At 39.9% G+C, this 139,220-nt stretch overlaps 16 protein-coding genes across 21 annotated transcripts in view; 10 read left to right on the top strand and 6 right to left on the bottom strand.

Moving 5' to 3' along the window:
- acsl1a (acyl-CoA synthetase long chain family member 1a) overlaps positions 1-15,057 on the bottom strand; it is a 19,534-nt gene extending 4,477 nt beyond the window's left edge. The window contains exons 1-15 of one of the 5 annotated variants that reach the window (XM_033992146.2): positions 14,951-15,057; positions 5,104-5,312; positions 4,463-4,577; positions 4,326-4,390; positions 3,666-3,767; positions 3,426-3,525; positions 3,185-3,360; positions 2,705-2,737; positions 2,578-2,629; positions 2,431-2,504; positions 1,478-1,555; positions 553-687; positions 341-475; positions 164-259; positions 2-74 (exon numbers count right to left, since the gene is read on the bottom strand). In XM_033992146.2, the coding sequence (XP_033848037.1) occupies positions 2-74; positions 164-259; positions 341-475; positions 553-687; positions 1,478-1,555; positions 2,431-2,504; positions 2,578-2,629; positions 2,705-2,737; positions 3,185-3,360; positions 3,426-3,525; positions 3,666-3,767; positions 4,326-4,390; positions 4,463-4,577; positions 5,104-5,298 (1,429 nt within the window). In that variant the 5' untranslated portion in view covers positions 5,299-5,312; positions 14,951-15,057. Of the gene's footprint in view, position 1; positions 75-163; positions 260-340; positions 476-552; positions 688-1,477; positions 1,556-1,609; positions 1,688-2,430; positions 2,505-2,577; positions 2,630-2,704; positions 2,738-3,184; positions 3,361-3,425; positions 3,526-3,665; positions 3,768-4,325; positions 4,391-4,462; positions 4,578-5,103; positions 5,313-7,016; positions 7,164-14,662 lie in introns of those variants that run through there. The other 4 variants (XM_033964719.2, XM_055223522.1, XM_033992075.2 and 1 more) reach the window with 4 other exon arrangements.
- A 2,833-nt stretch (positions 15,058-17,890) lies between these two features.
- On the top strand, positions 17,891-19,427 carry helt (helt bHLH transcription factor). Its single transcript, XM_033966395.2, has 4 exons — positions 17,891-17,989; positions 18,471-18,575; positions 18,689-18,785; positions 18,949-19,427. The coding sequence occupies exons 1-4, from the start codon at positions 17,948-17,950 to the stop codon at positions 19,425-19,427; spliced, it is 723 nt and encodes a 240-aa protein (XP_033822286.1). The 5' UTR covers positions 17,891-17,947.
- An 18,596-nt stretch (positions 19,428-38,023) lies between these two features.
- Positions 38,024-40,023, top strand: slc25a4 (solute carrier family 25 member 4). The gene is made up of 4 exons (XM_033965600.2): positions 38,024-38,225; positions 38,754-39,240; positions 39,327-39,467; positions 39,540-40,023. Exons 1-4 carry the CDS (start codon positions 38,115-38,117, stop codon positions 39,698-39,700), a joined length of 900 nt encoding a protein of 299 aa, XP_033821491.1. The 5' UTR covers positions 38,024-38,114; the 3' UTR covers positions 39,701-40,023.
- Positions 40,024-40,072: 49 nt separating this feature from the next.
- On the bottom strand, positions 40,073-43,596 carry cfap97 (cilia and flagella associated protein 97). Its single transcript, XM_033965792.2, has 5 exons — positions 43,424-43,596; positions 42,414-43,170; positions 42,058-42,338; positions 40,620-40,755; positions 40,073-40,509 (listed from the first exon to the last, which is right to left on the bottom strand). Exons 2-5 carry the CDS (start codon positions 43,138-43,140, stop codon positions 40,382-40,384), a joined length of 1,272 nt encoding a protein of 423 aa, XP_033821683.1. The 5' UTR covers positions 43,141-43,170; positions 43,424-43,596; the 3' UTR covers positions 40,073-40,381.
- A 775-nt stretch (positions 43,597-44,371) lies between these two features.
- ufsp2 (ufm1-specific peptidase 2) lies at positions 44,372-47,617 on the bottom strand. Its single transcript, XM_033966286.2, has 12 exons — positions 47,517-47,617; positions 47,256-47,343; positions 46,689-46,872; positions 46,509-46,575; positions 46,237-46,400; positions 45,968-46,160; positions 45,743-45,889; positions 45,474-45,638; positions 45,205-45,329; positions 45,048-45,124; positions 44,775-44,899; positions 44,372-44,696 (listed from the first exon to the last, which is right to left on the bottom strand). Exons 1-12 carry the CDS (start codon positions 47,517-47,519, stop codon positions 44,610-44,612), a joined length of 1,425 nt encoding a protein of 474 aa, XP_033822177.1. The 5' UTR covers positions 47,520-47,617; the 3' UTR covers positions 44,372-44,609.
- Positions 47,618-50,112: 2,495 nt separating this feature from the next.
- gucy1a1 (guanylate cyclase 1 soluble subunit alpha 1) lies at positions 50,113-57,368 on the top strand. The gene is made up of 8 exons (XM_033964921.2): positions 50,113-50,511; positions 50,755-50,825; positions 51,083-51,162; positions 51,238-51,941; positions 53,736-54,221; positions 55,539-55,682; positions 55,925-56,079; positions 56,577-57,368. The coding sequence occupies exons 1-8, from the start codon at positions 50,272-50,274 to the stop codon at positions 56,713-56,715; spliced, it is 2,019 nt and encodes a 672-aa protein (XP_033820812.1). The 5' UTR covers positions 50,113-50,271; the 3' UTR covers positions 56,716-57,368.
- Positions 57,369-57,834: 466 nt separating this feature from the next.
- Positions 57,835-69,268, top strand: gucy1b1 (guanylate cyclase 1 soluble subunit beta 1). Its single transcript, XM_033965154.2, has 13 exons — positions 57,835-57,955; positions 58,227-58,300; positions 59,851-59,951; positions 60,030-60,148; positions 60,221-60,418; positions 61,338-61,568; positions 61,730-61,846; positions 62,281-62,414; positions 63,273-63,470; positions 64,786-65,023; positions 66,619-66,759; positions 67,829-67,983; positions 68,240-69,268. The coding sequence occupies exons 1-13, from the start codon at positions 57,953-57,955 to the stop codon at positions 68,385-68,387; spliced, it is 1,857 nt and encodes a 618-aa protein (XP_033821045.1). The 5' UTR covers positions 57,835-57,952; the 3' UTR covers positions 68,388-69,268.
- A 371-nt stretch (positions 69,269-69,639) lies between these two features.
- On the top strand, positions 69,640-71,621 carry LOC117369882 (gastrula zinc finger protein XlCGF57.1-like). The gene is made up of 3 exons (XM_033965260.2): positions 69,640-69,829; positions 70,081-70,148; positions 70,239-71,621. The coding sequence occupies exons 1-3, from the start codon at positions 69,747-69,749 to the stop codon at positions 71,498-71,500; spliced, it is 1,413 nt and encodes a 470-aa protein (XP_033821151.1). The 5' UTR covers positions 69,640-69,746; the 3' UTR covers positions 71,501-71,621.
- A 2,895-nt stretch (positions 71,622-74,516) lies between these two features.
- Positions 74,517-75,648, top strand: fabp2 (fatty acid binding protein 2, intestinal). The gene is made up of 4 exons (XM_033966045.2): positions 74,517-74,758; positions 74,879-75,051; positions 75,272-75,379; positions 75,461-75,648. Exons 1-4 carry the CDS (start codon positions 74,692-74,694, stop codon positions 75,509-75,511), a joined length of 399 nt encoding a protein of 132 aa, XP_033821936.1. The 5' UTR covers positions 74,517-74,691; the 3' UTR covers positions 75,512-75,648.
- On the bottom strand, positions 75,636-87,788 carry usp53b (ubiquitin specific peptidase 53b). 2 transcript variants are annotated; one of them, XM_055223512.1, is made up of 17 exons: positions 87,395-87,788; positions 86,655-86,845; positions 86,384-86,538; positions 86,118-86,210; positions 85,903-86,037; positions 85,623-85,736; positions 85,471-85,553; positions 84,961-85,066; positions 84,176-84,322; positions 83,570-83,719; positions 82,954-83,122; positions 81,473-81,586; positions 80,620-81,367; positions 80,204-80,262; positions 79,288-79,354; positions 78,417-79,213; positions 75,636-77,877 (listed from the first exon to the last, which is right to left on the bottom strand). In XM_055223512.1, exons 2-17 carry the CDS (start codon positions 86,728-86,730, stop codon positions 77,801-77,803), a joined length of 3,090 nt encoding a protein of 1,029 aa, XP_055079487.1. In that variant the 5' UTR covers positions 86,731-86,845; positions 87,395-87,788; the 3' UTR covers positions 75,636-77,800. The 2 variants fall into 2 exon arrangements, with proteins under 2 accessions (XP_055079487.1, XP_055079482.1); XM_055223507.1 differs by having other exon boundaries at positions 75,673-77,877; positions 80,620-81,400.
- A 2,754-nt stretch (positions 87,789-90,542) lies between these two features.
- myoz2b (myozenin 2b) lies at positions 90,543-94,334 on the bottom strand. Its single transcript, XM_033970139.2, has 6 exons — positions 94,254-94,334; positions 93,592-93,690; positions 92,552-92,718; positions 92,103-92,196; positions 91,313-91,475; positions 90,543-90,974 (listed from the first exon to the last, which is right to left on the bottom strand). Exons 2-6 carry the CDS (start codon positions 93,671-93,673, stop codon positions 90,749-90,751), a joined length of 732 nt encoding a protein of 243 aa, XP_033826030.1. The 5' UTR covers positions 93,674-93,690; positions 94,254-94,334; the 3' UTR covers positions 90,543-90,748.
- A 1,456-nt stretch (positions 94,335-95,790) lies between these two features.
- LOC117379251 (solute carrier family 22 member 7-like) lies at positions 95,791-109,651 on the top strand. Its single transcript, XM_033975939.2, has 11 exons — positions 95,791-95,862; positions 105,139-105,450; positions 105,520-105,623; positions 107,828-107,982; positions 108,085-108,253; positions 108,327-108,450; positions 108,514-108,623; positions 108,845-109,059; positions 109,118-109,226; positions 109,304-109,510; positions 109,605-109,651. Exons 1-11 carry the CDS (start codon positions 95,791-95,793, stop codon positions 109,636-109,638), a joined length of 1,611 nt encoding a protein of 536 aa, XP_033831830.2. The 3' UTR covers positions 109,639-109,651.
- Positions 109,652-110,342: 691 nt separating this feature from the next.
- Positions 110,343-123,666, top strand: LOC117370360 (solute carrier family 22 member 7-like). The gene is made up of 19 exons (XM_033965766.2): positions 110,343-110,723; positions 110,794-110,897; positions 110,972-111,126; positions 111,211-111,379; positions 112,231-112,354; positions 112,422-112,531; positions 112,605-112,819; positions 113,353-113,461; positions 117,760-117,966; positions 118,286-118,325; positions 119,157-119,315; positions 120,155-120,258; positions 120,334-120,488; positions 120,562-120,730; positions 121,385-121,508; positions 121,585-121,694; positions 121,757-121,971; positions 122,953-123,061; positions 123,453-123,666. Exons 1-19 carry the CDS (start codon positions 110,343-110,345, stop codon positions 123,661-123,663), a joined length of 2,970 nt encoding a protein of 989 aa, XP_033821657.2. The 3' UTR covers positions 123,664-123,666.
- On the top strand, positions 119,092-120,630 carry LOC117370351 (solute carrier family 22 member 7-like). Its single transcript, XM_055224368.1, has 3 exons — positions 119,092-119,492; positions 120,155-120,258; positions 120,562-120,630. Exons 1-3 carry the CDS (start codon positions 119,103-119,105, stop codon positions 120,575-120,577), a joined length of 510 nt encoding a protein of 169 aa, XP_055080343.1. The 5' UTR covers positions 119,092-119,102; the 3' UTR covers positions 120,578-120,630.
- Positions 123,667-124,176: 510 nt separating the features above from the next.
- Positions 124,177-129,654, bottom strand: dhx15 (DEAH (Asp-Glu-Ala-His) box helicase 15). Its single transcript, XM_033975916.2, has 14 exons — positions 129,479-129,654; positions 127,811-128,147; positions 127,534-127,727; positions 127,281-127,440; positions 126,987-127,205; positions 126,742-126,909; positions 126,582-126,668; positions 126,323-126,472; positions 126,139-126,247; positions 125,865-126,056; positions 125,334-125,456; positions 125,061-125,251; positions 124,806-124,975; positions 124,177-124,721 (listed from the first exon to the last, which is right to left on the bottom strand). Exons 1-14 carry the CDS (start codon positions 129,541-129,543, stop codon positions 124,604-124,606), a joined length of 2,283 nt encoding a protein of 760 aa, XP_033831807.1. The 5' UTR covers positions 129,544-129,654; the 3' UTR covers positions 124,177-124,603.
- Positions 129,655-132,375: 2,721 nt separating this feature from the next.
- si:dkey-117m1.4 (uncharacterized) overlaps positions 132,376-139,220 on the top strand; it is an 11,391-nt gene continuing 4,546 nt past the window's right edge. Inside the window, exons 1-6 of the mRNA XM_055225385.1 lie at positions 132,376-132,520; positions 137,669-137,745; positions 137,911-137,971; positions 138,147-138,417; positions 138,896-138,967; positions 139,097-139,220. The exon at positions 139,097-139,220 is cut by the window's right edge and continues 832 nt beyond it. Coding sequence (XP_055081360.1) covers positions 132,438-132,520; positions 137,669-137,745; positions 137,911-137,971; positions 138,147-138,417; positions 138,896-138,967; positions 139,097-139,220 — 688 coding nt within the window. The 5' untranslated portion in view covers positions 132,376-132,437. The remainder of the gene's footprint in view (positions 132,521-137,668; positions 137,746-137,910; positions 137,972-138,146; positions 138,418-138,895; positions 138,968-139,096) is intronic.

Below are 139,220 nucleotides of genomic sequence, written 5' to 3'. Positions count from 1 at the left end.
CCTGCGCTCCAGTCTCCAGGCATCGACATTGAACAACCGGCTGTGCATTCAGTCTGTCCATAGCCTTCATAAAACTATAATAGAGCAGGATTAGCATTATTGAAATGAACTTTTTTGCTTTTCTTCCCAATGTTTTTAAGTTAACAATTTTTAACGGACTGACCTGACACCCCAAAGCAGCTCGTAGAAATGTCAGGATGACTGGTGACACTGGTGCTGCTCCGGTGATCATCATCCTCACTCGGCCTCCCAGACTTGCCTGAACAAAAAACAAAATTTAGAATTCTAATCTGTATAAATATGCTAACATAAACCTTTTTTTTGGACAAAATGTACCCACCTGAACTTTTTTAAAGATCAGTTTGTCCCATAGACTATCTTGTCTGACCACACCATTGCGCAGTTCTGCTTCCTTCCTTCTGAAAGCAAAGTCTAGAAGCCACCGTTTCATTGGTGTGTTTGCCTGACTGAATATCTGTGGAAATTAGGAACATTGAATTGAAAGTTTATGGCAAATTTTATTACACAAAGAAAATATGACATTTGTTTTACCTTATCGAACATGCGGTTTAAAAGGCGGGGCACAACAGGAAAGACAGTCGGCTGAAGGGTTTTCAAATCGTCCATTAAAAGCCTAATATCTCCCTGAAAGTATCCGATACGACCTCCGTGGATGAGGACAACAGACTAGAAAAAAGTCATATAATTTATCAACCAATCAGCTATTATTATCATTATCTGTTTTTGCAAATAAACTCTTCAAATAATGATAAGTCTCATTGGAGGCTTGCAGTTTACTTAGTATAGTAACAGCAATACAGGCTGTCCATAAAGTCTCTCTAAAGGCAGCTGATAACATATATTAATTAGATTTGTTCGATTGTACTCAGTGGCTATAGAAGTTTTGATGAGACTCTGCTACAGTGAACATGGCAAGAAACCGAGTAGCGTCTTGCTGTGCTTTGTGCGACTAATGGTGCACATATAAAGGTGTATTAAATGAAGCTGGAAACCACCGAGTACAAAAGAACAAAGTCTGATTCTGATATCTTATCAACTGCCTTTGTAATGCTTTTTTTTTTTTTTTTTCCTATTGTAAAGAGACTTAATGGACACCCTGTATTTTCAAGAGCCAAGTGTATTTTACTGCTATCAAAATATTACTCCTTTCCTTCTTGATAAAACACTACACATTATTGTCATTCATTATATATATATATATATATATATATATATATATATGGTAACAAAACAAAATAAAAAAATTTTGGCAATTTTTCAAAATATAGATATGTTTTTGCGATTCATTTTTTTTATAGGTTTTCACATATTCTTAAATATATGTACTGTAAATGTACAAAATATCACACAGACATTAGCAATATCCAATCCCAGTTGAAAAGTATGTTTAAATTAAATATTACAAAAATCACCAGTTAATTTAAAAAAACAGAAAACACAAACAACATGCACATACCTGTACCACCCTCTCAAACATGTGAGCTAGAGGCAGATAGGACACATGAACATCATTGACACTCAGCGTGCAATGTACCTGCAAAAACACACAAAACACATGCAGAATGGCAGACCTGCACGCACACTGTACCTCCACGACTCTCTCAAACATATGCGCCAGAGGGAGATACGAGATCAGCACTTCTTTATTGCTGGCCTTGAGTGTGCCCTGACCATTGTGCATAAAGCAGTGAGAGAAGTCAAGATTAACCACTGAACCACTGTCGCCTCAAGTGTTAGAGCAGTGGTCCCCCAACCCGAAGGTCAGAGGATTGATTCCCGCTTGGACTGTTGTTGTGTCCTTAGGCAAGACATTTCAGCTGCAATATGTAGCATAAAAGTGGTGTGCGCACGGCGGTGCATTGGTGGTGGTTGGAGATTAGCAGCCTCAACTACAGTGTAGAGCTTTGAGAGGCTTTAGTAAACCTGTAAAGAATATTATTAGTGTAATGTAATAATTATTATTCTTACTTGTTAAAGAAGCTGAGTGGTTTGCAATAAACATTACAACTATTATTTAGAGTTGTGTTTCACAAAGTTAACAAGCCTCTCAAAGTGCTACACTGTGGTCATTCATTCATTGCATTCTGTGGTGGTAAGATATTAAATGTTGCCTGGGGAGCCACAGTTGCCTGGGGTAGACTGGCAGAAGTGAGGCTGCCGATCTGCACCATCTGCCCCTGCTACCACCACACTGCATTCACAATCAGCAAAATGGGTGTCTTGCTCAAAGACACAATGTCAGTAAGAACTGGTCAGAGCAGGGTTCACTGACTCCTGGGTTGGTGAACTTGCTCTCTAATGACACTAAAGACAAAAACTAGAAGAATGTAGAATGTAGATTGGGCAGATGAGAACATTAATAAATATTACATTTGTATCACATTATCACAGATGCAAGCATTTGTTTACCTGTGTAATTTTGATAAACGCTGCCGTGTTGGAGATAACATTTCCATGAGTTAACATAGCACCTTTTGGGTTCCCTAAAAATAATAGCAAAATCTTTTAATAAAATAAAGCACTTTATTATTTGATAGAAACCGTCTATAACTTCACCTGTGGTTCCAGATGTAAAGCAGATCAGTGCCAGGTCATCTGATTTGGGGGGCTGCAAACATCAACACATCAGCACCAATACTATAATAAAACAGTGCAATAAAGAGATTTAGTTGTAGATTCTCACCTGTGGAGTTTGGTGATTGGCATGTCCTAAGGCCTGAAACAACATGATCCAGTGGTGAGTGAGTATGCACATAACATGTGTCGTTATTTGTGGCTTTACTGGTACAAAGTTTTCAGGTAAAGATAAACAAATAAATAAATAACAGTATATTTAAATGGGACAGAAGTACCAGGGGAAGATATACTATATTGATACCTTTAGAAAATAAAACATTGTTCAATCCCTGTCAGGAGCAGTGGGCCACATGAGCTGACTTGTTAAGGAGGATTTAGCCTAATGTGCATGTCTAAAATACTGGGAATTGAACCCAGGACCTTCTCGCTGTGAGGTGACAGCTCTAGAGGCCACTCCAGTATGCCAATGAGTTTGTGTAAAGTACATACAGCAGAGGAAACTAAGTTGGCAAATGTTTACAGAGCTCATTAGGATATATAAAACATAGAACTACAATACTTGTTAAAATCAATCAATAGATATTACCTCAAAATCTTTGAAGCTTTTAATGTCGATGCCAGCCTCTGTTCCCTGTTTGACCAAATCATCATCAAATGCCTCAATCAGCACAACAGTCTTCACTGTCCCCCCTTTCATACTGCCATTCTCCAGGAGCATTTTGACTTTATCAGCTACATCACAGATCACTGTAGAAATAGATGCTGAAAAAAAACACAGTGTTAGCATCACTAAGAGCCAACAGCAAACACTTCATCAGGACAAATACCTTGCTGCAAAACATAGTCAATGGCTTCTCTACCAAGAGTGTCATACAGGGGCACAGCCACAAGGGAGTACGTGTAACAGGCCAATTCTGCAATGGTCCACTGAAAACCAAAACACACACAAACACATCTGTTATCACACCAACATATACCTCACTAAACAGTACATTTAATTAGGACACCCTGGGTATAAAATAAAAATGTGTGCCTTAAGTTAAGATTATATGTATTATTATTATTACCTCTGGTCTGTTCTGAGAAAAGATCCCAATGAACTTGTCTCCAGTTTGTGAGTGTCCTTTGTGAAGAAGTGCAGAGCCAATGCCCTCTGCTTTGGTAGATATCTGAAGAGTCACAATGGAAAGGAAAGAGGTAAGAATTATTTTATTTTTCATACAGTGCATTTATGGAATGCTCTTGGCTGGTCTGAATCCAGGATCAGTTGGACTTTATTTAGAAACTGATTAACACCCTGGACATCTGAAGACCAAATACCAATAACAAAACAACAATGGATTTAAAAGCGGACGCCAATCACCATGTTTGAGTTTCACATTTAGACACGCTAGTATCAGCGCTGGTATCAGGGTCGCCCAGCAGATTTTTTAAAGTGTTTTCTTTAAGGGGCACTCTGCACTTTTAATGGAGGGTCTGTTACCCGTCTCCATGGAGATGTTATTGCTTTGCCTGGAATGTTCTAAAGTATGGCATTGAACTTATCTACCCCCATGGAGAAAAGCAGGCGGTGACATCAAATGACATCAGATCTGTGGAGAGGCGAGCCCACTCACAGCCCACTCACAGCCCACTCACAGTAAGGATTCATGTTTTTTTTTTTTACTTTGGTTCTCTAGTAGGCCTATTTTGGAAGAGATATTAAGTTTTTTTTAGTTCATGTGTACCTCAGAATAGGACTGCCACTCATAGGGCTGATTAGGTTTTCTTGATCCAAGACACGGTCCATCATCTTTAAAAATAGATATATAGTTAAACTCAGACAAAAAGAAAATAATTGCAGAACATTGTATAAGTTACTCACTTGAGACTCGCATTCCCCTGTGAAAGACCTCATACATTGTACAGGCATCACTGTAATAGTGCGTCAGGTACTCATTGTCAGTGGTTAGAGTTGACCTTCTGGCACGTTCTTCACCCTACAGCCAAAAATAACAGGGGTTCATTCTACATACACATGTCACTATGCAGCGATGGCATGGTGGGGTCAGAAAGTTCACTAGAATTTCTTTAAACCTATTGGCCTTAAACTTTGAGTATGACTTTGAAAACCGACTCCAGACTTTGGCCCTTTCCTTATATACCTTATAAACATTTGTTGAGTCTGGCAACATTCCAATCTACAATTTACCCACATTTTAATCAAGTCCAAGAAAGTTCTCTACATCCAGTAGGTTCAATGTTAACTGTCTCTGTTGTAAACTTCAACACCCGCATTTTGTTGCCAAAATATTTGTAATTCTGTTTCTGGAAAGTATTTTTTTAACCTTCCTGCACAGTGTTTGATCTCAGTTAAACAACTGAGGTAGGTCCTGCAATACTGATCCAAAAATGTTAATTTTGTCTTCTTTTAACATTAGTAAGAGTGATCTATATGCCTTGTCACCAACCACTAAGACAATACAGACATGTCGATATTTCAGGAGAGGACAAAGGTATACATACAGGCAGCTCTACTGACTGGAGTGAGAGGTCACAGGGTGGCATCAGGGCTCTTGGTCGTGTGGCAAACCAGTACGTAGTGATGGCAGCGAAAGCACCTACGCCCATCAAAGCATTAGTAGGAAGAGCTCGCATGTACTGCCGGACGTCATCAAACTCAGGAATTCGCAGCTGTCTCAGGACTTCCTGAGCCTGCATGTTCCCAAATTACCCTGTGTGGAAAAAGACAAGTCTGTTACAAAAATCAGAATTGTAGAAGGTATGTAGAACAGCACAGTAGCAGAGGAGGGAGACAAACCACAGCCCCAACCATAGAGAAGCACACTGTTATCTACCATGTAGTATCCAGATCTATGTTGATGTTCCTGGAGGTGTTGAGTTCATAAAAATGTGAACAGTTTGTCCAGTTGATCAGTCACTTATTTGGCACCTTTTAGTTATCTTTCTTATCGTTTTATTTGCTGCTCCAGGCACATTTTCCTTTTGCAGTCGTTTCTCTGTGGGCCACTATTTATAGTGTTTCAGGTGTACGCTGCGTAAATAAAAGGAAGATAGTGGTGCTGAACAGCTGTGTTGATGGAAACAAGGTCACAGTAAAGAGTCTACAGTAGGAGACGGGGTGAGACATACGGACTCAATCACTGACCACGTGCTCGTCTGAGACACTGGAACGGAAGGAAATGAGGTTTCCTGGTCAGAACATGCCATATAAATGAGTTCACTGGGCTGTGCGCACAGCCCACAGCTGTAGCACAGATCTACACTACAGTACACACAACGCACAAGTGCTGGACTCTGAAAAACATAATTACTCATTGAAATCAATGACATTTTAATGTAGCGTGCTGTTGATCACAGCATATGTATTCATACATTTAGATAGTATTAATGTACAACATACAGATATGAGGATAATCACTCCACCCCCCTGAACTGTATGTCACTGGAACAGTACAGCAAATCTACACAGCAGTGATTAACAGTGTCATTCAGCCTACTAGACATAATAATCGTGTAGATAAAAAATAAACACAGATAAACACACTTTACACACTGTATATATCTTATGCTGTATCAGAGATTGAATAATTGTGACATATGATGCATTTAAATAACTAAACTAATAATGGCAGCAGCCATACCATATGGTTTAATATTAAGGATGAATTGGGGGTGGGAGTAAATACAAGTAAACTAAGAAACTTAGTTTACTTATACTTACTCCAACTTCATCAGAGCAATTTACTATGGTGGTCAGTTTGTTTACTTTGTACTTCTGTAACTATTGCATTAGTCTCCTTCAGCAAGAACATGAGATAAACATGCTTACCTGCTTTGACCTCTATACTGGTCATGTTTAGTTTATGAACAGCCATGACAATTGACATCTCACCTACTTCTATTATTAACGTTGAGCACATGACTGACTGGCCTGCTGCCCACTGGGAGAAAGTATACACATGCTGCCCCACAGGGCACCTTCAGTATAGCACTGGGAAAATCCATATGGCAAGAAACTATTTGTTTTGTTCTTGGTGTAGTCTCAGATGGGTTTTAATTTATAATAACACTGGTGAGTAAATTAAGGCTGAAAACTGAAACGTTTGGCCAATATGTACACTAAAATACTGTGATACTTAAAGATATTGTATTTTTTCTCATAAGATTTAGTGCAGCCCTATATGACACTAACTTCTGTACATTATCAAGCTTAAACACAAGTGGTATTACCTAGACAACTAGATAACTGTAACAAACACTGCATATAAAAAAGTTAAAGCAGAAATTAACCTTTCCCCTACTTAATAATGTAAGTTTCCTTATTAGACAGTCTCCCAACATTTCCCAACCACCTCTCTCACCTTCACAGTGACGCATATAGGGATTTTTTAAAGCATACTGTCACATTTACTCACAGTGTTTTAGTGATCCAGAAAGAAAAAGTACCGGTCCTTAAGAGCAGACTGTATACTGATCTGTATGGGCCCTTTGCCACTGCAGTTGCTATTAGGAGAGACACACACACTTCGTCCTCTAATAGACCTCAGAGTTTCTCACCACTATGAATAGCAAAACCACACCCCTTTTTCAAACAGAAACAGTGGCGCGTGAGAGCCAGGTAACACAAGCCAAAAAGCAATGCAAATATTGAAATACATGTGTGTATTTTGCAGTGCATTTGCAGAGACCTTATCAAAGTTAATCTGACTCACAAGATGTTACATTCTTGTTTTGTTTCATTTAAAATATAACCAGACAACCAGTCCCAACATCATGAGGGAAATAATGTTTAACGGAGTTTAAGAGAACACTGAAAACCCACCTCTTCCCCCTGGAATTTAATACTAGCTAGACAGGATATCTTGGCGTTTTATTGTACTTTGCCTATGTATTTGTGTATTGTCTTATCTGTATTTTGTCTTTTTTGTTGAGATTCCTCTGTAGTGATATATCATGCTTCAAAATGTGTTATGATGATAGGCCTGGCAATGTGCACTACATAAACAACTCCAAGGATGCTATAATTTTAGAGCACACTGATATATGAACTGATACATGATAATACAGATTTTAATACAGAAGAATAACATAAATTTAAGAAGAAGAGAGAGATTGTCTTTAAAAAGAAGTATTTCATGAGAGAGTTTGACCTGTGAGCTTTAAGTGTTTTGTGTTTGTGTTTTGTTTCATTCAGACATGTTTGAGTAACCCTTTATTATTAGTCTATGTACATCTCCAAAGCTCAAAATGTTCTGTTCCACCTTGTGATGTCATGTAGTGGTAGTGGTAGTTAACAGCTCCTTTTACCGTTTGTTCAGCAGATTGGTAATCTCACAGCTGAAATCATCCAAATTCTAGTGAAGGTGTGTGGAGTTTAAAAACACAGTGGAGCACTTCCTGTATTACCACATGATGACATCATAAGGTGGAACAGAGTGTTTTCTGTTGAGGAGAAGAACTCCTAAATGCCTAAATATGCAGGGTTTGTGTGTTAAACATGTGTGAATGAAACAAAACACAACTCCAGGGATGTTTGAGATGAGGAAACATTATAACATAGATCAGAAAAAAGCATAATATGAGTGCTCTAATGTGATTGTCTATGTTTTATATGAACCTAGAAAGTAATAAAAATAAATAAAAACATTTAGAAAAACCTATACTTAAATATGAGTGTTATTTGTGGTCTTGTTCCAGAGTCACCACTCGTGTGACCCCACTACCGCCATCACTCTCCATACTTGGCCTGTGAGCGTGTCAGGCCAATGACAAGGCCGCCCTCCGTCACCCCACCACCCAAATAAAAAAAATAAAAAAAACACAGAAGAGGAAAGAGGGCAGCTGGTTCATTTGACACAGAACAGAGCACAACCACGCATTAGAGCACTACCACACGTTTGAACACTACTACACATTTGAACACACTACTGCACATTTGAACACACTACTGCACGTTTTGGCCCTTGCAGATAAGACCCACCACAGGAAGTTGTACATGTGGTTTTGTCGGCCTGGTAATCTAACTTCTTCTATTTCAATTGTAGTGTCACGATACTACAATTTCAAACTTCATTTTAATACTAAAGATACCGATACCATAATGAAGATAAAAATGCTCCTTTTTTAGTAATACAATGACACTTCCATAAAAAAAATAATAGTACTTTCTTTATCTTACCATGGCATCTTGCATGTGTTTATTTGTGTTGTCTTTAGTGAAATTTATCATTTCGTATATATTGATTTTATAGTTAGGCCTGTCACAATAACAAATTTGAAGAGCGATATATTCAAGTAAATATAGAAGATAAACAATAATACTGAAACTAAACCATAAACCAGAATTATCCCCCCCCCCCCATGTATCTGCAATGAGTCATCGAAGCTATTTATTCAAGCTCAAATCTCATTATATTGCAAAAAAATATACCAAAAAATACCAAAAATATCCCACTAGTACAAAGAAAAAGTAAACACGATAAATACTGACCCCCCAAAATATATATATATCAGTCAGTATATATACATATACTGACTGATAAGCAGATTTAATACTTATCGTATAGCAAAATTACGCAATTACTTTTCCCAAAGTTGATCTCAGTTTCTATGGAAAGATATAAATAAATATATATACATTTAATAGAGTATATCACGTGTAACAAATTTAAAAAAACATAACTTTATAGTGGTTTTCTGCTGATTATTTTTCCAGTGTTATTTTCTTATTTGTATATGCAACTGCCAGATAGTAACTGAAGTCTTGTTTACTAAAAAATATTTGGGAAAACAGGTTTGAGCCACTGATAGTACTGGGACTCAAAATATTACCACCAACAAGTCATGATATGTTTGTGTGACATCACTGAAATCTAAGAATCACATACCTCAGGATCTGTCCCAAGCCTGTGGAAAAAGGAAAAACTGGGCCAGGCCATTACAGCAACAGCTCACATAAATCAATGAATAAACTAGGGCTACAACAACAAATTTGAACAGAAAAACCTAATCTAAACCTTAAAGTTGTGTAAAGCAGCGTGTGTAACCTAATGCAAAACATGATTTGTGTTTATGTAAATCCATTAGCTGTCTTTACTATCCTTTAACCCTACAACCACAAGTTTTGCATACAGCTTTGAGATATAGATGAACACACGCAATCCCAAAATACATGGTCTTGCATTCATATGAAGGGGAATTTGGGCAAGTCACAACCCGCTATGTTATGCCACAGTGATCCAGAGTCGGCCTTGCTTGTGTTCAACTGTAACTGTAGAGCTCTATTGACTGCCTCTGTAAATGTGTTCAAACCCATTAGTATTTCCTACACTATTGATACACTATTGAACCCCTCGTCAGCGCTGAATAGTAACCAAACAATGATATAAACTGATATTGTGGATTGATGTGTAATGCATTTTAATTGCGAACCCATTTGAACACATCTGGAAACATTTAAGAGCACAAAAATCCAAAACATTCCACAACGAGGTTTGCCAGTTTAGACTGAGACCCCAGTGAGTGATCTTTTATATTTGCAAATAACGTGCATGTCCATCCAAGCCTTACGCAAATAAACCAGGCAGCAGTTCTTTCCATTCGTGAGACTGGGCATGTCATGATATAAAATTATGACGACAAACACCACAATTATTCACAATTACTGACACCTAGGCCTGTCACAATAACACGTTTTGAAATGCAATCTATTGTTGAAGTACCGTAAATTTCGGACTACAGAGCGCACCTTGATATAAGCCGCACCAGCTAAATTTGAAGAGAAAATCAATTTTGTACATATATAAGCCGCACCTGAATAAAAGCCGCAGGTTTTCATATTGTAACATGAGATATTTACACAGAAAGACGGTGCACCGACACGCTTTTTTTTAAACTGTGCCTGAAAATTGGCACCAACACGACAACAACACGGGATGAACACATCTGCAGGTTTAGAAAATAAAGCTGCACCAACACGGAAAATCTGCTTTTATTTCCTCTGAAAACTTTTGTCGTCTTTTTACATTGACCAAGTTGGATTCATTGATGTCGAGCTTACGTGCAGTGGCTCTATTTCAGGGGTCGGCAACTCGCGGCTCCGGAGCCGCATGCGCCTCTTTCCGCCTCATACTGCGGCTCTGCGTGGCTTGGGAACTGACACAGACACAGCTCAGTCCTGCGTAAAGAGCCCTGATTTTCAGACATTGTGCGCACAGGGGTCAGGAGCAACTTTGGCCCGTCCCTAATGACACACTAATAAGCTCGTCCGTAGATGTATCATGAAAATCCTGCTGGAAATCGCCACAGAAATCTATTTGATGTAGTAGCAAGTATATTATCTGCTCTTGTCTCCGCGGTGACGTATCACGTATAACACATCAGACACGACGCATTAAAGTAGAGCCACAAGCGAGTGAAAATGAGCCAAAACAAAAGTCTTTGGAGATCTTTTTAACAAAGGGGAAAAGGACAACTGAGGAGCCAGAAGAAGAGACTACGACCTCCAAGAAAAAGAAAGATAAATTTAACAGACAATGCCTACTTAAAATCTGGGTTTGTCGCTACAGGTGACTCACGCACAGAGTCCGCTCTGCGTAACATACGGGAAAAGCAAATAAGGCAATGAAACCTTCAAAACTGCTTTGGCACATGGAGAATAAGCACCTGGGATTAAACGATACGCTACGAGTTTTTTTGTTGTTGTTTTTTTAAAGAAACTGCGGAGTAGAGTAGACATAATCACATAATCAGCGCGATGCATGATGCAGCGGTTTGGTGAGTTGTATTTTTTTAATGCACTTAAGTTGTTTTTGCCATATTTATCTGCCACGTGTAGAAGGCTTGTCCGTGAAAGTAAAACCTACATTATTCCGTTACATTATTGTTATTATACAGTGTTATCTTCATTTTAGATGTCAAAAAGTATTTGCGGCTCCCAGTGTTTTATTTTATGTGGAAAGTGGGTCCAAATGGCTCTTTGCGTGCGTGTTAAAGGCCGACCCCTGCTCTGTTTCCTTTCTGTTTCTTTATCTTAAAAACTGCATCATATCCATTTCATGATGCGCAAAATGATCGTTCAAAATCAAAACTAGTGAATTCTTCAGAGCAGAATCTTTCCCCACGTCTGTCTCACTTTTACGTTTACAGCTAGAGAGCGCCCCCCAGGGGCCGTTATCCAGTAAAATTCCATATATAAGCCGCACTGCTGTAAAAGCCGCAGGGTTCAAAGCGTGGAAAAAAAGTAGCGGCTTATAATCCGAAATTTACGGGGTAAATATAGACAATAAATGAAAGTATTGAAACCAAAACATAAAGCAGAATTATCCTTCAAAAGGTATTCTTAAAGTACAATATGCAAACTGCAGTAAATAGAAACAGAATGCAACACTTAAGTACCATATTATCCAGACTTTTTTTTCTTTTCATAGTTTGGCCAGGGGTGCGACTTATACTCAGATCTGACTTATATGTGGAGTATCTGAGCATATAATTTCAAAACTTCGTTACAGTCACACTGACAACCACCTTTTTTTCTTCATTATTATGCATTTTTTGACTTATACTGCAGAGCGATTTACAGTCTGGAAAATACGGTAGTTAGTTTTTTTTCTATAATGAGTCCTAGACTTTCATAAATCACTGAATCACAACAGAAACTGGGGGTGAAGTTGGTTAAATGTCTTGCCCAAGGACACAATGACAGCATTCATCAGTGGGAGCTGGAATCTGACCTCTCAATCAATGATGTTTATGTCAAGAGTGGGATTCGAACCGCCAGCCTTCAGATCAGTGGAGAAACACTCTATGCTACTGTCAATCCAAATGTATAGTATAGTATAGTTTGACTCCAAATGACTTAATTTCACTTCTAAAATTCTCACTTTTCATATTTTTTTTAGCCCTTATTGATAATCTAATCACGATTTTAGAATAACCCAATCATCTTGACATCCCTATTGGTGACACACTGTTGAAATAGGACACGGCTGGTCACACGGTCACTACAGACATATACAGGGGAAGAGGGAGGATGGGATTTGTGATAAATGGAACATAGGTCACACCCGCATTGATGACTATGGCCACAACCGCATGCATCACAAGACCTTCACTCCTGTAAATAACACACAGTTCTCTACCCAAAAAATGAACTTTGTGAAGAAAAGTGTTGCACTGAGACGGTGAGCTCAAATGTCAGCACTGCAATTATTTACCATGGAAACAAATCTTAAAGAGTAAACAGTTCAGTTGATCAAACAGTGGTTCAGGTATCACTCTTTTTAAAAAAAAATACACTAGTTCTTTTACCTCACGACTGTACAGAATATAGTGTTGAGAAATGAAACTATGGACAAACGGTTACCAACTCCACCAACAAAAAGGACAGAAGTTACGTTTATACTGATTGTGACTGGCTTTTGTCTATGAACCGTAACAGTGTCTATTCTGACTGTTGATCTGTGCACTAAAACTACAGATAGACCAATATATATCCCTATATATCGGGCTGATATTTTGGCTTTTCTGCACATCGGCACATCGGCTATCGGCCTTACATCTCCTCCATAGTCCAATATTTTGATTTAGCCAGTCTGCTGCCTAAAAAGTACACACAAAACTTTATATTAACACTTTAGTACGAAGAGATAGCGGCACAAAACATGACTACACAGCTCACTTAAAGGCTTGTGGTAAAAAAAAAGGGCTTGGGGGGACTTTGTAGTGAATTTAATTGGGGGAAAATAATCTAAGTTTGCCCACAAACATTCACAGAGCTTATCAGCTATTGGTTGCTCTGTATTCTAAGCAATCTGTATCACCATCAGCCATAAAAAGCCCATATTGATTGATTTTGCATGTACCACAGTTTGAGAAACACTGGCCTAAATGCTTCTTCTGTTGATGTCCCATGCAAAGGCCAAATTTGTTAAGCCACATCCCTTCATTACTGCTCTCTCACATGACAGCCTCAAATTCAGTCAGTGAAATTATAACAGAACAAAAAAAAACCCAGCCCTGTTTTCCGGTTTCTGCCCCAAAGGCAACGTGTCAGACAGGCAAATATAATGAAACTAGTGGTCTCAAATAACTACTACTACCACAAAGCGGTGACAGGGAGGTGCTCCAGTTCCAAATAATGGCACACAAAGAGCCCTTTTGTTTAGTGTAAAAAAAAGCTGCTCGTCCTGCGCTGAAGGTCAAAACACAATATTTAATAGTGTTGTCACGATACCATAGTGCCAAACTCCATTTCATTAGTAAGGAAAAGGTTTGACGCTCCATACCAATTTTGATACAACAATGATTTAAAAAAAACTCAAAACACTTATCCAATAGAATATAATTTGCTGTTAAATTCAAGATTTCTCAAAAACTATTCAAGAAAGGTCATATTTGGTCATATTTATGGGATTTTTATAGTATTCATACTTGTTAAATTGAGTATATACTGCCCACATAGTTTAATAGTGCACATATACAGGGTTATCAGCCAGAGTCTCTGCTGTTCAAATAGTGCGGCTTAAGAGATTCAAACAAACTACAATTACCATGGAAACAGTACTGCTCCACATTCCACAGGTGTCTGGCACGCATCCTGCAGCCTCACTCCCACTGAAGATAAATCACCTCCAACTTATCTCAAACACCAGTCATTCAGGTTTCTTCTGCAGCTTAGCCTACACCGCCTCCAGCTGCTGTGACCACCACCTGTAGGCTTGGACTAAAGATATCCACTGGAATATTCTCGTCTTTATAAATCATCCAAGCACAGGTCTATTTTCTTTAAGCAACCAACCCGAAGTCTTCCAGACCAACAGCCGTTTTGTGCAGAGGGGTTACTACAGTGGAAGTAGAGCGCATAGAGGAACTAGAGCGCGTTACAGAAGAGCGTGAGGAGCAAAGTTATGGCGGAGATGCCACGTCTGATAACAAGCATCGTTTGAGTATCCACGTACCCACGAAACCCAAGATGAATGCAGTCTGTGAGTCAGCCAGTGGAGAGTCTGCTCACCTCAAAGACTGAACACCCCAAAGTTTGCAAACAAAGTAGGCTACTTACTCCATACTGCATAATACGTGTCTATATATGAAGCTCTTATTCTCAGCGCAGCTTCCTGTACCGTACAGCGATGTTCAATCCGATGCCTCAAGTAAGCCAGAAATCTTGAGTCTTTATGTAAAAAGACACGTAACGGCAGCGTAAGCAGGCAAACGTAAACCGCTGCAAATTGTGGTTTGGCACAATCTATTTAGACAGAAAACAGAAGCGAAAGGGGGTGTGAGCAGGCGCTGCGCAGCGCTCTACCACAGGAACTGCACTGAACATTTCAAGACACATGTTACTAACCTGTGTGCAGGGGCGTGGAGAAAAAGATCAAACCTAACCTTCCCTCGAAGAAACGACAGCGGGCTTTGTTTTTAAGAACGAATGCTCTCAACCTATCGCAACTGGCCTCGCGTAACTGTCATGCCTGAATGTTGAGAGCCGTCTTTTGATTGGTTAACACATGACACTGATGGTTGAGTCATGATTGAGCCTCAACTAGGGGCTATATTTACACTTTTACACAGGACTGCACAGACACGTCTTGATGTGATTCATTCACGAAGACAAAGGCCTCCACACATAGAAACATTCATAATCACTTCCATTAGGCTAATTGATTTAGGCGACTGGAAACAGGCCCACTATTGAGCAGAATGTCCCCACTTCATTCTCCTCTAGTCTCACACGGTCGAAGTAGAGGGACGCAGTGTTTTCAGTAACCACCAGAGGGAGTTCTTGTCCATTTAAATTGAAGTTTCAGATACAAGTTCAAATTAATTTTAATTAATGTTTACGTAGTTCAAGATGTTTTTTGCGTAACAGCAAGTTACGTTGGGCAAATTGCTCAAACTCAAATACAAGTGATAAGAGCTAGAGCAGCCAAGACCATCCGGCCATCAGACACATTTTTGTTGGCCCGAGGCTTCCTGAATTAGGCAAATTGTCCATAAGACGTCTTCTATCATCATATCCTCAATAATATTTGTATGAGGGGCAGATCTTAAGGTTGGGTACTTCGTACTTCGGCCAAACAATCATTTGAATGGTTCCACCGGTTTACGATCTCGTCCTTAGCATAGTCTGTGCAACCCTGGAAGGAAAAAGTCTGTCCAGGGCACTCACAGCCTGAGCCCTGTTAGTGCTGCGGTCCGTACAGAAGATGGCGCACTCAGCCAGTGAATCTTCGAGGGAAGTCGTCACAGCGCAGAGCGCAGCGGACAACACATACCCTGCTTCACAAATCTAGTAAAAGTGAATTGTCTCGTTGAATTTCTGCAAATCTGTAGCATAAATTAATAAAACAAAGGAACCTGCACCGGCCAACAACATCACAGCCTTCTTCTTCACGCTGACATGTAATATTGGTCTAGATTAAATGTAAATATTCAAATGTTTTGCTAAAATATGGTGTGCGTAATAACGCACGTTTCTTCACAGATAATGCCGTAAATTCTGTTATTGTAAACATGTTCCCAAGATGTGAATCTAACACTGGACAGTAGGCTTCCGTGCTTATAATAATCAGGAAAAATGTTATGAAGTGTAAAAAGAATTCATATTTCAGTAATAATTTTACACAAAGTCTTGATTCTTGTGTTTATTTGAAAATAAAACGTGCTACTGCCATAAACTTTTAAATTAAAAGAGATTCCAAAATATGTAATTAAAAAGTAAGTTTCAAAAAGTCTCCATTTATTTCGAAAAGAAACCGTAGAGATGCTAAAACTTTGCGATTCAGTAATAGGATTTTCTGCCCTGGCCCCGGCCGCTCGCGCTTTGCTCTCCATGGTGCAGGGAAAACGCTCCAAACGCTTCAGATGTCGTGTGAGTCTTTCCTTCTAAACTTTTTTTCTTTTTTTGTATTTTTTGACATTGCTCACAGGATCAAATCTTTCAAAACACGGGAAAAGTTTCCAAATTAAAACATTTTGGGTGAAAAAGAATGGCTGCACAGTGTCTTTGCGCATGAGAGCCGCGTGAATGGGTGAGAAGACGCACACAATAAACCTGTTGTTAACCTTGCTGTGAAAATATGTTTGAAGAAAATAGCCAATTGTTGTATGAAATGTATTCAAGTATAAAATAATGCCCTTTGTTTGGGCTAAAAACTTGAGCAATGTGAGGGTACAAAAGTCCCCTGTGGCATTTACTCGCGGCCTTTGTGCAGTGTGCGCTTTGGCGTCTCCACTTGGCGCATTACCCAGGCCCCTTTAAACGCGATTGTTTCTTTCTTTCTAATGACATTTACCGGATCAAAACATGCTGTTAATTCGATCAGAAAGCTTCACCCTTCATAACAATAGCAGTATAATTTCTCCCAAAGTTTGTTAAGTTGACCGAAATTAGGCAAATGAATAGGGGTCTCCAGGCTCTCCATCTTGCAGGTGACGGGAATAATGCGCGCTCACACCAGCTGCATTCTTCTTTATTTCTCCCTTTCTTTCACTGCATTATTAAAATTTAGGCCAATGAAACTATTCATTGGTGTGAATAGACATTTTCTTATAGGATAATAGGATACAAATTGAGCCTCTCAGACTCTCCAGTGGTGGCTCACCCTCGTGTGCCAGAGGCGGCAGGAGACGCTGGCCCTGACGCAGCCGACGCTCGTGTGCCAGGCCTCATCACACACCTGCCGAGGAGGCCAGCGAAGGGAAGAATGTAAACAAAAAGCTTGCCATCTCTTGTAAAAATGGACGTGTCAGCAAGTCGTGTGAGAAACGCCGAGAACAAACGGGGGAGCTGCGTCTCCAGCAGATCTCCCCTGAACTTGGCGGAACAGCCTATTAAAGGCTTACTTAATTACTCTAATGACACTGGACAGGCCTTAACACTGCAGGCCGAGATGCGAGTTAAGATCGCTCGCTGGGATTTGTAAACAGTCGATCGTGTGAGAAACGCAAGATGTAAGAAAGAGGGTTTCATTCTGCGGAGGCTTTGTTTTCAGTGCGCGCAGTGCGCCCCGCCGCATCAGGCGATCCCAGCTCACTTCTTATTTCCCGCCTGGCTCTTACTATGCAAATAATATTCGCAAACTAATCACGTGTCCTTTGAACAGCCACGTGGATTAACAAAGCAGGTTGCCCCCCTGCAAGCCCATGGCTTGAGATTTTTACAATTTCTTTAACTGATCCTAAATGCACACATTTAGCCAATGCGCGTCTCTAATCCAGTGGAATAATTTAAGGCTGAATGCCACAGAGGCGCCTTTAAAACCAGCAGCAGCTTCACCAAACTTCAGTCTTCTCCTGCCACAGCAACACATCCGTCTCTATCACCTGCAACTTTAGGAAATCTATGAAGAATCCAACGATGGCATCGAAGTTGAAGGAAAGAAAGGTATGCGCAACGCGCACCATGACGCAGGAGGAATCGCGGGAAATATTACGTTTTGTTCCTTTTTTGTAGAGTTTTTAGATGTTATTCTTGCCTGCAAAAACGTTTGGAAGATTATAGATCTGTAGTTATTTCAAGTCTTTCTCTTTTACTATTGAAGGACTGTCCAATCCGGGTGCGTAATAGGCGCGCGAGCGAGTCTCTACAATATATTTAATTGCGATGTCTATCCTCACAGACAGGACATTGCGATTGGAATATTTACTGTGCAACTGGTATAGAAAGGAGAAGTAGCGTAGGTCACTTAGAACTAAAGACTATCTGTGACAGATGATTTGTAGCTCCAGGAAGCCGTGCGTAAAATGTGGATGTACTTTGGGTGCTGTCCATTACTCTCGCTTAACCGGCCATGGGTGGAACGAAAGTTACATGATTTTGTTTATCTATTACATTATACTCACATTTTATGTTTTTCAATTTACAGAGAACTCCAGTCTCCCACAAAGTCATCGAGAAACGCAGACGCGACCGTATCAATCGCTGTCTCAATGAATTAGGAAAAACTGTTCCTATGGCACTAGCCAAACAGGTACTGGGACCCACACCTCTGTATAACAATTTATGCAATATGTGACAGAAACTGAAATTGGTCAGCATGTTTGCCATTTTAATCGTCAAGTGCTTGTTTTTTCCATTTTGTAGAACTCTGGGAAATTAGAAAAGGCTGAAATCCTGGAGATGACAGTCCAGTATCTTCGCGCTCTGCACTCTGCCGACTTTCCTCGCGGAAGAGAAAAGGGTAAGTTGTAACTTATTTTACGCACAAAAATGATGCGCATTAACAAGTTGCAAATTTGTACGTCTCCTGCTTGTAGTGTAGCGTTATTTGTGTTTTCCTTTTTAAATTATAACCTCCGGATATAAACAAAAAAATCCTGTGCTTCTTTTCGTGCTTCTTACAGGTGAGCTTTTGGCTGAATTCGCCAATTATTTCCACTACGGGTACCACGAGTGCATGAAGAACCTGGTGCATTACTTGACCACAGAGGACAGAGCTGAGACCAAAGACATAAAGTATGCTCGCATCTTAGCCTTCTTGCAGTCCAAGTCGCGCGCTGTTACGGATCCGGTTTTTGGCTCTCACGTGAGTTCAGTTCCCCCGGAGACATGCGACTTTCTGGGACAGCTACACGCGACCGCGGATCAGAGCCACAGTCCAACCGAGGCCATGTACCACCAGCAAAATCCCACAGGACACTTTTCCTCATGGCACGGCCCTGCACGCGGCTCCGGCTTATCGTACCCAGCCGTGCACGCGCAACATACGCAACACGGAGGATACATCTCCCCAGTGCAGGGACTGGACCATCATTACTTCAACTTTATTGGCCATACGCACGCAAACACCTTTAGTTTGCACAGTGCGCAACACGCTATGTAACTATTGCCTTATTAGACCATATAGCCTATTTATATGTGTACCATCGTGTGGATAAATGCAGTGGATATGTAAATAATGTAAATAAAACAAATATAATTAAAATATTCCGGGTGTTGTTTCATTACTTCGTCTTGAAAAGGCTTTGAGGTTATGGGATATAAAGATACGATTGGATTTTCACTCTCTTTTATCTACATCATGGGCCTTAATTAAACTTTTACTTGGACTGTGTGTCTAAAAGTCCATCATTTTACTGAGACAGAATGCTTGACAAACTTATATCTAGATCTAGATACAGTCAGTGTCTCTAATGTGGGTAAAGCGGCCTCTTAGTTTGTAACATCATTTAACACACTGCTGTTTAAATTCACCTGGTTTAAATTAGGATACTATTTTAATACTCCATAGGCTTAAACATGAACTCCAAAATATCCCCAAACCAGTGTTATATACTCATTTTACATTTATTTATATATGTATCTATTTTTCAATTTGAATTAACCAATAAGCCACCTGCTAAACTTATGGCTCCCAATTATCCACAGTGCCAGTGCAAAGACTACATCTGTGTATTCTATAATAAGATGTGTCTGATTGAGGAAGAAAAAAGTAAATAAAAAGAGAACGTAAAGCTTTTTTTTTTTTTTTTTTGGCCCAAGACATCTTTTGTGGTCAAATAGAAAGGGAACAATCTCCGTCTCCTTGGGCTTCATCCTTGAGTGACTGCGAAAGGAAAATAACCAAGACCATGAAATCAAAGGTTTTTTATGGAGAAGCCAAAAAAAACAAACTCAAAACACTGTAGTTTTTTAACATGTCCATGCAAACAAAATTGCAATGGACTGTATTTCAAAATAACATCTCACCTGTAGCTGTATATGGTTCAATAAATGAAGTGATTTTACATATGATTTGTAGACTGTTTCAGATGTATGGATGGATAGCATAGGCCTAATGTGGACGTATGCATAAATCCACATTAGTCGCTTGGGTAGAGGGATAAAGAAATGTTAACCAGCTCTACCAAGCAACAAGAAAACCACTGAAACACAGTGGCCATGACGATGGCAAAGTGACAATACAAGAAAGGGGACGGCTCTAAGGGAATACCCGCGGATCATAGTGCCACCATGTTGGTTTAAATCCTGACTCTATGCACCAAGAAAGACTCAAGATCAGTCAGATGAGAAGTTTAAACCCAAGCCAATCACATGAATAATAATAAACTGAGCAGAGATAAAAAGGAGGGAATTCAGAGCATTTATTGTTATGTAAACATAGCTCTGTGCCAGAGATATACTTTAAGAATGTTTATCTTTGGCATTAATATCACAGACTGGATATCAACAATAAACTTTTTCATCAAATGCAGTCATCACTGAAAACACAGTCATCTTTAAACCCATGTCATTGTTACTTTACTTCATGGTAGCAAAAGAAAATTTCAATTCCATCAACTTGACAAAGGGTTTAAAGTGCAAATATTTCATGAATTGCTGTGGATCATACTTAGATGACTGATGATTACACAAACATCTTTATTTCATGGTACAAGTTCATGGCACAAGTATCTAACAACTTGGTTTGGATACTTTTAGAACTACTATGAAACAAGATTTATAAGTTTAAATACAGGGTTGAGGTAATCAGATATTGGTTGATCAAATCTAATGCTACCTCTAGGTCTAGATGACCTAGAAGGCAGCCATTTGTAGAGCACAAATCAAAATGTATTTTACTGAACAAGTAGAACTTTAAAATCCCAAACAAATAATGCAACATAACATGCATAATAACTATAAAATACATAAATTAAAACAAGTGCAGAAAGAATTACTTCAGTTGTAATATTCACATGTACAGGACTGTTTGAGACGAGAATTTTAATATTGTCAGAGTCTGTCTCACACCTTCATGAAGACTATTCCAGGTTTTAGCTGCATAAAACTGAAACACTGATCCTCTATGTTTAGTCCTGACTCTGGCACCAGCAGGAGGTTGGTCCCTGAAGTCCTCAGAGTGTGAGATGGTTCATATGACACTAACATGTCAGAGAAGTACTTTGGTGCTGGTCCATGGAGAGACTTGTTCACAAACAGAGCTGCTTTACAGTCTGTTCTTGTACAGCTCCTTCAGATAATATTTAGTTACATTTTTGAATATCCTTTAAAAATAACAGATTGTGTTTTTTATGTGTTGTGCTTTGAACAACATTGTCTAGACACATCATCTGATTTAAAATTTAAGGCACTTTCTCTTGCAATTACTGGTGGTACTTTTCCTCTACATAGTTTTTTACTCTTATTTCAGTAATCCCTTGGATAACTATGGCGCGCTTCTACTTAAGTAATATTATTGTGAAGAAACAGTACTCTTAGTTTTGATTACTCACCTCTGTGCTCAAGTTGCCCAGTGCCTGGGGGACAATAGACAGGTGCCATGTTTGAACAAACCTGTTTTTAGAGATACTGAATTGGCGACATGTGCTTGTCTCATTTTGACCTTATACTCCTACACTTAAACTTGAAATGCCAAAAATGTCCAAGAAACGCTGTGCGAGAGAGAATGCTGGAGAGATTACATTGCAAGGATGAAGCTGTGTTGGGGTTCTGCTGCAAGGCTTCTAACCTGCACCCACAGGAGAGCCCATATTACTCCTATTGGCTCCTGTTTCTATAAAATCCTGGTGCTGACGTTTAGAGCTCTACACGTGTGGCACCAGGACACATCAATCAGAATCAGAATCAGAATCAGAAGACTTTTATTGCCATAGTCTGTGAACACAGTTCACAAACTAGGAACTTGATACGGTGAAAAAGTGCAACATAAACACACTGAATAAATACAAATACAAATAAGGGCATGCACAAAGTTAAAAAGATATGCTTAAAAAAATCAAATGAAATACTTAAAGGGAGAAAATATGTACAACAGCAGCATCAGAACAACAGTGCAAAGTGGCTTATTAAAGTGACCGGTGTTATAAAGTGTCCAGTATAGTGCAGATATTATAAAGTGTTCATGAGACAAACAGCAGAGGAGAAGAAACTGTTCTTATGGCAAGAGGTTCTGGTCCCAATGGACCGTAGCCTCCTGCCAGAGGGAAGTGGCTCAAATAGTCCATGTCCAGGGTGAGAGGTGTCAGCTGCTATACGGCCTGCTCGCCCCCGAGTCCTGGAGACGTACAGGTCCTGTATAGATGGAAGGCTGCAGCCAATCACCTTCTCAGCAGAGCGCACCAAGGACCTGATCCAAGTTATGTCTCCATCCAAAGCCTTGTTCAGAGCATTCTCTGGACTCTTTAAAAAGCAACTTAAGACTCATCTCTTTAAACAAGCATTCTAGCCCAATCTTTGTTGAATTTACTGTGTCAATTGTTGTTATATTGTGACTTTGTTCTGTGAAATGTGATACATAAATATATTTTATTTACTTACCTACTTGTCTACAACAGTTTTTATTTTATAATGCTATTTTTATGCTATGCTTTTTCTTTTATTGTATTTCTTACATTGTATTTAAAAAAAACACAATTATCTATACAGTTATACATTTTGTGATTAAATGAATGAAACTGGCGTGAGCTTGGCATCCTCTGAACAATAAGAGAGCTTTGTGAAAGTTACAGTTGGTGTTGGGATGAGAGCCAACTCCACTTGCAGTTGTGTGAGAAAGGCTGCCACACTGAGGCTGGCTGATAATCCCAGAGAGCTCCAGTAGCATCAGATCTACGCTAGCTGACCTCAGGACGGTCGTGTGATGTGCGGCTTGAAAGAGCAGAGACAGAGCAGCGGATGAGTGGAGGCAACAAAGAGAAGAAAGTGACAGAAACAAGAAAACTTTTTTTTTTTTTTTAAGTGGGTTAGAGGGAGCTGGAGATCATTCCCACAACAGATAGCACTATCTCACAGGGTTTAAAGGGCCCCCTCTCTGTAACCCCCCATCCCCCGCACACACACCCCTTCCTCTTGCCAATAATGCCAAAACTTGGCAGCCAACCCAGTGCATGAGCAACAGTTTCCCATCAGTGAGAGGGGCAGCAGTCCTACTGCCTTGGCACCACCACTGTCTGGAGAAGGACAGAGACAGACAGTGAGCCACATGGTCTGTAGTAAAGGCAGACACTAGGCATCAAGACCATGTTTAATATATTATAATGTTTTGTTCCATGCTGATCACTGTATTAGCTCTGACAAAGTCGGCTACATTCCAGTCTACCATCTCTGCCCCCTGCCACGAGGTGAAGGCTTCACCTTTCTGTGGTTGGCACAACCCTTCATGTGCTCACCAGAATCCAGCCGATGCCACAAGATTATGCAAATCCGTGAAGATGTCCCATTCAACTCTGGAACTCTCACCGAAATAAACAGAGGAACAGTGTTTGACGCTGAGACCTCAGGGCAGGTTCAGAGACCACATAAATGAACATGTAATGTATACTGGACGAAATGTCCCACCATGTAGCTGCTTTATTGTGATGTTGTGTCAACAGTTCAATAACTATTACACAACAGACAGATACAGCAAAGAGTAGCAGCCCCACGGGAACACAACAAGTGTGCAGGAGGTTCCAGAAGAACTCCTGCGAGAAAGAAACAACAACAAACACAAACTCAACCAGTCTCTTTGTTATTCATGGGAAAAGGAGCGAGCTTGTTAACTGCACAATTAAGGCATCATTTGCCAAGAGAAGTGCACTTGTGTGTTTGCTTTTGTTTTGTGGGACAAAAGGTTGGCAGAGAGTTTGGGTGGCTACTGCTTCAGAGGGTGGGTTTGCTTACGCTGTGTTGTGCCACAACAAGGGCTCCTATGTCACCAGCGCAGACAGTGTGACATGGTAAGTGCTCAAGCTCAATCAGGTAATTTTTCATGGTGCCAGCACAAAGGGCACCATACACTGCATGCCCTTAAGAAAGGCCTATGTGTAAGAGGGACAAAGATGGGACGCAGTGCACTAGATCTGTATACGGACATTAAATGTGACCAGCCAATGAATTATTTAGATTTGACAAGTCTCAATAAAGACATATTCTGTCAGCTAGATAACAACAACAACATTTATAACAACATTTATTCATTAAAAAAAAAAAACATAACTCTGTTTGCTTAAAGACCTCAGACATTCAATTAGTCAAATTACTAATTATATGTCTATGTTAAAGACATTCTGTGTAAAACAATGTAACATTTTCAGGGCATGCATCATTGTAAAAAAGTGTGGCTCCATCCATCATCACATCATCAAGAGAGTAACCAGATACTTACAGATGCAGAAGGGCATAAATGTTATAAAGATAGATCAAACATAAGTGAAATTTGAAGATGACTTTGGTCTTCTACTCGCGTGCGTTGTAGTGACTCTTTCTCACATTCAGCTTGAAAACATGTGAGATTCAAAGAGGAGAGCTGTCCTTTCAGCTCTAATCACCCTGTCACTTGTGAAACTGCATTCACGTGTGAAGTTTCTTTAAGATCGCCTTTAAGTTGTTTTGCTGGTGCCCGACATTTTTCCCAAACATAACGCTTGACTGGTGAGAGGAGAATACGAAAACTGACAGTGTGAATGCAACACGTTCTTACCATAAAGCAAAGAGCTCAAAGTCCAAAGTGTGTGATGTGGTCAGACGGTCAAAGCTGGGCACCTGATGCAGTCAAGTCTTTGTAGCCCCAGAATAATAAAGGGTAAATAAAACTCACAGATCCTAATGTGCTCCTGGTGCGCATGGCTGGACTCATGAGAGGCCAGTGTGCAGTGATTGGCCCATTGTCTGGATGCTCCGTTGAATATAGCTGTGTCCGAGGCCAGGGCAAGGCCAGAGAGGGGCCGACCCGGGCTGCACGGGTCACTCTCCCAGGTCAAGTCACACTAACCACAGAGACACATAGAAATAAGCCCATATCAGAGTGGTAGTGTGGGTGAACAAGCTGCAAGGGACTTCACTGACAGCAGAGTGAATCCACGTGAATTAATATTCTGGAGGAAGTTTTATGACGGGACTGATAAAAAAAATAAATAATTAAAAACATACAGGTACATTGTTCATAGAAGTTTACAAACTTATAGACTCTTTTCCTATTTAATGAGGGAAAAGGGCAAAGCAAGTCTATTTGTATAGCACAATTCAAACACAAAGTAATTCAAAGTGTTTTACAGAATAAGAAATACATTAAAATCACAATACAACAAATCAAAACAAAATTATATCACAAATAATCATCATAAAATGAACAACAAGAGAAGAATAAAAACATTTCAGTCAAGTATCAACTGTGTTTCTGTTCTAAATAAAACAGAACATTTTCTAGCTTCAACAACAACTTCAATAACAATAAAACCCTTGTATTTTTAAGTGTACAAAGTGCGGCATGCTAGCGGTCATCGTGGCGGTGGCCGGAGCAGTCATACAGCCTTTATGACCTCTGTTTGACCTTCACAGCAGGACCCCGTGTCTGACATCAGGAACAAGTTGCAACACAACTTTCTCCATGGACCAACAAGCACAGCTGTCTGTCTCAGTTACTACACACATGAAATAAATGAACTGACATGATGGCAGACTCCCATAGTGAGCATTTGATTTGGTATCTGAGGAAGAGATGTAGACTGAAATTTCCACAGTTACAATTATTTGAAATTTATCCTTATTTTTAAAGGTTCTATATCACACAAAATTGAGTCTTGTGAGCTTTAAGCCATGTTATAATGCTGTTACCTCATCAAAAACATACCTGGACTTATATTGTGATTTGGTGTTCACACATGTTTGAGTAACACTTCATCATTAGTCTGTCTACACTTCCATAACTCCAAATGCTCTGTTCCACCTTGCGATGTCATGAAGCGGTAGTTTTTAAGTTAACAGTTACCTTTTAGCTTTTGTTCAGTAGAGATTGGCAATTACAGACCTGAAATTATCCAAATGATCCTAGTGATGTATGTAGTAGTGTATTGGATTCAAAAACACAGTGGAGCACTTCCTATATTAGCACATGACATCACAAGTGTTTTCTGTTTGAGAGAAGAACTCAACCTAATAAAACATGTGTGAATGAAACAAAAGACAATTCCAGGTCTGTTTGTGATGAGGGAACAACATTATAGTATAGATCAGAAAATAGTGTAATATGGGCCCTTTAACTCTCTTTGTTAAGCTGTAATATGTATCATGTAATAAACTATCTTGTCAAAAGTATGTAAAAGGTTCAGGGACATAGAACCTCCAAACAATCAATAGGCATGTTTTATGAAGAGAATTTCTTTCTGCCAATTAAGGAAAACCAAATGATGAGACTGCTGGTCATTTTGCAGGCCTCAGCATTTTGAGACTGATTCCCAGCTCTGACAATTTGCTAAATATCTTTCCTCATTCTTCACGGTTACATTTGTCCTGCCTAACCACCTACAGGGAAAAAAGCTAAATCTAAAACAACTACTGGTTTAAGCTTTTAAAAAATATTAATTATACTATGGACCTGTAAAAAACTAAAGTCACTATTGTAATCTGATTGTTTGTTAGTACAGACAGAAATGCACAAGGCGCTTGTGAATAAGAGTGGCAAAACTTACAAAACTTTGTAGGAGCTATGCATTCTCATCCCAGGTTCAGAGGTCACAGCGGAATAGGAGGATTAAAACTTTGGAACGCTTGTGTCCAGGAGACATCAACAGATAACTGTGTGAATGGCCCACTACGCTTCTTCATTCACTGGCTGTCATACGAGATCGGAAAGAGAAGAAAAAGCCACTAACAAGATGCACATTTTACATTGAAAACTGTTTTTGTTGGGCTCCTAATCTGGCCCACCATCTGAGAGGAGCACTGAGCTAAAGAGCAGGGGCTCAATAGGAAGAGCGGAGAGGAGAGGGAGGTGGAGGCAGGGCGGATCAGTTGGGAAGTGTATGGGTGTTTCTTTTTCTCTATGGGGAACTTTGTATTTGACTGTTGTTTGTATCTGTCTTTCAGTGGCCTGATCCCCGTGGGCCTGGACAGGGAGATGCTTCTATATGTGTTTGTGAGGAGAAAGTGACGCTGGGATCTACAGCTGCAGCTGAGCGGATTAGCCGTCATCCACAAGGCAACATTACACAAGTAGCCTTTGAACAAAAGTCATGGATACTATTAATGATATGGTAATCCCTAATGGAGCTACCTCCCAGTAGTGATTATACTGACATGGGAAGAATGTCCAAGAGTCCTGGACGACACTAGCCAAACAACACTGTGGCTATTGTTGCCAGGCCTGGTCTGAGGCCTGGGCTAACTTCCACTGGCATGAGACGACCAACAATCCCACAAAACTGGCCCATGCTCTGTTGACACCCTTCGCTCCACCCAGTCACCCTGTGAATAAAAATGAAAAACCAAAAATGGATGGGGCGGCAGCACAGGCTGTGGGTGAGGGAGTGGAGGACAGGAGGATTTGTGTGGATGTGGTTCCCACACACTGAGGTGAGTTGCATCTCTCAGTGTGTCCTGGTCCATCCTCAGTCTGCAGCAGGACCACACAGACTGGTTCAGATTTAATCTTACAGAGCTGTAGGAGGATGCCACTCAGGGACCTATAGTCCACTAAACGTTCTCTGCTGGAGACGCTGTAGGACTCTTTAATCCTCAGGGTTTGAATAAAAGTACTGTAGAAATTTTTAAATGCAGCAAACCTCAAAACAACAACATGGTTCTAATGGCATCTTGTCATGTAACTTTTTATAATAACTTGAGGAAAACATTTGACCTTATTTTATAGAACAGAATCATCGACTCTTTGCCAATGTCTAAAAATATAGACAATATAATTTTTGCTTGTCTGCGATCTAGCTTACGTAAATAAAAAAACAAAACAAACAACATCTGCATTGTTGAGCTATAAGAATTAAAAACATGTTGGTCCTTCCCGTGCTGTATAGTGGAGAACGAGTGTGTGAGGTTGCTCTATGGGCATTACTCATGCTAATATCATGCCTCCCTAACACCACACACACACACCACAATCTCTTACATGCCTATAGGATGGCATTTGAAGTCACATGTTTTACTGTTTATAATTTTTAAAGATATCCTGCATGCAATTAATAACATTGATTTTGGAATCTCAAATAAAATGTAGTTATAGTATAAGGACACCATTTGAAAGTGACTGTTTCAAGTTAAATCAATGAAATTTACCAATAACATTTAAAATGCCACTCCATCACCATTAGACCGGCCCTAGATCCATGTGCTTTGTAACAGGCCTGTCCTTGCTTGACTGATATGTCAAAGTTGAGGACACAGCGAAAGAGGAGAATGAGAATACCACACAGGGACTGACATCGGGATCAATCCGATTGGCATGATTTAGCATTTGGACGTTTTGAATAAAAATGAGTGCGCTAGACGGTGGAGCAGTTTGATTAGTGAGCTCCTTAAGTCCCTCGGAGCCCATTCTCCTTTCCTTCACTGCCCGAAGAAAGGTCCCTTTTCTCTCCTTTCACTAGTCCCTTGGTAGGCCAGCTTTTTCCTCACTGTTGGTATTACAAAATCCCTATTGAAAACAACCCTTGTCACCTGTCAACTAAGCCAGGCTGGTTTGCTAGGTCTTTATCCTCAACACATACGTACACAGAGGCTGACTCCCTGCCCCCAGCGTTACATTCATACAGCCATATCCCACCCACTAAAACCACATGTCAGAGAGCTGCTACTATAGCACTTTAAATTCATTACCCTGCTCACTTTAACAAACTGGGATGGGCTGGTTTTCAGCTGGTTTCTGCAGCCGTTGATGAGCATTGAGTGGTGAGATGGCGTAGCACTGTGGGAGGGCTCCACTGAGTAAAAATTCTATTCAAAATCTATTAACAGTTGTCAAAAAGAATGGTAGAGCATTTATGATGTATTTGTGTTTGATTTTATCAGTTCTGTATGTGATCTAATGGGATGGTTAACATTTGTGATTCATGGGCAGTTCTCCAATGACACTTTTAAGTCTTAAGTGACTTTAACTGTAACTACATTTCTCAGTAAACATTTTAGAAACTAACTTTTTTCATGAGCACTAGATTGACATTGCTAATTATTTGAACATTAATTTGGCACAGACTTTATTGAAATTCTTTCTGAATCTTGATACATTCCCATTTAAACAGGCACGTGAGTAGATATAAAACGGGAAGCCAAGGTGGATGTGGAGTAGGGTTGAAAGCTGTGCAGCAGCTGTACAAACCTGAGGTTGTGTGTAGGAAAGATCAGCGGAGGAAGGATGAGGGTCACACAGAGGTTGATGGTCCCGGTCACTCAAGCCTTGCCCCGAACAGGCGTCGCTCATTAACCCTCTGACAGGAGCAGCTCAGCCGCACAGGTCAAAGGTCAATCTGGCCCCTCTTCGGCCATCAAATCAAGATGGACACAGCAGCCGAGACTTATCCTCCAATCAAAGGGTCAGTGGTGCTGAGTCAGGAAGACTAATAGACACACATCAGAACAAATTGATTTATCAAACATGTACGGCTTTAAGGCTAACCTACGACATATCACAACAGGAGCCAAAAGAGTCATGAAGATGTGAGCCTAAACTCATGTGACATTTAGAGCTGAGCATGGAAAAGACTACAGAACATTATATCCTCCTGATAATGGGGAGAGTGGAAATTGTGAGTTAAACTAAATTAATGTTTCTGCAACCTTCAAACAAACCATCTCTTAAATTGTATTATTTTTGTCTTTTACAATCATGTTTGAGTTGCCTCGCAAATCCAGAATGATATCTCTTTGTATGTTTATACAGTCTGGTCCCTATGCCATCTGTTACCTCTAAACCCTGGTCAAACATGATTGTGCAATCAGATTTTTTTTTTTTTTGTGACACATGTGAAACGAAGGAGCTCATTGGTCTCCCATGATTTACGCAGAAGACCATGCATGTTCCTGATTGGCTAATCCACTTGTCAATCACGGTCATTTGAAAACAGAGAGATTCACTGGTGACAATCTTCGTATAACACTGTGTGCATTCTGAATCCCAGGCAAATGTATGGGTGTTAGTTCAGTAAACCAGGAACTGTATTACAGACATGGAGACAGTAATAAGTAGTAAAGCATTATTTAACATACACATCTTTTATGGAGGCTGTGTGTATTCTGTTTAGAGGTGGGCCATATGTCAAAAAAAAAAAAAATGAAATCACAATTTTCTTGGGCTTAGATCACGGTGTTGATTTAATCAGGACTCATCCAGTTGATAACTATATCTCAAGCATGTGCTGCTTATGGGAGTTCATGCTCAACTCAATTTGTTAAATCCACCTCACTCATTTGAGCCTGAAATCAACAGGAGCAAGTGGGTTTAAGTGTCTGTGTTTGAGCATAGAGCCATATTAAACAGAAAACTGAATTATGAAATGATGATATCACTAAAATAATAGTCACAGGGATAACAGCTCACAGTTTTTATCAGGATTTTGATTTTTGATTTTTTTTGTCTTATTGTCACACTCTAATTCTACAGTTACCTTTGTATATTATTTCCAAGAATAATGTGATTTCTAAAGTCTGTGCTCCACAGTTTGCTGTCACCACTCACTTGCATAGTTAACATGTCACTTCAATCTGGAATATTCCCAAGAGCTTTAAGACTCTCCTATAGAAGAGCAAAATTGGTTCAAATCCTATATAGAAGACGGAGTACTTTGTTGAAATCACTGTGTCTCAGATCACATGGCCCTGACATGTTGAGTGTCCCGAGGGTCAGTCCTGGGACCCCTTTGGTTTAATCACAGCAATTTTTGACATTTATACTGGTGTATAAATGTCTGTCTGAATAGGTGAGTGGTTCCTTGATGTAAAATGCTTTGAGTGCCTTAAAGGTGGAAAAGTGCTATATAAAAATGTGACCATTTATGGTTTACCTTATATGTCTCACTGGCAGTAATGGAGCAATGGTGTCACTCTGCCACTGCATCCAACAGATCAGGATCAACTTTATCCAGCTAAACTCAGACAAGACTCAAGTTATAGTCTTTGGTCAACAAAAACAAAGAAAAAGTGTCAGCAGTCACCTCCAGTCTCTCTCTCTAAAACCTCGACATCAGGCTAGAAGTCTAGGGGTTATAATGGACTCACACTTGAACTTTAACAGTCACATCAAATCAGTAACATCTGCAGCTTTTTACCATCTAAAAACATTGCAAAAATCACAGGTATACTGTGGAAACCAGACTTGGAGAGACTTATCCATGCATTTGTCTCCAGTAGGTTAGACTACTGTAACGTCCTGCTCACTGGCCTCTCCAAACGAGCCTTAAGACAGAACAGTACATCCAGAACACTGCTGCTCGGGTCCTGACTAGAACCAGAAAGTACTTCACACATGCGTCCTGTGCTCAGGTCTCTGGCTCCTGTGGCTCAGAGAATAGACTTTAAAGCAGCTCTGTTTGTGAACAAGTCTCTCCATGGACCAGCACCAAAGAACATCTCCCACATGTGTCATATCAATCAATCAATCAATCAATCAACATTTATTTATAGAGCACTTTACAACACTCAAGGTGACCAAAGTGCTTCCCAGTAAAATCAAATTAAAACAAGTTAAAATCATACTAAAACAGTAAAATAGGAGAATAAAATAGAATAAAATACATTAATACAACAAAATATAAATAATGATAATGTGTCACAACATTACTAGGTGTTGAAAGCCAGTCTGAATAAATATGTTTTGAGCCTGGATTTAAAAAGACCGAAGTCAGTAATGGTGTGCACATCAGGAGGCAGTTTGTTCCAGAGTTTGGGCCCAGCAACAGAGAAAGCCCGATCACCCCAGTGTTTGTATTTAGTTTTTGGAACTTCCAAAAGGAGTTGATTCGATGACCTCAAGGCCTGGTTTGAATTTCAGACCATCAACAGTTCAGCCAAGTAGGGCGGGGCGAGGCCATTAAGAACTTTAAAAACAAAAAGTAAAATTTTAAAATCAACTCTAAAAGTAACAGGAAGCCAATGGAGTGAATAAAGGACTGGGGTGATGTGTTGGCGTCTGGATGTGTTGGTTAAAAATCGTGCTGCAGCATTTTGCACAAGTTGGAGGCGACTCAGGGACGACTGAGAGACACCAACATAAAGTGAATTACAATAATCTATTCTAGAGCTGATAAAAGCATGAATCGTTTTCTCAAGGTCATTGCGGTTTAAAAATGGCTTAACTTTTGTTAAAAGACGTAGCTGAAAAAAGCTTGCTCTGACCACGCTGTCAATTTGTTTGTCAAATTTAAAAGCGTTGTCAAGAATGACCCCGAGATTTTTAACAGCTGGTCTGAGCCTTGAGGTCAGTGAGCCAAGATTTAAGGGGGCAGAATCACCAAACAAAATATATTCTGTTTTTTCTTCATTTAAATGCAGAAAATTTTGTCCTAACCACAGCTTGATATCTGCAATACAATTGGACAACGATTCAAGCGCGTCATGTTTCCTTGACATTATAGGTAAATATATTTGAATATCATCTGCATAGCAGTGGAACGCAAGCTTGTACTTGGCTATAATTGACCCCAGGGGCAGCATATAGAGTGAAAACAGGACAGGCCCAAGAATGGAACCCTAGGGTACTCCACAAAACAGGGAAGCAGTGGAGGATGATAGTTCACCTATCTGTACTGAGAAGGTCCTATTGGTCAGGTATGAGGTGAACCACTCAAGTGCTGCACCGCGAACGCCAACATGGTGGTTTAGCCGGGACAGAAGGACTGAATGGTCCACTGTATCAAAAGCAGCTGTTAGATCTAGCAGCACTAATACAACAGGACATTTGGCATCAACAGAAAGGGCAATGTCATTGTGAACTTTCAGCAATGCAGGCTCCGTGCTGTGGCGTGACCTGAACCCGGACTGGAATTTCTCTAGAATAGAGTTTTCGTCTAAAAATGACTGCAATTGTATAAAAACAATTTTTTCAAGAATTTTTGAAATAAAAGACAAGTTAGAAACAGGTCTAAAATTAGATAAAACTGAAGAATCCAAATTAGGTTTTTTAAGAAGAGGCCTAACTATGGCATATGAACCATCTCACACTCTGAGGACTTCAGGGAACAGCCTCCTGGGGTCTTCCTGAAGATGTGAGACAGGCCTCTACTTTGACAATGTTTAAATCCAGGCTCATTCTCTGATTTAAACATTAGCTGTGCATATGACTGTCAGGTTTTAATTCTGCACTCTTCTCTTTTAATGTTGTCTTTTAATGTTCTTATTCTGTGAAGCACTTTGAATTACTTTGTGTATGAATTGCGCTATACAAATACACTTGCCTTGCCTGGAGATTTAAGTTTTTCAATAGTCACCATGCTCTTGCGATATCAATCTAATAATATATTTAAACAGCAGTATTCTTTGCAGACCATTCTTTTTCTTTTCATAGCTTCATATCATACAAAGTGATAAGAATAATTGTGTTACCTTTAAATCCCTCATCCAACTTGTGAGTAGGTGATGTAATTTCTTTTCCTTCCTTGTTTCTGTGTGAAAAGAAAAACACAAGTGCAGGGGTAAGTAAGGTGAACCACACAAAACCAGCATGACAAAAACACACACATTTACATACATACCAATGCATGTGCACAATAGAACCACTACACACCCAACCTTTTAACACAGTCTTCCTCATTTCACTCGAGATGACATTATTCAACACTTAAGATGACCACTAATTTGGGACTAAGGCCAGATAATGAAGTTTTGTGGTGAACCAAAAGGATCTTGAGGTTTGGAGAGTGGGTTCCTCTTCTTTGACTAAATGAATGCAGACCACACACTTAAGGGGGCACCATCTTCTTGAAGGTGAGTGTATTACTCTAGTGAAATGAGGACTTTTTCACAATGAATACTTCACACTCCAGTAATGAAGTAAAGAAAACTAAGGATGAGGCAGGAAAGAGGGCTAAAATATTACAGCTAAGTTGGTGTCAGGCACATTCACTGACATATTAACATATTAACATATTTTTAGTTTTAATGCTAAACTCAAGTGGAAGTGTTTTAGGGTTGAAACTTTTTTTTTTTTTTTATTCAACAACTTTTTTTTAATCATTTTCCAAGAAAACTGCAACCAGGTAAAGTTGCAGTATGTGGACCCACTCAGAGAAATAAAACATAATATTCATGTATTTTTCAGAAATTAAAACTCCTATAATGGAATAAATGCAAGATAGATACATCAAAACCATAGTCAAAACCATACTGTGGAACATTCTTAGCAAGGAATATAATCTCCATGGAGACAAGCAAATGACGTAGCCTACTCCAGAATCAAACATTTGGATGTAATTACTGCTCTGAGATTATTAAATTAGTTGCATTTTTTCAATAATTGATCAGTTGCAAATAGTAGATTTGCCTGTTTCAGCCTTATTGACTGGTTGTTTTCTGTTTCAGCCTTATTGACCGGTTGTTTTCTGTTTCAGCCTTATTGACTGGTTGTTTTCTGCTGTCCAAAGTTTCAAGACAGATAAAGCAAACATACAAGTCTATACAATGGCCTGTAGCACTTGCAAACATCCTTCAAGAACTGCAGTGTTTACTCATTTCATCCAGTTTCACTCATCCAATTAAGATCATTTTGCCTTGCAGTCCGCCACTTGGTGTTGATAGTGAAGATCTGGATAATTGGCTCAGCGTTTTGTGTGAAGAAACGAATGAAGCCATTGTAGACTTGTGGACTGCCAAAGGTTGTAGGATTCAGAGTAATGTTAGTTTTAGTTTACTAGAAATAAAGTCTACATAAAAGGCAAAAAAGACATATTTTTCTGATTTCTTTCTTATTTGATTTTAATCCAGCTATGGGTTGGCACAGAATATGTGTCAAATACACAGTTAACTATGATATAGTTTTCTGTGGGTTTAGAAGAGAAACGTTACATTATAGATTATTATTATAGAGTTTATCATCTATGTCCAACCTTCAGTGCAAATATGATTCAACAAAACCTTTATCAACAAACAAATACAAGCTATTTTAAATACATTTTCCTCCTTATGATGTAAATAGACAGTCTCCATCACCCTCCCACACTGCCCGCCCCTCAGGTACCCCCGGGCTGTGTGTCTCCTGTCTCGGGATTGGTCATGGGGGATTGGTCATCCCCGGACAGTCTCTTGGGCACTATCCTGGCTGAGGGTGTCAGACGTCAGCTGCACATGACTCTTTTACTAGATTTGGACTTGTATTGTCTTCAGTCAGAATCTTTGACATTTGTGAGGACGAACTGAGAGCCAATAAAGAGAGAGGTAATCTGCTTCCCCTGCAGCCTGTGGAGCCTGTGGAGCCAGTGTGAGCCCAGCGTGTGATGCATCGGCTGGATCTGTATTAGCACTTGACTTTAGGAGACTGGTGGGATAAAGCTTTGTCAGTTAAGAGACAGCCAATAGAGATTTTGAACAATAAGAATGATTGTTTTATTCTTCATTGTAGTTGTAAAATCTCAAGTAAATTCACGATTTATTCTCCAGTTTAACTTCTTTGAAAGGATAATAGCTTATCCATAAAAATATGGTGTGCAGATATGGATGTGATTTAACAACAGAAAATGATTTGAATTGTTAACATGTGACCACTAAGAAAAAAACATGATTAAACATGATTGATCAGATTAAAAGCGACCGGTGGGTGCATGCTGGTGAGTTTTTAATCCTCATATCTGTGGTTTTAACCCAGTCTGACATTTATAATCTCCATTATGTGGCCGATCTCTGCTGATCTCAGATATCCAGGGGGAGAGACAGTGGGGAGCAAGCATGTAAAAAGATATTTGTCACAGTGGTACGAGATAAAATCAGTCACTGTAGCGTCTCATGCACGGTCGTGATTGGGGGGGTGGGGGGTGAGGGGGTCCAAACTGTCTGACACCTGCAGCTCCTCAGACTCAAAATGCAAATCCTGACCCAGGCCCCCTCCCTCAGCCTCAGATCTGAGTTACTCAAAGCTCACAGATCTTTATCAGGTTTCAATTTTAGTATATGACAGTGGCAGCTCTGTCCAATTTTTGAGACACCAGAGCCTATTCCAGCTAAAGAAAGATAAACAAACAACAGAAAAAGCACAACAGTAATAATTTATTAGCACAACAGCCCAGACTAAAGATCTAGCTCCAGTTCAGACGTAAGAAAATTCAAGGTAATAGTCATATAAAAGTAAGTAAATGAATTAGGTCTACTCAGTACTCACTGACTTAAAGCAGACAGGTGCACGTGGGGTCCTAAGCAGCAGTTGGGTGTGAACCATGACCTCTCGTGAGGGCAGCTCATGGATGACGGCGTCTCCCCCATGATCCCCTCATGGAACAACCGGTTTAGAGAGAAAAAAGTAAAACACTCAAACTGGTGTATTATTTATATAGGCTAGCATGTGTTGTCCTATCATCTACGCACCACTGCCACCTTCTGACTAATTTAATAACTGCACTATTAGTGTTTCATAAAGATTTACAAAGAGCAGCAGCGTAGACCCACGCACAGCCCAGTCACACAGGCCACAGAAACACCTACAGACAAGTGTGTCAGACTAAAGAACATTTGCTGTGCCTTTTCTACAACACTGTATTGGAAATTAATCATTATTTTATGGCTTTATGTAATTGGTCAAAGAAACGTGGGTTAGTAATGAAGGGCAGGCAAGTCAATTGGCGCCCCTTAGCGGGTATTAGTGGTTCTTTTCATTTTAATTTAGTTTAGGTGTGTTTATAAGACATGGACCAGCGATGGCACAGTGTTAAATGAGAAAAATAGCAGTTGCCAGGTCATTTTTGATTATTGTTGGATTGCATTGCATAGAGGCATAAAGGAGATGAGCATCTCAGGAGGTTATCATATATATATATATATATATATATATATATATATATATATATATATATATATATATATATATATATATATATATATATATATATATATATATATATATATATATATATATATATATATATATATATATGATCTTCACAAACCTGACACTTATTTGGCAAATGCTTGTTTCGATGTTTCCATGGAAATGTTGGCAATTATCTTCTACAGTGTGGCATATTTTAACAGAAAATGTTCCTTAGTATGATAGTATGATTTGATTTTAAGAGTCTCTTTTCATGGAATCATGCAGTGACACATACTGTACCTGTTGATAATATTATGCATGATACAGGCCTACTCCAAGATGCTTAAAACAAATAGGCAATACAGACATTTAGCAATTTGGCTCTTGTGTCCTGTTTGCCCAAAAATGCTCACTCCACCCCCCAAATGTTTGAAGATTAATGATTTATGACTATCAAGATACCTTATTTCCCAATTAGCCTAAGGACACTAAAGGCTAAATCTAACCTATACCAAACTACCAAAAAAGCCAATGCAATTTTGACGGATGTGTTCTGTGGGCCAATTTACATGTCCAAATATTTCATTGAAGTCGTCTCCTTCAAATGTCCCCGGTATGACTGACTTGGCCTCTGTAACATGGCGTTGACCGTGATTTGAACTTTAACCTAGGATATTTTTTCTGTTCCGTGAAACGGTTTGTCAAAACGCAAATCCATCACTTTTTATTTCTCGCGAGATATGGAGGTGATATATTTGAGCAGATGGAGGGGCTGCGTCCACTTGGAGGGGCGTTGGGTTTCCTTGAGGAGCTTGGAGATAGTTGAAAAGTCAGGGCTCTCTTATCGACACCTCCACCATGTCGGACGCAGTGGTCAGTTTTATGAAAGACTTTTTGGCCGGTGGCATCGCCGCAGCCATCTCCAAAACAGCTGTTGCTCCAATTGAGAGGGTCAAGCTCTTGCTGCAGGTAAAGGAACTCATCCTGCTGCTCTAAGCTTGAATATATAAACGCTCAGTGTGTATGCTGGTTTCTTAAATAATTCATCTTGAGAGATAAAGTGAATTTGAAAACTATTTCAGAATTAGGTTTAATTTGGTCCCGTGCGTAATAGCATTACGCACGAGGTCTCCTGCGCTGGCCATGGTTTTACGCGCAGACTTACTCAGGTTGCATGATTAAAGCTCTCAAAGAAAAGTCATTTACACATTTTTTCTTAAACAATTACTACGCCTTATAACATAATTACGCAATTATAATAATGAATAATCAGTGAAAGTAGCTTTCTAAATTTAACTTGAACTATGTAATTTGATACAGACTTGACTCAAGTGACACACATGTGCTGGGCCACAGCTAAACTTTGCAACATAATAACGAACGAAGTAGAAGTAATAAACATACATACAATATGTCTTGATAATAGGATAAGACATTTAAATTTGATTTCAATTTAATTTCTAGGCACTTACAATGACTCCAACTCTTGGTTTGCAGGTTCAACATGCCAGCAAGCAGATCACTGCTGACATGCAGTACAAAGGAATCATGGATTGCGTGGTTAGAATCCCTAAAGAGCAGGGTTTCCTGTCTTTCTGGAGAGGCAACCTGGCCAACGTGATCCGTTACTTCCCCACTCAGGCCCTTAACTTTGCTTTCAAAGACAAGTACAAAAAGATTTTCTTGGGCGGAGTGGACCAGAAAACACAGTTCTGGCGTTACTTTGCAGGTAACTTGGCATCTGGTGGGGCTGCCGGTGCAACCTCCCTGTGTTTCGTCTATCCCCTTGACTTTGCCAGAACCAGGTTGGCTGCAGATATTGGTAAAGGCATGGCAGAGAGAGAATTCACTGGCCTGGGCAACTGCATTGCTAAAATCTTCAAAACCGACGGCATAAAGGGTCTCTACCTGGGTTTCAATGTGTCCGTCCAGGGTATCATCATCTACAGAGCAGCCTACTTTGGCTGCTTTGACACAGCTAAAGGTGTGTATATAGCATTCTTGTAAATATATAGTACATTATTGTATATGAACTTATGTCTTATAAACATATCTCCCTCTTGGATGCAGGTATGCTGCCGGACCCCAAGAACACACATATTGTGGTCAGTTGGATGATTGCTCAGACTGTCACAGCTGTAGCTGGCCTGGTCTCATACCCCTTTGACACAGTCAGACGTCGTATGATGATGCAGTCTGGTCGTAAAGGAGGTGAGTGTGGTTAATAGTGGTGCTGGAAATCACATGTGAACACTGCTGATTAATAAACATCTGTCTCCACAGCTGACATCATGTATTCGGGCACTATTGACTGCTGGAAGAAGATCCTGAAGGATGAGGGAGGAAAGGCCTTCTTCAAGGGAGCCTGGTCCAACGTGATCAGAGGCATGGGCGGCGCCTTTGTGTTGGTGCTGTACGATGAGATCAAGAAGTACACAAAATAAACTTTCTTATCTCCCAGTTCCCAAGGAAACCCTTCAATCTAGGTCTTAATTGTAAAGAGTGATAACAATGTGGTGATTGTGGGAATGTATTCCAGCCAAAGAAATGGCCCCTCCAATAATTGTAAATATCCTACTTGTGAAACGGCACAGGTTGATGCGGGGTAACCTACTCAAGCTGGTGGTTCGTTGCCGCTGTGCCAAAAATACTGGACAATGCCACTTTCTGTTCCATATTTTACAATGTTTAGTTGTAATGTGGTCCTACTAATCCATGTATCCCAGCTTCTTACATTGTTTTATTAATAAAGAGGTCTTATACTAAATGTTTTTAATTATATTTGTCAAAACATAAGACATCTATACAAATATTTTAAAACCATTTATTATAAAGGAAAGTTGCTTTATATACAATATAAGGCTGCAACAATATTAACTCATGTCCATGTTGATCCATGCAACAGCATGAAATAATGGCAGAGTTTACTAAAACACAACATAAAGTGCACCATAAGTAATATGGATGAGTAGAATCAACCATTAAAGGTATAGACAAAAACAAACAGATCATGTCACATGTGCAGTACCTATTTCTAAAGGACAAGTTTTGTCACGCAGCACACATGAAATATTAACATAAAAAGACAGCAGAGGAGGATAGTTTCTATCCTCTTTATTGTCTGGTCAACTCCAGGCTGGTGGTGCTGCTTTGGGTTTCCGTGTCCTGGATGCAGGAGTGCTGCTGAGCTCTGTGGCAGTGGAAGTTGATCTGGCACCATGATGGGGTGGTTTGTTTTGAATATGGCCTATACCTGATAAAAGCACACACCTCATATAAATGTATAGCATCTAAATAAATAAATGCTTGATATTTTACGTCATAGCACAGTCATTTAAGTTAAATAACACTAAGATACTTTACTGGAGGATTTCTTTGTGGTGGTCTGGTAAATAGAACGTATTCCCAGGTAACCGGCTTGGCGCTGGTAATCAGCCAGTTGCTCTGAACGCTTCATACCCGGAGTTGGTTTTACAGATTCAAGTCTTTTTAAAAATGCCTATAAAAAAAATAGAACATACCAGCACAACCATATTTAAATCTTAAAATCATTTGCTTTTCTTAATATGCTATTATTATGTTTTAAAGTTGTGTCATATCAATTGGCAATATCTCAAAAAACTACAAACAGACTATTAGTTGTGACAAGCCTCTAAGGAAAAAGACAATTTAAGAAGAAGCTACTTCATTATAGCAGCCACTGCAAAGAAACACCTGCTCAGATTTGGACAAAAATAGGATCAAAAATTCCAAATTCAAAAACTGTTGATGGAAAAAAGTAAAGACAATTTTGAACCTAAATGAAATATCTAAAAGTGGTTAAATGCATGCAGCTACTACTGTACTACTGTATAGTAAGCAATATTCTCCAGCAAGTCCATAATGTGAAAAACATACAAAAATAAATTAAATGAAATTAGTAACAAAATAATTAAAGCTTAATCATTTGAGCAAAACTCAAACCAAGTGCCCAGGGCGAAGTGAAATGAGCTGGTTCCACAGTTGCCTTACACATGTTAAGGGCACAGTGGAAAACCTCATCAGACAGCATATTCAATTACTTCACTCTAAGAATAGAGAAGGCCAAAAGCACTTGTGACGAACAGGGTGTACTACACAAGAGCGAAACATCCTAAACATCACACTTTTAATCTCAAATAACTTAATGATAAATATAGTTTGTAAAAAATGATTACTTTAAAATATTAGTATTATAGATGAATACTAATTTCTCTGAATCAAGTCTCTGGGCATTACTGGCTCACTGGTCAGTTGGAGGGGAAATATGGGGTGAGAGGACAGCGCTGCAGAAGTTGGGGTGCTGCATGCAGCTAGAGTGCCACCTGCTGCCATCTGTCCACTTCCATCCGTGTCTGCTTTCAAGGGTGTCTCTTAAAGACTGAAACAAACTTTACTACAACTAGTATCTGCAGTGCTGTGCAAACACAACATGGAATCACAACACAACAAAACTAATGAATGAACACATGCGCATGGACCTACTGAATGCTCTGAGGGATTAATTACATGTTAGTTTTAAAATAATGACAAGTTCTATAGGTTGCTTTCTATATGTGCAGTGTCTTTACCCTATTCAGCATTTTTCATACAATAATTAAATACCTGCCACACTTAAACATTACATATTATTGGTCTATAGCCTCAACATTAATATTATTACAAAGCCTATAGTAATGTTTTATTGGCCCAGAAAAAATCTAAATAAAATAAAAAGGTAATTTAAACATAATAAAATGGAATTATACTAGTAATACTATATAAAGCACAGCATTATACTCACCAGATTGTCCCGTTCAATACGCTGTTGTTCTCGCAATCTGTTGAGTGAGCTGTGTGAAACACGATTTGGTGGTTTACTAGATGTCACACAATGCCTCTGTCCTGCTGCACTTCCTGGTCTTAAACCTGAGGAGCAACGGGAAAGCTGCTGAAGAAGACGCTGGTTCTCACGATCTATGCGCTTGACCTCATCGTTGGAAAACGTGTAGTTCTTGCGATGCCTTGAACCAGGAAACTGCACAACTACATTACTATCCAGTCGACTCACAGAACTTAAGGAGTCTAAATAGAATAATTCTGGTTAAAATGTGCAGATACAACACAGTTATGGTTAGTGTAGTTGATGTGTCTACTCACAATCATCTTCGTCTTGACTGAAGTTCTCATGGCGTTGTGCACTATACAAGCCACTGGAGGGCACACTCTGCTGTTGCTCCACACTGTCATCTTCAGTTTCAGAGTGGTTTAGATTTAGGGACTGTAAACGGCTGCTGGCAGGAGAAGATAGGGGACTCACATCTGTCACTATGTCATTGGGCTCTTCTGAACTGACACTGTGAGCATCTCTAGATGCTGCCGAGCCTGCTCTGCTCTCACTGTGTCCAGAAGTTGAAGCAGACTCTGTATCTTTGGCCTCAGAGGATGCAGAAGATGGACGCCAGCCATAAGTGACCTGTTTTTTATTTACCTGTGCATTCTTATTTTTTGAGCCTGAATTTCTGACGCCTTTCCCATCTTCATCAACGTATTTAGCATCAGCCAACATGGCCATGAAGTGTTTGTTGGAGTTTGTACTGGGAACCTCTTTACAGTCATCTTTCCTTTCAAGGCCTTTGCTGTTGTTATTCACTGACCTTGGTTCTTTATTTGCACCATCATCTAATATACATATTATACTATCAGCTGGCTTTGGCTGTATCTTCTTACTTGTTGCTGAAATGTCTGTTTCTGTTGTTGTTGTTGTTGTTGTTGTTGTTGTTGACGTGGTGTTCACTTTTTTACCATCCTCTGCTTTTCCATCTTCACAGTCACTATCAAAAAAAGTGTGATCCACTTCACCTTCAAGTTCACTAGGACTGAACATGGTTTTTGGATGCAAATTTAACCACCGAATCTGTATCGGAAGAGAAGACAAGGAGAAGAAAATATATAAAATGCAAAAACTGAAACCTGAATTTGTCAGTTTACATTTCAGATTCACATATCATTGGGTAATACATTAACTCTCACTTTACGTTGAAAAGCTATGGCACTGTGTATGCACGTGTATTGCTTTAGCATCTATGGATCCATGTTGTTTTGGAAAGCTAAAGCTAGGCTAAGGTAAGCGAAAACTAGCTAAATCTAAATAACAAGTGCTGTTTTACCTGCAAAAGCCTTCATAAAGGATATTTATGGCCCCAGTTCTCATCGTATCCAACAGAGTATAGACAGATGAAGGAAGATGTTTGCAAAAATTTAAGTAATGCTTTTGAAGAAGAGAAGTTGCTGTGAGAGTGACAACCGGCATGTAACTAAGCAACGTCACTTCCTGGCAACCATCTGACGTCAGTAAATCACGCCTTTATGTATTTTTATATTTAGTTGTTTCTCCCACCGCCTTCTTTTTTACAACCAAAACAAGATATATAGACAGAAAAACATAAAAAAATCTAATGTATCTAATCTAATAATGTATAGAATATAATAGGTGTATAGTAACAGATAATAAAATAATAATATTCTTCATAAGGTAGATCTACTTCAAATTGTATTTATCAAAGGTTACTGAATAGAGTCTTTCTCTTGGTGATGATGTACAGTATTTGTTGTAGTAAATAATTCCCACAAGTGCACGTCCTCAAGTGAAAAGATTATCTGAAAGCGCGTCCCATGAAATTACAATTTGTCACGGGGTTTTTTTAAAACACAAAAGTGACACACAGTAATGACAGGTTGATGTCCTGGGATAATAGCACAAGAGCAAATAATGGTATAACCTATGTCTGGTCACTGTTGTGGAATTTACATCTCAATGCATGATGAGCAGAGGAGGACTGAACATGTGCCTGGAGGCTTTACACTTGAATAATTAAAAAGATAGAAAAAAACAAGAAAAAGTAAACACCCTTGTGCAAATCAAATGGAAATGCACTTTGATGAGAGGACAATTGTAGTTGACCTCATTTGTGGTTGAGAGAGGTCGTTCACTGAAGGGATTGTATTCCAATAATGGTCAGTGTCGGACAGATCAGCTCTAATAAGTGCAGTCAGACAAAGCTGTCTGCCTTAGGCAGATTGTTCATGTGTGTCTGCTAATAACAAACTAGTCATTTGCCTTTGTACATCAACTTTTTATTTAAATGCATACTGGTTTAATAAAGTCGGCTGTAATCACAGGGGCATGATTCATATTAAAATATTACACAAATGCTTTCATAAACTGCATTTTAGATATATTTTGCCTGTTCATTAGAGAAAAATACCAACTTTAATTTAAAATTAGTTGGATTAAATTGGTTTAAAGCTTTCCGTGTGTCACAATAACAACTGCGTGCTGGGAACTGTGGGAACTTAGATGACCTTTGGCCTCTGAGGCAGACACAGATTATAATAAGCTGTTTGATCCCAAAACTCTGGTCCTTTCCAGCCACACCAGCCCTGAAAACAGACAGCATAAAATTGTCACTTGGTGGAAATATACTTTTGACTTTTTTCCTGGGAAATTTTAATTTTTACCTTTTCTGTGATCAGTTGCAAATCTTCAGCTCCAGTGTAATGAGGATCTAGAATAAGGTATCTGATTTCTCCAGTAGTTTCACTCCAAGCCACGCCGAGAATAGTGTGAGCCAAAACTCCCCCTCCTGCAAAACCCATAGTCTTATTAGTGCTGATATTTTTTATTTTTTTTACTGCAGCATAACCACTTGTTTAAAAAGGTTGTATATGAAATAAATATCAGGATTGAATATAAGAAAGACTCAGACATAAAGGTGTTGGAAAAAAAATTACCAATCATAACTGGAGTTCCTTCTGTTATGAAGTGGCTGGCCAGTTCTCTCCCTTTGCTTGCCAACTCAGAACCTTGACTGAATATCAGAAGAAAATTGAAACATTGAATAATTCAAATAAATGTTTTTTCTTTGTAAAGTTAGTCTTTTAAACTAACCTGACAAACAAGATCTTGGACGTTACTCCTAGCAGTTCGTTCAGTACAGCCTGAACCTCTATTGATCCAATCCACTGGCGTGATCCCACAAAAGAGGCTTGTTTGTCCCCAACATCTACCAAAGCCTACAATAACAGACCAATTACAGAGCTTTTATTGCTCCCAATCTTGATGTCCCCTATGTACATATTTTGCATGTTGTGTTTCAAAACTAGTGCTTATATTGTTTCTCTTGTACATGAATAGCAAGTTTTACAAACCCACCATACCTGCTGAATTTCTTTATGAGAGGGCACAGATCGGTCTACATATCCTTGTTGCTGAAACCAGGAGCAGATGGTTTGCAAGGAGCGATAAGCACAGCCCCAGCCATTGTCATCTATTCGATCCTGCATGTAGTGATGGTAGCTGTAAAGCCCCTGGACTAAATAAACCTGCAAGACACACACAAAAAAAAACAAAAACACCTCATTATATTTACATGCTAACAATAAAAACACATTATAACCTCCACATAATTGATTATTGGAGTCTTTACCTTGCCGTTTTCAAGGGTAGGATGAGTAAGCCACAGATGAGGGTTTCGGAGATATCCATCTCTATAGGGCTCATTTGGAAAGTGGTAAGCATTTGCTCTTCTAAAATAAGGTGTGTCATTTGGCAAGTCATACTTTTGATGCAAAGCCTAAGAAAAGTAGATGAGACAGATGCAGTGTAGACTTTTTTTCTTTTTCTGATGAACCTGTCTAGATGGGAGCCTGACCTGTCGAGCTGTCTGTAGTTGACTGTCCAGTACTCCTGCAGGATAAACAACAGTGACCAGTCCATGTGGATGTGGGAGGAGGAAGTGGAGTGGTTCAGGGACCAGGATAGAAGTCCCCTTTAAGTGCTGCAGAGTCACTCTCTTCATCTCATTGATCTGGTTGGATAGCTCTTCCACCAGATGGAGACAAGCACTGTCAAGCCATTAAAAACTAAATGTAACCTTTATTTGATTATCAAGTCAGTTATAATAAATGAGGTAATGCTCACTTTTGTATTGTTTCACCAAGGCTTACACAGACAGCACAGTCTATTGGTAGAGTCATGGACCCAAAGTGTGATGTCTGAACTGTCTGGGTAAACACAGGCACCTGAGCAGAGTGAGGGGCTCCAGGTCTGGTTGTCTCCATCATCAGTTGAAGGTTTACCACTGTCTGTGGCACAGAGAGTAAAAATATAAGACTTCCTATAATGAATGTACACTATGTATTAAACTAATACCCACAAATTTGTCTCTCTGAAATGTATTACTATTTACTTACATTCCCAGAGCATTTTTTTGTCTTCTTTTTTGTTGATTTTTTGTGGAGACTTTCCTGTTCACTGATCCTGTGTGAAATACACAAGGGCAATAAAACATGTGATTTGAAACATATAAGTAAATATATAAATATTTATAGGTAGCCTACATAAACCAATCAAGTTCACCGGGTAAAGCTTACTTTGTCCACTGAGACAACTCCTGACATGGAGTATTTGGAGTGATGTCTTCTGGTGATATGTGGACATCCTTGTTGGGCCAAATGACAACAGGCCCATCACACAGGGTGAATACACAGGATTCTGATTTGATTGAACAGCAAAGGGCTTCAAAAGTTTTAGAGATCACTTTCTGGATGTTAAGTGCTGCATGAAACAAAGACATTGTTATAAAAAAATAAATACAAAAAATGTCAATATGCCTAATAAATTAAAATTGTTGTTAAATAAAGGTAGATAATTAGGCATACATGATCAAACTTCATTATAGGGATTTATATTATATGCCTCCTATATTATATAAAAAGAAAACACACGTCCATGGCCACCACTGAATTATTATTGTTATTATTAGTAGTAGTAGTAGAATTATTATAGTATTGTATTATTTGTGGCAATAGAGATAATGATGAGGAGAATTCCAGAGGTGGGCAAGAGCCAGTTTTCCCTCTTGATCAAGAAAGTTAAATGTGTAGATGTCATCTGAACCCCAGCAGCAGTGGGACTAGCTGTCACCCCCATGTAATCACCGTCTGTTTTATCAAAGAGGCATTTAAACTCCAGCGGCCCTTTGACTCGCAGGATGATGCTTGAGTCGAAAGGATGTGTATCCACCACCTGAAATCATAACATAGGAAAGTTAGTAATCCCCCGAGCCTGTCAAAACTCCTGCTAAAACCATAACGCACAGGCTCTCAGGAGACTCAGCTAATAGTATTAAAATGTAGGGTACCGATAGCAATCAGCTAAACAACAACATTTTTATACACACAATTCAAAAGGACACGCACCATTGTGAAATCCTCAGGAACACACGAAGAGACAAAAAGATTTAATTTAATGTTATGGGCAGACAGAGCTGTGAGGCTGTGCACTGGAGGCTGACATGTCTGTGTCCAACGTGTCTCACTGCGCGACATCTGATTGGTCCACAGTGACCCCGCCCATACATGGTGCGTTCAGGTAACCCCGTAATTTAATATTTTAGACGTTTTACTGTTACTAATGACAATCGTTTTAAAATCGACGTAATTAATAATTCGCTCTAAACCTACATTTAAAATAATAATAGTAATACACTGTTCTCTTTTGCATTTTTTTCAGGTTATAGTAGCCTGACAAATGTTTGCGGGCCACTAAGAATGAGGGACTATTATTCCTAACAGCTTTCTATCGTAAATGAAAGAGGGGTATTTATGGGGTATTAAATGCTAACACATAACATACACCTATCACCATGTTGCCTTTTATTGTTGTGTGTTTTTAATGTTCAGTTTGCCGAAATGTTACCATGTTTTTTGTATGATCTTTATGTATATTTGTGAGTGCCTGTGGGAGCATAGAGGACATAGGTCTGTGCATGGAGCATTACATGGACAGCATGGACACATCTTTTCACTAATTACATGGAGGGTTCGAATAAGGCCCGGGAGAGATCGCTAAATGACTCAAACATGCCATATAAAACCATGCCAGGCCTGTTTTTGATGAGGGAACAGCATTGTAACATGGTAGAACTCTCCAAAAAGTCATAAGACTGCCTTTAACCAGCCTGTGGGCCACTAAGACTAGGTGATGGAATGAAGCATGTTATATCTAATAATTTCAGCCTCCATGCACCATCATTATGCAACTAGCCTCCATGCTATAGTCTACATCAGGGATCTATAATAAGAAGAAGATCCTATTATACTTCATGGTCTATTGCACATGCATTAGACATGTGTCGACACTGTTAGGGACAGTAAAGTAAGATAACGTGTTTGTTTGCTGTATATTTTGTGGGATAGGCTACTAGTCTGCTTTTTAATGAATGAAAAGATGTTTTGATTGAGGTTTATGAAACGTAATGCAAAAGGAACACAGTGAGTAATATCACTTTAAATACCAAACTGCACAATAGCTTAATTATTCATATTTGCTCCAGGACAGAGGTCATGATGGTGGCAGAAACCTTTTGCTGTGTCATCATGTATAATCCTCTTTAAGCACTCATGATCTGTTTCTGGAATGATGCTGAAATTGATAGACAGCTCCCATTTATGGATAATTGTTCCAAATTTAAAATCAAGTCTTCGCCTGATTATTTTCAAATTGGGAAGAAGTGATCAGAATACATCTGCTCCTGCCTCCCTTGGGTGGGTGTGATGGCACCAGCTGCCCCCTCTGTGCAGGCAGATGAGTGCTAAGACCTGAGGATTTAACCAAAAACGTCATTGCCCTGTGCAGTTAAATTGGCTTCTTATATCAAAATCAAAGGGCAGGAAGCTATTTGCTCTGCGGGTGTAATATCATAGACTATGTACGGTTAAAGTCAGAGGGGGCTACAGTACTACTAACTACTACTAACTAATACTTAGTTACATTTATTTTTTTTATTAAATTTTTTAAAGAAATAAATAAGATAGTTTTTTGGGTACTTTTCTATCAGCATACTTTTACTCCTACTTGAATAATATTTTTTACTGAAGTAACAGTAAAAGTGTTGGCCTGTCTTCCCACTGTGAGTAAGTGATGACAGCTTTATGTAACTGACAGTATTCAATGACTTCTTCAGATATGATTTACTTTTTCGCATATTTGTCTCTATTCTTAGAAAACACCAGTTTCTGAATATTATTTAATGTCCTTCCATTTACATTAACTTATAACTCAGATGTTATGTCTTGACAGTTACTCTATAAGTTACTCTTACTTTAGGAGTACTTTTCCCAAACATATAATCCTTTATATATTATTTAAATCAAGATTTTATTGGCCATTTCTTGTCACAAAAGGCAGTCACATGACCTGCTGCAACTTTTAACAGCAAATGGGATTTTGGTCAAATGTCTCAGTATTTGTGAGGATATGTGAAAATGAGGTCTAATTTGTTATTATTATTATTATTATTATTATTATTATTATTATTATTATTATTATTATTATTATTATTATTAGTAGTAGTAGTAGTAGTAGTAGTAGTAGTAGTAGTAGTAGTGGTCTCTGAGTACTAGGCGTGAGCCTGGTCCTATTAGTAGCTTTTATTATTAGTACCTATATAGTCGCCTTTTACATTTGTTTATTTAGGTCTATATATTTGAGACACATAGGCTTGTAAAATGAGGCCTATTAGTGTAAAAGTCTGAAGTAAGTAAAAAGTTGTAAAACCACCCAGACCATAATGTCCTGCGTTAGAACCAGTTTCTGCTGGTCCTCCAGGGGATCTAAATAAAAGTACATGCATGTGCCTGGAAATCATGTCTTGCTGCTGATAGGCTGCTGGGCTGGACTGCGCTTCGATTGGCCTGCTGCTCTTTTCCCTCCAGTTTCTCATTGGCCTTTTGCAATGATAGTCCTCTGCCATCATTTGTCGTGCCGTTTTCAATGAATATTGTATGTGCTCTCGGGCTGAGGAGCTGCTCATTTGAATGAGCGGCTCTGGTGGAGCGAGCTCCTGAACCAGCTGCAGATGATGGAATGTCTGCTGCGCGCCGCAGCTGCAGGTACAGCTCTGTCTCTCTACGAAATTAGTTAAAACAAGCGACAAGGGCCCGATACAACAAGATGTTTTGTACGAAGCTCAAAGAGCTGCAAATATCTGGAGATTGTCCGTTCTCCAGCGGCGCCAAAAATAACGAGCTGAGAGACTTGGAGGAGCGCTCCACGGACGCCGCGGACGTGCAGCCCATCTCTACAGATGTGCACGGGCTGAAAGGTGAAGATGTGAAGCATCAGCGGAGCACCAGAGCCAAAGTTAACCTTCATACACTTGGGGATAGTATCCGCAAATTAGCGTGCCCTGAGGTGAGTCTAAAATAAGAGTCATGTGTTATTCACTTATGCAACTCCTGTATTTCACCTGGAAATATGTGCATGGCATAAATCCCGTTTGCACGGTTTCTGGTGACGTCTCGTCTGCAAAAACACACATTATGTCATCATAATTGTAGATCTACAAACGAGAGCGTATATCAAACTGATGTTATTTAACGCGTCTAAGTCTCACCAGACGACGACCTCTAACTTGGTGATGACTTTATCTCACAGTTTCAAAGGCTTCACGCTGCCCTCCTCAGACTGATGCGGCCGTCAGACCAGAGCACGGATGCTGCTGAGAGGTAACATGTTTTTAAATCCGCCACCATGACAAAAACAGCACCAGACGGTGTAAATCTACCTCCTTCTTTTACACTGACTGTTGTGATTCACCTCCTTTCCCCTGCACTGCTGAAATTCTGATACTATTAATGAAATCAACAAAAAGGTGTTACACACAGCAGCCTGCTGTATCTGCTAATGACTGACACATCCCAGAGAGACACAGATTCTGATTCATTTCTGACAAAATCAACATTTGTATAAACTGTCTCTCCAGTTCAATCTGTTGCTCTGAACCGTGCATCGAGGAGGTGGAACATTTGGCTGAGATGATGGACAATTATTCAATCAAAACAGGTAATGAAAAAATCTCTTTTAATAGTAAACATTGGCATTCATGGTAGAACTAACAATTGTTGGTATTTTTATCAGCAATAGCCCCAGAAGCCGTACAAGTAGCGCTCGGCCAGCAGCTCTTTGACATGTGTTATGAGGAAGATGGCCACATTCTGCGCGTGGTGGGGGGAGCTCTTCATGACTTCCTCAACAGCTTCAACGTCTTGCTGAAGCAGAGCAGTTCGGACCGGGGAGAAGACTGTGCCAACGAGCCGTCCGTGCTGTGCTTGGACAAGGACCCGGGCTTGCTTACGGTCTACTTCTTCAACCCCCGCCCCACTACAAAGCTCTTCTTTCCTGGTGTCATCAAAGCAGCAGCTGGCGTGCTCTACCAAACCACTGTAGATGTGCTCCTAGATGCCCCAAGCGCCAAAGACAGCATCCTACAAGCTAGCCCTCAACCTAGTCTTCTCTATACCGTAGTAGTCAAAGATGCTAAAAGTCTGAGCCCTAGTCCACTACGCGCTACCTCGGCCGGGACACTCCCTACCTCTCTGTTTTCAACCATCTTCCCCTTCCACCTCATCCTCGACCAGAACTTGGTGCTGATGCAGATCGGGCACGCTCTTCGAAAAAGACTGACCCGGAAGGATGGACTTCTAAAACGATCCGCCACCTTTCAAGAACACTTCCTCATTGTATCCCCTCAGATTAAATGCACCTTCCAAGGCATCCTCACCATGCTGAATACACAGTTTATCATTCGGATCAAGCATTCTAGTGCAGACAGTACAGGGAAGGTATGTGACCTATAGACATTATAATACACGATTATAACACCAACAGAAGTGTATATGTGGTCTATGGTGATACCAAACTAGAATCACATCCGCAGAAAAACAGAACCAAATCCTAGCCAGTCACTGCTAAAACAGGACAAAAGTAGGATTATCCCATGAATAAACCATTATGACTCATGACTTTACCAGGAATTAGCCAAAAACACAATATAACTTGGACTAGAATCAGCCCTATTACCTACCATTTATTGACCTTATTCGGCCTCACCCCTTTTTGCCTCTAAATGCTACTAAACCACACTTTCTTTGTGGCGGCACTTCCGGTTAAGCGGGAATCCCATTCTTTTCAATGGAGAATTTGAGAAAAGTTTTGCTGCTTTAATATGATGTAAAGTAGATTAATTTGTGCAAAAAGGTCTATGTTCCTATGCAACAAGTCAACACTGTGCAATTCTTTGGAGGTTTTAAAATGGCTCTGTAGTCCGTGTAGAAGTTATTTGCTGTCAAGATCAGCAGCTCCATGCAAAATAAAACAACCAGAATGACGATGGCGGCACCCATTTTGCCCCGGAATAAGGTGAAAAAACTACAACTAGACCAGAATCTTTCCAGAACTAAACCAGGTCTGAACAAACTCTAAGGCATAATTAGCACTAACAAAATCAGGATGCAAATCATAATCCAGATTTAGTAGACACGCTACATTAATCCAGGAATAAACCTATTGTACCACCCTAAATTAGACTAACCAGAACTGGAGATGTAAACATGAGAGATTCATTGTAATCATGTTTGCTGTATTAAAGCCATCGATTTCATATGAGTTATTAGAAGCACTCTTATGAGCTCTTGCCCTGAGGTAGATATCAACACTCGACCCCCAGTGGAGATCACGAGCAAATGTCACACCATTTTATCCATCAAAGGCACACGGCCATGCCCATGCTGTTTATAGAAGAGTGTGCAGCAATCGGCCGCACTCACGAGGAGCGTAAACATGACAGCACTGTGATGACTAATACCATTTAGGATAACAGCATCTTTTGGTTTTACCTTTAAAGGCTATTGATGTAGTGAGCCACTGGTCCTTTGTTCAGTCTTCTTTGTGTTTAGGGACAGATATAAATATGGGCAGCTTTATAGGCATTTAATGACTTAGCTGGCAAGTGGTAAAAGCAAAAACATGAGTGCAATGTCAACAGATATAGAAGCCTTGCATTTGATTGGCTTGAGCCTCTGGCTATATTTAACAATATTTATTATAACTTTATTACAATAACAGGATAACACTTCTGAGTATTTCTGAACTCCAGCTGCAATTATTTGGATAAATCTTTACACACTGTATTGGCCTGTTGTGATTAAATGAATTAAACGGGGGCATGGATAGGTCCTGTTTGTTTGCAGGTTTTGTAGTTTGTTTGTGTGAATAGGGCAGAATAATGGGCTTTTAATTAGATAGAATAAACTTGTATCTTAAAATATAATAATAATATTAATAATACATCTAATTTATAGTGCTTTTTTTGGACACTCACAGATGCTTTTGCAAACTGAAAAACAGTGATGGACATATTATAATTTTATACAGATATATACGAATCTTATGACAATACATGATAAACAGGAAAACTTTCTCCTACTGCCATGTGACTTAATGCATTTTAGACCAATCACTATCGATGAATAAACATTTATGTGCCTGATGCAAACAGTAAACTAATAACTGAATACAACGCTAAAAGCCAATATCATATTTTCAGTAATTAATGTTTGTGATCATTGTGTTTTCAGCTAATGGACCTCAAGGGTCAGATGATCTATGTATCCGAGTCCAATGTCATTCTGTTCCTGGGCTCTCCATGTGTGGACAAGCTGGACGACCTGACGGGACGCGGGCTGTACCTCTCCGACATCCCCATCCACAATGCCCTCCGTGATGTGGTGTTAGTGGGGGAGCAGGCCAAAGCTCAGGATGGCCTGAAGAAGAGACTGGGGAAGGCCAAGGCGGCTCTGGAGTACGCTCACCAGGCTTTAGAGGAGGAGAAGAAGAAGACGGTGGACCTCTTGTTCTCCATCTTTCCCCGCACCGTGGCGCAGCAGCTGTGGCAGGGGCAGACCGTCCAGGCCAAAAAGTTTGATCGAGTTACAATGCTCTTTTCTGATATTGTGGGCTTTACAGCTGTCTGCTCCATCTGCACTCCAATGCAAGTTATCACCATGTTAAATGAGCTGTACACCAGGTTTGACCATCATTGTGGAGAGCTTGATGTTTACAAGGTATGTCAACAGATGGACGTAACTATATTAGCGATAAGGCGATAGTGTAGGATCCATATTGAAGATAATGTTGAGTGGTCAAGCCTGCACTATATAAACCACTATACTTTACATTTCACAGCAGCCAACATAAAGAATCTACTGTAATACAACTCTTTTTGTTGATTTAAAATGGCATTAATGATTAACTACAATGTCATTCCACAACACATTTTATCTTCCTTCTTAACTTCCTGCAGATATGTTCACTACAGTTCTATAGTCACATAAGTAAACAATATGTTTTTGTATTTTAAAGTAGGCTACATGCTGGCAGAGTGATTAGCATGAACATTATGTTTTTAGGTTGACCTATTTAGTACAAATAATCGAGTTCAACACCATAGTGTCCATCCAGTGTTCTCTTAAAATGGGCATGTGTGAATTGATGAATCTTAAACTGCTCTGTGAGGGTGTTAGTGTTTGAGGCAGTGAGTGTCTGTCAGTGCATGCGTCCGTGTTCGACGTGTGACTGACTGGCTATTGTCCAGGGTGTACCCGCTCGAGGCCCTTATTGGCTTGGATGTGCACTCACATGCGAATCCGCTCTGGGAATAAACAGAAGAGGATCAGTAAATCCAAATTTTATAAATAATTTTACTTATTTAGCTTCTTTGTTGATTTCATAAATTATCTAACAAACCTGTTTAAGCAGCACATTTGACACCCTGTCACCAGTACAACAGTAGCAAGACACATTTGATCTATTTTCCAAATACCTTCACTAAAATGATACATGCATTGTATTTCAAGTACCACCCTCGGAAGAAGAATAACTGGAGCTACTAACTGTCATGGTGTGTCAGCTGAAGATTGCCGTTCCACAGGGAAGTCGGATAATGTAATCAAAGTGTCACTGAACCATAACAAAGACTGCAGCCCGTTTGACAAATATCTCATAAAACGCTAGGAAGTCAGGGGTTCCTTCAGGACCCTGTTTCTCCTCCACATGTATGGCTCTAAAAATAGGAATCACTTAGTCCATATCTAGTGGTGAAGTGTACTTGGCCTGGGTTTACTGAAAAAAAACACACAAAAGAAACACATCTCTTAGATTTTTGCTGATATAAAGCACGCTCGGAACATCGCCCATCTCTCTGTCTCGAGTGATAATATAATGTAAGATTCAAGCAACAGATGTTTGATTTTTCAATTATCTTCACATTAAAATTTATACCCCCAAGAGTGATCGTAACAGCGAACATTTAATAAGAGAACAGACGCTTTTATTTTTATTTTTTTAGGCTATCATACCCAAAGCTTTTATTCTGTACTCAGGTGGAGACCATTGGGGATGCCTACTGTGTAGCTGGTGGCTTACATAAGGAGAGTGAAACACATGCTGTGCAGATCGCTCTCATGGCTTTAAAGATGATGGAGCTGTCGGATGAGGTCATGACCCCAACTGGGGAAGCAATACAGGTATCAGCTAATTGGATTATTAATCGCAGGTATAACTATCTTTTTGTATTCAGTTTGAGGCTGCTTCTTGTTTCATTTGGTAGTATTCCAGATGCCCTTCCTAAATAATTCACATATCTTTGTTAGAACATGTACTAATGAATGCACATTGTATTTTTACCTAGTACAGCAAGTCTCTGAAAGTTACATTTTGTTACATTGTCTAAGTTGGAAAATAAATAAAACAATTTGTATTTTTCTAGATGCGAATAGGCCTTCATAGTGGCTCAGTCTTGGCTGGAGTTGTTGGAGTTATGATGCCACGTTACTGCCTTTTTGGAAACAATGTCACACTGGCCAACAAGTTTGAATCTTGTAGTCAACCGAGGAAAATCAACATAAGTCCTACAACTTACAAGTAAGTTTACAACACATGAAACAGAGGTTAAGTACCACTCTGAAGAATCTGGTAATATGATACACTGCAGTTAAATGCGTTTAAAAACGTTTAATGAAAAACTTATGAGGTGCATTTTTAAGATGAATATATGGACTTATAGTTGTGATGTCCACCCCTGTCACAGCAAAATATTATTTAAAAATTATTATTTAAATAATAATTTAGTATATGTTGATTTTGATTAGCTATGCACTATGAGACTATACTCTTTATTTATCCTGGCTTGGGACCAGTTTTTCTAACCTATTCGAAAGTGGTACGAACTATAGCAAATATATTATTTAACTTTGGCCTCTACATTTGCAATTAGCTTTTAGATTAATGCTGTTGACACCCTCCAGTTTCCGGGACAGGAAGCTTCAGCCTTTCACAGAGGCCCTGTACTTCCTCTGGTGTCACATCATTTGCCACTTTGTTTTCAGATTCATGTTTTATTTGTGTGCTCTTTGTCCCAGTTTGCTGAAGGATCGTCCAGAGTTTGTCTTCATTCCCAGGACCAGACAGGAGCTTCCGGCTAACTTCCCACAAGACATCCCTGGTGTTTGTTACTTTTTGGAAGCGTCTTCTAAAACATCCAGTCTGCCCCTCACATAGAGTTCAAGTCAATGCCATTTCCCAGGACTAAAACAAGCCAAACATTGTGTTTTGTGCAAGCAGTGCAAACTTTACAGTTAGGTTTGTCTAGATCTTGGTGATATTGTGTTTTAGACCAGTTTGTGCAAATGCATAAAATAGAGTCATTTTCCTGTCAGGTATTGTGTTCCAAACTACATCTGTACAATGGTAGTAGAGAGATGTACTTCTGCTGTTTTTCCATTGGGTTATCTTTACATGATGTTTGAGACTTTTTGCCGTATTAACTTTGACATTTACAAGTGGGAAAGGTTGCAGTTTGAAGCAAATGTTTTACTATTGTGTGTGTTTTTAGGATGACTTGTTGATAAAAATCTCCATGAAGTTGATGTGATGAAGAGCTGTTATTCAATATTTTGATGTTTCTATATATTTTTATGAATATTATTTTCTGTAAATATCTAATCCTGCACCTTGACCTGTTGATATATAGCACATTGACAAAGCACATATTCAGCTCACCTTTGAAGTGAAGATTTGTGTCTCCCATTAAATGATGGGATACATTTTAGGTGCCTTATAGAAAGTTCAAAAGCATACATTCGTTTTGAAACATTAGCCTATATAATATATTTATCTTCTCTGAAAATTATTTGTAGCCTACACCTGCTTATTCACACTGTTGTTTTTAGATGGTATGTGATTCCTTATTTATGAAGGGGCAGTTGGTAATTTATTTCACTTTTTATGTTTCATTTAAATATTAAAATCTGATAAGACACAGTTTCCTCATTATTATACTCTGAACATTTTAACCCTGTAAAACAGATTTTATGTAATACTCCCAATTGATGAAAATACAGTTTTCATCAATAACCATATGTTATGAAAAAGGAAATAAAGTTTAATATTATTACCATATGTGGCTGTCTTTCATATTTTTGTCTAAACATAAAGGTGTTTTTGGCTGTAAATTTGCACATGTAATATAATATAAGTGTCTAGTAGGCAGTGTGGTCTGTTCAGTGCACGAGCTGAGTCCACACAGCATCAGCTGCAGGGCGTCTCTCTGATTGGACAGTGGCAGTTTACGTCAGCAGTGTTCTGAGTTCTGATTGGAGAGACGCTCTGTCAGTTGACGTCGTCGGGCGCTGCACGCACAGGCTCAAGCATCAGTGCAAACGGTGCAAACGATGAAGGTTATGTTGCATACATCGGATTTAGCTTAAAATAAGGTAAAGAAGATCCAGCGGCCGCCATGGTAAGTGCAGTCTCTTATGTTTTACCATTCTACGTAAGATTAGTGCATGTGCTTTTTGATTTGGGTGTATTAATGAGCAATAATGCCCTCGATATGTATGCTACTGGAGCTACGCACTAACAGGTGAATCATTACTAGGGTTTATTGATATTTGCATTTACAGAAACATCCGGCCAGACCGGCCAAACAATATCCCATGTGCACAGCCTGTTCCTTTAGCCTGTATCTCACCAACAAACCCACTGAACATGTCTGTGCTCCTTATCCACAGTATGGTTTCGTGAATCACGCCTTGGAGCTCCTTGTTTTGAGGAATTATGGCCCTGAAGTTTGGGAAGACATCAAGTGAGTTTATGTAGCTTTTCTTTATGTTATCAGCTGTGGTTCCCAACCTGGATAAACAAGACAGTACATTACATGAGCTCACACATGGCCCTGAGAGAGAAGGAGACAGTAATCATTAACCACAAACCAACACTGTGCATTCATATACCTCTGCCTCTGAATGTGAGCTTTACATAATTTGTGATTTAAAGTGACATGCACAAAATTACCTGAGTAGATAATATTATTTTTTGTATTCTGAAAAAAGGTTTGGTTTAAATGGTTCTTCTCAATATTATTAATGTGTGTGTGTGTGGGTGTGTGTGTGTTTGTAGTGTGCAGTATTTTTGTCTGTGGTTTGCCCTGGACTTGACCCCACTACTAAAAGACAAGGAAGAGAAGCAGCTGCATTTTGTTAGTGTTTAGGCGGTCCAAAAGCCCAGCTCCACTGTGCCCCACATCTGTTCCTGTTTCTGCAAATGAAATTCATTATTGTGCAATACACAATTTATCAACTTTCACCAATTTGCAGTTCTGATTAATTACTTTGATCAGTATGTCCAGTTTGTTTCTGTTTGTTACTAAAATGGTCAAAGCCTGGTGTTATTGCTGGGAAATCGAGCTAAACAAATAAAAATGACTATTAATACAATTTTTCAGTAAAACCAAAACAGGCAATTTAAATCTAAAAATATAAAAAAATCTTCCTCCAAAGTCTGAACTTTGCTCCAAAATAGTGATGGAACTTTCAGCTCTTTTATGGGATCTGAATCTTTTGGATCAGTTCATGTCAAAGAGCCATTTAAAAGCTCTTTTACTATTTATTTATGTGACAGAAGCCAATGTGAGAGCTTATTTTATCTACAATAAATCACAGAGAGAAATGTCCAAGGTTAAGATGTGTTTAAAATTGTTCAAACTGAGAGGGAGAGTGTGTTTATCCTTTACAATTATTCAAAATCTAAATAAAATGTTTTATTGCAATAATAATAATTTTTAAAATAGCTGTTATTATGATGCCAAATATGTTTTTTGTGGACAAATTTCTCACTCGTGTCACTTGTGTTGGTTCAGTGTTTATCAGTATTAAAATACATACAAATTGGAGATAAAAAAGATTGAGCTCTTTTCAGAACTGCGATACGCTTCCAGCCGTTCACTTTAAGGAACAATTCAAAAGAGCCGACTCGCTCACGAATGTCACATCACTACTCCAAAGCACAGATTTTTACTGGCAGAGCATTGGCTGTGGCCTCCTGATTAAAAAGACCCAAGCTGATCATTAACGATCTCAATTAAAATTCAATTAACTCCATGCCCTTAGTGAAAAATCCTTTTCTGGTTCTCTTCTTCTTTAACAAAAGTAATCAATGTTTAATTAAAACATATGGGTTTTTTATCTAACTTGGGTTGACTATTTCTGGTTGCACTACATTTAGATAATGAATTCCTGTGTACGGGCAGCAGAGACACTTCACCACTGAAATCCCTGCAGCATTGTTATAGCAATATGATAAAAACCTTCTGTATTTCTGCTGTTGTCAGTAACATTTAGTTGTGTTTGCTTTCAGACGTGAGGCCCAGCTTGATATTGAGGGCCAGTTCCTCGTTAGAATAATTTATGATGATGCCAAAACCTATGACCTTGTGGCGGCTGCAAGTAAAGTTTTAAGTAAGTCACTACTTTCTCTTCTACTTCCATATTTAACAGCAAATGCTGTGCAGTACTGGACAATTCATATTTTTTCAGAGGTTGATGCAGGAGACATTTTGCAACTGTTTGGCAAAATGTTTTTTGAGTTTTGCCAAGAATCAGGCTACGACACTATCCTGCGAGTGTTAGGCTCCAATGTCCGTGAATTCCTGCAGGTATTCATTTTATGTTTAATGTTGAACAAAAATAAATGAAATGGTTATGTGAGGTAATCTATTTGTGTTTAGAACCTGGATGCTCTACATGACCACCTCGGTACCATTTATCCTGGAATGAGGGCTCCTTCATTCCGTTGCACTGATGCGGAGAAAGGGAACAACCTGATTCTTCACTATTACTCAGAGAGAGAAGGCCTGCAGGACATAGTGATTGGCATCATCAAAACTGTGGCTCAACAGATCCATGGCACAGAGATAGAGATGAAGGTCGGTTGTACTGTTTTCACTCAAATTACACATTATTCTCACACTCTGCCTTCTTTCACAGTGAGGGCTTCATTGCTGTCATATTTGTATAGGCTTTGTGCAGGTTTAGAAATTACTAAAAAGGGTTACAATGTAAGGATTTCCTAAATGGGACCAGGGTTGCATATTGAGATAGGAATTTTTGTTTTTGACAAAAGTATGTGAGACAGACAATATTTTTAGATCTAAGTTTGAGTCTCAAGCCTGGAAGAATCTCTCAAGATGTATTCTCATGCAAGTTTTATTTTTGCTTGTCAAACATGAGCTGACTTTAAATTGACTGCTGACTATATTCCCCTGGGAAGTGATAAATTGCACTTGCACCTTGTAAATCCAATTTTATCTAAACTGATATAAATATTGCTTACAGCTGGGCTTAACAAACCATCTATCAGTCGTACTTCTATCAAAGCCTGTGAATTACAGCCTGTAGCTTGTACTCATTACTGTGACATGTAATTCAGCTCACATATTTACTCCACTCTGGTTGAAGTAGTACGCATTTCATTTCATAAGTGACATTTTCTCTCAAACCTAATCACACTGCGTAGACAGGATAATATTTTTCATCTATTGTGTGTGTAATAAAAGAGCAGACACTGGTAGACACTCCAAATGTGACACCCAATTTCTGGGAATATTAGCTACTGTTGCTGTGGCAACTGGGTGTAGAAAGAGCAGTTTGACGTCAGCATGCCTTATGCTCATAAGCCTACTGAATAATGTTATTATCCACTGTCTTAATTCGGTAATACACTTGGGATCAATTCCATTAACGAGATGATTTAAAATAATTGCATTAACTGCTTAACTATGGAGGGTCCTCTAAGTTATCAGTTGGAGGAGACGTGACTTTGACTGTCTGTTTTATGTGGTTCAGATGATCCAGCCTAAAAATGAAGAGTGTGACCACATTAAGTTTCTGATAGAGGAGAAGGACTCAGAGGAGGAGGCGTTCTATGAGGATCTGGATGGCTTTGAGGAGAATGGTACACAGGAGACTCGCATCAGCCCCTACACCTTCTGCAAGGCCTTCCCTTTCCACCTCATGTTCGACAAGGACCTGATGCTCACTCAGTGTGGGAACGCAATATACCGTGTTCTGCCTCAGGTTAGGATTATTACCCAGACGGATACAAGTTTGTCTGACCTCATACACATCACACAACTGGGTTTCTGCCATAGCACAAATTAATTAAATGTGCTTATTATTTCGTTATCTCACAAAATACTGGTCCAAACAAAGCTAAATAATCATTTTCAATTCCACAGCTTCAGCCTGGGAGCTGTATCCTTCCCTCTGTGTTTTCTTTGGTCCGGCCACACATTGACTTCAGTTATCATGGCATCCTTTCCCACATCAACACTGTCTTCGTCCTTAGAAGCAAGGTAAAACATTATCTCTCATATGTCTTTACAATCTAAGTACCTTGTTATATTAAAAGAAAAATATTAATGTCAACTAGACAAAAAGTTCTAGGAGTGAAGATGTTTGGCTGCTCATCCAAGCCGCTTTGTCAGTTCTGGTCAGATTACTTGTGGACACTGCCTTATATCTATCTGAAGGGAAGAGCTAAATACACTGAAACTTAGGTCTGTTGAGCTACTCTTAGTGTAAACTGTGCTTGAGAATAATCATTCAGTCCCTAATCGATGCTCTTCTATGGCTCATACCTGGACGACTAAGGGGTACCTTACACAGACACCTTGTAATAACACTTTTAAGTAAAAAAAAAAACCTTATCTGAGCTCCTGGACGATTTTTGGCCCAATTTGGAGCGCCTCAAAGTAAATTATTCATTAGTGTGATGTAATGTCGACAGGAGGGCCTTCTGAATGTGGAGACGATGGAGAATGAGGACGAGCTGACTGGCGTTGAGATCAGCTGTCTGCGATTGAAAGGACAAATGATTTACTTGCCTGAGGCTGAGAACATCCTTTTTCTTTGCTCTCCCAGGTAAACTAACTGTCCCTTATGTCTGAAGCTTTGACACACTCACAAATCAGAAACACTAAATACCATTCCAGCTAATCCACACATTTTGATTTAGAAAACTGGGTCATGCATTCAAAAACATTTCTGTCTGTAGCTTGTAATTAAATCAATGTCTAATCTTAGCTGGGGTCTTTCATGTGGGTTTGTTGAATAGCAAATAGACACAGAGCTTCAGCTTCTATTCAGTAAAAGTAAAGATTAAATTGTAGTTTTTTCTGTATTACATTACTTAACTTAATGTTAGCTATAGCAACAAATGATTACAGCTGTTTTGAGTCTCTCACACTGAACATAATTGTAACAGATAACAGTTGTGTTATGGGTGTATGATAAACAAGCAATAACTTATGTATATGTTTTAGAAGGTGAAAGTAGTACAAACACCTCACTGTGTTTTCTTCTTTTTTACACCTTTCAACAGCACGAGCAAGAACAATGTCCTCCCACTTAGACATTATTTAGCATTTAGTTCTTCGTGCATGAGCTGTGAAACTTTTCTGGTAGAGCTTCTGCCATCTGCTTGTCTCCATGGAAATGTTATTGCTTTGCCTGAGATATTTCACACTATGGCATTAAACTCATCTATCTAGAATTTGTTTCATTACAGGTTTCTCCTTGGCTTTTTGTGTGTGGGCTTGCCTCTGGATAGAGTTTAACCTGGTGATGTCACTTGCTTGTTTTCATGGAGAAAGATATTTTCATGTTCACATTTCAGGCAAAGCAATAACATATCCATGGAGACAAGCAGGTGATTGACCTCTAAAAAGTTACACAGCACACCTTTAATGTTTGATGTTTTTGTTACTTGTTCATATTTAGTGTTATGAACCTGGATGATCTGACGCGGAGGGGGCTTTACCTGAGTGACATCCCCCTCCATGATGCCACGCGTGACCTGGTACTGTTAGGGGAACAGTTTCGTGAGGAATACAAACTGACCCAAGAGCTGGAGATCCTGACTGACCGACTGCAGCACACTCTGAGAGCTCTGGAGGATGAGAAGAAGAAAACTGACAGGTCTCTGTAATGTTTTCATATACATCATTATATAAAAGCTGTAGATCATATAGTATTTTTAGCATAACTAATTACTGGTTTCGCAACAATCATTGTCAACTAAGTGTGTTACTGTGGCTGTTAACATCCTTAGGGACTGCTGGGTTAGGGAGTGTGAAGTGCAGCCTGCGAGGGCCATTCGAAGCTACTTGTGGCTTTAATTTTCTTTCCTTTTTAATCAAACTTGAGACATCACTTAAAATACACTCTTATATAGACTATTAGCTAGGGCTGGGCAGTCCAAAAAATATATATGTTTGATTGCTGGTCTGCTGTTTGCCCCATATTATTTAATATCTTTCATAAGATGTTTTATACTATTTTAGTAACCCCATTAAAATTTAAATAATTTGGCGTTTTTATGCATAATTATGACTTTTCCCTAGTCCAGCAACTTTTGATAAATTGTGAGTCACTGACAAATTTACAGTGTTAAACGATAATTTCAGCTTTTTCTGTATTTAGTCACGAATTCAAACTAGACTAATTCATTTTACGATAAGAAATTAAGAACATCCATTATTGTGCTATCTGGGTCATTTGTTTTCATTTAGTTGATGTTTTTGGACCCAATAAAAAATTTGTTTAGAGACGATTTTGGTATTTGGCACAGCAGGTAGGGACAGCTGTACAGGGGCATTCATGTGGAGTGTCTTTATTTGGAAATCTGTAGTTTCTCTCTTTTGTTCCAAAGACATTTACCATGCAGCTCAGTATCTACAGTATATTAGTATTATCACTATAATTGAACCCAGGGAATGTTTATATATGTTTATGTGGGTGTGTGTATATAAAATTGTGTGGGTGTGTGTGTGTGTGTGTGTGTGGTGTGTGGGGGTGTGTGTGTGTGTGTGTGTGTATATATATATATATATATATATTATACATACATACATATGTATATATATTTATTATTATTATTTATTTATTTATTTACACACTATGAATATCAAAAGATATTGTGATCATACTAAACGATGCAAAAGTAGTTTTGGATGTATAGACTGCTGCTCTTTGTGTGATGAGTCCTCAAATTATCTTGCATCATGGAAGGTATTTTGCTTTTAACAAGCAGCCATGATCTAACCAGTTACCATAGAAACACCACCCTCCCGTTTTAGAGCTGCTTGGAGAGCTCAATGACCAAAAGGTGGTGGGTGAGCAAATAAACCACTCATCCAAAGTCTTGATTTTGGCTGCCCCAGTCCTGTTATTTTCCAACCCTACTACTATACCAACACAGCACATATTTGTTTTTTTCTGCTTCTTATTGAAGGTTGCTCTACTCTGTGTTGCCACCATCTGTTGCCAATGAGCTGCGTCACAAAAGACCCGTCCCAGCCAAGCGTTACGACAACGTTACCATCCTCTTCAGCGGCATTGTGGGCTTTAATACCTTCTGCAGCAAGCATGCCTCTGCTGAAGGAGCCATCAAGATTGTCAACCTGCTGAATGACGTTTACACACGTTTTGACATCTTGACTGACTCCAGGAAGAACCCCTATGTGTACAAGGTGTGCAGCTGAAAATGCAATAGTTTATGTATGATGGTCAAGTAGAATAATTATTATACTTAATCCAAATTAAAATGAGCTTTTTACCTTCCAGGCCATAGACTTGGTTTTGGTTCCGGTAAAAATCAGACTGTATTTATAAATGGACACAGCTGACCTCCTATTTCCATGTTCCAAGTATGAAGTGAGCATGGTTCGTGTCCGGCTTCACTGACAATTCACTTTCTATTGAAAAACTGTGGCCCCTCTCTCTGTAACTGCTGTTGTCAGGCTCTTCATTTTGGTCTTAAAATGTTCATATTAACCCGCTCTACATTATCCTGGTGTTTTTATAGCTCTATTTTGTCCGTAAATCAAGATATGAACATTAATAACAGACAAATCAGGTGCCTTCTTTCTCTGAGGTCACTCCCGCTAGTGTTAGCAACAGGTTTGATTGACAGCAGTGCTAAGCATCTACTCCGTGCCAAACCAGTGGTGTGAGCAGGATAGGGTGTTACCTTCAAGAGCCTCACTCCGGATTGGCTGTTTGGCTGCTATGATGCTCGTGGTTGGAATTCCAAATATGGAACTGGCGCTCCAAATTCGTCCCTTTAACTTCTAACATGGATGAGCTTAGATGAGCCAAATGGGTAACGTCACTCTCACTTAGTCCATTTCTTTATACAGTTTGTGTAAAAAATACACACTGGCCCTCTGTAGTTGGATTGTTTCAGATATTTTACTAATGCGCTACAATGAGCTACAACGCGGCTCAAGTTTTTGGACCATGCGACCGACACAACAAAAGATCAAATTTAGCTTTGGTGTAATCCAGATTTCAGATGATTTTCCCAATGCACTCTCTAAAATCCCTCATATTAAAATTAAATGATACTAATGTCTATTTTATGCTACATTCAAAACGCCCATGGACAGGTGAATGTTGCTTTAGAGTGCTTTCCCTGCTCTCCCTCTTTTCCCCATTTCTGTCCTGTTAATAACAGCCTAAAACAAATCTCAAAATGCACAAATAATTTCACAAATAAATTAAAAAGTAAAGTATGAACTGAGAAAGTAGGAACCTTCTTTTTATTCAAAGTATGAAACATTTCAAAATATGCACAAAGGAGCTGTCCTATCACATCCGTCTCAATTGACTTTCCTCAAAGCAGGGCAGTACTAGCTCCAAACTGTGGGTAGTTTTACAATGGGATAGGGGGATTTTATAGGCAAGTGCAGCAGATTTACACTCTAGGCTTTCAGACAAGAATGCTCTTTGAGAAGTCAAACAGATCTGTGCACATCCCGGAGATCAGCGTTAGGCACTGGGTCGCCAAAAGGAGTAATATTTACTTTAGGCGCTGAATGACTTGGTGGTCCTTGGGTTTAGTGAGCCTCAAAGAGGCCCTGAATGTCTTTATGGTGACGTAAGTGTTTAAGTGTTTATTTCAGGGTGTTTAAGTTTATTTCTGTCTACAATGTATATGTAAAAAAGCCTTTGTTGAATTGTAAGGTCAGATTTTAGTGCAGTTGCTACCAACGCATGGGGAAATTGATGATGATGTCACCTGAGTGTTGGTGAAGTGCCATAACAGATAGTATTTATTGCACAGGTGGAGACAGTGGGTGATAAATACATGACAGTGAGTGGCCTGCCAGAGCCGTGCACACACCACGCCAAGTCTATCTGCCACCTCGCACTGGATATGATGGAGATCGCCGAACAGGTCAAAGTGGATGATGAGCCAGTTCAGGTGTGGTACTAATTTTACTACATGCAGCAGTAATGCAATAGTGCTCATTACTGTATTATCATAAAAGCCTAGAAAAGACAATTTAACATGCATTTTAGGTGTCAGATTAATGAATGGCCAGTCTTCTTCAAATCTCCAAGTTCCCATTAGTATTAGTAACATCACAAAATATCACAAAATATTACATTGTAAAAGCCATTGCATCTCTAGAAAAAAAAAAAAAAAACAACAGATAACAGATAATTTCCTAGAACTTATCAAGTGACACTAAATATTTCAATTTAAAATATTTTTCTAAATCATTTCAAGGCCACAGTGCTGAGTAGATTCTAAGGACTGGGAATTATAATTTTGTGTATTCATTCACATTCATTCAAATTGTGGTCAGACAAGCTCTCCACCTCCCTCACTCCACTAGCAGTCATGTATCAGTGATTGATTTCTGAATAATTATATTTGCACATCTGGACATACCTTTACGCTGAAGTAATAAACAGTGAAAAGTTGGAAAGAAAGCAGCAGACATTGTTTAATGGATGGTTTCGGATTGTTATTGTATCAATGACTGTTGAGACGTACCGAAGGAAAATCATGTCTGGCAAACAAAAGGTTGTTTATTTTGGGCCATGGCCCTGGATGAAGAGGAGTCCGTGTTAGTAGCAGAAACAAGACTCAAATCATCTCACGATCCTGCAGCTAAAAATAGATCCTCATTTGTTTTAGAGTCTCAGCGTGTTCATGCTCCCAAGACAACAAGCATGAAGAAAAGCTTAAACCTTTTAACACAAATATTGCTTTAGTGAAAAAGATAGTTTCTCTGTACTGCAAACATTGGAACCTAAAAATAATTTTATGGGTCTTAAGGGTCGCTGAAGATGTTATCTTTCTACGAAGAATTGGAACATTTACCAACCCCACTAGACGATTATCCGCTCTAAGCCACTCCGAGACATTCAAAGGCAGGAGCACATTTTGTTCCTGTGCTATCTCTCTTCTACATACTGTACGTACAAGTAAGTTTTGACGAAAGAGCGCAAATGGACGGTTGTGTGTTTTGTCTTCTTCCCAGATTACTATCGGTATTCACACAGGAGAAGTTGTAACTGGAGTGATTGGCCAAAGGATGCCTCGTTACTGCCTTTTCGGAAACACTGTCAATCTCACAAGTCGCACAGAAACGACCGGGGAAAAGGGAAAAATAAATGTCTCGGAGTATACTTACCGGTGAGTAGAGTGTTGTATTTTTTATATTCCTATGTAACTTTTGGGGAAGAAACAAAATGAACCCACTTTACTGAACAAAGGTTATGTTGCAATTCTCCACAACAATTTAAAAGTAGAAGAAGAGAGAAGAAAAGGACAGTCTTATCTTGTGTTAAATATTTGTTCATGTCATAGTCTTAGTAAGATTTAATGAAACATAAATCCTGTAGACTGCGTTTTATGTGTGATTTGTGAATATGTTGACACTTAATTTCAGGTGTTTGCAGTCTGCGGAAAATGCCGACCCCCAATTTCTCCTAGAGTATCGAGGTCCCGTCACCATGAAAGGAAAGAGTGAACCCATGAAGGTGTGGTTTCTGTCTAGGAAGTCCACAGACACAGAGTCCACCACTCCTAAAGCTTAATTCACTGTCCGGGATGTCCAAAGCATCTTAAAATATAACTCATGTTTTTAACAATTTTGGATTTGTGAGATTAGTCTTGTAAAAGTGTTTTATTCTATTTGATATACTTATTTAAACAAATCCATTACTGCTTTTTGGTTCTGTTAGATGAGACACCTACATCTAAATTGTGCTTTGAAAAAATAGAGGTTTAATTATAATGTTGACTGAAAAAAGAAACATTAGTTATATTACTGTTTTGTTCACTAATTTGATTCCTAGTAAAAACAACACAAAAATGCAATATGCTTACAGACTGTACAGTGATGTGTTAGGTATACTTAATATTTTAGAGAGATGTTATTAAAGAACAAAATAATGCTTTAATTACAGTAATATAATGTCTAAATATATGATTTGTTTGTATGCCATGTCTTGCAGCAAATTATAATGTTTGTAAGAGATAAATATTTTGCATAGCATTATGTAGCTGTTGTATCAGATATCCTTTTTGTTTGTTATTTAGACACGAAACACTTTAACCATTAACAATCACACTTTCTAATGTTATTTGAGTCCAGCCGTAGGCTATATTTAATTGTATTTAATACCACTTACTCAGTACCACTTACACACATTCATGCACACTACCTTGTCTCCTGTGGCAATATTTAAAATCCTACTGTCTAATCTTACAATGTTTTGAATATATTTATTGTAGACATACTACATGGTATTTATTTTGCACAAATTATACTAAAATTATACTGTACTACTTTTGTTTGTTCACAGAATATTGTTGTGTAACATTTGTTTCACTTAACATATGACCATATTTTTGTTTACTCTCCTGTGTTAATGTTTTGCTTTAAATTATAATAAATCTTAGTTATTTGTGAATGATTGTTGGTATGTGGATATATGTAGTAAAATTAAGCCGTGGCTGTGTAATCACGAGGCTTAGGACAAATAAAAGGTTTTAGATGCATTTCATAGCCATAGTTAGTAATAGTAAACTTTTAAGGTTTTTAAGCTAAGGTGAAATTGTATAGTATTTGAATTAAACGTGATCTTAGAAGTAAATTTTTACATATTTAAGAATGTTTTGGAGGGTTATAGACTTTAAAAAAGACAGGATGACTATAAAAATGACCGTGTACTTATATGGTAAAAATAAATAAATAATAATAAAAACAAAATTGAAATCGCCAGGCCTGTTTGTAAACTGTAGGGGGCAGCAGTGCACCAGAGATACATTTATTCTTCGTAACAAGAAGCGGAAGAAGAATAATGTGGGGGATCAGACATGACTGAGCTCCGCTGACGCTCCCACAAATATCTGAACAGATGTGTCAAATGTGAGCATGAACCAGCCCTGAAATGATCTGTGTCCAGTCATTTATGGACGGAGTGACAGTGAAGGACGAGGCGGACACATGGGGCCCCTCAGAGCTCGGCTTCAGGTGAGAAAAGAGACGTGGAGAAGTGGAGAAATACAGCGGCACACAAAGTTCAAGACAACTGTGATTTTATTAATCCAGTGCAAACAGAACAGAAGAGGCGCAGATCGTGGGTGAATGTGGCGCTCTTTTTGCACTTATTATGTATAAAGACGGTGTTGGTGTTTGCTGTGGTTTGCGCGCTGGGACTGGGTGTACTAGAGCTGTATTCTCATGGGATTTATGCCATTTGTGTCTTATTTTCTTCGTTTTAGTCACAAACATGGCTCAGATCAGCAGCAGAAACTACAAAATCAAGTGATCAAGGATGAAGTGCTTACAGGTAAAACATATACTTTAATTTTTTTTGTCTTTCTTGTGACATCATAAACTAAATGCTGTTTGTGTGTATTGTTTATTTTGCTCACTACAGGCAGCCAAAACCATCACCTGTCAGACCAGCCACACACTGAAGACCAACACCGCTCCAAACATGTGGAAGAGCCTTCAGGTTTCCCTTTGACTATAATATCTGTCAAAACAGAAGACGGGGACAATGCCTGCTGTGTATCCGGTCTCGAGGAGGAGTTTAACGACCAAATGGAAGACGCTGGGGAATTGGAGAGTTATGGGAACTCTTCTGACACAGAGAATTCAGTGAGCTGGGATGGAGAACTAGCAGCTAAAATCTCAACCGGACGAGAATCAGACTCCAACTTGCAAACGGATGATGAAGAACAAGCGGAAAGGTCGAAAGACTGGATTCAGAAATGGAAAGTCAGTGATGACGTTTGCTATCCCGTCCACATTAACAGCAACAAACTTGATACAGACTCAGTTGATGATCAGGGTTTAACAGAGGAGCACAGATGTCCCGAGTGTGGAAAGGCATTTACCGATAAGTTATACCTAAAGAGACACATGATAAGGCACACAGGACGAAGACCATTCACATGTTCAGTTTGTAAGAAAAGTTTCACCCAAAATGCCCATCTGAGGAAACACATGAGATGCCACACAGGAGAAAGGCCTTTCACCTGCCCCATGTGCGATGCATCGTTTAGTCTGAAGCAAAACCTGCACCGACACATGACCAGTCACAGCGGAGCAAAGTCGTTTAGCTGCTCTGTTTGTAAGAAAGGTTTCACTCAGAAATGCCATCTTAGACGACACATGAGCCTTCACCTGAGAGAAAAACTATGTACCTGTCCACAAGACCCATGTGAACACGTGAAGTCTGTGAATGGAAAGATTATAGCACTGACTCCAGAAAAGCCTTATATTTGTCCTTTCTGTAGCAAAGGTTTCACTCGCAAAGACCATCTCTCCTCACATCTGAGCGCTCACACAGGAGACAAGCAGTTTGATTGTCCCGAATGTGATGCTAAGTTTAATCTTAAGCAGAGTTTAGAGCGGCACATGACGGTACATAGTGGAGAGAAGCCGTTTAAATGTCCAGATTGCAAGAAGGGATTCACCAGGAACAGCACTCTGAAACTGCACATGAGAACCCACACAGGAGAAAAACCCTTCAGCTGTTCAGAATGTGACGCAAAGTTTAACCGAAAAGAAAACTTCCTTCGCCACTTAACCGTTCACACTGGTGAAAGGCCATACAGCTGTCCAGTTTGTAAAAAGGACTTTGTACGTAAACCGAGCCTTGATAAACATATGAAATCTCACACTCAGAAATGAGATTTAAACATTAAATATATCTTTTACAGATTGTTGGGCCATAGTAGTATGTATAATAGCACCTCATTTATTTTATATCTGTTTTCTCTGCTAAAATGTCTTAATAAACTCTTTAAAGATTACATGTTTTGTTTTCTTTTGAAGGAGTGTACAAGTATCTATTTTCTTAGTCATGTGCTGCCTAAGGGCGCTCTCTACTGGCCAAGCTGTTGTTCACACAGTGATGTGTACACATGGACACAGGCTTTAGGAAGACACTCATCCCTGTACTGAAGTATTAAAGCTAGCACTTTTGGAACATAGTTATGCAAACTTTTCTTATACATAAGTTTGATGTGCTTATGTCCTAAAATACCCATACACATACAGTTTACTACAAATTGGCTTTTATGATTTTATTAGTATAGTATTTTAGATGTGAAGTATGTGTAAAAAATGCTTATCTCTCTTACCACATTCAAACATTTTGTGAATTGCTGTAATAAATAAATTAGCTGTTCTGTGTGTAGTGGTAAGATGCAGAGGTGGGTAGTACTCACAGTTCGTCAGTTACATTTACTCAGTTACAGTTATTTGAGTATCTTTAAATAAATTATACATTTCAGAGTACTTTTCTAGCCTTGGTTACTCTTCCCACTCTGAGTAAGTCTACAGATGACAAAAGCTTTGTTTTGACAATATGAAATGATCTGAACATTTGCATTTCTCACACTGCTTTTTCAGATATAAATATAGTCTATCATTTGAAAATACTTGATTTGTGTGTCATGTAATGTTTAGTCCCTAAATTCCAATTATAAATCAATGACAGTTACTCTTCCTTGAGTAGTAGTTTCTTGGACCACTAATACTTCAGTAACATTTTGAAATAACATCATTCTTACTTGTGCACAATTTTTGGCTACTCTACCGCCTCTGATAAGATGATTGAAGGTGATTTCATTGGGAAGTCAAAGGTCTCCCTGAGATAACGGAGATCGTCTGTGGAGTGAAGTTCATGCAGAGGTCTTAGATGAGCTGAGCAGTGTTTAAGGCTACTAAATAGTCTAAAGGAGGTCATTGTAGTTTGGATTTAATTATGGGAGTGATTAAGATGAAGAAGACCAGTGTTTTTAGAATGTGCTAAATAGAGAGGATCAATTAAAGGTTAAATCAGGAAAACAGGGCAGTTTGTTTTAATATTAACTGTTGATAAGGCTCTTCTCATATCAGAAGTGCCCTGATAATGATCTTAGCTGAGATTGGAGTCTGAAGTTTAGTTAGTTAGTTGTTTTTTTTTTTTTTTTTTTTTTTTTTTTTTTAGATGAATGAGATAGGGCCAGTGCACAATATACAGGGTGTCAGTAAAGTCTCTGTACAATTTAAACAATTTATTACAAAGGCAGTTGATAAGAAATATTAATCAGACTTGTTCTATCATACTTGGTTTTCAAAGTTGTTGGGTTTTTTTTGTTTTTTTTGTTTTTTTTTACCGCATTTAATGCACCTCTGTATGTGCACCTCAGATGTTCTTGGTCACCCATTTTTCTTTCTAACACTGTCCCTGTCTCCATACATTTCTTGTCTGTAGTTTTGTTGAGTCTGCATTTCTGATTTTGTCTCAATAAACATTGATATACATTATGCATACACATTTCTTAAGGGTTCATTCAAAAAGATGCCTCTTTAATCAACAGGACGTCTGAAATACAAAAAGGCATTGTGATAAAAAAAACTTTTATAACCACTGAGTACAACAGACCAAATCTAATTCATAAATCTTATCAATTGCCTTTGTAATTACATTTTAAACTGACTTTATGGACACCCTGTACATTAACCTTAACACTGTAATGGATTGTAGCACTAATACTAATTTCCACCTGTAATCCCTGTGCAGGATCATGTTATAGTTCATAAATTCAAACATACAAAGATAATCATAAAAGTCATCGTAAAAGTTTTGTTCCAAAAGCATCCATCACTACATTCACTCCAGAACATCACACTCTCTCCAGACACACACCAGTCCACATTAAGGGAGCAGGTTCTGATTACATCATTCTGTAAAGTTTAGATGAGATGAGACATTTCAGGATAATTAGCTTAAATATAAATGAAAAAACAGGTACAATATTTTATGAAGAGTGTATTCTATTGACTGTATAGTGGTGCTGATGCACTCGACTCCATTACATGTTTAAAATAGGCTTTAAAAAGTTAAAAAATGTATATCAGGCCATGTTTCCAGTCAAGAGTGCAGCATCACCACATTCTTGAATCAGAAAACAACAAACTTGTGATAAATGCAGTTAAAAGGCCCATATTACACTGTTTTCTGATCCATGTTCTAATGTTGTTTCCTCATCACAAACAGACCTGGAGTTGTGCTTTGTTTCATTCACACATGTTTAACAAACAAAGCCATGCATACTTAGGCTGAGATCTTCCCTTAAACAGAAAACACTCTGTCCCACCTTGTGATGTCATGGGGTAATACAGGAAGTGCTCCACTGTGTTTTTAAACTCCACACACCTTCACTAGAATCAATTGGATGATTTCAGCCCTGGAGTTGCCAATACCTAATGAACAAAAGATAAAAGTTAGCTATTAACTTGAAAACTACAACTTTATGGCATCACAAGATGGAACAGAGCATTTTGAGCTTTGGAGATATAGACAGACTAATAATAAAAGATTACTCAAACATATGTGAATCAAACAAAACACAACTCCGGGTATGTTTTTGATGAGGTAACAGCAGTATAACATGGCTTAAAGATCATAACAGTCCATTTTGTGTAATATAGAACCTTTATATAAATATATATGGGACCTTTATAATAAATCCAGTTGATTAACTACCAAAGACTAATCTGAAACAATCTAAAAAGTCACTTGTGCATGCATTAGTACAGCATGTGTATTTCCCAAATAAAAACCTGTAGAACTGGTACCTGCATCGGTGTTATTTACTCTTTTAGATTTAAGTGTGCAAAGCTGCTTAGAGCGGGCACGGCTTTATTCATTCAGTGTGATGCAAGTGAGGATATTATATTGCCACAGGGCGAGCTTTAAACAGCCACATCATCATTGAGATAAATGAGGAGATAAGGGTAGGCAGGTTTTAAAAGGCCTGTCAGAGGGACAAGGTGCACTCCCTGTCACTGTAGAGTCCACCACTGCTCACCTCCATCCCACCAACGCCAACATGACCTTCAACGGTTGCTGGAAGATAGACCGCAATGAAAACTATGAGAAGTTTATGGAACAAATGGGTACGTGGAAAAAGTTACTCTACTACTAACGCATTTTCCGAGCATTTGTGGAGTCAAGCGCGCTCATGTTGACATAACACACTTGCATGTACTAACTAAGGTGTGTTTGTGTGGGAACAGGTATTAACATGGTGAAGAGGAAGCTGGCGGCTCATGACAACCTCAAAATCACCCTGGAACAGAACGGAGACAAGTTTCACGTAAAGGAGAGCAGTAACTTCAGAACCCTGGAGATAGACTTTACACTGGGAGTCACCTTTGAATACAGCCTTGCAGATGGGACAGAACTATCAGTGAGTCTATGGAGGGTTTATGATTAGAGTTTAGACAGAAAACAATACTGCATGTGTTTTGTGTGTGTATGGCTTTTAATACCTAAAATCAGATTATTAAAGGTAAAACTGAACTGTGACATATGTGCAAACAGGGATGTGTCAGCTGACTGCACCAGACACTATAAATGTCACTGTCACTTGTACTTCTGCAAAAAGTCTCATTATATATGATTTATAGGGTTCATGGGCCATGGAGGGAGACATAATGAAAGGAATCTTCTTCAGAAAGGACAATGGCAAACAGCTCACCACCACACGAGTTATTGCAGGAGACGAAATGATACAGGTAAGTGTGCCGGCCCAGTTTACACAATCATCAGCCCAAACCCTTTGAAAATGTTGTAATGTTTTAACTTTTCTTCAACAGAGCTACAACTACGAAGGCGTAGATGCCAAAAGGATTTTCAAGAGAGGTTAGAGAAAACAGGAGCCAAACTTTGCACATTTAGTGTTAAATCAGCCACTCCTTTTAAACCAACAAAGGAGTGGCAACACATTTTACACCTGGTTTTGATACTCAATATAATAAAAGTCATGCAATAAATGGGATTGTGTTTTATTTTTGAGTTACAAAAGACAAACATCACATCTTATTGATACAGTTATCGAGTCTTTATTTAACAATGAATAAAAATAAATATATATTATCTACAAAAATATAAGGTGTTGACAATTTGCATGTTGTTTTTTGAATTCGTCACTCTGTCAACTGCTGAAGCATAGTACTGAGAACCAAATGCACACAAGGAGGTATGGATGTAGGATCGTGTGTTTGGGGCACACCATGTCACATACAGTGCAACCAGTGAGGAGTACGGAAGTGTGATTTTTAAATTTTGTTTTATTTTAGGATTTCTGTATTTGTTTTTGCAAATCGTATTCTGTGCCTGTTGAATGTGAAATGACAATAGCAAAAATGTCAACCAAAAATCATGCATTGCCAACTGTGACTTTCAGGGGCAAATTTAGGCCACTAGAATTTATAAAGCTTGAAAACACTACAATTTGAAATAGGAAGCTTTCATATTAGGAAGTTGCTGAATTATATGATTTCAATGAGGCAATAGAATTTTATTGCGTGCCCCTCTTTCCTTAGAAAACGTAGACTCTTCCACACTATTGGTACTGCTAAATGTCGCTGTTGGCATTGCATATGTAAAGGATTTGCATACTCCATCTCCAAGGTCTCTATCCTTATTCAAAAATGATAAAAATGACAAGGCACTTTTGACACACCAAAACAAAGCAGTATGCCAAGTGAGAAGAAAGAGAAGAAGAAAGAGAAGAAGACAAAATGAGCAGGAGATGGGTGACACAGGTGAGAAAAACACACACAAGTTTTGGCAAGTGAGGCATTTTTAGCATGGACTGGTGAATGTTGGATTTTCTGATTAAAACAATACTTCTTCAGTAATTATATTAAAAATAATGGAAATTGACAAAACACTGGGTATGAACAAACACTTGCACGATCAGCTTTAAAGGCAACTGTAATTGTGTGGAGTACCATGTGACATAATGCATCTTTCTGTGTGTCATCTTCATAAAAACAGTGCAGTTCTGGTTTTGAGAGTTTTATGTGATTCTCAAAGATAAAGAAGGAAGGAGAAATGAAAAACACAGAGCAAAGTTGATGGTGCATGTAGTGGCAAATACAAAATAACTTCAATGCTTTGCAAATCTGAAAACTGTGGGATTTCTGGTCTACTCGTCTTGCAGTGTATCAATAGTGTATCTTATTTTTTACAAACAATGCAGACGAACAATTGCAGTTACAAATACAAGTTAATTCATAAATTTAAATATACTTGGTTAAAGTCCAATATAATGTTTCTTTGTTCAATAATCCATATGCACATGCTCATGCTAGGACTTTGTAAAGGCCACATGCAGGATTGAGAACAGAAGGAGTGTGTTAGGCATTTCATCATAATGGCATAATTAAGTGGTATACCTGTAGATATATCTGCCCACTGTGTGCATCAAACTCTGAACTCATAAAAGAAGAGAGAGAGTGCAGTTGAATGGACATTACACTAGGTTGTGGAAAGGTAGTACGTCATATATTACCTAATAATTAATATGATCTTGCTCAAGATAGACTGAATAACCTTTGCCATAAGATATAGTCGACCAATAGAATTAGCTTGACAAAGACAGCCCCTCGTCACTTATTAACTATAAGTTGTAAAACATGAATAATGGATCAGTTACTTTAGACCTCCGACCCTTAATATGAAAAATGTGACTGAGCTGCCAAAACCTCATTGTCTTAAAATGAGCGATTCTTTTTGTCAGACAGGAGCTTGTTTACTTGCTTTCATAGCCTTCAATTTGTATACGCATAAATAATTGCTATTTTTAATTATAGTATATGTATTTCACATTCCTTTTTTGCTTGTCATTACTGCACACAGAACACCATCTCTACATTCAGATACATTCTAATTTCAGCAGCACAATTCAAAAATATTGCACAAAAACAACCAGTGTGTTGGAGATGAGAAATCCCTCATGTGCAAACAAATGTTTTGGTGCAAACTAAATCCCGCAGCAGGACAATGGAAGACAGTATAGGCTCTACATGTTGAACATTATTTCAACTGACTTCTTGCATAAATATGTTCCTTCTATCAGGGTTAGTAACATGTCTGTGAACTCTTTGGCATCCAGTTAGTACTTGACTGACCACCTCTGTAAACATCACTCATAAAAAACCTCGTTCATCCAGTCCTTTGGCTGACACTGGGTTCCATTTTGCTGTGGGTTTATTGCTATTATGGCCTGTTAAGAAAAAAGAAAATAAAAATAAATCATATTTTTGAAAATATGTGTTACTTGAATTAAAACGTTCATAATAGTTTTCTGGGGAGCTGCCTTTTTAAGATTATTTATGGTATTATCTTTATAACCAAATTATCCTGGTTCAGTTATCATTTGGCACATTTATTTACACTTCAACGTGTTCTCTTTTGTGTGGTGAGAGTCAACAAATGCAAGTTACATTGACTGATTATATGGTAACTAAATATAAATGCATAGAGTTAAACCTGAAAAGGTTCATAAGGTGAGTAAATGCCACGTTTATTTAATGCTATGCATTATTGCAGAGAAATCTCATTGTGAAAGTCTAGTATGTTGCAGTTTTGTAACCAGTCAGAAGTGTTTCAAATAAAAATAAATAAATAAAAATAAATAAATAATATTTATTTGAATATTATGTTGTTTTTAATGCATACTAACTCACTAGTTTTTGGATTAGTCAGTGTTCTGTCAGAAACACAGTGCAGCTTATGGAGAGAGAGCTGTGACAGGAGACTTACTTGTATCAGGTCTGGCTTTTGGCACATCTTGTGAGTGTGTGTCAGTGTTATCTCTGCGGTCACTGGGGACAGCAGTCCGTGGCACTGTGGCAGAGAGGACCAGCGGCCTCTGGTTGTGGTACTTGAGACGGTATGTTTCCGTCATACAGTTATCTACGTTGAAGTATGTGGTCAGAGAGACCTCCTGAGCAGGACTCTGCTCTGCTCGGGGAACACTGAGCCTCTCCTCACTGTCACAGGACGATGGGGTACTCCTTTCTATATCCGAGCCTGACTTGGAGCTCGCGTCTGAGAAGGTCCGATGACCTGACATGTCACTTTTCCTATGAGGACTGGTGTAGGATGCAGAGGAGAGATGTGGAGATGAAAAAGGTTCTTGGAGCATCCTAGGGCGAAATGCAGAGTGACTGGTCTCCCCCTGGTGAGAGGTGGCCCGTGCAGCAGGACGCACATGAGGAGAGCCTGCAGAGTGACTGTTCAGTGGGCTCTCTGAGCTCATGCTGCTGGGGGGAAAGGCCAGGGTTATGTGGGGACACTGGGAATCTGACGTGACAGGATCGCTGTTGGAGCGGTAAGTACTGTCTCTGTCCTCTGGCTCTGACAGGGCCAGATCATCAGAGCTGTTCCACTCAGAGCTGCTGGTTTTGGCCATGTGCCTGAGGCCTGTGCTGTCTCCACTGTGTCCCCGACAGTGTGGAGGCTCCTGCGGCTCACTCTGCCTGCTCTCTGAGCTGCTGCACTCTCTGTCCGAGCACGACACTTTTCTGCACGAACTGGACGGGTGCTTAGACTTTCTTCTGCAAAAAAGTGATAATAATAAACACAAGCCTCTGGCCTCTACATTAACTACTACTGCAAGATGGCCACTCACCTAGAACTTGGACTGCTCTTAAGATGAGGATGAGATTCCTGGTCATAGCTCTTTCCCTGAGATTTGGCTTGATGTAAGAATGTGAATAAAAAAAAAAAAAAAAAAGAAAAACACACACACAAAAAAAACAATGTACTGAAAACCAACCACTGTAAAACCACATTTGCAAACACAGCCTTTAACAAGGAAAGGATTTAAACATTGTGTAACATACAAGGATAAAATATTTCCTTTATCTCTTATAATCTTAAGGTTCACTGATCCATCCAGATAATTTCTTGGAATAAATCAAATAGGCGTCCTGTTTGCTGAACTCTGCACTAATCTCATTCAAAGGATGTAAACACATATACATGCATAGTGCACTATGAAGCTACAGTAGCTTGAGCCCAGCAGGTGGCAGCAGAGTGGTGTTGGACCCCCGCAGCTGGAGAAGCAGTCTGAGCTCCACACAGCAGGAGGCAGTATAGTGCTGAATTCCTTTCTTTAAAAATAGATGTGTTATTTTTTCTTAGCTGTTGCCCTGGAGAGGTCTCTGCTCAGTTAAATGTGGGAGCTAGTGGCTGTTTCTATGAAGTCTTTGCGATACATTTGTGCATCTGTACATAATAATGACAATACCAGAGGAGTCCAGCTGTGCCATCGGAACAAGCTTTGTGGGATTATCATCAGATTACAGCCTGTGCAGGGCTGACTGGGTGAGGAGGTTAAAGAAACCAGTCCAGGCTTAGAGATCACACAGAAATTAATCAACCTTTAATTAAACTCACTGTGACCAGCAGAACCCACCTCCTTTTAGCACTTTTAAATCCAATAACAAATGTAATATTGCAACATACATAAATGTCATGTATTCTAAATACTTACAGAAAACACATAAACGGCATATTACAACATTGTACATAAGGAATCTTACCATTGTAGGATGGTGAAGGAAGATTTTGCTTTGACTCTACTCCCTTTTGGTGACACTGGCTGAAAAAAACACAGTGGTGTTAGTGAAGTATTTGGAGACTTAAAAAAAAAAGCCTTTGGGCCAATTAAAGTTGTCTCTTGACAACATCAGAGATGTTAATATTAAGTGAACAATCAATTATCACTAATTATAAAGATTGTGGCTATGATCCTATTTCACTTTACATTCATATGTTCTGCTAATATGATACATTGAGCCATATAATACACATCTAGTATGTATGAACAAATCAATGAAGAATGAATTATGAGTTATTTTTCAATTGTCAATTGTTACAAAATAATGTTACATTTATATTGAGTGAAAGTGAAAGGATAACTCATACACAATACAATGGCAGTGAAGACACTTCTCACCTCTTTGACTGTGCGTCTGCGGCTCGTGGGTCTTTTAACACAAAGCCGTCTACACCGGGGGAGTCTGGATTTGTGGAGCCACTGCTCAGCCGGTCACTGCTCTCATAGCCAGACTCTGTTCTCTGGATGGTCCAGGTCTCACTACGCAGCAGCGTCTTGGGCGCCCCCTTCAGCCTGCTGCCTCTTTGCTGAGCCCTGCTCTCAGAGTCCACGGAGCTATGGCTCTCCGTCTCGAGGCGTTGCTCATCTTCATAGATCGTCATTAAACTCTTCTGCTTACGTTCATCTCTGTGAGTAGAGTCCCGCTCACGGTCTTTTGGTTCAGAATGCCCCCTGTCCTGACCCGATCTGTCCTGACCCGATCTGTCCTGACCCGATCTGTCCTGACCTGGTCTGTCCTGGCCCGGTCTGTCCTGGCCCAGTCTGTCCTGAGGCTGAGGCTTGCTGCGGTGCGGGCTCTCGTGCTGCTGCTGACGTCGTTGCTCTAGCTCGCTCAGGACAGTGTCCACGTTCAGAACCTCTCGGATAGGTCTCCAAGTGGACTTGGTTTTGTTACGATTTGCGACACCCTTTTCCCAGTGTTCCTGACTGCTGTCCTGATCTTGATTCCGACTCGGAGAGGAGTTGTTTTTGCGGATGTGTCCCTGTGTGCTGCGTGAGTCCTGTATGGCTCTGCTGGAGCGGTTGGACTTCTCAGTGCGAGGATATGTCTTCAGTCTGTGATCAGGGGGGAGCCGAGGTCCGTTTTCTGGTGGAGAAGAAGATCGACCATAAGCCATGTCTGAAGAGGAAATACAACAGACCAACTGTGTCACAACTTTACCCTTGACACATTTGTGAAGATGATCTTTACCTTTGTGTTGTGGTGGGTCAGTTTTACGATGTCCTCTGTCCTTACGGGCTGTGTCACTGGACCTTTCCATGAAGGGATCTTGGTACTTTTTTGGACTGCCGAGAGGATGCTTCACTGAAAGTAATAATTGTACTCGGAGTAACTATACTGCAATAACTGTAAGTTAAAGATTATTTGCTAAAGTCATACAAAATGTGCTGCAGCCAAACTTAGACTACACCCTGGATATTAAAATACCACAGTCATAATGAAAACAAATGAGCTACCGGGCCAATATGAAGTGTGTGTCTTGCATGTGAGACACGGGGAAACTGAGACAGTGTGAACATCTGGCTTCACATCAGCTCTCGCACCAAAGCATTACCATTAACAGCTGCCACTTAAGCACTTCAACTGTTCTTTTTACAAAGACAGAAAAAATATTACACAAAAATAAAAAATAATTTTTTTTAAGCACTTCAAAATAATCCAAAGCAAAAAAACCCTCAACTCAAATATTTTCACTCTCACACAAAAGTGAGACTAGGTACAGGACCAAGAAAATGCATGAAAATGAAATGCAAAAACATTTACAAACTATGCCCATGACCAGAAGCAGTTCATAACAGATGAATTGCTGCTGCTAATCCTAAATGAGATCTTAATACTGAAATAGACGAAGCTGTGATGCAGAGTCAACCAGGACCAGACAAAATCACATACTAACGTACAAATCAATAAAAATATATACTTACTCTTACTTTCTAGTCCCATGTGAGTTACTACATCAGAACATCACTCTAAACCAGGACCAAGCATCAAAACAAATGGCATGGCATCTACCATCAGCCAGAATCCATATGAATGTACAGAGGAAGAGTCAAGTATGGGAGGGACACAGGAGCAGGGATTAGGGAGGAGGAGTGGGCGGTAATCTGCGTGCAACAGAGGCATCATCCTCATGTCAAGTTCAAGCCAGCACACAGGGCAGGACAATCTTTCAGCTGGCACTAGCACATCCCAAAGCACTTTTAGTGCTTTCACTCATACACTGATACAACAACTGTTGGGGAAGGTGAGCGTGTAACAGATGTAAGGTTGCTCACTAATTTGGTGTCATGATTATCACGGCCAAAACAATTGTAATTAACAATTATATTAATAATTATTAAAGTTGCTGACAGTCTGAAAATGTTTTGGATGTGAATAATTATAATTTGGTATTATAAATAGGTTCCATATTTAAACAACTGTAATAGTACTGTACTTTGTCTTAAGTGACAACAACAACAATGATGTAGACGAGAACATCATGGAGAAGTAGCTTTTTCCTGCACATTCTGGTGATATAATGGTGATTATCTTTGTTGACTATCATCACGATTACATAAAATGTCCCATGAATGATTATTGTCAACCCTTTTCATCACAAAAAACAAGATTATTGCTTTTGTTCCATCCCTATTACTCCTAAATACATGTACTTCTAATCTGTTCAGTACCTGTGACATCTCCATTGACTTGAGTTTTGTAGCGTGGGCACATAGTGGTCTGTCTTGGGGCATCTTCATTGGACACAGGCGTTCCCTCAAGGTTGGTGTAGAACAATAAGAGTGGCTGAAAATGCCCCCTGATGCATTTGGATGCGACATCTTTCCACTTGGATCCAATCTAAGGAGCATAAAAAATGAGAGACACTGACAGGTAATGCAAAGCAGCACACAGCGGGCCTGTCACGATAACAAAGTCTGAAGTATGATCTATTTGTGAAAGAAAGTATAGACGATAAACAAGAATACTGAATGCCTTTATGTCACTGACATGATAACGTGACAGGATTTCAACCCAAAAAGACTCTATGTACAGTATTGTTTATTAACATAAGCTGCATAACACTTAATTAGTTATAGGAGTTATGTATTCAAACCTCTACAGCTCAAATCGTCAGAAAAGTACAAAAATAACAAAAAAAATTCTCCACTAGTACAAAGAAAAGTGACCCAGGATAAATACTGACCCCCAAAAATGATAGTTTCATCTAACATGTATTAAACGATAAGTGGATGTCATGACAGCCCAGCACATAGTCAGTGTGAACAGGGATAAAGGGATCCTAACCTCCTTTACAGTAGCATCATCAAAAAACATCCATTTGGAAGATTTGGTGTGATAGGCAAAGGCTGAGTAATGTTTACTCGAAAAACAGATCATCCCCACCAGATGTAGTTCACTGCGTTTGGCATTTTCATCCGTCACGCGGTTGAAAAGCTGAAAGAGAGTAAATGAGACGAGTTTGATCTGCAGATACAGCTCAGAACTAAACTAGCGTATTATTGGTAACATTTTGAAACCACTCACCAATACTAAATGTGTAAAATATACAAAATGTGAACAGCCTAGTGATATGGCCAGATATTTATAATTTTAGGTAAAACAGTGAAGATATAGTACAATCTAAAGCATGTAATTAGCTACCTTCTTTAAGCATATGTTACACTGTATGACTAGATGTAGAATCAGTAGATCACTACACCTCCACCTATTTAACCAATGCAGATAAGTGAAAAATGTGTCACAAATATAAAACTATGTTAAATGTTTCAACAACTTCCATTGTAAACTGAATAAACTCAAGCTTTAAACCAAACCCAGAGCATCTGAATGTGAGTCTATAAAGTGTATTGTTATTGTGGATATAGATGATACAGTGATGTTTTGTCTTACCCCAGTCAGGTTGAGGCGTGGTCCTATGGCCCTGATGACATCATCTGTCAGGTCGGACTGCTCAGCGTCCCACACAAACCCAATGGTGACAATCTCAGGGCAGTTCATGAGCACTCTGCGAATCTTAATGCTCTGCCCACAGTCACTCTGCAAAACACGGACATGGATGGTGTTATGGGACAAAGCTGAACACAAAAATAGGGTTTATGAACTAAATTAAAAATAAATGCAGTGCAATAAAATGTCAGTGTTTGAACAAGCCACTAGCATATTGCTTTTGTCTATTCCTGGCACTTCATAAAAGGGAGCTAGGCTGAAAGTCTCCAAACAACCGCTCTGAAGTGACTTTATTGTTTTCAGACAGAAAGTAGACGTGTGTCAAAGTGTAATTTTAGAACACTGAATCTGACATTCTTTTAGTTTGTGTTGTAAAATAAATAACAATAATAATGTGCATACCCCAGTTATACACAGTATAACACACAAACAAGTGCGTTGTACCAGTGCTGATTTAGAGACTAGAACAGCCATTACTAAATTAATTCAAAGCAAAAAGTACATAGCAACGGCAAAAACAGATAAAACATAGTGGATAAGCTTTCCTGCTATTAATAACATAGCACTAGTCTGGCTCTGTCTGCTACCGGCCACACAAGTGCATGTTAAAGCTTACTGCAAACGTACATGGGGCTCATATTTTACAGTTTGTTCATGTCTTTTCATGTGCAGACTGCGTCACCCTGCGTGCTGTGTGTGTACTTTAGTTTGATTAGAGTTGTCCGTACTGGGCAGCTCCGGAGGTCCCCAGTGTTATTTGCCGCCTGCAGCAATTCTCCAAACATGTCGGACCTCAGACGCTCAGTCTTTCCCAGCAATCGATCAACCTGTTGACTGCATAAACACAGAAGCTTACACTACTCCTTCATAGAATGTACATTTGACAGTACCTGTTTTTGTATTTCCTATACAGATATGGACACTGCAAATTGAAATGAGGGTTTGTTTTTTTAAATAAATATATACATATTGAAATCAAACTAACTTAATTCTGTTAACAAAGATCTGTCATAAAGGACATGTGTAGATATTACTGACAATGAAAAAGGTACAGCATTTGTATACATAATGTATATATATATTTATAAATAGAGCATATTTGGGAATCTGTAAAATGCAATCAAATTGCTGAGACCAGTAACCTTATTTAATACTTTTGATATTTAAACTAGGATTAGCAAGTTGACCTGATTTTAATATCCTGGTTTTAGAGCCATGGCATCGAATCAAGCACTCACCATAAAGCAGTAGTGGAGACATAATGAACAAACTCTGTGAACGGGTGAGGGTCGGAAGACGCACCACAGCAACGGCACACAAACTGCAAAAAATATCAACAAGTGAAGTGATCGAGTACAGACCCAGGCAGAGGAGACATCTGTGGAGTTACCTGTTCATAAAGCATCATCGCAAACTTCTGGTGTGTGATGCACGATTTGGAGGTACAAGAATCGGTTGCTGAATCTGACTCAATGTGCAAATGGATTTTCTCCAAGATGTTCTCCTAATGTATGAACAAACACAAAACATGACATGTATACACAGGTGCATCATCTTAAAACTAAATTAAATGACTTTAGTGTTAAAAGAGGGAGAGGGATCATTTACTCCACAATAGCAGCACTGGGCTCTGTTAAATTAAAAGCCACAACCATAGACTGTATACGTACAAAGCACTCCGCTGCGTCGTCCATCAGGCCCAGTTGGAAACGCTGCTCGTCTTTAAAGGTCTCAGCTAAGGCGTTACGCAGGCTGTCTGAGGGCAGGACACGCTCTCTGCTCTGCTGGAACTGGCTGAAGATGCTCTGGGAAAATATTAGGATGAGCATGAATTTTTATATAAAATTTATTTTTATCTGTTTTGTGAATATATAAATGAACCAACCTTTAATGCACAAAAAATACAGGCATCCCCAAGACAAAAGTGACCTGAGAGCTGCCTCAGACTTCTTCTGAAAATGTCCAGCTGCCACAGAACCTGTGTATACACCAAATGGAAGCAGGATGTCACCAAAAATGAGGCCTGCTATGCTCATGTAAACACTGGTGTAACAGTTAGCTTAAGTGATAAATTCAAAGTAACGATCCATCATTTCAGATAAAACAAGGCACAAAAGTTTAAACTGTTTCCACTTGACCCAGATGTTGTACCTGAACAGCACTGTTAAGGAAACAGCTGTTCTGCCCGGGCTCGTTGATCAGGCCTTTGGTCAGAGCCAGAGACAGCATACTGCCCGGCTGGTAGGATTTCTTCAAGCCTCCCCCAGATTTTTTGAACATCTTTGCCCATGCCTTTGTGTTAGAACCTGTCGATAATAACATTGCTCCATTATGCTGACTTATACCCTCTAAACTTGCATTGTAACTGAGATGCATATCATACTGTGCCATTACTCAACATGCACAAGCTGGGCTTTAATACCTTCTCCAGAGTTGGAGGAAGACTTGTTGCAGTTGGACATACTGGGAGCTGGCAGCTGGTGTGAAGGTCTGGCCATGGGATGTGTCCATCTCAGCCCCACGCGCCCACACAGCAGCTAGTGCACAGCATCATTCAGCCACAGGGCAGCCTCAACCCAGAGCCACTGCACATTGAGGGAAAGTGGATTTGATCTGAAAAAAGAAACACCACACAATTGAGTGGTGCATAACAGCGGAATGATTTAAAAAAAAAAAGTCTAATCTCAACAACACGTCAATGATCTCACCCTATGGAGCTTCTGTAGAGGGAATGTAGACTGTGAGCTGCCTGAAGAGGAAACAACAGACGTATAAAGTGTAAATAACGTTCAGCCAATAAGAGGACTAAGTGGAATATTTGTCCATGAAGGACACTTTGTGCCGTTTTTACATTGTTGCTGATCCAGGCTACGCAACGTTTTCAGCGTAAAGGCTCTTGATATATGGCCCATGTGTTTGTGCACCATCCTGGCTCGCGCTCAGACACACCATGTGATGCCATTATAGGCTTATAGGTATATAATACATAAAATAAGCAGCGTTTTCCTGTTAGGTTAGGTTCAGAGAGGACATAAATCCTTTGTCAAAGCGGTTGGTGCGTGGTTCTCTTCGACACAGCAGAGAGCGGACACACTGCCAGCACTTCACTGTACAGTGGATCTACATTTGCCGCAACGGTTTGGACAAAACAAGCGCACTCACCTCACAATAATAAAGAGAGGCGTCAGACGACGTTGAGGGTTCCAGCTGTCAACGCGAAAAATCCCTGCTCTTCTCCCTAAAACCCCGCGAGGCAGAGGCTAGCGAGGGCTCACTGCAGATGTCCACAAACATGTACCACACTATCTGTCATAGTGCACCACTCACAATCCGTCCGACATGTGCATTCAGCTCAGCCTCCACATCAATGTGCCGCGGAAACAAAACACTGCGCTTGGCTCGGCGCAGCGTGTCCCTTTTTGCGCTCAAACGGGGCCAGTGTTGGTGGCCTGTGCCAGAATGTCCGACGCGGATTAGTGATGTTTTGAGACTTGGTGAGGTCAAACTCCGCCCCTAGTGTAGCCTCAAGTACACTGCCGCTCCACAGCAATCTTCAGACTGTGCGTGGCGAAGTGCGCGCTGGCGGAAGGTCACACTTCCAACTTGTCATGATGATGATGAGAGAAGACATCACATGACTTCAGTGGTTTCATAATCATGCAGCACCGTGGGCAATAAAGCTTACCCCTTTCCACTGCCTTTGTCCAAAAACCTCAACACACTGTAGCCTTTTATGTAGAAATGTCTTATTGCAAATGACACGAGAAACCACACATTTAAACTGTCAGCTGTCTACATACTTAGACACATTGTGCTGTAAAAGACATATTGTGTTGTTTGGGTAGCAATAGAACTGCAGTAAACAGGACATGGAGTCACCCAATGGGGGCAGATGGAGGACCTGGCAGGGGAAAGCCTGCAGAGCCCAGCAGCTTTAAGAGCACACACATAAACAAGCCACCATCAGCAAAATTCACACTCTCCAACTCTTGTGTGTCAGACTGTTTCTCTCTATGGGTATCTGCTTCACAAGTGAAAAGTGACCATTTGAGCTGGTATTTATTACATTGTATTCATTACAGGTTTCAGATTACTGTTATGTGTGACATTTTGAGTACTTTTACCTATTAAATTGCTGATTGCTATGGTAACGGTCCTAAAAGTTATAGATAGGGTGACCAGTTCAAAATTCTGAAAACTGGGACACATCCAGGTTGGGATGGTTGGTATAAATAAAATTGTGTGTCAGTTATAATCTGAGGGAGCGATGCAATTTTTATTTTCTTTAATGGACATTTTCAAGCAAATTGGTCAAAAATAGGGACTCCTGGAGCATTTCTTGTATAAAACTGGGATAAATCAATGGTTTTGGATCATTCTGCTGGGACATGGGGCATGGAGCTCAAAAGTTGGACTGTCCCGAGTAAATAGCGACATCTGGTCACTGGTTGAGGTATGGATCAGTGTGTGATGTCCCCAAAAAATATGCAAATGTTTGGATGGAAAGCATGTATTTATCACGGTCTGAGGATGAAAGTCATGTTGTACTTGTGTGTATTTATGTGTTAAAAGTACCTGTTCATTTCAACTAACATGTAAAAGCATTTCATGGCTTGTCCTTGCCGTGATTCTAAGCCATGAGAGAAAACCTGTTCATAATTTAACAGACGCTTCTTGGGATTTAATGATGTGGTGGCTGCTGCTGATGACACTCGGACATTTACATGTGCCTTCATGCATAAATTGAGCACTTTAATCTATACCTTACAGAAGAAGACAACTCTATGTTCAACTCAAATACTAACCCAGAAATGACTGTGTTTAAAAAAAAAATTAAAATTCTTCTGCGAAAAAGAGCATGTTTTATTATTTGCAGTTGCAGTTGACCTTCAGAAAGTTGCACAGAGTTTCTTTAAAGATCCTATATTGTGCAAAATTGACTCCTGTGAGTTTTTAGCCATGTTATAATGTCATTACCTCATCAAAAACCTGTCTATTTTATTCACACATGCTCTGTAATTCTGGTTTATTAGTCTGTCTACATCTCCAAAACTCAAAATGCTCTGTTTCACCTTGTGATGTCATATAGTAGTAGTTTTCAAATTAACAGCTTCTTTTACATTTTGTTTAGTAGAGATGGACAATTCCAGAGCTGATATTACCCAAATGATTCTAGTGACGATTTATAGAGTTTAAAAACACAGTGGAGCACTTCCTGTATTACCACATGATGACATCACAAAGTGTTTTCTGTCTGAGAGAAGAACTCAGCCTAAATATGCAGGTTTGTGTGTTAAACATGTGTGAATGAAACAAAAAACAACCCCAGGTCTGTTTGTGATGAGGAAACATCATAACACACATGAGAACACAGTGTAATGCGAGCCCTTTAACATTACGACACTGTGTTGACTGTGTTATATTCTGTGTTTAAAATGATAAATGAAACACCAGCTGATGCCTGATGCAGCACAATGCACTTTCTTACAGTCAGACACATCCCCCTGAGAGCCACATACAGACATCTTTCTTTAGTTTATAAAAAAGACATTCAGTCCTATTTTCCCACTCTTCAGAGGCACTTCGAGTTATTTTGGGATTTTTATTTTTGATTCTTCTTTCATATAATTCCCTGTTCAGTGTTTCTAAAAATGACTTCAGTGAGACTCAAGCACGCAAATACATACAAAAACAACTTTAAAGGGCCCATATTATGCTATGTTCTGATCTATGTTGTTTCCTCACCACAAACAGTCCGGGAGTTGTGTTTTGTTTCATTCTCACATATTTAACACACAAACCCCAAAAAACACTGTGTTCCACCTTGTGATGTCATCATGTGGTAAGACAGGAAGTGCTCCATTGTGTTTTTAAGATCCATACACCTTCACTTGAACCATTTGGATAATTTCAGAGCTGGAATTGCTAATCTCATCACTAATGACATCACAAGGTGGAACACAGCATTTTGAGCTCTGAGGATGCAGACTGTCCAGTAATGAAGGATGACTCAAACATGTGTCAATGACACAAAACACAACTCCAGATATGTTTTTTGATGAGGTAATGACATTATGAGTCAATTTTGGCAATATAGGACCTTTAAAGAAACTCTGTGTAACTTTCTGAAGGTCAGCTGTAACTGCAAATAATAAAACATGCTCTTTTTCACACAGTGGGCTTTAGCAGAAGAACTATATTTTTTTAAACACAGTAGTTTCTTGGACCTTTAAACCAAATCTGTGGCATGATGTGGCATCTCTCTCTCTGTGTTTATTCAATCTTCCATGTTACAAAAAAGATCTCCAGGCAGTTATCAATTCTTTTATTTTGTACTTTTATTTACATCCCATTTTCACATTACATAATTTACAATTGTATTATACATAGCTATATTTTGGTATGTACATAAATATGCAGTAAACACTCCTTCAACTAGAAATGTATTTTTATTGTAAGACAACTAACAAAACTGCAACTATGTTTATTGATGATGACTGAACACTTGTGTTCACATTACAGGTCATCAGACTCCGGGACTGTGGGTGGCTCCAGGGTGATGGTGGGCACGATGAGATGGGTGCCCTCTGAGATCCACCCCTGGGCCGTCCTATTGAAGGTGGGCCTCCTAAGCCCCGGGTCCTGCAGCTCTGGATACTTGGGCGGGTTCAGGTCCAGCTCTGGGAGTTTGAACGTGATTCCTCTGGGAGCCTTTTCAAAACCTCCGAAAGGTGTAGCCACTCTGAAGTTAGAAACAGATGTTAAAAGTGAGGATTTTTTTCACTTTAAATGTCATCCAAACTACATGAAATTTTGTGGCCCCTATTTGTTGGAAATAAATTGATAGCAGTTCATATACTTACCTCCTGTTTGAACTATGTAATTGCTCCAATGCAGTAGAGCTAGTATACCATTTTCTATTTTTGAAGTAAATTGTAGCTTCTGTATGTGTGAAACATGCACCTAACTCCCAAGAACCAATGACGAGTGTTACCTAGCAAAGACTACTGTTAAAATATCATAACAGTCCACTATCAAGTTGTGTTGTGCCTACCTGTTAACTGCACAAACACAACTGACCGGTTAAAGCACTTGTATTCAGGCAGCTCCGATCTGGGGTTAGGGACAGGCATTCCCACTTTGAGCGTTTCAGCCAGGTCAGGGTCACTCAGGATGGCCTCCTCCCAGGGAGAGTGGTACGACTTGTGCGAAGCAGTAGCATTCAGTTTCTCTGTTGCTGAGGCTGTCAAACAAACACACAAAAACAAACAAAACACAAAAGAAGAGCATTGAATCTGAATGTCTGTACCGCAGGCAGATACATAGTTACATTTCTACAGTGGCTGTCTCCCAGTGGAGGATTAAGACATTTTTAGATTTTTATGCAGCTAAAGTTGCAGATGGCTCTGTGAATAGGGACTTAGGGACACTTAACTGAGTTGTCCGTCATTACATTCAGGGGACATAAATAGCACATACTTCAAGAGGGCAGTCATCATGTAATATGTGGACAGGAGATGACACCCACAGGAGCTTTCACACTGAGCGGGGAGCTTATTTCAAGAAGAAGCAACTAAGCACTCAAAGGCCATGTCCTATAGATGCCATATTGAGCATTCTCTAGTTCTGTATGTACATATTGTATCGTGTTCTTATTATAATTGTAAAAAAATGTGCGTATGTATATATATTTTTACACCAAAAAAACCCAGTCTATTTATTATCTTTTTTTCGAAACCAGTTGTCAACATTAAAGTGATTGGATGCAGTCTATTTTGTTATTTTTTATTACATATTTGATAGAGTTGCTAACACACAGCCCTCATATAATCCTATTTTAATCAATCTTTTGCTCATGCTGAATATTTACCTGAGACAGTGACTTCAGGATTTGTAGTATTTTGCTGGTCTGGTGCACCAACACTGATTTCCACTGTGTGAGTATTCATATCTATAATGTCATTCTGCAAAACAAATAATAACATTTGCTTATCATTGCTGGATGGAAATAATTTCTATCTTGTAACAATACACATACACACACACACACATACACACAGAGACACACTCGCACACACACATCAGCACACACTGATAAACTGGAGCCGCTCCTCAGTGAAGTGGCAGCAAGCCTTCATAAGATTTGGCTGGAGGATGCACGCAGCACGGGGCACATGTCTCTCTTATCACTATGTGTTGGTACACTTTATCCAAGAGCATATTTTCTGGTACATATGCTCAGTGACTACAAGTGGACACAACTCCTCATCACACACACAACACAAGCTGTGCATATTGACATGCTGAAAGAAGACTTACATTGAGCAGTGCATTTGCCTCATTTTGGATACTTTCAAACGTATATTTGTCTGATCTTCTCTGTCGCATTTTAAACAGCCTTGACCCTCTGTTAGAGAGCAAAGATAGTTCCTCCAGCATGATGTCTTTTGGGGTGCTGAGCTTCTTCCCCAGGTCTATTGTGTCACCTGAGAAAGCACACATGAAGATGATCAGTTTGTTATGCAAAGAAATAACATGGTGCAGGTTTAGCTATAGTCATCGTCACAGTTGTTTTTGACCAAGGCTTTTTGTGGGGTTTGGCTGGAAATATAACTGACAGTCGGATGAATATAACAGTATCTGCCATTTCATGTTTCATAGCTTTCAAATAACATATTTTCTTTAGGAAACCTTGCCGCTAAACTAATAAACACCATGACAAAAATTGATGTGGCTGCCATTCTGGGCCTAATCGACATAAGAAAAAAACAAAACAAAAAACATGATGTTCTTTACTTGCTCATTGCTGTTTTCACTTATAACAAAGTACAACTCTGCAACAGTTGTTGAAGAAATTATACAGTATACTACTAAATGTTTTAACATACACATATAGGGATTTCAGTGTTTACATAACATTTTTATATCATAAGCAGAATGTCAATATTCATCCCCACTAAGCTACACAAAAAGCTGTGTTATCAATTTCTTAATATATCTATATAGAAATTGGATCCTTCATAATAAATGCCAAAATTCAGGTGAGCTCCAAAATAGAAATGCATTAATTTGGTCTGATTTTTGGCTGAACACAATGCTTCCTCACCTACTGTATACTAACTACAAACAAAATGTACCCCAGCTGTCACAGGCCTTCACCTTATCCAAACAGTTGGCTTTGTGGCACCTCCCACCCCTCTCTCACCCTCCGACCCACCCTGAAATAGACTTTGGAAAAGAGCAGGCACAAAGGATTAGCCAGCAGAGGTAGTAAATCATCCCATTAGCTTATTTACAGAGCTGGAGTGTAGCCATGACATTTTGAACCCACATGAGAATGGATGTTGTGTGGATCCTACCGTTGGTACCATGGACCTCTCGGCAAATGGCTGCGGCTCGCTTCTTCCTCTCGCTGTCCGACATGGTGCAGAACTGTGACATTTTAGATGGATTTAAGTCTGAGAAAACACAAAACAATGGGGGGTTCTGATCAAAAAGGAAATAAAATGTCTATGCAAGAATGTAATAAAAGTAAAGTAAAAAAAAAAAATCTGATGATATTATGAAAAATTATTAACCAAATTTGAAAATAGAAAATACATTCATGGTACTAAATTGAATAGTACAATATTACACTAGTCTGGGATGCAGTCATATCTAATTCATCTAAAGCAGATTACATAATACAAAGCCATTTCATTCCAACCCATGTTAATTAAAACCTCTCTTTGCAAACTTTTACCAGTTGGCTAACATGGAAATGGTTTCACATCACTACCACTGTGGCGGATCGAACATTTTTATATAGTGAAGAAGACTAAAAAAAGTACTACCAAAATATAATGGAGTGTTTTTATTTTTAGTCTGCTACATTAGGATTAATAAAAGTGAGAGTGATCAATTTCATCTACATTTTAAGATAAATGTAAATAAGTCAGACCCAAACGTTAGACGCTGGCATCATTTTACCTCATAGCTGCGTACCTTCCAAAGTCACCCATATCAGAAGGTGTGTCCTTACCTGTGCAGCTGCCCAGGAGCTACCTATCTGCAGGTGGGGTCGTGTACGCAGGTTCAGGGGTCAAACGCTCCTCTGATCTTCACTGATCTTCACACTCCTGCAGACTAAAGCCAAACTCGGTGACTGTCTTTCTCTCTGTCTGTTGTGAATGGAATGCAGCTTACATCAATAGGCTAAATTTAACCTGCCAAACACTCAAAAGCACTCTCAAACGCCACGGCCGAGGAGAACGACCGCAGAGACAGAGAGGGGAGGCAGCGGGGATGGTGACATGTTGGAAATGGTCATGGATGTCTTCGGGATAAGGATCATCTCTCAAGAGATGCGTCCTGTTAATAGAATATTCAAATAATATCTTAGGTTTGTGTGACCTCAGAGACACAGCTGCAACATGTGACATGTGGAACTATTGTGACAGAACATATGCGCTCTAGGGACTAGCTCTAATAACCTATGTGTGGCTCCCATCCAGCAATGAATCGTCACCAAAACATTTTTATGAAGCTTTCCTAATGCCTTTAGCCTGATGGCTTAATCTCAATACTGTATTCATTTCAGCCATAAGCTGAAGGCACAGGAAAAGATATTAATAAGCTTTCTGATCTGTGGTGTTATCTTACAATCAAACATGGTATTATATTTCTTATTTTTTATTTTGCAATGTCGTTTTAATGGTACAGACAGTGTATTTTTAATTCTAACTAAGCAAACAGACACATTAGAGTCTGACATCACTCAGTGAAATGGTGAAATAAAATAAACTCTAAGATAACTGTGTAAACAATCTCAGTTTGGCACAGGACAGTCTAATTTAAATACAATACACAACTCAAATCAAAATGATTCTGTCAAAACATAACTATAATTGTCTTAATAAACAAAATACCATCACAGCCCATTAAGAACATAATCGAAAGTGCATACTGTTGTTGTGTCCTTGGGCAAGACACTTCAACCTCGTAGGATTATGGGCTGAGTGAATGGACTGGAGAGCAACTGTCTTACCACCACTAAGGTTGCAGAGTGAATGACTCATGACAACAGTGTAACACTCCAGAGTCTAAACTAGACATGTTTGTCTAAAATGTGTTTAGTTTGTAAAGTGCAACACAAATGTAAGACATTATTTTCATCATAATAATAGCAAACACCTATTTTATCATTTATGTAGAGAAGAACATGCAAACACCACACAGAAAGTCTACATTTGAGAGGGAGTTGAACAGTCTGGTAGGAGGATAAAAATGAGGCACTTTATGTCTCTGTGCTGCTGAATTATGGATCCAGCTTGAAAATATAGACTATTAATAGGTAGGCTATAGGCTTTTGCCTGTCTACATTTTTTTTCACCTGACTTTTAGCAGTATGGGTTTCTGATTAGGCCATATGAGGCAGAGTATGGATAGGTGTTAGGCCTTATGGCTTTAGCAGGAGCCCTAAGAGGCTGAGCTGGTCTGAACTGTCCAAAAAGAGGCCTTCTCTCAGGTAAAAATGTTCTGCTCGTGCACGGTGCCTGGAAAGCTGGAGTAACTTGATAATGACCTCTACTGACAGGTGCAAGAGCGACCCTGCGCTTCCATTCTTCCGGGGGCTCTGGCAGAGACCTGCGGTGCCCGGCTGCATTCACGCTGGATACAATGGATGACGGAGCGCTCGGAAACATGAACGCCTCATCCACCGAGCCAATGGGGCTCCTGGACGCGGCCTCCCATGGAGTTGGAGGCTTGAATGACTTTTCCTGCTGGGACGTCTGTCTCCGGGGTCCGGCAGATGCGTGTGTCCCCAGAGCAGGAGACAGGCTGAGAGAGGACAGGGCGCTCAGCCTGGGCAGACTCAGGGAGCGGCTTCGACCAAACACCTAAACACACAGCGCGTTAGTGACCTTTAATGGGCCCTTTGTGTCAGTGAAGCACTGGGGGATTGTAACAGTAGGTGACAGTAAAGTGCAATTCTATATTCTATAGACAAACAAGACAAATCACACAGAGAGGGTTGTCAATAAGCAGTAGATCTATTTTTAAAATCCCAAATTACCCCAGGTTAATTTAAACCACCAGATTAAAACCTGACCTTTAGATAAAAATAAATAATACATAAATATCTTAAGGCTATTAGTTTCAACTTTCGAGGAATTCTTTGACAGGGTTTGTGCAGAAAAAATCCTGAATATAACGTGTAAGCCTGTAATTTTTTTGTCAGTATCACCCTGAGAGCACTCTAAACAGAAATAAATCAATGAACTTTATAAATCTAGTAGGTCTATATATTTATTTAGGGAAAAATCACTCTCCATCCTCCCGTTTAAGCCCATGTGCAGACTAAGCATGCTGATACTGGGACCCCCGGTTTAAACAGGATACAGCCTTTACGCAGGTAGCACCTCAGAAATGCCATGAAAATAACCACCCAGGTATGTGGTAATTTTACCTAATGCTTCAAGTTACTCTCATGTAGCCTAAGTTCAGTCAGCACACTTCAGCTAAATATAGAAATGTTTTAGAGTTTTGTTTTTTTTCTTTTGGCAGCCAGCACCAAACTGCTGAAACTGAAGTGAAGATCTCCATCTAGTGGTGAACTGAGAGCACTTTTAGATGTAACCTATACAGTTAATATTGATTGCCTTTAAGTTTAGTGAAGCTCATTATACTGCCTCTACCCAGTGGTAACTTTAGGTGAATAGTTCATGTGTGCATGCAGTGCTTCATTCAAAAGGGTCAAAGGAAATGTGACATCAAAGAAGGAAAAGACAGAAAGAGAAATTTAATGGTGCTTTAATAGTGCTGAGAACAAGACGAGGTGCATTGAACAGACACGCTTGAAAAAGACACAGACACTCCTTGATTGAGATGATTTTTTAACCCACTGTTGAGTAACTGCCCAGTTTTCTTTTTCAGCAGTACTGGCAGAAAATGGCTTAAATGACCTGATCTGACACTTGGCATCAAGTCATCAGGGTTATTAATCACAACTGGCCTCATTTCTTTAAGCTGTTGTGACTTTAAGATTGGAATGAGACGGAAGCAAATACTAAATGTATGCATTTGAAAAGAAGTGCATTCACAGTTGCTAAATTAATACAGTTTTGTGTGAGAACAACAATAAATTACAAACACTTTTTGATCAGGGGCAAAGAGAAACTGGGTGACTACTATGAATGATAATTGTATTCCATCAACAAAACAACAAAAAAGGGTCTAAAGTGAGCAGGCATTATTGCACATCTGTTTCCTGAGCATCATAAACTATAAATCCTACAACTTTTACACTTTCATGGCACTAATTCAGCATTCTGGATTCAACCAGTTGACACCGTCCTGTGTGTTTCAAAAAATGTTTCATGTCTAACTATATTTACATAATACTAGGCCCTTTGACAGAAATGTGGGGCCAGGGGAAAAAAAAAAAACCTTGCATGGGCCTCCTCTAATATAAATTAATAGGATGAAGGTCCAATTCAGACCCCTCCTGTCTACTCCCCTGCATAATACAATAAGTTGGATACTAACCAGTAATATATGTTATAATTAACCCATCATCCTATTCCTGACTGAATCCCAAACATGACCATATACAGAAGCTGACCTAGTGCAGCATAGCAACAGGCTTCCACTGTTTTCCTTCTGCTACCTGCTTCTTAGCCGAAAACTTTGGCCGAGGAGCCATTTGACGCACGCCTCTTGCAATGAGAGATGCAGGGGAGAAGGCTGCAGCTAAACTGTCACTAATAGAAGAGAGAGATGAGTGCTGAGAGGTTGTGCTGGCTGGGCGATTGCTGGCCTCTTGCTTGCTGCTTACATGGTTCAAAACAGGTGATACAGACAGATTACCATCCATTTGCTTCTCAGTTGTGAGAACATCAGCTGACTTTGGGGTTTCATTCTTTGAGATGTTTCGGGGAGAACGTGCAGGCCCTAACTTATGTTTTATAACTTTTCTTGGCTCAGGTTTGGTGGAGGTGGGAGATGGTTTGGGGCTGGGTGCTTTGGTCTCACATACTTTTTCATATTTAAAAAGGGATGAGTCCAATTGATAAGGCTGATGTTTCATGATATCTAAAGCATTAAGGTGTTTTGTGGCTGTCTTAGCTTTCTGTTTGGTCTGTTTGGGTTTAATTTTAGGACTTGTTGAGGGGGGTTGCTTTGCTGCAGCCGGGGGATAAAACGGTGCAAGAAGGGGATTGTAGGCTACAGGAGGTGGGGCTCGAATATTAGACGAATATCTCCATGAATTTGGGAGGGATGAGGTCGGGGATGGGGGCCTGGGTTTACTAACTTGTTTTGATTCAGCATCAACCACAAACTTCTCCATTCGCGACTGTCTTTTGGCAAACAACTCTGCACCTTTACCGGATAGGGTGCCACTTTGACCTCTGTAAGTCTTCTCTGAGGTCTGAGGTGGGCAAGATGCAACAGAATTCGGGGCACTGCATGGAGGAAGAGGGGGCTGTGGGCTGTAGGTGGGACCGCTGGCTTGCATACTCACGGTAGATCGGGATTGCGGAAGACTCCAGCTATTTGCAGTTGGCTGGGGATGAAGCTGAGAAGACATGTTGGTGGATGTTTGAAATCTAGCCGGCGTTTGATCTTGTGCCCACTGGTTAGACATCTGCTGAGGTTTGGCCCGCTCTTGCTGCTGTAAGTAATGCTGACTATGCGGTCCAATGGCAGTAGAGGATGGTTGCGGACTTCTTGGTGGAACATATGGATCATCCAGAGCACCCTTTACCATCCAAGGTGGGCAGGCTGGATTGATGGTTGGTTTGGGCGCAACTGGAGGTGGATTCTTAAGTTTGATGGGTTTAGGTTGCATAAAATTACATGCTTCGGCCCCCAGACTAAAACAGTCCTCCTCACACTCAATGAAAGATCTTCGGTCACCCTTGTTTTGGAGACTTGCTTTTTGTTCTGGTGGAGATTGCTTATTTGATCCTTTTCGCTTTGTTTCAGGTAGGATACCTGTTTTGATCGCTGGCACTGATATTCTTTCGTCTCTTGAGGCTATGACGTCACTGGTTGGGGACCAGACTTTGGGGCTTGTGTTGCTTGGTACAGGCACAGGAACTTTGAATTTAGGCTCGGGCTTCTTCTTCACAGGAGTAACTGGAGCAACCACACTATGTCTGACAGCTGGAGGTGCATTCACTTGAAATCCAAGGAATGGCTTTGCGGTTCTGTTGGGCACCAAGGGCTTGGGAGCATTGGTGTCCTCCAGGTTGTCGACTGGCTGTTCTGTGTAGTTACTGCTGTACACATATGTTTCATTTGGCTCATAAATATTTGGGGGTGCTGTGGGCTCTGATTCCGGTACTGGACCTTCTACTGGTAATCCTTTACTCCTCAGTTCTTCATGCTCTGACACAATTTCATCCATGCGTTTTCGGCGTTGAGCGAACATCAAAGCACCCTTTCCCTGTGTTTCTGGCAGACCTTCCATCTTGTGCTGACTTCTCCAATTCCAACTATATTGACGCTGCTGGTGGTAAACGGAATACTCTTCCTCAAACTCAGAATTATTTGTTGATGCAAAGTCGTACTCAGTTAAATCTTCAGCTTCTTCTGTTTGGTCTTTGCTGTCGATGTTCTCACCAGTTCCGTAGCTTATGAAGGTAAAGTTCTCAACCCTTTGGCGACGTTTCTTGAACAACAAGGCTCCTTTATTGTGAGGGCTGGGTGCATGAGTTAGAAGAAGAGCAATGCGTTTACATTTGGACTTGGTCTCCTTGACATGTCGCTCTGATTGGCTGAGCCCTGGAAGAAGAGACAATAAAAGAAAGGAAGCAGAGTGGAAGTAAGGAGTGATGAACTGACTTAGAGCTATAATGAGTATTTTTAAATGATTTATGCTTGTGCAAGTATCAGAGGGTAATCTGAGCTGAGAATTTTTATAATGTCCAGACTACAACAACAAGAAAAATATTGTTCCTGTCCTAGTCAGTGCACTAATAAAAGCATCATATTTGCTTACAGCTAACTTTGGTGCGCAAGAGGCCAGGAAAGTGAGGAGCTCACCATGGGGCTATTACGATTGGAAAAGGGATCAAGTGACAGGCCAGGGGACACATGCTGGTGTCTGTCAAAGAGTTTCTGCCACCCTCATCATATGGTCATATTTTATTCTTATCCTGCTCTGACTATTACAGCAAAGGGAATTCTCCTTGCAACTCCACCTTAAATAGAACGTATATAACAGCATAAAAATAATCTGCAACCACCAAGTCTGTTTTTTTGTTGTTTTTGTTTTACAATTTTAAATATTCAAATTACAATGCATGCAACATTGTGGTAAAATATAATGCAATACAAAATGATATAACAAATACAAACAACAGTAAACATTTGTGCACACAGTTTGCCTCTTCTGACTTCATATGTACTATACTATATCATAAACATAAACTAAGACAGGTACTCACGCGTGTGCCTTATCCTGTGCCGGGTCGGTCTGCACAGATTTGTGTCAAACCCCGAGTCCCACCTCAGTGCCTGCTCAGCACCCTCTTCTGAGATTCCAAAGGAGACGCAGGCAGTAGGTGCGTCACTGCCCCCTCCTCCTTCTGATGACTGCACCCTTGGGCTCCCCGTCCCGCCGCTCTGGCTATTACCGGCTACTTCCCGTGGTTCCTCTTCCCCTGGGTGAAGGGTCGGGGCTAGGGTCATGTCGGGGGCAAATCCTTGAGTCGTGCATGGGGAAAGAGGCAAAGAAAGTTAGAGGGTCACTATGGTACATTCCAAAGCAAAACATTAGGACTTTTTTGACTCACTAGATTCAATCTTGTCATCTTCTTGCTCCGTATTGAAAACATTCTTTTCTCCTCCATTTAAGAGGTCCATGGACTCAATTTCCCAGCATTCTTTGGGTTCACTGTCAGACTTTGGTATGTGAGAAGATGATGAGTGCACTGAGAAGTTTTCAGCATCTTCATCACTGTTACAAGATTCTGGCCTCAAATCTGAGACACAGCATCTGTCCTCCTGGGAGCTTTCTGTTCTGGACCATGCCTCTGTCTTCTGAACGCTGCTTTGGTATTCAGAGTCTGGATCCATTTGATGTTTTACAAAATAGTTGAGACCTGAAGTGAGCCAGTTTCACAATAAAAGTCATTGCAATTAGTCACTACTAATCACAATGAAAGTATTGACAATGCTTGTACTATGTAATGTTTCTAGTGCAGGATACACAATCTGCCTGCGGAAATGTTATTGTTTTGCCTGAAATGTTTCACAGTATGGCATTAAACTACCTATTACTGGAGGCAAAGTAACTCCACCTGGGCATATTACAGGTCAGATCTGTGGACAATCTGTATGAATATATGCTTTTCGAGGTATTCAGGTATTGCGTCTTTAATGTAGTTTAAAACCAGACTGAAAACCCACTTCTTCTCCCTCGCATTTAACACTAGCTACACAGGATATCTTGGTTCTTTATTGTTCTTTGCCTAAATAAAATAAATAAATAAATCATATTAGCTGTATATTTGTGTTTTGTTGACTTTTATGTGAAGCACTTTGAACAGATGAAGTTGTTTTTAAATGTGCTATAGAAACACAATTGAACTTGTAATTAAATACATGCAGAAAGGTTCAATAAATAAGTGAAGCATTCCAGATAAGCAAAATCATCTCCATGGAGACAAGAAGAAGGCTGCCCCCTCCACCAGAAGGTTACATAGCACATCTTTATTTTGAACTTCAAATGCACAGTCAATATGTTTATTCAGGAGACTTTTCCCTCAATAGGAAGAACACATTGGCTTTGGCATTTTACTAGAGCTGCCAACACTGTAAATGGAATGGTATGTCATGGGGAAACAGTCCAAGAGTATAAGCAAAACAATTGGTCATGTTTATTCAGCAGGGTCTTGTTCCCACTGTTCTTGACATGATATAACTTATTAAAGGATGTCTGCATGCCCATTTGAACTAATTAACATTCTTTTTAAATTAAAAATACAAATTATACATTATATTATTATACATTTAGCATCATGTTTCAGTTTCTTTTTTAAATGTCTGTGTATCTCTCAGGTGTCCAGGTGTGATCCATAGTAAAAGAAAAATTCAAATCTGTAACTGGACAAAAAGGATGAGCAGTGAAACATCATACAACTTTTTGTCCAGCTGACAGATTTGAACTTTTCTTTCTATTCTTTTTAAAATCTTCTTGTCATTACTGTAGTAGTCTAGATATTAGAAATGCTTGATTAACAAATGAGTGCAGGCCTATTAAACAGATCTGAAGATGGGTCCCCAGGGCAATGGACTGCAGCTCCCAATGTGGTGGGCCTATTGAAGAATGGGTCAAATTCATATTTTCAGGGTTAATAAAATAATCCTTACCTACTGGACTGTCTGTGAAAGCTGTGGACCAGTTTTTTGAGTGGCCACAGCACATCACCCACTAAAACATCAGCCTACCCCAAACATTTAAGATTTATTTTCAAGATACATCTGGCAATCCAGTATGAAAACCATGATAAAAAACGACTAAGTTAAGTGGAAAACTACTGCTGCATAAAACTGAATGGTGCTGTTGTTGCCTACATTGGCACATGGCATTATGCAATGTGTCCAGTAGATGTCGCCCTTAGTCTGACGTACGTTCAACACGCGCAACCTGCTTTTGTCCAGTCTCAAGCATATGGAAGATTAGACTACTGTACTCACCTGGCACTTGCCTAATGCCTTTAGTTTACCTCATCAATCCACAATGATATATATTTTTAAATTTTTAATACATATAAGGGATAGCTAAAGTTTTTGTAAAGTATTTGTGTTGTAATATAGTGAGTTTTGAGCTCCAGGCACTGAAATGATCAGGTTCAACATTTGTGATTTGACCTAGTAAATATTTCTTACAATAATACCATGTAATCTAAAGGGAAGGGCCCCTGTCACATTCTAGCATCTAAAAAACACCTGCCATTCTTCCAGTTCCTTGTATATTAAATGCAGAACAGGCCTACAGTGCAAGACCAGACCTCTGGAGCTGATTTGTGGAGGAGCTTCTCTTTCTCATAGCACGTGTATTTTTGTAATAGTAAAAGTCTATTCCCTCTGATGCAGGTTAAGTACTGCACTGCCAGTCCAGGCTCAGTTATCATGCAGTTCTTTTTTTTATACCTGCAAGACTTCAAGATATGTACCTGACCTTTAAGTTTTGTTAAAAATGTAACAATATCCTACATATTCCTTGTGTTAAAAGAATGATTCTAAAGGTTACAGTATTCATTTCTGCGACTATGTTAAGTACTCCTTTGGCAAAATGGGAATTTTAAAGGTAAGCAAAAGATGTTTTTCTGTAACAACAAAACTAAAGCACTATAGGTTTGGGATAGTACCTTTTTAGATTTAGATTATAATTATGTTTATGGAATAAAAATACCAACACTGTAGATGATGTTATAATAATATGTGTAATATACATTTGAGCATGGCTGGACATCCACAGCTTAGGCCTTGCTTTGCCCACATGTCTTGTACCACATGTCTTGTACCGTTTGGTTTCCCTTCGTTGTGCACAGTGATCACTGTCAGGCCTAACTTTAGTGATCCAACACTTCTGTTTCCATGTAAGGTTAAAACCTTAATCATAGTTGGTGTTTCTATGGAAACAGAGCTGCTGCCTCTTTGACAAAGGAGTGACCTCGTGCTCCTTCGGTGACCCCCTGAGGATGAGGTCTACAGATCTTGCCATGACATCATTAGACCATTTAAAAATCTTACACAAGTGCACTTTTACTGCAGAAAATATCAGTTTACACATGTTACTGTTACTATGGCAGTTTATAATAATAATAATGACATAGTATAAATGACTTCATTATATTCACATACATAAACAAGACTTTTATCAGGAACTATAGCCTTTAGTATTATTTAGTTTGTTCCAAATATGAACAAATTTTGCATATTACGGTTAAATATTTGCTAAACATAAAACATAGCTATATTACACACTTAAACCTTTTTGCACTATATGTTAGAGAGTTCAGATATGATTGATATTTAATGACATTTGGCATGCAGCTTTTTTCTTCTTCATACAGATCTATTTAGTGTGCATTTTCTGGTGCATCACATGTTAAAATATGTATTAGTAATAGTAATATATTGCTTACCTTTTGGGCAGAATTTCTCATCAGTTTTTCATGGAGTTATGTGTTACACTGTGGACAGTGGCTAGTGTCATGATGGAGCTCATTTTCTCTTTAGAGGTGTTCCTGATCCAGCCCCCTCTGTCACAGCCTGACCTTACACACATTACACACATACATTAAACCATAGTAGCCATAATAATAAATAATAACAGAATGAAACACTAGTAGTTAGTCTGAATTTGTAATGACTCATTCAACTCAAGTCTTGTCGTGGAACAGAAAAATAACAAAAACACACCCACTACCCCATATACAGGACAAATACCCATGATAAATACTGACTGACCGATCGATATATTGAATGATGAGGTGAGATGAGTCAGATTAGCACAGAACTATTACTATATACTACACTCCAGAGATTGTAAAATATTGTATGGGGAAAGGCTATTTAAACTTATTTACACCTCAGCCTTCATTTTGAATTATCTTACATCAAAAGGCAAACTGTGTACTCAGCCTTAAAAAGATCCAATCATTTGAAGGGGTATAGGTCCTTCTCTGTCTGAAGAACAATATCATAATCTTGAGCTGTTTATATTGTAGTTAAATCATTTACATTTAACTGGTAAATGTGTGTCCAGACCTCAGCCCTATTTTGCTCTTACCAAATAGAACCAGTTTGCCTTCTGTGTGTCCTGGAAAAGCAGCACAATGAAATTTGATAATATTCTTGCGGATATAAATGGATTTGGGAAATTTCAAATCCAGTTAGTTTTGTTGCAGTTTCTTTCTCGGATCACCTTGCCATGCCATTTTCTGCTGAATAATTTTATGGCGGCAGTTCCATCTCATCACTGCAACATTAGCGCTCTAGATGACGGAGGCCTCTTCCAGAACCTAACTTTGGACCAACAACTCACTGTGGGGGTCCCCCTGAGCGCCCATGGGGGTTCTCCGAGCTCCTGCAGGATGTATTCTAGTCCTCAATATCACCTTATGTCTGGATTCAACAGTAGCAATAATACGCTCGATGTGGAGTGTCAGAACGGATGGGTCTACGACAACAGCACTTTTAAATCTACTATAGCCACAGAGGTAAGACTCATACACTGAGTTTGTATATATAGTCTGTGTAGAACTCAAGTGATGCTGTTTTACTTGCAGTGGGATCTGGTGTGTAGCCGAAAGGGGATGAACAAAGCAACAGCGACAATCTTTTTCACTGGGGTGATGTGTGGAGCACCTCTGTTTGGATTTCTAAGTGACAGGTAATTCAGTTCTATTTATTTTTGTGAAGCCCAAAACAACAGCAGTTGCCTTTTAGGGCTGAACAAGATCATTGATTTAACCAACAGAAAGTTGGAAAATCCAACAGTAAATCAGACATTGGTCAATAACAGACAGATTAAACAATATTCACAGAAAACAAGCAAATGGATAACTGTCCCAGAACATCCCTTGTCCTTAGACCCTCCTTTTCGGCAAGGAAAAAAAACGTGGGAAAAAAAACATTGAGAGAACTACAGTGAAGAGAGATCCACTCCCATGGACGAGCAGCTGCAGATATTACTAACGCACATCCATTTACAGATCAAGTTCAAGTCTGTAGGGCCACTCAAGACTAAAGGACAGAGGGGGCTTATTTAGGATAGGGTAGGGGTCCTCCAGCCAGGTACTGGGTCATCAGGGCATAGGATGGACATCTAGGTTCCAGTCATCACTGAGCAGTCAGCCTGGCTGCTGCATTTAGGACCTGTTTAAGGTTTTTAAAGCATTACTTTTAGGCAAGATATTTCTCATTTTAGCAGTATTAGGCAGGTGGAAAAGGGCTGTTTTACAGGCTTGGTCTATATGTGTGTTGTGAATGAGAGCTCTTGGTCAAATAAGACTCCAAGACTGCTTACAATAGAACTGGAGGCTACACTGACACTGTCCAGTGTGACTATCTGGACAGATAAAGAGCCTCGCAGGTGTTAGCTTACCTTGCCTTAGCACATGGTGAGAAACTATGGTTTACATTAACAACTGGTACCTATCAGATAAAAAGGATTTAAACCAGCTGAGGGCTGCCCCTGACATCTATGTCACACATCTAACCTCTGCAGTAGAATCTTGTGGTCCATGGTGTTGAATGCTGCACTGAGGTCCAACAGACCCAGGACTGAAACCTGATTGAAAAGCTTCAACTCATTTGTCAGCCTGTAGGTGGCGACAAAGCTGTCAAAACTACAACTCTTTCAATTATTTTTGAGTCACAGGGAAGATTAGAGATGGGTCTATAGCTGGCTAATAGATCAGGTTCAACATAATTTTTTTCAGAAGTGGTTTAATGACTGCAAATTTGAAGATATTTATTATATTAAGGATAGGATCTATACATAGAGAGAGGACTCTTTGAGGAGTCTGCCTGGAATAACATACAAGTTGACGTTTTAGAGGAGATAAAGGCTTCAGTTCTCTCTGTTTGGTCGACAGCAGTAAACCTGTCTAGTATCACTGGTGGATTTATGTGGGACACTAGCTTTACAGCCTGGACTTGCTCAGTGCTAATTGTAGAAGTCATTTCATTTGATCTATCTCTAATGGTTGTTGTTAAAAAAATGGAACAACATAATCTCATCTGAGCAGAGCAGGGATTGAGGAGCTTCTGCAGAGCCTTCTTATAAGTCAGGTTTTCCATGCCTTTAGAAATGGCTTAGAATGGGAGTGGCTTCTCTAATTTTCTGACCGTTTGTTTGAGTGAGTGCAGTTCTGCATTGTTACATGGAGCAGGAGGTCTGGGTCTGACAGCCTTCTGTTTAAAGGTGGTGACAATATCAAGAGCAGTTTTCAGGGAGTGCATAGATCTGTCAACAAACTGATCACTTATTTGGACTAAAGCTGTCCTCAGCAGGGTCACGTCTCCCTAAATATTGACTCTATTATTTCTTCGAACTTTAAAATATTTCAGATACTGTTCGTTTAATTGTAGTTTTATTCTGTAGGGCAGGATAATCTTTATGGGTAAACTGAAAAGTAATTAGGAAATGGCCTGATAATATGGGGTTGAAATGAGGGAGGAAATTTAGGTCACTGATTTCTGCACCATATGTTAGAACAAGACCCAGGGTGTGCGTGTGACTGTGAGCTGGTTTATTCACATTCGGGATAAAACTGATGCCATCTATAGGGCACTGAATGCATTACCAAGACAGTCTGCTATTGTCAACAAGCATGTTAAAATCAACTATTACAATCCTTTCCCAACACTAGACTTGATATAAAGTCAGAGAACTCAATGAAAAACTAGGAAAAAGGAACAGTAGGTTGGTAAATTATTATGAATAAAGCTGCTTTGGACAAGTAATTTACAGTACGAGGATTTCAAATAAGCAAAATGCATTGTTACTTTTAGGACTAAGAATCAAACTGGAGTGAGATACAGTATATTCATTCTGTATTAAAGTATTTTTGTTTGTTTTTTCATCAACAGATTTGGTCGCCGCTGCCTTTTGCTTGTATCCTACATATGCTCACTGACATTTGCTATTTTAAGTGCCTTTTCCACATCCTATGTCATGTTTTCAGTCATGAGGTTTTTCAATGGGATGTCCCTGGCTGGAATAAGTATAATTTCTATAGTTCTAAGTAAGTTTGACTCTTATTTTGTAATGTGTATGTACAAATATTATGGTATATAGTAGGTTAACTATCAGATGGTATCACATGGTTTGCCCTTCTGTATCGCAGATGTGGAGTGGTTCAGTATTGAACACAGGACGTTCTCTGGTATTATCATAGGCTTGGATTGGACCATTGGAAACTGGCTTCTGGTGTTACTGGCGTACCTTGTCACTGACTGGAGAATGCTCATCTTGGTGGTGTCTGCACCTCTTCTGCTGGCTGTATTTGCGTGGAGGTATTTAGATATCCTAGCTACAGTCCCAGGGAATGTAGTTTGTTTTCTAACTGTGATGTATTTTTAATTTAAGGTGGCTTCCTGAGTCTGCTAGATGGCTGATGGCCAATGGGAAGGCTGATGAGGCATATTATTATATTAAGAAGTGTGCTGAGATGAACAACAGGGCTAAATGTTTGTCTACAATTACACCAAAGGTAGAGTCTGGTTTGTGCATTTCCAATAGAATGATTTATAAATGATTGTGTTATGTTTTGCAGACATTATTAGAAGTTGCAGAAACTGAAACAAGAGACAAGAAGTATACTATCATAAGCCTTTTTAAAACCCCAGGCATTAGAAAGCTAGCTATCAGTTCTGGGATAATGTGGTGAGTATTGTTTGAGTGTGATATCAGCAAAACACTTAATGCAGAACTTCAAAGATGTGTTTCTCACTGTTTCTCAAACAGTGGTACAGCATCTGTATGAGAACCATCTTTGTATTTGTAGATGTAAAACTCATGTTTGTTTACCAAAAGTACATAGAACTTATATTGGTTTTATTACAATTTACGTTTTAGAATTGTACTGTGTTTGCTGTTTTTCCCAGGTTTGGAGTTGCTTTTACATACTATGGAATAAGCCTGAATATTACTGGGTTTGGACTGAATCCCTACCTCACACAGTTTATCTTTGCAACAATCGAGATGCCCATGAAGATTGGAGTTTATTTCTTCTTGGAGAAAATTGGTCGAAAACCTGGAGAGATATTTACGCTGATCACGACTGGGCTGTGTCTCTTTATTAACATATTTGTCACACAAGGTACATTTTTTATGATAATAATAATCCAACATTTCGATTGAACTCCCCTTGTTTCCAGATAAATGGCTGGTTCGCACTATTGTGGCAGTTCTGGGGAAGGCTATGTCTGAAGCTTCATTTACAATTGCATTTCTTTATACGACTGAGCTCTATCCCACCGTGGTCAGGTGAGACCCTGAATCAGCTGAAGGGTCTTGGATATACCATGTTTGTTAAATTCACAGTGAATGACATGCATTTCCAGGCAGAATGGTTTAGGCTACACGTCCTTTTTGGCACGACTGGGCGTGTCCATCTCACCTCTCATCGTCTTATTGGACGATGTCTGGCATCTCCTCCCGTCAGTCATATACTGTGCAGTGGCGGTCGGCTCAGGTCTTGTGGCCTTCATGCTGCCTGAAACATTAAACCGGAGACTCCCCGAGTTTATTGAGGACATTGAGAAACCAAGGTGAAAGAGCTGTTTCGAGAGATCTTTCACAGTAAACCATTAGCTCTCATCTGCTTTCAAACACATTGATAAAAAGGACATTTGCATTTTCCAGGATGGAGTCCAAGCGACAAAAAGAAATTCACTAAGGGCTGAAGAAGACTCAGAGGGATCAAACACTAAGGAATCTACCAAAGACCGAGCCATTTAATGGCTGTAAAATGTACACAAAAACAGTTAAAGTGTTAAGTAACACTCTAAAAACAGTATCACCCATGTGTGTGTTTTATGTGCTTGTGTGTACTCCCAACTGAAACCATTAATAAAAGTATAAAGCTGTCAAAGATGAGTTTTGGTTTCTGTATATTTGTTTTCCTTGCACTGTGTCAGATATGATTTAATTTGTCTTATTTTGTGGAATATCCTTATTTTGTGGAATATCCTTTTAAAATACCATATTTTGAGCATTATTTACTGATTTGTCTTTCCAATTACATTAACTGCAAATTATAAATCAGAAATTAGAATGACTCTTTGAGCAGTTGTTTTTGCTCTTCATTTTGTTTATTTATATAGCACATTTAAAAACAACTTCAGCCCAAAATGCTTCACACTTCACATTTCTTACTTGGATCACTACTTTGTAATTCTATTGAGTAATATTACTTTGAGGTACTTTGAGGAAAGTCTTACTTGACTGTATTTTTTGTATCCACCTCTGTCCAGTTCAGACAGGTCTAGCTGATGATTTATTTATTCCTTGAAATATGTTACCTTTCTATTACTTTTTCACCAGACATGTGCCAGCTCTTGATAATACCACACTTTACTCCTCTCTTTGTGTCATTTAAACATGAAGTTTGACAATATCCTCGCCGAGGTGAATGGTTTTGGTGGATTTCAGATCAGGACTATGCTCTTGCTTGTCATTGCTCGAATTACTTTACCTTTTCACTTCATTTTAAATAATTTCATTGCGGCTATCCCAGGACACCACTGTAATGTCACTGCTTTGGAGGTTAGTGATGCTTTCTCAAATTTATCTTTGGCTCAGAAAATCAAGATTGCAATTCCTGTCCGTGAAGATGGAGAACCAAACTCATGTGAAATGTTTCCAGAGGCACAATATTCTTTTTTGTTTAACTCTACAAATGTAAGTAGTTCAGTCACGGTGCCATGTCAGAATGGATGGGTTTATGACAAGACCACCTTCGAGTCTACCCTGGCCACTGAGGTAACCGTGCTCATCTCTGAGACATAACTTTACATACCTATACGTATCTATATTTCATTGTGTGTTATAGTGGGATCTTGTTTGTGACAACATCAGACTTAACAAAGCCATTGTTACAATCTTCTTCACTGGAGTGATGCTTGGGTCAGCGATGTTTGGCTATCTCAGTGACAGGTATCATCCTCAACATGTTTACCCCGGGTTGTTTGTGTTTTCATATAATCAAAGTCATCCAATTTAATTTCTAGATTTGGCAGGAAGAAAACACTTCTATTGTCTTACATTGTTGCCGCCACATTTGGATTTGCAAGTGCATACACCAACAATTTTGCTACATTTTCCATAATGAGATTCTTCACTGGATGTGGGCTGGCAGGCATCAGCATCATCACTGTGGTACTTTGTGAGTGTCACATTTTTTTTCTTTTTTTTACTGACTTTTTTTTTTTCATTGTTGAGTTCAAAATGAGATTTATAATACTTCCAGGTATTGAATGGGTGGACATCAAACATCGAACATTAGTGTCTGTGATTCTGAGCTTGGACTGGAGTCTTGGGATGATTTTGTTACCTATTATTGCATACTTTGTGAATGACTGGAGGAATCTTATCGCTGCGACAACAAGCCCACTGCTTATGGCAATAATTTGTTTGTGGTAAGGCTCAAACACTCCCCAATAACTTCTCTTTCATTTGTTTTTAAGCACGTACTTATTTAAACATGTAACAATAAAAAGGACACAGTAGATAAAAGTAGGTTTTATACACTTTACAAGATTCATTAAATTGAATGGATTAAAATTCAATGAAATATCAAACATTTCCTTAAACTCTTTAAATGACAGTTCTTATCTGTCATCACAGGGACATGTGAATATTGGCTCCACCCTTCAGAGCCCGGGGCGGCGCCAGAGTAGAGGTTGAGTGGGGGGCTTGAGGGGGGCCTTAGCCTTCCCCAGAATGGTCCTGTCCCACTTTCATAACACATCCAATCTTGAATAAAAATGTTGAAAATGAGACTCCAATAAAACAGAATTCCACATTAGCTTTTATAAATGACTACAGGAGCAAACTATATTTAAACCTGTTTAAAACAGAAAACATCTTAGAGGGTGGAGAGTGCGCTCTACTGTTAAAAGGCTCTGGATTAAAATATTAAGTGAGCCCCAACATTGAAGACGTTAGCAGCCCCTCAGCTCCTCCCTATTCACAGACTTTATCAAGCGCATCATGTCACACATTTTGGAACTTGAAAATTATAATGAGTATTGTGTCTATGGTATAAATTCTTACAATATGGGTGAACAATATAATAAAAAAATATCACAATCACAATTTTCTTGGAGCCAGATCATGATTCAGGCACACTTTCTATTTTCAAAAAAGTTTTTTTTTATTGTATTAAAAAATAAATAAATCAATATATTCCTGACTGAGAATGTCACGACACGGCTCTATGAAAACGTGTGTCTGATTGCAGTGACATTTAAAGTGAGAAATATTGCAGGTGGGTCCCTGAATCTGCCCGATGGCTCATCAGCAATGGGAAGGTGAAGAGGGCTCACTACTATCTGAGCCGGTGCGCTAAAGTGAACCACAGAGACAAGTTTATGTCTGAGCTAAATCCAGAGGTAACACTCAGTTTGTCTTTATCTGTGACAAAGATTATCATTCACATACATTCATTTTCATTTCAAGGCTCTGAGCAAAGTAATTATCGTTGAAGATGAAAATAGAAAGTACTCCTATGTGGACCTTGTTAAGACCCCCACACTGAGAAGAATAGCACTGTTCACTGGAATTGTGTGGTTTGTACAAGTCACTAAGAAATGAGTGAAATCTAGCTATGTGATATTCTGAAACTGAGTTTTTGTTCCCTAGGTTTGGACTGGCTTGTAGTTATTATGGGATCAGTCTGAACATAGAAGGTTTTGGTGTAAACCTTCATCTGACACAGTTCATCTACAGTGCTATAGAAGTTCCATCTAAACTGCTGGTCTTTTTCACTGTGAACAGAGTCGGCCGAAGGTTCTGTCAATCAGGAACACTCACTATGACAGGACTGTGCATATTCATCAACATGTTTATACCCAAAGGTAGAATCCAAAGGGGCCATATTATGTATGCAGGTTTCTAATCTATGTTATAATTTAGTTTCCTCATCACAAACAGACCTGGAGTTGTGTTTTGTTTAATTCACACATGTTTAACACACAAATCCTGCATATTTAGGCTGAATTCTTCTCTCAAAGAGAAAACACTCTGTTCCACCTTGTGATGTCATGTGGTAATACAAGACACTGTGTTTTTAAACTCCATACACCTTCACCAGAATCATTTGGATGATTTCAGCCACATTTCTACTGAACTGAACTAAATGTAAAGCTGTTAACTTGAAAACTACAGCTTGAAGGCATCACAAGATGAAACAGAGCATTTTAAGCTTTGGAGATGTGGACAGACTAATAATAAAGTGCTACTCAAACATGTGTCAATGAAACAAAACACAACTCCAGGTCTGTTTTTGAGGAGGTAACAACATTATGACATGGCTAAAAGCTCTCGAGAGTCACTGTTGTGTAATATCGAACCTTTAAAGAATAAATTAACAAGTGTTGTTTGATTGCAGAGAAAGGCCTGGTTCGCACTGCATTGGGGGCACTGGGAAAGATGTTCTCAGAAGGAGCTTTCACATGTGTGTATTTGTTCACAACAGAACTCTACCCCACTGTTGTCAGGTCAGTGGCATTTTCTATGTGCATTTCAAGTAAAAAATGAGTAAAGAATAACCACAAGATTATATATATATTTTACACTTACAAATTTCATCTTTCACTTACAAATATTGTTTTCCACTTACAAATATCATTTTACGTTTTCAACTTTGTAATTTTACAAGTACAAATCTGAAAACTATGCTTTCATGAGTTTTTAGACATGTGTTGTGCCAATTTTGTCTCAAAACGATTTGCAAGTCATGTGATTAACGGTGTGTTATTCATGCTAGGTCCCGCCCCTTGTCTGACAACATTCACACATCCCATTCGCTCCACCCCTTCTATGACAGTCATGGAATTCATGCTAAGCCATGCCCCTTTTCTCGTGCGATTTACGCTAAGCCCTGCCCCTTTTCTTGTGCGATTCACGTTAAGCCCCGCCCCTTTCTCTGTGACAGTCATGTGATTCGTGCTAAGCCTCACCCCTTTTTGTGTATGATTCATGTTAAGGCTTTTGTCTGCAACAGTTGTGTGATTCATGCTATGCCCTGCCCCTTTTCTCGTATGATTTACAGTAAGACCGCCTTTTTCTCTTCAACAGTCATGTGATTCACGCACGCCCTTTCCTTTTTGACAGTCGTGTGATTTATGCTAGGCCCCGCCCCTTGTCTGACGATATTCACATATCCCATTTGCACCGCCCCTTGTATGACAGTCATGTGATTCATGCCTAGCCCTGCCCCTTTTCTCGTGGGATTTATGTTAAGCCCTGCCCCTTTTCTCGTGCAATTCACGTTAAGCCCCGCCCCCTTTCTCTGTGACAGTCATGTGATTCGCGCTAAGCCTCACCTCTTTTTGTATGATTCATGTTAAGGCTTTTGTCTGCAACAGTCATGTGATTCACGCCTCTTTTCTTGTATGAGTTACGCATGAGACCGCATTTTTCTCTTCAACAGTCATGTGGCGCTAAGCCCCGCCCCTTTTCTCAGTGACAATCGTGAGATTCACACTAAGCGCCACCTCTTGTCTCATATGTTTCACGCTAAGAGCGCCCTTTTTTGTCTGCAACAGTCTTGTGATTCATGCTAAGCCCCGCCCCTTTTCTCTTCGACAGTCATGTGACTCATGATAACCCTTTTCTCTGATTTCGTTCATGCTAAGCCCCGCCTACTTTCTCTGCAACACTTGTGTGATTCACTGTAGGTCCCGCCCTTTTTCTTTGTGACAGTCATTTGACTCATGCTAACCTTTTTCTCTTAAGTCAATCACGCTAAGCCCTGCCCTTTTTCTCTGTGACAGTCGTGAGATTCACCCTAAGCCCCACCCCTTTTCTCTGCCAAAGTTGTGTGATTTGCGCTAAGCCCCGCCCTTTTCCCCTCTTATGACAATATGACAGGGACTACTTGAGTAATTCTTGCGCATTTTACACATTGTTGTCTTGCAACAATTCCGGGGTGGACTCAGAAGTAGAGGACCTTACTTTTTGATGTTGATGTTGCTGTAGGTATGTATTTATGTGTATGTGGCTGCACTAGTGATTAATTAGCTCATCTGGTAAGTCATCTGACTTTCACATGGGGGACCTGGGTTGAAACCCCACCTTGCGAACAAACTTGGCTTAGGATGAATTACACTCGTTTTAGAAAAGGGGCTTAGCGTGAACCATACGAGGGTGGGGAAAAGGGGCGGGGCTTAGCGTGAATCATATGAGGGTGGAAAAAGGGCGGGGCTTAGCACGAATCACACATTTGTCATAGAGAAAAAGAGCGGGGTTTGGTGTGACACAACAGTTGCAGAGAAAGGGGGTAGGGCTTAACTTGAATAATACAAGAAAAGGGGTGGGGTGTATGAATCACATGATTGTCATTGAGAAAAGGGTCACATGACTGTTGCAGGGGAAAAGGGTGGGGATACCATGAATTACAAGCAAAATGGGACGGAGCATAGCATGAATCACGTGACTGTCATCAGACAAGGGGCAGGGCTTAGCATGAATCACACAAGATACATTTATTTTATATATATAAATTAATATTTTATTACTTTATTTATTCCAAGGTAAATTGCATAGATAAAGCCAGTGCGTTAATTGATTCCTTATTTCCATTAATAAAAAAACAGTAGACCCGCCCCCTCGCCCGGGTAGTCCATGATCCACACCTAATTCATATCAGGGACTGCGTCTCTAGAAATAGATAAAAAAACTAAAGTCAAAAGGCAAAACAGCAGTCGTGGCGACATTGGTATACAACTTATTAAAAAGGTTAATAATGCACATCATAATATCACATAAAGGTGATGTACTCTGTGAATTCGGATTAACTCCTTTACTGCATATAAAACTATTTAGCCGTTGCCACAGCAACCCCAGTCCCCTCTAGCCCCGCGCCCTGCTGTTTCAGCTGTCTTGCGCTTATCAGTTTACAAATCAACATTTATACATTCAAACTTTTTGGAACAATTGTACCTTCATACCAGGATGCCAGGTCAGAGGGGAGATAGCATCAACTCCATAACCGGAGATTGGGTACGAAGCCCCAATAAGTAACACACTGAGCAGCGACTGACCATGATCACAGCCTGAATGAACACAAGGCAACCCCGATGCCAGTTACGGAGACTAAGTGAAGTACCATATGAAAGTCTCCTATAAGATGTGAATGCAGCATTAAGAGCAATCCCTACCTCAACCATCACAGAAACCCAATGAGCTGATATACATCCGTAGCAGTAAACCTAGAGATGCTTGGCTATAAGAGCAACCATGGGAGCCGTGAGAAACAATACCCACCATGAAAACGACAGTTTGAGGCTAAAATCAAGGCAGTGTGAAGAGAAGTGAGCCAACTGTCAGAGGCCCAAAGAGGTGCAATGAAAAAACAAGTACCCAAGAGGTACAGCCAGATGCCCATACATGAAGCACTGGAAACAGCCAAACAAAGGCTCCAAGCCTTGGCCAGCCGCCTAAAGAGGTACACACAAGATAATGAAGTCAGATGAATAAATCTTCTGTTCGCAACACAATCAGCAAAAGTTTATGCTCAGTGGCAGGGTAATAACACCAGAGCACACCCACCAAGGCTGGAAACCAAATAGTACTGGAAAGGCATATGGGAGAAGAAGGCATCACATAACAGCGATGCACAGTGGCTGGTGGCTTTGAGAGACCACAGCAACCTCCCTGAACAGAATCCAGACACCATCACTGTGGCAGACATTCAGTAAAGAGCCTTAGGTATGAAAAACTGGACTACACCAGGCCCTGACATGATCCACGCATACTGGCTAAAGAAACTCACTGCTCTCCATGAGCGCCTGGCAGCACAAATGAACCAGCTGCTACGGGATGGGACTAACCCTGAATGGCCAACCGAAGGGTGTACGATCTAGAAGGATCCCACAAAGGTTACAGTCCCATCCAACTACTGGCCAATAACCTGTCTCACCACAACATGGAAGCTCATGTCAGGCATCATACTTGAGGACAGCACAGACGGGCATAGGCAAAGATACCAGGGGTGCCAAACACCAGCTCCTAGTTGACCGATCACTTTGCAGAACCCATAAGACCAGCCTGTTCACTGCCTGGATTGATTACAAGAAAACCTAAATGTTACATATTTAAAGGCCACTATTTTCTGGTCTATGTTATAATGTTGTTTCCTCCAAAATGAAACGCTCACTGCACTCTTCACTACACTAAATGGAGTAGACTACATTACATTGAAGAGTGCAGTGAGCATTACATTGGAGAAACTAAACAGCTACTCCATAAGAGGATGTACCAACACCATCGTGAGAGCTCCTCTGGACCCCAGTCCACCATGCATCTCCATCTCAGACACTAACCACTCCTTTGAAGATAGTGAAGTTCAGATCTTAGGCAGAGAAAATAAATGGTTTCAGAGGAGAGTTAAAGAAGCTATTTTTGTTAGGAAGGAGAATCCTTCCTTAAACAGAAATGGGGGTCTGAGACATAATCTCTCCCGCATCTATAACTCCATCCTCAGACCCAGAACAATGAGAACAATAGCAGGGTCATTAAGGGCTGAATAGGGTAGTCTCAGCTGAAACTGGAGACAATAGCTGTTTACAGTTTCAATGTAGTTAGCCCCTTCCCTCAGATAGATATAAAGGCAGTGGTCACCAGTATTGTGACCAGAACAGAAGAAGCGGCTTGGATGAGCAGCGAAACGTCTTCACTCCTACAAGATTTGTCCAGTTGACAGATTTAACTTCGTTGTTTGCTGTGGATCAGACCTGGACGACTGAGGGTCTACACAGACATCTTTAAATATAAGCACGTTTTTTGTTAACAGGCAGAATGGACTGGGTTACTCTTCATTTATGGCCCGTATTGGCGTGTCTGTGTCACCCATGATCCTGCTCCTGGAGGAGTTCTGGGTACATTTGCCCAGCACCGTGTTCTGTGTGTTGGCTTTTGCTGCAGGACTTGTAGCTGTTCTTCTCCCAGAGACCAGAAATGTGCGCCTACCAGAAACTATTGAAGATGTAGAACAAACCAGGTAATGGGCTAACTTTGATTAGAAAGTGGTTGAAACTGTGGCATAATGGTTAGCGCTCCTGGACCACAACATGCCCCATATTTGAGGGGGCCTTTTGTGTTTTGTTTGTTTGTTTGTTTATGTTGAAAATTTTAGCAAGAAGAATTCAGTTCAGTACTTTAACAAAATAACATCATAACAAAGTCTGCTCTTGGTGCATGGGTTTTCTTTAGCACTAAAAACCTTTTTATCAAAGGGTTCCCTCAAGTCTACGGACAGGATGTTATGAACATGAATAGTGTTAAATAAAGACTTGTAACTGTATGTTGATTATTTTTAGGAAACGGTCAATCTGCACTTTGGATGGCAATTTCTCTTCTTGAAACCCACTATTACCATCAAGACCAATCAAAATGACTTTTGTAATATGATGTAAACTCAGATGACATCATTCTGTGGACCAATAATATTAATACAGATGGGGGGCACTTAAAATTAATATTATTAAAATGCAGAATTGTGTTGAAATATGGTAACTTATAGGGGTTATCACAAATAGAAATGACAGAATTTACTTTTTGGATATTTCATAGGAAAGTACAATGTTATCAATAAGGAAAAATGTCTCTTGTCCCTCATATAGGACTGTGACATCAGTAGTTCAATAAAACTGCTTGGTTACATCACTTGTCTCTTATGCATTCATTCTTCCGTAATAATAATCCATGGGATTTATATAACACCTTTCAAAACACCCAAAGTGCTAACAGTACATTATTCATTCACTCCACAGTACTAACCTTGGCCTAGGCCTTGCTTAGCTTCTGAGATGTGATGAGATTGGACATAGATCTGTAGGTATTTCTACATAGCTTTCTTTCTCTGACATGATTTGCAGATTCCGTTTTGCCCAAGATAGAGCCTGACTTGACACTGTCTGTTAGAACCGTTCCACTTCTACAGTACAAAGGGTCATGGAAGTAAAACAGTATGGCAAGGTCCCTTGTTACTTGTCTGGGTCAATATGTGACATATTGATAATTTTTAACATCACTGACTTACTGGGCTGTGCATGTACAGTTGAGCATCTTTAAGGTGCAGCTCAGGATAAAACTCAGGATAAAACATATTTGAGGAAGCAGCACTAGGCAGGCGTCATGGTGAAGTTTGAGGACCTTCTTGGTGATATAAACGGCTTTGGGAGATTCCAGGTTCTGATCATTATAATAAGTTTCATTGGTCGCTTCACTATGCCCTGCCACTTTATGCTCAATAACTTCATCGGGGCAGTTCCCGCTCACCACTGCGACTACAGCTATTTGGACCAAAATGAAAGATTTAGGAATTTAACTCCAGTGCAGAAATTAGCTGTTAGTATTCCAATGGGAAATGATGGAAAACCAAGTTCTTGTAGGATGTTTGAAGAGCTTCAGTATCATCTGCTGTTAAATTCTACAAATATGAATTACTCTGGTGTCTCCACTGTGCCTTGTTCTCAAGGATGGATTTATGATAACACGACCTTCAAGTCTACTCTAACTTCACAGGTGAGATCATGTTTACTTCTCCTGCTAATAATATGCAGTACATATATTTAACAAGATGTCTGTGTACTCCCTCAGTCGTCCAGGTATGATCCATAGTAAAAGAAAAATTCAAATCTGTAACTGGACAAAAGGTTTTAGAGTGGAGACTTTTCGCTGCTCATCCAAGTCACTTCTTCAGTACCATTTACGTTATGTTATGCTGATATGTTAAACAACCATTTAATTAGTAGATTAGTAGGGCTATACTATTGCTGTGTCCTTGGGCAAGACACCCACAGTTACACAAGCAGCTTTTCACCATGTTATAATGTTACTACTTTCTCAGAAACATACCTGGAGTTTGAGTAATTATTTATTATTAACCTGTCTACATCTCCAAAGCTCTAAATGCTCTGTTCCACCGTCTGATGTCATGTCATAGTAGCTTTCAAGTTAACTGCTACCATTTACTTGCAGGGTTTGTGTGTTAAACATGTGTGAATGAAACAAAACACAACTCCTGGTCTGTTTGTGATGACGAAACAACATTAGAACGTACATCTGAAAATAGTATAATATGGGCCCTTGAGATCAGACTAACTAAACAATTATATTTTAAGATAACAGTTAGATTAACAGATTAACAGTTTTGTTATTGTTGTTTTTACCAATTTTTCCTCCAGTGGGACCTGGTGTGTGATAAAAAAGGGAAGAACAAGGCAACAGCTACAATCTTCTTTATCGGAGTTATGTTTGGGGCAATGACCTTTGGCCTTTTAAGCGACAGGTAACATGGATTCTCATCACTGAAGTAAATGCACGCAGTACACGTGTAAATCATCTGTGTATGTGTATGTTTGAGACTGGGTCGGAGGATCCCTCTGCTCTTGTCGTATGTGTCTGGGATGCTGTTCGCTGTGGCCACTGCCTTTTCCACAACCTACGTCATGTTTGCAGTGCTGCGCTTCTTCACTGGATTTTGCATCACTGGCATTGTCATTGTTTCAGCTGTCCTGAGTAATTACACAGTTTTCCACACAAGTCTCTTACACACAGTTCATGTTGTTTATTAGTGTGGTTTTTGTTCCAGGTGTGGAGTGGGTTGATATTGAACACAGGAAATTGGTGGGAGTGATCGACAGCCTGTCCTGGACATTTGGGAACACAGTCTTTCCGCTCATTGCATACTTTGTGACTGACTGGAGATGGCTGATGATAAGTGTGACATCACCTGTGCTCTTAGCTATTCTCACCTGGAGGTACGACTTTTATTTGATCCCATGTTTCCTCATGTTTTAATCATTTCTAACTGATATACAGCTATAGAGCATGATGTCATTGGGGAACATGCACACAGACACATACACACACACACCCACACACACACCCCCACACACATACATATATACACATGCTCACACACGCGCACACACCCCCCCACACACACACACCCCCACATGCTCACACACACAGACAGATACACACATGCTCACACACGCATACACACATACACATGCTCACACACCCCTGCACACATACATACACACACACACACACACACACACACACACACACGTATACACACATACATATGCTCTCTCACACACACACACACACGCACACACATCTTAGACATCAATGAAATATATTCAAACTAATAGGTTGTAGGTATCTGTACTTTACTTAAGTACATTTTAAAGTGTATACTTGTGACTTTTACTTCACTACATTTCTTTAGCAAAACAAACAAACAAACAAAAAACAATAACAACATTTAAAGCTGTATTAGATCTCAAAATCTGTGTGAAGTTTTTACTTTTTACTCTTTAAGAACTCTGGTTTAACACTCTGGCTCTGGTATCTATACTTTTACTTAAGTAACTTAAATGAGTACTTCTTCCATCGCTGTTCAGATGGATGCCTGAATCTGCCAGATGGCTCATAGCTAATGGGAAACTAACGAGTGCACAGAAATACTTGAAACAATGTGCCAAAATGAACAACCGAAACGAATCAATCCACATGGTAAAGCCAGAGGTAGGTTCATATTTATATTTTGTGCACAGTTTATAGGCAAATATGTGTTAACTTGACAAAAAACATTTCATTTCAGGCACTGCGGTGTATAGTCGTGACTGAAAGAAGAGACCGCACCTACTCCTACCTGGATCTCATACGAATCCCAAAGCTGAGGAACCTGGCCTGTCGCACTGGTCTATTATGGTCTGGACTGTGTATACTCTTGCACTGTGATGTTATTACTAATAATTCAAAATACTTTCCAGGTTTTGTGTCGCAATTGCATTTTACGGCATCAGTTTTAACATCACCGGGTTTGGCCTCAACATGTATCTAACTCAGTTTACCTATGCGCTCATTGAGTTACCAGCCAAACTCTCTGCATACTTTTTATGGGACAGGATTGGGAGACGTCCGGTTCAAGTGGGTGCACAGTTTTTGGCTGCACTTTGTCTTGCTGTCAACATTTTTATCCCAAGAGGTAACTAATGTAAAATACTGCTGGGTTTCAGATGATCTCACAACAGATTATAGGTCAAACATATTTAATACAGATGGGAGCAGCAAAAGTAACATTATTAAACACATTTTTGTCATAATATAGACAGCTCTTGGGGCTAGTCACTGGTAGAAATGAGCAAGTTTAACATTTATGCATTTACTTTTTGAATATTTCATGTCAAGCTGAAATGTTATTAATATGGAAAACTGGCTCTTTTTGTCTGGCTTTTTTTCTTTGTATATTTTTACAAATGCCTTTCCAGATTAGAATAAAAACTTTTCAGTCATGTTAAAAGTGTAGTGGAGTAGAAAGTACAGATACTTGCTCTCAAATATAGTAAAGTAAAAGTAAAAAGTATACACAGCTAACATTTATACTTATTGCACTATGTTCTTATCTACGTTATAATGTTGTTTCCTCATCACAAACAGACCTGGAGTTGTGTTTTGTTTCATTCACTCATGTTTAACACACAAACCTGCATATTTAGGCTGAGTTTTTTTCTCAAACTGAAAACACTCTGTTCCACCTTGTGATGTCATGTGACAACAAACACACAAAAAAAGAAGTGTTCCACTGTGTTTTTAAACTCCACACACCTTCACCGGAATCATTTGGATATTTTCAGCCGTGGAATTGTCAATCTCTTCTAAACTAAACGTCAAAAGTAGCTGTTGAAAACTATCACTTCATGACATCACAAGGTGGAACATTTAGAGCTTTGTAGATGCAGACGGACTGATAATAAAGGGTTAATCAAACATGTGTGAATGAAACAAAACACAACTCCAGGTTTGTTTTTGAGGAGGTAATAGCATTATAACATGGCGTAAATCTCACAACTGTTAATTTTGTGTAATATAGGACCTTTAAGTACACTACTTTAGTACTTTTCAAATCTGAATGACTCCAGTTCATTTGCATGACTAAGTGCAGTGTTACATGTAACTATTCTTTCAGACATGGCTGTCATTAGAACTGTGGTGGCAGTTATAGGAAAGGGATTTTCCTCTGCTGCTTTTGGCACACTTGTGTTGTACAGCTCTGAGCTTTATCCCACTGTGTTAAGGTAAGAAGAGCTTCCTGTTCAGATTTAAAGGTTCACTGTGTAACTTTTCTGCTGGAGGGTCCACCAGCTGGTTGTCTCCAGGTAGATGTTATTGCTTTGCATGGGATATTTCACAGTAAGGCATTATGCTTATCTATCTCCATGGAGCCAAGAGGGACATACGCTCCCAGTCCCAGGCTAAATTACAGGTCAGAGCTGTGGAGAGGCTAGCCCACTCCTAGTAAGAATGAATGTTTCTTTTCGAAGTATTTTCAAACAATAAAAAAATGTAATTGAATAAATGCAAGAGAGATAATTGTGGGGCATTCCAGGAAACGCAAGACCCTCCACCAAAAAAGTTACATAGAACATCAGCGTATACAAATAAACAAGATGTCTGCTGTGTTTCCAGGCAGAATGGCATGGGTTACAACTCCTTCATGGCCCGGTTAGGCGTGGCGTTGGCCCCCCTTGTCTTGTTACTGGAGGATGTGTGGAAGGAGCTGCCTCAGGTCATCCTGTGCTGTGCGGCTCTACTGGGAGGGCTGGTGGCAAGATCACTTTCAGAGACACGCAACAGGTGCCTCCCAGAGACCATAGAAGATATTGAAAAGTACTGGTAGTAAAAAGCATCTGTAACAGAGTAAAACGATGCACCAATATGCACAGCAACTTTAAATATGGGTGCATCTTCCAATTCGTGTTTTTTCTTGGTTTGCTGAGGGCCAATGTTTTTAGTGGAACAAGACTTGTACTTGAATACTTATAATAATTGGTTTTGATTCCCACTGTGAGTTTTAAGTTGACAATAATGATTTGAAATTTTGTGCTTCTCATACTTTCTTACAGCTTGAGATGATTTACTTTCTCATTTTTGAAAATAGACTTTGTGCTTGGTTTTAGTCTTAACATTAACTTCAAATTGTAAATCAGATGTTACATCCAGACAGTTGTACTTTTACTTTAGTACTTTCCCCAAAAAACATTCTCTTACATGATTGATTTGATCTGGATTGGATTGAAATACTGACCCGATATTTTTGTCTTATAGTAAGAACTTGGTGTACAATGTTTGAGAACCCGGATTCAGGATTATGTAAGGTCAGTTGTAAATGTAACAAACAATGTTGCCACACTTCATTTAGAGAACTTTATTAATTAAATTCAGTCACTTCTTTTTTCATATATTTTACACCTTCAGAATGTCTAAACAAAATTAGAACTTTAAGTCTACCACAATTATGGTTTGAATGGGAAATTTATAGTACAGTTTATTATTCAAAATGTTTCAGACCTTACCAAGTGAAAGCACTTAATAAAAGAAACCTGCACAAAACAATTAATGACTCGGCGCAATAAGGAAAGTCATTTTTGATGTTCCTATGTTTAAACAGCCAAGCTTACCTAGGCAGTTTATTTCAGCATTATATACAATTACAGAAATATTGCTTATGGGATACAGAAAATAAAATATAAAAAGAAAACAAAATACAGTTACAATGATACAGAAGATCTAAAACTATGGTCAGCAAATTTCCCCAGACACATCATGGCTAATTGTGTTCAGTACTGAGAGTACTCTTTGCACTCTAGTTTGGCAATGATTCTCTCTAGCTGTCTTTTAGCTTCACATTGAGGGAAGTTACTCATTTCGTAGTACTGAGGGGCAATCTTAACCAACCTGCAGAGACAGAAAAGAAAAGTTACCACGAATGACTAATAATAGAGGGATATATATCAGAGGTATAATGCAGGGGCAACTCACCATTCAGGTTTGATATCTGTGCAAGTGCGGATATAGTTCTTAGTAGTGAGGACAAACTCATTGTAGAGCACCCACTCAGGCTTGTGGTCTAGAACTGTGGATGGGTGCAACTGGACCACCTGGTTGTCTTTAACAGTGAGATAATGTCCTGTGCGCTCCAAATGAGCTACCTGTACATAGATGAGATGTTAATAAGCGTCGACTCATTAAAACAGCAGCCCTCCCACCCCCTCCATCTAAACAGTGTGCGCTGACCTGCATGAAGTATCCAGTGCAGAGAGCTCTGCGGATGTTGATGTAGTAGTCTCTGCTGGTGAACTCAGTGCTACGGCGAGGCAGGTTGAATCGATCCATAATACGGGAGAGCTGCTGCCTAACGTTGTCAGCAGACATCAGCGAACGGTAATTTACAAAGTTGTCATAGCACCACTGGTTAGCCTCGTGGTCTGGAAAAAGCAAACAATACATTTATTTTAGCAAAGTGAAAAATTAAAAACATATTTGCCATCACCTTTAAGCCAGGCTTACTTTGTTTGAAAGCATGATAGACATTGAGCAGTGTCAGGTGGTCTCCATCGATGTGGGCAAACCTCATCTTGGACTCATCGGCAGCCTTCTTAGCCTCCGTGGGGCGGACAAAACACTGTGGGACTAAACAAGGTTGGTATGGGCCCCAACAAAGCCGCCCATAGTGATGAGTCAAACATTCATAATAAACACAGAAAAGCCTATAATGCTAGGCACTGGGCACACAGTTGGGTCAGAGCACTAGCAAAGGCGATGTCTGATTATTTTCTCTTGGGAAATCACTTTCTCAAAGTCTTAAATACTAAACTTGCACATTTGCTAGGGTTTCAGTACCATATGAAAATTGTAATATAATGTATGTTACCATCATCATCTATAGAAAAAATCTAATTTGAGAAGTCTACTTGAATAAATACTAGAGGTATCAAGAAGGCTTCTCTCGATTGTTTAAAAACAAGAAAAAAAAGGTTCTAACAAAATAAACTATACTCGTGGCCTAGAGGAAGATGTCAGCCCAGTCACGGGCATTACCTGACAGCATAGCGGTGATGGACAGAATCTCATTAGAGCAGTTAAACTCGCAGCTGGCGATGACCATCTTTGCCAGTTGAGGGTCTAAAGGGAACTCCGCCATCATGGAGCCCAGTTCTGTCAGGTCACCATCGTCGTTAAGAGCAGCTAAATAATTCAGCAGCTCGAGTGCCCTCATCAGTGTCTCAGGTGCTAAAACAAAAACAAAAATTCAGAATGCGTCAAAGATACAATGAAAATTAAACATAAATACAAAATGGAAAACCAGACTTACCTGGAGGATCCATGAAGTCAAAGTGAACAAGGTCATCAATACCTAGTTTTTTCAGCTGCAGCACAACTGAGCCCAAGTTAGAGCGAAGAATCTCAGGATACGTGTTGTCCTGTGATCAATGTTGCACCACATTAAAATATGTATTTGTTATTTACACAGAGTTTGTTAACAAAACATGACTTGCCTGCATCTCTGTTTTATAGGCCTTTTCAGTGTAGAGTCGGAAACATTTGCCTGGGCGGGTTCTACCAGCTCGTCCTGCCCTCTGCTGGGCAGAAGCTTTACTGATGGCTGTGACCAACAGGGACTCAACTCTGATTCGGGGATTGTACACCTATACAACCATTACAAAACAATGCAGGGATTTAACATCCAAAAGTTGAAACAACAAAAAAAATTAAAAATCAATATACAGAAAGGGGGGTGGGTGGGTGGCAAGCTACCTTTTGTTTGGCAAAACCGGGGTCTATCACAAATACAACCCCATCAATTGTCAAAGATGTTTCTGCAATGTTTGTTGACACCACAACCTGAAAAGGAAAAGCACAATGTAAAACAAATGTGCACAATTAATACTGTATATACTGAAGTTAATCCACCTACCTTTCTTCCTATTGCCCCATTAGGTTTTCTTGGTGGCGGAGGTTCAAAGATCCGTTGCTGCTGCTGTGGTGGCAATGTAGAATACAGTGGAATGATTTTAATATCACCAACTTCAGGTCCCAGATCATCAACCTCACGCTTGATCCTTTTGCAGGCCTCATCGATTTCCTGGCAAAAAGCAACATTTACTGACAGTCACTTGACAAAGACATAAACATTACTGCAGTGTTGGTCTGATGGCTTACCTCTTGACCAGTGAGAAACAGAAGGCAATCTCCTTCATCTTCCTCACACATATGAATTTGGATGACTGTGCGTATAGCTGCCTCGAGGTAGTCCCTCTCTGGCTCAGGTGTGTAGAATATTTCTACAGGATGTGTACGACCAGGAATGGTCAACAGAGGGCAGTTATCAAAGTAGACTTGAAACTTGCCAGCATCTAGTGTTGCGCTCATAACAATAACCTAAAGAGAATGCATAACAATAAATCATCTTTCAGATGTTTGAGAATTATAACGACTTTGTCAACTGAAATATACCTTTAGATCCGCTCTCTGGCGCACCACCTCCTTAAGTACACCCATCAAGATATCTGTTGCAAGGGTTCTCTCGTGAGCCTCATCCAAAATGATGACACCATAACGCTCCAGCAGGGGATCATTCATAGCCTCTCTAAGTAGCATACCATCAGTCATGTACCTGAGGAAAAACCACGTTGGATGTCAAATTCATAAAAATACATATATTGTCAGTAAAATATTCTTGTGTAATACAATACAAATAACATTTTACTTCAAAATAGTCTTAGCAGAGCTGCAGTCTTCAAATCTAATGGAGTAGCCCACTTCCTGACCGAGCATCACATCCATTTCATCTGCGACTCTTTGTGCCACACTCATGGCGGCCACTCTTCTGGGCTGGGTACAGGCCACTGCTCTCTTAGGACCAGGCTGGCCTCTCACCATATCCACACACCACTGAGGAATCTACACATCAACACAATAGTTTACAGTGAATAGAATAATTAAAGAAAAAGACTTCTAAACAGAATGATTCATTAAATGGTAACCTGTGTTGTTTTTCCAGATCCTGTTTCTCCAACAAGAACAAAGCTCTGGTGACGTGTGATGATGTCATTGAAGCTTTCCTTATATTCCCATACAGGTAGCTGTAACCTCTTCTTCAGGATTTCATAGTAACGGGGTGTATGAGGCAGGTTTGTGAAAGGGTTTATCTGCTGGTTCACAGCCATCTGCTTGAGGCCAGGCAGACTGGGGCCAGTACTTATGGAGGGGGCACTGGGGGGCTTCGAGTCTCGCTCTCGATCACGCTCCCTGTCCCGGTCTCTGTCTCGGTCCCTGTCCCTGGAACGATCTTCACGGTCTCGATCACGGTCCCTGTCTCTCCTGTTAACAAGAGAAAACACAGAATTACACAGATAGATACATTGATAATATCTTTTTGAAGATATGCAAAGCTTAAATGACTAAATTGGTTGTAACAAAAAGAGCCCACTACACAATAATATGTTACAGCCTTATTGGTAACATAAGGTAAGTAATAATAATAAAATGATTGCTACTGTTATTATTAACAATAGCCTGCTGAGAACTGGTGTCCTCATATGTGGACAACACATTTTGGGTTGTCTAGGCCACAATGCAAATTTCTAGAAGAAGAATAACAGCATACAAGAACAGCAACAATGCAAATATATATATATATATATATATATTCATCTTTTAACAGTTTAGAATGTTTAGAATATTTTATTTCTATTATTATTATTATTTTTCTTTCTGCTCCTGTCAGCAGCTCTTCACACGAGACACATTGTTCCAAGAGGCACAATTGCATTTACATTCAGGACAAATGTTGCTGTGCTCAGGGTCATAATAAATAGTTTTTGCAAATCATTATTCAAATGTTTTATCGACATGATTAAAATGTCCACATATGAGATTTGATTTACATATTTTTTTCTCAGAAACTACATACCGGTAATGTAAAAAGATAATTCTTTGTATTTAGACTCATTAGGTCCCAGTCAGCCCAAATAAAAAAGATAAATTAATAAAGCAGGTCATGCAAGAGCTCCGGTCTCAGGAGGTTAATGCATTTAATTTATATTACGCTTTCCCAGAAATTCGCTTTTACAATTTAGTGCATTCTTCACGCCACACTCACTATTATAGCCATAGCTGCCCTGGGGCAAAGAGACGGAAGCTGCCACTCTGCGCTATCAGCCACCAGCCAACCATCTTCCAACACTCGCGCGCGCGCACACGCAATATTCAATCTAGGCAATGTGACTTGCCTAAGGAAAAAAGTAGGTGCTGCAATGAGTAACGTAAATTTGAAAAATAATGTTTGGAAAGCTTTTTTTCGGATGACTTCCCTGGTCTCAGAGTGAGCCTGTGTTCATCAGGTGATAGTTGCTGCTAGCTGCGACCACACGTGCCTCAACGCGCTGATGCTACAAGCTGCTAATGCCGCCTTTGGAAACATTCCTAAACCTCTTCAGCAAAAGGACGCAGATCGATTTATAAACCACAGATGAAAGTGCCTATGACATGTATTTGTACCATGTTATTCGCGTGTGAGTCAAAAACACATTTTGCAGCTGTAGTTTATCTAAGGTGGCTATTAGCCAAGGAAACCAGTACCGAGCTAACAGGCAGCTAATGTTAGCTTCGCATGTCAACGCAGACAATATCACTAAAGAGGAGAGACTTACCCATCTGAGCGCTTCTTGCTGGAAAAATAATCATCTCCCAAATCCAGACGATGTCGTTTGGACATCTTGGAAGGTATGTTATCAAGAATAATCGTAAATGACCGGCCGATCTAAGAAACTATTATGTTCCTGGTTCCTGTCTGCAGCGTCTCCTTCTCGCGCTTTCAGACAGACTCACTTTGACTACTGCCCTCTGCTGGCAGCACACCGCCACACTCCCAAAACACAGAGAACGCCTCTTTTGTGACCTCTTCTGGTCAATACTGTGAACTACATAAACTACATTAAAGCAACTACATCAGAGGCTGTTTGAGCAGCCCAAACCGCTTCATATGTAACTGCAATGTGGGCAAATATTATTGAACATTACTATTGTTATTATGTTTTCAATCGTGAGTAAACGGTGATTTTTTTTCTTCATATTCAAAATGTGTTTATTGATATTTACTTCAGAATGGTCAGCAGCACTGGTTAAACCTATTCACAGATCTGTCAACAAGCTGCAGCAGTCTATAGCTCAAGATTTGTATAGATTCATTGCACACTTGCACACACTCTATTGCACACTTCTCAAGTCCATATTTATACAAAGATACACTGCACTATCTGTGCCTGGTTGTTAGGGAGGAGTGGCAGGATGCATGTGGAAGCGATATGTGTGTGTGTGTGTGTGTGTGTGTGTGTGGGGGTGTGTGTGTGTGTGTGGGGGTGGGTGTGTGTGTGTGTGGGGGGGGGTGCATGTGCATGTGGGTGTGGGTGTGCGCATGTGCATGCGTGTCTGTGCATGTGTGTGTTTGTATGTATGTATGTGTGTGTGTGTGTGTGTTTGTGTCTGTGCATGTGTGTGTGTTTGTATGTATGTGTGTGTGTTTGTGTCTGTGTGTGTGTGAGTGAGAGAGAGAGCGAGAGCAAGAGAGAGAGGCCAATGAATGTGTTGTTGCAATGTGCACAATGTGTGTGAGTATAAGAAAGAGAGTAGGTGTGTGCGTGTTTGTGTTTGTGTCTTTGCATGTGTGTGTGTTTGTATGTATGTGTGTGTGTGTTTGTGTCTGTGTGTGTGTGAGTGAGAGAGCGAGAGCAAGAGAGAGAGGCCAATGAATGTGTTGTTGCAATGTGCACAATGTGTGTGAGTACAAGAAAGAGGGTGTGGGTGTGTGCGTGCGTGTGTGTGGGGGGGTGTGTGGGGGTGTGCGTGTGTGTGTGTGGGAGAGAGAGGGAAAGAGAGAGAGACAGAGAAACTAAAAAGAGGAGGGGTAAAATGGGCTTGAGTGTGTGAATGTGTGAGATACAGACCAACAGCGAGACAGGCAGGAGAGAGAGACAGAAGGGAGTGGAGCTTCAATGTGTTGTGTGTGTTCAGATCTCTCTGTGTATGTTGCTGTCACTGCTATTGAATAACATAAAATAACACAGTATTTTTTGTCACAGATGATGTTTTTTTTTTTCCAGCTTCGTTATTAACATCTGTTTACAGTTGGGGTAAGACACTAAACTACAGGACATTTGAACTGGTTTTACACAACATGGATCTTAGCGATAATGTCAATGTTAGTGTCCTTGCAAAGATAGAAAGACATGGAAAGAGTGGGGAGGGGTGGTGAAGTGTGTGTGAGAGTGTGTGTGCTGCGTAGGAGGGAATGTGTGTGTCTGTGTGTGTGTGTGTGTCCGTGTGTGTGTGTGTGTGAGTCTGACAGAGATCTAGGGGGAAGGGAGTGTGTTACTGCAGTACAATATGTGCGCCTCTGAATGAAAGGGAAATGAATGCACTGCGTGTGTGTGTGTGTGGGGGTGTGTCGGTGTGTGTCTGTGTGTGTGTATGTCCTTGTTCTGTGTGTAAGATGGGGAGTGTGTGTCTGCAAAGGCTGCATTCTGTAGGTGTGTGTCTCAAAACGAGCTCAGGAGCTCGTGTTCTGTTTGAGAATATAATCATACACACACACAGATTCCAGGCTCAGTACTGGGGCTGAGTACTATGCACTCAAAACAAGCCAAAAAACAAAACAGAAGAGTTACAATTGTGAAGTCTGCCCAAAGAGATGCTCCCAAACATAGCCCTTTTGGAAAGAGAGCCCTTTTGTTCAATTCAAATCTTGCACAACTACCAGGGGTTTCTGTACGATGCAGCAGACCATTTAGGACAGCAGAAGAACATCCTGTGGTGGCTTGTAGTCCTGGTGTGTTGTTTTGGTTTTACCTTTTCCACTAAACATTCTCTCTCTCTCTCTCTCTGTAGGCACTGCCTTTAAGATGTACTGCGTATGCTGTAACACTTGCATTACATTGATTGAATGCCAAACACCCAAATAACTTGAGGAGCAGGTTATGGTACATACAGCATTGGAGCCATGGATAATTGGAGATGTTAAAGCCTATTTATCAAAGAATGTAAAACCCAAAATAGATAACAGAAAAACTTTGCAGTTTAAGTACATCGGATGCCGTGCTCAGCAGGGCATCTAGCAGAGCTAATTTGCTGACCTTGTCCCAAGACATTGTGTTAGGCAGTGATGGGCTCTTTTACAGAAGGAAACAGGTGTAAACATACAAATCATGAGAGTAACAGTCCACTATTACACTCTATTAGGCCACTTCGCATGAGGCAGTTTATTTTTTCCCACTGCTATAGGTAAGCGCGTCCATGTGCGTGCGGAGGGGTGACTGAAACAAAGCAGGCTTCATTTTGTGGTTAATGTAAGAAGAGCTTCTGCGCTGCTTTTACACTCGACACGTCTTTACTTCCAGACTGCTGTAGTCCGCGGGGTGGACGTGACAGGAAGGCGTCTGGGCTCATTGTAGTTTACGTCCTCAGCGGCGCTCTCCCCTCGCTGTTACGCAGTGGTACACGCTGGGATGGCCGAGGTTTGAGCTCGATGAGCGGCTACAGGAGGAGTGTACGGGAGGAGTGTACCGGGAGGAGTGTGCGAGAGCAGTGAGTGCGCTGCACGGTGCGGCGGTGAAGATGGCGGAGACTGTGCGTCCTGTGTGTGAGCGCCGGGCGCACACTGAAGCAGATGGTGGGAAACCTGCTCTGCCGTTACGAGGGTAAGAGTTTGTTTTTAAGTGTTGAACCAGTGTCTCTTTAGGACTGTCGATGTCAGTGGCGCCGCGTCTTGGCGGGTGTGTGCGCACACTGCACGCTAGAGTCCGTTAAAGTTGTAAATATTTGCCTGTGATAACTTTTAGTAAATATTTAAAGGCACAATAAGTGGACATTGGTCAAATAGAGTGTTTTTGCTCTTTACCCGGTTCACTCTTAGGCTGCTCCCGCACAAAGCACCGGAGATGCGCGCGTGCCACAGTGTTCAGTCCTAGTGCGCACGTTTGACACTCACCGATGAATGTGTTATAACTTATACTTAAATGGGTGAGGCGAGGGCAAATGTAAAACATACACGTAATAACTGCATCACCATATGGTATGTTTATCTTTTCTTTTCCCTCATTCATTTAATGCTGAAGGGCTGTGAAGTTTGAACCTGTTCTGACACAGATGCCAGGTGAAAACACTGTGTTAAAAACACTATGTTATAAACACTGTTTTATAAACACTGTGTTATAAACACTGTGTTTAAAGCATGGTCATATACTCCGTGGATACTCAGTGTGAGTCTTGCTTATGCAGTGTGTGCAGTTGTGAGAGAACATGGGAGGGGGGCGTGGGAGAGAAAGGAGCAGCAGTGTGTCTGTGTGTGTGTCGGTGTGTGTCTGTGTGTGTGAGAGAGAGAGATGGGAGGGGGCGGTGTGTGTGTGTGCGTGACAGAGACAGACACAGTGGAAGTGTGTGTAGAAGAGAAGAAGGCGGGGGTTCTTGTGCTCGTGCGTGAGTGCGCACGTGCATGTGTGTGCACTTTTACAGCAGTGGAGGGAGTTGTGTGTGTGTACGAGTGTGTGTGAGTGAGTGTTGTGTGTGAGTGATGGGAGGGGGAGCTGTGTGTGTGACAAAGAGAAGTGTGTAGTCGTGCACATCACGTTGAAAAGATGGGTAGTCACGGAGCAAGAGAAACTGTTCTAAAGCATGTTGGGTTTATGTGTTTTTCAAATAATCTGTATACAGCTTTAAATGTTGCACAGGTCAACAGAAGACCCCAAAGTGTTGCTCTGGTAAGCTGGAATTTCACTTTGAACCCGTAGATGGAGGCGTGAGCTACTGCAGCACCAACTCCGTCAGCAGTACAAACTAAGAGGTTCCGTCCACAGGGCCTATATTGTCATGTCTTGTTGTTACATGACAGATAATGCTCAGAGAACTGACAGCACACAGATGTACTGTCAAGTGAAATGATCTGAAATTATATCTAAACATATACATTCACATACATCAGTCTTCATTGGCTTGTGTGTGAGGTCTGTGTGCACAGAGAGAGAAGATGGAGAAGCTGTGAAGGACGTGTGTGTGTGCATGTGTGTGTGTTTAGAGCGAGGTGTGTTAGCGCTCAGTGAAGGGGTGTGTGTGCTTGTGTCTGTGTGCATGCGTGTGTGTTAGCACTCAGTGAAGGAGGGGTGTGTGTGTAGTTAGAGAGAAGTGTGTTAACGCTCAGTGAAGGGGTGTGCGTGTGTATGTGTGGGTGTGTGTGTGTTTAGAGCGAAGTGTGTTAGCGCTCAGTGAAGGGGAGGGGTGTGTGCGTGTGTGTGTAGTTAGAGGGAAGTGTGTTAGCGCTTAGTGAAGGGGAGGGGTGTGTGTGCTTGTGTTTGTGTGTGTGTGTGTAGTCAGAGGGAAGTGTGTTAGCACTCAGTGAAGGGGAGGGGTGTGTGCTTGTGTCTGTGTGCATGTGCGTGTGTTTGTGTGTGTGTGTATAGTCAGAGGGAAGTGTGTTAGCGCTCAGTGAAGGGGAGGGATGTGTGTGTGCCAGTGAGTGGTGAGTGGGGGAGGGAACTACACTGTTTGCGTGTGTGTGTGTGTCCCTCAAAGGACAGAGATGGGAGTTGTGTATTAGTGTAGCTCTATGGGACACAGGTCACTTACAGGAGGGACTGAGGGATATCTGTCTTTTTCATATAAAAGTTCATATTCATCTATAAATCAGTACTAAAAAAAAAAAAAAATAATAAATTATAAACAAGTGTTGAAGATGCTTAAATTATGTTTAGTCTGCTTTACTGGAGTCCCACAGGGGTGGACAAATATAGGTGACCCTCCCTCCCAACAACACTTTTGATAACGTCTACTGAGCAAAAAGAAGAGAGTAATTACTGAAATAGTGTTGCTTCTTTCCTATTTCTTTGAGGTATAAAGTGAGTGCACCGATACTGAGGTACTAATGCAAAGTGAATGAGTGAACCTGTCTCTAAAAGCAGACATGTTTGTGTGTGTGTGTGTGTGAGAGAGAGAGAGAGAGAGAGCGGCGAGAGCTGAGCAGAGCAAAGAGCTGTTGCGTGCACGAGAAGGTGTGTGTTGTGCGTACAGTGAGGCAGAAAGTGGAGAGGGGAGGGGATGTGACAGTGGCCGTGTGTGTGTGTGTGTCTATGTGGGCACATATTTCTCACATTGTGGGGACTTAAGTCTGTACACACACTCACGTCACGTGGACCTGCCTCCTTTATGGGGACAAAAATAAGGTCCCCAGACGTAAATCTTTGATTATTAGATCAGCAACACACTTTTAAAGTTCAGATAGAGGTTACAATTAGGTTATGGATAGGGTTTAGGTTAAGGTTAGACAAGTAGTGACTATGGCTAAATGAATGTAAGTCAGTGTTTCCCCCCAAAAGCATGGATATGCATCATGCACATGTGTGGGTGGATATTTACACAATGTGAGCACCAAAATCTGTGTACACACACTCAATTTATGGGGACCTACCTCTATGTAGACAATTTATTACAGAGAGTATAGATCAACAACATGATTTAAAGATCAGATATGGGTTACAATAGGTTAAGGATGGTTGGGGTTTAAGATGGTTAAGATTAGCATCGGTCTACAGGAAATTAATGTAAGTCAATGTAATGTCCTCAAAAAGCATGGAATCCCAATGTGTGTGTGTGTTTGTGTGTTGCGTGTGTGTGTGTGAGTGTGTAGGTGTGGGTCTATGCACAAGTGTGTGTCAGCTCAGAAGCAGGAGCAGCAGACAGGGAGGGAGGGGGAGTGTGTGTGAGAGAGAGTGGCTTGGAAACAGAAAAAGAAGGCTTGGTAGCTGGTGCATATGCTGTGTGTGTAGTGTGAGTTTGTGCGTATTTGTGCGTTGACTGCAGTCAGAAGGGGAGGTGTGTGTGTGCAGCTTCTATAAGGCCACTGTGTGTTTCTGCATCTACTTTGTTTACAAAAGAGGAAAGGACATTTTAGTGCGTGCTAAGAAGTATGTTGGTGAGTGGGTGGTATGTAAGTGTAGGGAGGGCGGATGGTGTATCTGTTCTATTGTTGAGGATTCTGTGTAAGGGCAGAGATTTATTAAATTTGGGGACTAAAATTACACTCAGTTCTTGGGGCCCTGTCTCCCCGTATAGGAACAAAATCCTTTATTATTACATCAACAACATGGTTTAAAGTTCAAATATCGGTTACTTAAAATATGTTAAGGTTTGGTTTAGGTTTGGCAAGTCTATGATTAAGGTTAGGATCAGTCTCCAGGAAATGAATGCAAGTCATAGCGATGTAATGTCCACTCGAAGCACGGAATCCAGCATGAGTGTACGAGTGTGTGTGAGTTTGTGCGTGTTGATGTTCCTAATCCATATGAAAGCACAGAGCAGGAGAAATATTAACATGCAAAGTGTGAACCGAAAAACAGGTAACAATAGCTTAATTGTGACACATTGAATACCTGATATAGTGACAGATACAACATAATCCTGAAAAAAAAAACACATATTCCCCTTTTCCACCTCCACTATAGTTGTTGCTTAGTAATTACTTTCCAACAGTTTGTGCTTCATATGAACAAACAATTTGAAATGTTAGTATCTCCGTTCTCCACCTACCACTGCATCTACCTCTACCTCACTGACATTTTTGAAACACGCCATCCCCATAGACTTATTGTAGTTCCCCTGACCAAAATCACATCAGCAATCTACATCTGAACGTAATCCAAACATGTATGAGGAGTGACACTGTTGCGTGACAAAAGATGGCTGGTGTGTTACATGTGCATACACTTGTTTTCTTGTACGTTTTCCATGGAGTGCCACATTGACCTAGAGCTTGTAGTGTGAGAATGTTTTGTTGTGTTGGGCATCTAGAAAAAAGTGTGTGTTTCCTAGATGGAACGTGAGACTGTGGCTTTGGTTATTTGAGAAATGTGTGTGAGTACTGCGTGTGTTAGCAGGGAGTGTGTGAGCTGAGAGAGGGAGGTGGGGAGAGGGAGGGAGGGGGGGAGGTGTATTTGTGTGCAGCGCATGAGAGTGTGTGAGTTGCGTGTCTGTGTGCCTGCTGTCGGGGCGGGGTGTGTGTGTGGAGAGAGGCTGTTTGTGTGCCGGGTTGTGCGTGCATGTGGGCCACAGAGGGGGAGGGTGTCAGTCTGTTTGTGTGTAACATGTGGACTGTGTGCAGACTGTGGTGTGGGTCTGTGTGTGCGTCTGTATGTGTGTGTGTGCGTGTGTGTGTGTGTTTGGGCGTTCTATGGCTGCATTAGTAGAAGGTACAGCAAGAGGAGAAAAGAGAATCAATGCACGGACATAGACAGAGATGTGGGCAGAGGTGAAGACGAGGGTGTTTGGCCAGTGTCAAAGTTCTAACCTGGAGGGTGTACAAACAAAAACAGCAAAATTAAACTGCAGATGGTAATTTTTAGTGACCTGGAGTCAGGCAGCTTGCTGACACTAAACACTGTACTTCATAGAACTGTCTTCACATTGTTGTCAAAAAACATATGCTCGGATAATCATCTTGAGAAGCAAAGTAGTCCATACACTCAAGTATTCAAGTCCAAAAGAGAACAGAGTGGATCAATACAGAGACAGGCTCTGTGGGGTTGCTCCGTAGGTCCTCATGAGTGTCTTTGTAGCTTTTGTTTTAATTTTCTAAATTCATGTGACATTCCGTACACATAAATAATCCCCTTTATGTTAGAAGTATTCAAGGCCTTCCTGCTAATACTGCGGCTGTCTCTAGCATTAATACCTGTGTTTTAAAGATATTCTTTTCAAGTTTTCAGTGGGATTAAGTGCAAGAAAGAATGCTTTAGATGCATTCATTACTGGACTATAAACGTATTGATCACATGAGTGTTTCCTGTTGCTTGTCTCGACAGACGAGGATGTGGGAGAAAACGGAAGGGAACCCCTGTAAAAGTATTCGTGTCTGACTCTGGGGAAGGACCAGGGCAAGGTGAGGCTGCATCAGCTTATCATGTTTTAGTGTCAACAGTGATGCTGCATTGTGCTATGTGCAGCTAAATGTGCTCATACATGTACTTATGTTCATTTCATGTTTGCAAGTACATCTAGGTCTCCTTTGGATTATACATGATCACTTTTCTCCAATGTCCTGCAGGTAAAGGAGTTGCAGAAAGAGCGTCAACAGCAGATAAAAATAAGAGCCTCCCTCAAAAACTGTAAGTGGAAAAATATCACACACAACTTGGCAGTGAATCTCAGGTTGATCTGTAAACATATTTTACAACTGGAAACCTTGTCTTTGGGATAAGCCAATTTCCTAAAGACAAAACAAGTCCAGTAGTTATTACTAACGTGTAGACAGGGTCACTTCAATGTAGCCTTTCCTTTCAGTAATAAAGTCTCCAATGGGTCCAAGGGCAGTTCTTGCTCCACACCTGCTCCACTCCCCCCTACAACCACAGGATCTGCTCAGACTAGTCCACACCCCTCCCTTCCCTCGGCCTCTGCCCCAAGACACAGCTCTCCTCCGGCACCAAACTGTCGCATCCGAGAGGTCCATTGTGCCAATCAAGTCCGACTTGTGGTTATCGCCATTCGGGACATCACAAGGGGAGAAGAGATCACCGTGGACTACAGCCTCATCGAGTGGGGAGAAAATCTGGTCAGTCTTTGTGAAAATCAGTTTTATAACATATATTTTGCGTACAGATTATATTCAAAACTCACATGTTACACCTGTTACTACCTGTCACAGTGGGTTACCATGGCGATGATATAGCTTTATTTTGTACCTATCGGAGGTCAGTTCTGTGGTATCGTGAATAGATATTTGCTGTTTAACTGTCAAAATATACTCTAAGACCTGGTTTATGGTTAATATCTCTAGTGGGTTTAAACCACATGAAAATTCACAAACGCTTTTGATAAAAATACATATCTCCCGCTCTCCATCTGAGCTGTTCATATTAAAGTCAAACCTATTGCTTCAACAAGATGATTATTTCAGTCCACATGAGAAAATAAAGTGTTGAAAAATGAAAAGATTAAAGAGGGTAATTATTTCCCTTTGACGACCAAGCTTAATATAGAATCGTCAGTAATGGATTTTGTGATGTTTTTGTTCTCCGTTTATTGCATAGGGATTCAGCAGAGGTTTGTCCCCAGCACAACATGAGTACACTGAGACAGAGAACAACAACAAAATCAAAAAGGTAATTTACATAAAAATGTTTAATTTCAACTCATTTCAGTGCTTACTTGAAAGAAGAAATTTTGAAATAATCCAATTGTAAGGCTTTAGTTATTTCCTCAATTAACTGTAAATGACCCTATGATTGCAGGAGGAAGAGCCTTTCCCTCTGATTGCACTACACCAGGAGCAGCAGCAAGTCTATGTCACCCCCTCATGGTCCCTGTCCCCTTCAGCCTCTCCCATATCACATTCGGATGGCAGTGGCTCAGAGC

The sequence above is a fragment of the Periophthalmus magnuspinnatus genome, chromosome 1 (assembly GCF_009829125.3).
Source record: "Periophthalmus magnuspinnatus isolate fPerMag1 chromosome 1, fPerMag1.2.pri, whole genome shotgun sequence".
NCBI lineage: Eukaryota > Metazoa > Chordata > Actinopteri > Gobiiformes > Gobiidae > Periophthalmus > Periophthalmus magnuspinnatus.
This window is presented reverse-complemented; position numbering and strand designations above follow the sequence as displayed.

Bases quoted from the DNA above. Each gene is read 5' to 3' on its own strand.
- helt (XM_033966395.2), top strand. From the start codon at position 17,948: ATGAAGAATCCAACGATGGCATCGAAGTTGAAGGAAAGAAAG. The intron at 17,990-18,470 runs GTATGCGCAACG...TTCAATTTACAG, and splicing joins CGAAGTTGAAGGAAAGAAAG to AGAACTCCAGTCTCCCACAA. The intron at 18,786-18,948 runs GTAAGTTGTAAC...TGCTTCTTACAG, and splicing joins TCCTCGCGGAAGAGAAAAGG to GTGAGCTTTTGGCTGAATTC.
- slc25a4 (XM_033965600.2), top strand. From the start codon at position 38,115: ATGTCGGACGCAGTGGTCAGTTTTATGAAAGACTTTTTGGCCGGTGGC. The intron at 39,241-39,326 runs GTGTGTATATAG...TCTTGGATGCAG, and splicing joins CTGCTTTGACACAGCTAAAG to GTATGCTGCCGGACCCCAAG. The intron at 39,468-39,539 runs GTGAGTGTGGTT...CTGTCTCCACAG, and splicing joins GCAGTCTGGTCGTAAAGGAG to CTGACATCATGTATTCGGGC.
- cfap97 (XM_033965792.2), bottom strand. From the start codon at position 43,140: ATGTTCAGTCCTAGTGAACTTGAAGGTGAAGTGGATCACACTTTTTTT. The intron at 40,756-42,057 runs GTGAGTATAATG...TTTTTTTTATAG, and splicing joins GTATTGAACGGGACAATCTG to GCATTTTTAAAAAGACTTGA. The intron at 40,510-40,619 runs GTAAAGTATCTT...TGCTTTTATCAG, and splicing joins CACCACAAAGAAATCCTCCA to GTATAGGCCATATTCAAAAC.
- ufsp2 (XM_033966286.2), bottom strand. The intron at 45,639-45,742 runs GTAAAGACTCCA...TGTGTCTTGCAG, and splicing joins CTACCCTTGAAAACGGCAAG to GTTTATTTAGTCCAGGGGCT. The intron at 44,900-45,047 runs GTAATTTTTTTT...TGGGTTTTGCAG, and splicing joins AGGAACTCCAGTTATGATTG to GAGGGGGAGTTTTGGCTCAC.
- gucy1a1 (XM_033964921.2), top strand. From the start codon at position 50,272: ATGTTTTGTACGAAGCTCAAAGAGCTGCAAATATCTGGAGATTGTCCG. The intron at 50,826-51,082 runs GTAACATGTTTT...CTGTCTCTCCAG, and splicing joins AGCACGGATGCTGCTGAGAG to TTCAATCTGTTGCTCTGAAC. The intron at 54,222-55,538 runs GTATGTCAACAG...TTCTGTACTCAG, and splicing joins GAGAGCTTGATGTTTACAAG to GTGGAGACCATTGGGGATGC.
- gucy1b1 (XM_033965154.2), top strand. The intron at 61,569-61,729 runs GTTAGGATTATT...TCAATTCCACAG, and splicing joins TATACCGTGTTCTGCCTCAG to CTTCAGCCTGGGAGCTGTAT. The intron at 66,760-67,828 runs GTGTGGTACTAA...TCTTCTTCCCAG, and splicing joins TGGATGATGAGCCAGTTCAG to ATTACTATCGGTATTCACAC.
- LOC117369882 (XM_033965260.2), top strand. From the start codon at position 69,747: ATGATCTGTGTCCAGTCATTTATGGACGGAGTGACAGTGAAGGACGAG. The intron at 69,830-70,080 runs GTGAGAAAAGAG...TCTTCGTTTTAG, and splicing joins CCCTCAGAGCTCGGCTTCAG to TCACAAACATGGCTCAGATC. The intron at 70,149-70,238 runs GTAAAACATATA...TGCTCACTACAG, and splicing joins CAAGGATGAAGTGCTTACAG to GCAGCCAAAACCATCACCTG.
- fabp2 (XM_033966045.2), top strand. From the start codon at position 74,692: ATGACCTTCAACGGTTGCTGGAAGATAGACCGCAATGAAAACTATGAG. The intron at 75,052-75,271 runs GTGAGTCTATGG...TATGATTTATAG, and splicing joins CAGATGGGACAGAACTATCA to GGTTCATGGGCCATGGAGGG. The intron at 75,380-75,460 runs GTAAGTGTGCCG...TTTCTTCAACAG, and splicing joins CAGGAGACGAAATGATACAG to AGCTACAACTACGAAGGCGT.
- usp53b (XM_055223507.1), bottom strand. From the start codon at position 86,730: ATGGCCAGACCTTCACACCAGCTGCCAGCTCCCAGTATGTCCAACTGC. The intron at 83,123-83,569 runs GTTAGGATCCCT...TATGCTCCTTAG, and splicing joins ATGATGCTACTGTAAAGGAG to ATTGGATCCAAGTGGAAAGA. The intron at 81,401-81,472 runs GTAAAGATCATC...TTTCCTCTTCAG, and splicing joins TGACCCACCACAACACAAAG to ACATGGCTTATGGTCGATCT.
- myoz2b (XM_033970139.2), bottom strand. From the start codon at position 93,673: ATGTCACAGTTCTGCACCATGTCGGACAGCGAGAGGAAGAAGCGAGCC. The intron at 92,197-92,551 runs GTAAGTCTTCTT...TTTGTTTTGCAG, and splicing joins AGGCAAATGCACTGCTCAAT to AATGACATTATAGATATGAA. The intron at 91,476-92,102 runs GTAAATATTCAG...TTTGTTTGACAG, and splicing joins TCCTGAAGTCACTGTCTCAG to CCTCAGCAACAGAGAAACTG.
- LOC117379251 (XM_033975939.2), top strand. From the start codon at position 95,791: ATGACCTCTACTGACAGGTGCAAGAGCGACCCTGCGCTTCCATTCTTC. The intron at 108,254-108,326 runs GTATTTAGATAT...TTTTAATTTAAG, and splicing joins CTGGCTGTATTTGCGTGGAG to GTGGCTTCCTGAGTCTGCTA. The intron at 108,451-108,513 runs GTAGAGTCTGGT...TATGTTTTGCAG, and splicing joins TGTCTACAATTACACCAAAG to ACATTATTAGAAGTTGCAGA.
- LOC117370360 (XM_033965766.2), top strand. From the start codon at position 110,343: ATGAAGTTTGACAATATCCTCGCCGAGGTGAATGGTTTTGGTGGATTT. The intron at 110,724-110,793 runs GTAACCGTGCTC...TGTGTGTTATAG, and splicing joins AGTCTACCCTGGCCACTGAG to TGGGATCTTGTTTGTGACAA. The intron at 118,326-119,156 runs TGAAACCCACTA...GGGAGATTCCAG, and splicing joins TGGATGGCAATTTCTCTTCT to GTTCTGATCATTATAATAAG.
- LOC117370351 (XM_055224368.1), top strand. From the start codon at position 119,103: ATGGTGAAGTTTGAGGACCTTCTTGGTGATATAAACGGCTTTGGGAGA. The intron at 119,493-120,154 runs GTGAGATCATGT...TTTTTCCTCCAG, and splicing joins AGTCTACTCTAACTTCACAG to TGGGACCTGGTGTGTGATAA.
- dhx15 (XM_033975916.2), bottom strand. From the start codon at position 129,543: ATGTCCAAACGACATCGTCTGGATTTGGGAGATGATTATTTTTCCAGC. The intron at 127,206-127,280 runs GTATATTTCAGT...CATTCTCTTTAG, and splicing joins GCCAGAGAGCGGATCTAAAG to GTTATTGTTATGAGCGCAAC. The intron at 126,910-126,986 runs GTAAGCCATCAG...GCTTTTTGCCAG, and splicing joins TGTTTCTCACTGGTCAAGAG to GAAATCGATGAGGCCTGCAA.